Source organism: Salmo trutta, chromosome 29, assembly GCF_901001165.1.
Source record: "Salmo trutta chromosome 29, fSalTru1.1, whole genome shotgun sequence".
In the NCBI taxonomy this organism is placed as follows: domain Eukaryota; kingdom Metazoa; phylum Chordata; class Actinopteri; order Salmoniformes; family Salmonidae; genus Salmo; species Salmo trutta.
In genome coordinates, this window is record NC_042985.1 from 37604200 (window position 1) to 37748378 (window position 144179).

Genomic DNA, 144179 nt, shown 5'->3' on the forward strand with positions numbered 1-144179 from the left:
CCCCCCCCCAAGCAGATAACTTGTGGGCCCTGAAAGAACTTCACTGGACTCTATGTAAACTGGAAACCATACATGCTGAGGCTGCATTTATTGTAGCTGGGGATTTTAACAAAGCTAACTTAAGATCAATACTCCCTAAATTCTATCAGCATATCGAATGTGCGACATGAGCTGGCAGAATTCTGGATCATTGCTACTCAAACTTCTGCGATGCATACAAAGCCCTCCTGCTGCAATTGCCTTTGCAAAATCTGACCATGAATCCATTTTGTTGCTCCCAGCTTATAGACAGAAACTTAAACAGGAAACGCCCATGCTCAGATCAATACAACGCTGGTCTGACCAATCAGATTCCACGCTTCAAGATTGAGCGAGTTTATTAGCAAGTGCATCAGATGTCGTACCCGCTGGGACTATTAAAACCTTCCCTAACCAGAAACCGTGGATTAATGGCAGCATTCGCGCAAAACTGAAAGCGTGAACCACCGCCTTTAGTCATGGCAAGGCGACCGGAAAGATGACCGAATACAAACAGTGCCGCTATTCCCTCCGCAAGGCAATCAAACAAGCGTCAGTATAGAGACAAAGTAGAGTCGCAATTCAACGGCTCAAGCACGAGACGTATGTGGCAGGGTCTACAGTCAATCACAGATTACAAAAAGAAAACCAGCCCCGTCGCGGACATCGACGTCTTGCTCCCAGACAAATTAAACAACTAGTTTGCATCGCTTTGAGGACAATACAGTGCCACTGACACGGCCTGCTAACAAAGCCTGTGGGCTCTCCTTCTCTGTGGCCAATGTGAGTAAAACATTTAAACGTGTTAACCCTTGCAAGGCTGCTGGCCCAGACGGCATCCCTAGCCGCGTCCTTAGAGCATGCGCAGACCAGCTGGCTGGTGTGTTTACGGACATATTCAACCAATCCCTATCAGAGTCTGTTGTCACCACATGCTTCAAGATGGCCACCATTATTCCTGTTCCCAAGAAAGCTAAGGTAACTGAACTAAATTACTATCGCCCCATTGCACTCACTTTTGTCATCATGAAGTGCTTTGAGAGACTAGTCAAGGATCATATCACCACCACCCTACCTGATACCATAGACCCCCTCCAATTTGCTTATCGCCCCAATAGGTCCACTGACGATGCAATCACCTGCACACTGCCCTATCCCATCTGGACAAGAGGAATACCTATGCAAGAATGCTGTTCATTAACTACAGCTCAGCATTTAACACCATAGTACCTTCCAAGCTCATCATTAAGCTTGAAGCCCTGGGTCTCGACCCTGCCCTATGCAACTGGGTCCTGGAGTTTTTGACGGGCCTCCCCCAGGTGGTGAAGGAAGGAAACATCTCCACCCCGCTGATCCTCAACACTGGGGCCCCACAAGGGTGCGTTCTCAGCTATCTCCTGTACTCCCTGTTCACCCATGATTGCGTGGCAATGCACGCTTCCAACTCAATCATCAAGTTTGCAGAGTACACTACAGTGGTAGGCCTGATTACCAACAACGTCGAGACAGCCTACAGGGAGGAGGTGAGAGCCCACGGAGTGTGGTGTCAGGAAAATAACCTCTCACTCAACGTCAACAAAACAAAGGAGATGTTCGTGGACTACAGGAAACAGCATAGGGAGCACCCCCCTATCTACATCGATGGGACAGTAGTGAAGGTGGAAAGTTTAAATTTCCTCAGCGTACACATCACGGACAAACTGAAATGGTCCACCCACACAGACAGCGTGGTGAAGAAGGCGCAACAGCGCCTCTTCAACCTTAGGTAGCTGAAGAAATTTGTCTTGTCATCTAAAACACTCACAAACCTTTACAGATGCACAATCGAGAGCATCCTGTCTGGCTGTATCACCGGCTGGTACGGCAATTGAACCGCCTTCAAGCACAAGGCTCTCCAGAGGGTAGTGAGGTCTGCACAACGCATCACCAGGGGCAAACTACCTGCCCTCCAGGACACCTACAGCACCTGATGTCACAGGAAGGCGAAAAAGATGATCAAGGACAGCATCCACCCGAGCCACTGCCTGTTCACCCCGCTATCATCCAGAAAGCGAGGTCAGTACAGGTGCATTAAAGCTGGGAACGAGAGACTGAAAAACAGCTTCTATCTCAAGGCCATCAGACTGTTAAACAGCCATCACTAACATAGAGAGGCTGCTGCCAACATACAGACTCAAATCTCTGGCCACTTAAATTAATGGACTTAATAAAGGTATCACTAGTAACTTTAAATAACACTACTTTAATAATGTTTACATATCCTACATTACTCATCTCATATGTACAGTTGTGGCCAAAAGGTGAGAATGACACAAATATTAATTTTCACAAAGTCTGCTGCCTCAGTTTGTATGATGGCAATTTGCATATACTCCAGAATGTTATGAAGAGTGATCAGATGAATTGCAATTAATTGCAAAGTCCCTCTCTGCCATGCAAATGAATCCCCAAAAAACATTTCCACTGCATTTCAGCCCTGCCACAAAAGGACCAGCTGACATCATGTCAGTGATTCTTGCGTTAACACAAGTGTGAGTGTTGACGAGGACAAGGCTGGAGATCACTCTGTCATGCTGATTGAGTTCAAAGCTTCAAAAGGAGGGTGGTGCTTGGAATCATTGTTCTTCCTCTGTCAATCATGGTTACCTGCAAGGAAACACGTGCCGCCATCATTGCTTTGCACAAAAAGGGCTTCACAGGCAAGGATATTGCTGCCAGTAAGATTGCACCTAAATCAACCATTTATCGGATCATCAAGAACTTCAAGGAGAGCGGTTCAATTGTTGTGAAGAAGGCTTCAGGGCGTCCAAGAAAGTCCAGCAAGCGCCAGCACGTCTCCTAAAGTTGATTCAGCTGCGGGATCGGGGCACCACCAGTACAAAGCTTGCTCAGGAATGGCAGCAGGCAGGTGTGAGTGCATCTGCACGCACAGTGAGGTGAAGACTTTTGGAGGATGGCCTGGTGTCAAGAAGGGCAGCAAAGAAGCCACTTCTCTCCACGAAAAACATCAGGGACAGACTGATATTCTGCAAAAGGTATAGGGATTGGACTGCTGAGGACTGGGGTAAAGTCATTTTCTCTGAATCCCCTTTCCGATTTTTTGGGGCATCCGGAAAAAAGCTTGTCCGGAGAAGTCAAGGTGAGCGCTACCATCAGTCCTGTGTCATGCCAACAGTAAAGCATCCTGAGACCATTCATGTGTGGGGTTGCTTCTCAGCCAAGGGAGTGGGCTCACTCTCAATTTTGCCTAAGAACACAGCCATGAATAAAGAATGGTATCAACACATCCTCCGAGAGCAACTTCTCCCAACCATCCAGGAAAAGTTTGGTGACGAACAATGCCTTTTCCAGCATGATGGAGCACCTTGCCATAAGGCAAAAGTGCTAACTAAGTGGCTCGTAGAACAAAACATAAATTATTTTGGGTCCATGGCCAGGAAACTCCCCAGACCTTAATCCCATTGAACTTGTGGTCAATTCTCAAACAAAACAAAACCAAAAAAAATTCTGACAAACTGCAAGCATTGATTATGCAAGAATGGGCTGCCATCAGTCAGGATGTGGCCCAGAAGTTAATTGACAGCATGCCAGGGCGGATTGCAGAGGTCTTGAAAAAGAAGGGTCAACACTGCAAATATTAACTCTTTGCATCAACTTCATGTAATTGTTAATAAAAGCCTTTGACACTTATGAAATGCTTGTAATTATATTTCAGTATTCCATAGTAACATCTGACAAAAATATCTAAAGACACTGAAGCAGCAAACTTTGTGGAAATTAATGTGTCATTGTCAAAACTTTTGGCCACGACTGTATATACTGTATTCTATACCATCTACTGCATCTTGCCTATGCCACACGCCATCGCTCATCCATACATTTATATGTACAGTTGAAGTCGGAAGTTTACATACACCTTAGTCAAATACATTTAAACTCAGTTTTTCACAATTCCTGACATTTAATCCTAGTTAAAATTCCCTGTCTTAGGTCAGTTAGGATCACCACTTAATTTTAAGAATGCGAAATGTCAAAATAATAGTAGAGAGAATGATTTATTTCAGCTTTTATTTCTTTCATCACATTCCCAGTGGGTCAGAAGTTTACATACACTCAATTAGTATTTGGTAGCATTGCCTTTAAATTGTTTCACTTGGGTCAAATGTTTCGGGTAGCCTTCCACAAGCTTCCCACAATAAGTTGGGTGAATTTTGGCCCATTTCTCTTGACAGAGCTGGTGTAACTGAGTCAGGTTTGTAGGCCTCCTTGCTCACACATGCTTTTTCAGTTCTGCCCATACATTTTCTATAGGATTGAGGTCAGGGCTTTGTGATGGCCACTCCAATATTTTGTTGTCCTTAAGCCATTTTGCCACAACTTTGGAAGATTGCTTGGGGTCATTGTCCATTTGGAAGACCCATTTGAGACCAAGCTTTAACTTCCTGACTGATGTCTTGAGATGTTGCTTTAATATATCCACATAGTTTTCCTTCCTCATGATGCCATCTATTTTGTGAAGGGCACCAGTCCCTCTTGCAGCAAAGCACCCCCACAACATGATGCTGCCACCCCTGTCCTTCGTGGTTGGGATGGTGTTCTTCAGTTTGCAAGCCTCCCCCTTTTTCCTCCAACATAACGATGGTCATTATGGCCAAACAGTTCTATTTTTGTTTCATCAGACCAGAGGACATTTCTCCAAAAAGTATGATCTTCGTCCTCATGTGCAAACCGTAGTCTGGCTTTTTTATGGCGTTTTGGAGCAGTGGCTTCTTCCTTGATGAGCGGCCTTTCAGGTTATGTCGATATAGGACTTGTTTTACTGTGGATATAGATACTTTTGTACCGGTTTCCTCCAGCATCTTCAAAAGGTCCTTTGCTGTTGTTCTGGGATTGATTTTCACGTTTCGCACCAAAGTACGTTCATCTCTAGGAGACAGAACACGTCTCCTTCCTGAGCGGTATAACGACTGCGTGGTCCCATGGTGTTTATACTTGCGTACTATTGTTTGTACAGATGAACGTGGTACCATCAGGCGTTTGGAAATTGCTCCCAAGGATGAACCAGACTTGTGTAGGTCTACAATTTTGTTTCTGAGGTCTTGGCTGATTTCTTTTGATTTTCCCATGATGTCAAGTAAATAGGCACTGGCTTTGAAGGTAAGCCTTGAAATACATCCACAGGTACACCTCCAATTGACTCAAATTATGTCAATTAGCCTATCAGAAGCTTCTAAAGCCATGACATCATTTTCTGGAATTTTCCAAGCTGTTTAAAGTCACAGTCAACTTAGTGTATGTACACTTCTGACCCACTGGAATTGTGATACAGTGAAATAATCTGTCTGTAAACAATTGTTGGATAAATTACTTGTGTCATGCACAAAGTAGATGTCCTAACCGATTCCAAAACTATAGTTTGTTAACAAGAAATTTGTGGAGTGGTTGAAAAACAAGTTTTCATGACTCCAACCTAAGTGTATGTAAACTTCCGACTTCAACTGTACATATTCTAATTATCCCTTTACATTTGTGTGTATAAGGTAGTTGTGAATTTGTTACATTACTTGTTAGATATTACTGCATATAGTCGGAACTAGAAGCACAAGCATTTCGCTGACACTCGCATTAACATCTGCTAACCATGTGTATGTGACCAATAAAATTTGACTTCAACATATGTATTGTATCAAATGGTAGCCTACAATGGCATATAAAGTAATAGGCTACTGGGTGCAAAACTGCGAACATGGCAACCCTGGTGGAAGTTAGCCCAAGAATGTACACTTAAGACGTTTAAGGCACTGAGGTAAAATTTGTTTCATATTGGATATTCGGTGCTCTCGTCAATAGCTATTGAACCAAGTATGCCATGACTATCAAGATGGTGTATTCTGAAACAGAGTTGATGGAGAACAATCCACACCTTTAAAAAAAATGTGGGATTTCAATCTTCAATAGCTCTTACACAACGCATGTGCAGGCTGTTTTACGGCCGTGACATCACGTCACGCATTGGGTTTGTCCATCCTCCCTTGATTCCGAATATATCATTCTCATTGTCATGGCACGCTTTGTGTACGAGCTACTGAAGATTGAAAGCCGGGAAAGTTTTTACATTTTAATCGGTCTTACACAATGCGGGGTGCAGGCTGTGTTACGGACGTGACGTCACGCATTGATACTGACCCAAATGTGTTTGATTTTTAGAGTCTGGATTGTGTTTTGGATATCCATTTGGAATGAATTGATGTCATTTTTATTTATTACTATCATTTTAAATCGTTTGAACTATTGAAGATTGAAACCCGAAAACAAGCCATACATTTTTGCCCATCCTCCCCCGATTCAGAGTAAGTGTATGTAAACTTCCGACTTCAACTGTGTATCTTTTTAAAGAAATCTAATCTTTAACTCTGTATTGTTGGAAATGGATCCGTAAGCATTGGTAGTCTCCACATGTTGTCTACGAAGCATGTGATAAATACAATTTGATTTAAAAAATATATGATTTGATGGCATGGTTGCATGGACGCACGGTCAAAAGACTGTGTGGCTGCCATTCCTGTCACTCCCAATTGGCCTTGGAGCCTATAGGCCTTTTAACTGTTTAGTGGCAATTACACATACAACAGTGCAGCTCACTCTCACTGTCTCTGAAGATTGAATAAACTATTTGGCTCCTACGTCATCAGTCATATCTACGCTATGTGGGTGAAGCTAACATTAGCTAATAAATCATGTTAAGAGTCAAGTCACAGAGGTAGATTATTTATTGGAATGTATAGATTTTTCTTGAAAGTTTTTTCCTATCTTTCCTTCCAGACCCCCTGCAGCTCACTCTCACTGTCTCTGAAGACGAGGTTCCCTCTGACCAGCAGCACTCTGAGCAGGTTTGGAGTGATCAAGAGGACACAGAGTTCTTCATTCCCTGTGTGGAAAGTGACAGTGATCAGGGCTCACACTTTTACCAAACTGGGAAGAACAGCAAGAGGGACTCCCTATCCACAATTGCAGCAGAACAGATCCAAACAAAACCTGATGGAGAGGATGACGGAATATCAGAATCAACCAGTTATGCTCCCCTCACACAGCTAAAGCCTCTAAAAATCAAGAGAACACGGTTAAAGAAAGGACAAAGCTCTTACATCTGCGCTGAGGTCAAGACAACCAGTGAGCTGATAGAGCCATTGGGGGATCACACAAGGAAGAGGTCCTACAGTTGTACTGAATGCACAGCAACCTATGACAGACCATGTCATTTGAAAACACACAAGAGAACTCACACCGGTGAGAAACCATTTGAGTGCAAAGACTGTGGTAAATGCTTTAACCGCAAGTATTGCCTGCACGTGCATATGTTAACACACACACGGGAGAAACCGTACTGCTGCCATTATTGTGGCAAATGCTTTGCTCTAAACACAAGACTAATAGATCATCTGAGGATACACACAGGGGAGAAACCATTCAAGTGCCCTTTCTGTGCCAGATGCTTTACATTTCTATCTCACTTAAGTCGTCACAAGAAGCTCCATACAGGAGAGAGGCCATTTCAATGCAATGTATGTGGGAAATGCTACACACGGAAGGAGCACCTGACAGACCATATGAGATCCCACACTGGAACAAAACCATACAGCTGTAAGCAATGTGGCAAATGCTACAAACTGCAGGGAAACCTGAGATCGCATATGGCGAGTCACACAGGGGGGAAATCATGCAAGTGCCCTGTGTGTGGACTAGGTGTTATAAATCTTAATCGCCACATGCAAGTTCATGCAGGGGAGAAACCGCATCAATGCCAAGATTGTGGGAAGTGCTTTAACAGAAAGGAAAAACTGACAGAGCACTTAAGGACTCACACAGGAGAGAAACCGTATCGATGTCATGATTGTGGTGAATGCTTTAGGCTCAATGTAACCCTGAAGAAACACATGATGACGCACACTGCTGCGGCAAGTACTTCTCCATGAAAGAATATATGAGAACTCAAGAGGACACACACAGGGACAAATCTGTTCACTGCTCAGTGCATTGCATGTTTCAGCAATATTGTTTAGATTGAATTTGAACAATGTTTCAGTCAGAAGGGTACAAAAGCTGAAAAACATACGCACATCCAGTCAGAAGGGTACCTTGAACTGTGACATGTGGTTTTAAACAGGACAGAAACTGTATAGGTGCAATGATTCTGGTCAATGCCCTAATCAAAAGGCATGCTTGAAAAACATTTTTTTTAAACATTTACTGAGCATTTTTGATGCATTTGAAGAACACAACACCACAGTATGTGCAAAAAGATCAATCTTGAAAGAGGTTTGTGAGGTGCAAATTAACAGTATATGTCGAAAATAAAGATTTGACCTCGTAGCTATTATGATTTTAAATTATTTACAGTGACAAAAATATAAACGCAACATATTTCATGAGCTGAAAAAAAGAGCCCCGAATTTTTCCATACACACAAAGCTTATTTCTCTCAAATGTTGTGCACAAATTTGTTTACATCCCTGTTAGTGAGCATTTCTCCTTTGCCTAGGTAGTCCCTCCACTTGATAGGTGTGGCATATCAAGAAGCTTATTAAACAGGATGATCATTACCTATGTGCAGCTTGTGCTGGGAACAAAAGGCCACACTAAAATGTGTAGTTTTGTCACACAACACAATGCCGCAGATGTCTCAAGTTTTGAGGGAGCGTGCAATTGGCATTCTGACTGCAGGAATGTCCACCAGAGTTGTTGCCAGAGTATTGAATGTTTATTTCTCTCCTATAAGCTGCCTCCAACGTCGTTTTTGAGAATTTAGCAGGAAGTCTAACCGGCCTCATAACCGCAGACCACGTGTAACCACGCCAGCCCAGGACCTCCACATCCGGCTTCTTCCCCTGCGGGATCGTCTGAGACCAGCCACCCGGACAGCTGTTGAAACTGAGGAGTATTTCGGTCTGTAATAAAGCCCTTTTGTGGGGAAAAACTCATTCTGATTGGCTGGGCCTGGAATCCAAATGTGTGGACCTATGCCCCTGCCCACCCATGGTTGCCCATTCATGTGAAATCCATAGATTAGGGCCTAATTCATTCCTTTATATGAACTGTAAATCAGTAAAATCGTTGAAATTGTTGCATGTTGCGTTTATATTTTGTTCAGTATATTATTTCATAATTTCTTGTTAACAATATTAAACTTAGATCTTCACTACCAGTTATACTGTAAATGCTTATGCAAACACTGTTGCCTTCCCTAGGTTTTCCCCCATTTGGAGACCAGACCTTTTTTCATTTTTTTTATGTTTTGAGTTGCAGTGACCTTTTTATTTAATATATTTTGTGTGCCTCATTCTAATTTAGTATGATTTCTTTGGCAGTGACCTTTTTATTGAATATATTTTGTATTCCTTAATTTTCGTACAAAGCTGAAGAAAATACATCACATGTTTTTTTTGCAGGTGCTGGAGTTATAGGGGAACTACCTCATGCGCCCAGATGATTTTGTTACAACTGATGGATGCCTGATGAGCCCTAAGGGTCAAAATGTTGTAACTTCAAAATCACCTGGGAGCATGAACAGCAATGTGCGCCATTTTGCTTTTATTTTTCACCTCATTCTAATTTTACACGATCTATGGCTTGCTGTGTTTCTCCCTTGTGTTTTCTAATTGATTCATTGCAGACTCCTCCCCCTTGGCTGTGCTCCTTGAAGATGGGAGTTGGCCCAGGCATGCCACAACTGGGCCTGATCTTGATTTAAAGAGCTCCCACACAATTGAAAAGGAGCTTTCAGCCCCAGTCTAGGCCTGCTGCTGGAAGGAGAAGACACCCAGTCAGCATAGATACCAGGAGCCAGAGGGGGACCAGTCGACAACGCTCTCTACCACACAGATAAATGGCAATCGATCCCTAAGCATGTGAGGTTGAATACTTCTAATCAGAATGGATCCCTCCCTCATCCATGTTTTTCTCTCTCCCTCTGGCTACCACTGCTGTTCCGTGGGCTGGGTGCCCAGAATGGATGACGGCGCGTAACTACCGACAACGAACAAACGATGGAATGGTGGTGGCCATCTTGAGGACCTCCAGCAGCATGGATTGTATCTCTGTATTTGCAGGTTCCATCAAGTATAATTTGATTTTATAAGACCTTTTTTAATGCCACTTGAAATTAAATTTAATACCAATTTTGAGGTCTGCGTGTGCCACAAACCTGCTAATATTCAAAAAAAAACATTTCACGCCGTCACCAATAGAAAAAAATGAGTAGGCTAATCATCTTCTAATATCATAGAAAGTACGAACATCGTGCTGGACTCCACCTTAAACTTAATTTGGGTGCTGGATCCTCGTGTGTGTGTGTGTGTGTGTGTGTGTGTGTGTGTGTGTGTGTGTGTGTATAATCCACAGATCAGAAATAGGTAAATAAACTTACATTTGTATTGCCGCACAAACGTTCGGTATGAGCCCATTAAACATTTGCATAATTGGGCACAACTGGCAATCTCATAGCAGTTCCTTGAACCTGAAGAAATGTTTGAAGACCATTATCTTCAGGTTCAAGGAACTGCTATGGGATTGCCAGTTGTGCCCAATTATGCAAATGTCTTTATGGTCTTGTACCGAAAGGGGAAATTTGAGTTGGACTTTTTATACGGTAATAATCTCCTATTCTAAGTTTAGCAAAGTGTTTTATGAGATCGATGACATCTTTTTTTCATTTGGTCAGGTAATGATCTTAAATTGGAAGAATTTTATACATACATGAATTCATTAATACCATCCATTAAATTACGTTAGTATCCGATATAGAACATGTTTCCTTTTTGGAAAGATGGCAATTGCTTGCACACTGAGGTGTACAGAAAAGAACCATATTGAAATCCCTTTCTTCATTTCAACAGTTAGCATACATTTGTTTTTTTTTACCATATAGCCAACTCCTTCGCATTTGTGACTGAATGATAAATCACAATGTACATGCCAAAGATTTCTGTGAACAATTCTAAACAAGAGGTTATAAAGAGTCAATTGCCTTTAGAGAGTGAGACGAGCGGAATGCATTATTGCAACCACATCAAAGGAATCCCTCTCCTCTCTCAGCAACTTTGGTGTCCATCTACAGTCCTATTTCAAGGTCGATCAAGGAAGTGGTTAATTGACATTGGCACATATTACACAGAGACCCCAGCTTTGGTAAAGCTTTTGTATCCCCTCTGAGGTTTTGCTATAAGAGACCCTCAAATTTAAGGGATTGTTTAGGAAACTCATATTGACCTAAGAAAAAAAGCATCACATTTTGTGTATCATTCCTGATCGCAATTTCCCTTGTCACGACTGTGTCCGCTGTTATGCCATGATCAGAGGGAACTTTCTTATCCATCCCCAACCGGGTGAGAGGATAAAGGTTTGAGGTAGAATAACATGTAACACCAAATATGTTGTATATCTCCTTAAGTGTTCCTGTAACTTTTATGTGGATAAGACCAAATGTGGAGTTAAGACAAGAATATGTGAGCATAAGAGCTCCATTCGCAACCATGATGAAAAACCACCTGTTGTCAGGCATTTCAATAGCCATAATCATGATCTAAGTGCCTTACTTTATATGGGTATTGAATTGGCAAAGGCGCCATATAGGGGAGGATATGGGGATAAATGACTTCTCCAAAGAGAGATGCATTGCATTCGGAAAAAATATTCAGACCCCTTGACTTTTTCCACATTTTGTTTCATTACAGCCTTATTCTAAAATGTATACAATTGTTTTTCCCCCTCATCAATCTACACACAATACCCCACAATGACGAAGCGAACCGGTTTTTATACATGTTTCACAAACTTTACTCTGTACCTTGTTGAAGCACCTTTAGCAGCGATTACAGCCTCGAGTATTCTTGGGTATGACACTACAAGCTTGGCACACCTGTTTTTGGGGAGTTTCTCCCATTCCTATCTGCATATCTTCTCAAGCTCTGTCAGTTTGGATGGGGAGCATTGCTGCACATGTAACAGATGTAAATCGTACTCTCCTTGCATTGTGTTTTGTCCAAATAAATCACCCCAGACAGTGGTCCCAGTTGAGCATGATTTATTTCTGTTGTTAAATAGGAAACAGCACGTTAGTTGTGCAGGGCTTAACGATGTTGATGGCTGTCGATGGCAAAAGCTGTAGCATGAAAACAACTGTGTTAGCAGTGGGCTTATGTGACTATTACATCGGTGTATACTAGCTAACACACTTATTTACAGCGATCATATGCCAAAGCACATCCCAGAAAGCCCCTCAATCCCTAACAGGTACCATATACCCACACATGTATAAATCAGTAATGTACAGCAAACTTGTACACATTGTAAAATAGAAAACAGTATTCAGAACGTGACCTACCCCTTGCATCACATTTTCATACTGGGGAGACCTGACGTTCGCAATCTCCCCCTATCTGCATGCGGGGCCAATCACAATCATCAGAGTTGAACCAACCAATAAGAATGCTTGAACATTGAATACACCTTTCTTCAGAGGCAAGTGGAAACATAACCAACCCTATTACACACAGCTCTTTTCAAGTCTCTCCAGAGATGTTCGATCGGGTTCAAGTCCGGGCTCTGGCTGGGCCAGCTCTAGGATGAGTCTTGGTGGTTCTGAACTTTTTCCATTTAAGAATGATGGAGGCCACTATGTTCTTGGGGACCTTCAATGCTGCAGGCATTTCTTGGTACCCTTCCCCAGATCTGTGGCTCGACACAATCCTGTCTCAGAGCTCTACGGTTTTTGCTCTGAAATGCACTGTCAGCTGTGGGACTTTATCTAGACAAGTGTGTGCCTTTCCAAATCATGTCCAATCAATTGAATTTACCACAGGTGGACTTCAATCAAGTTGTAGAGACATTTCAAAGATGATCAATGTAAACAGGATGCACCTGAGCTAAATTTCGAGTCTCATAGCAAAGGGTCTGAATACTTATGTAAATACGTTTTTTTTTTTTTAAATTTACAGTTCCAAAAACCGGTTTTTGCTTTGTCATTATGGGGTATTGTGTGTAGATTGCTGAGGATATGTTTTTATTTAATCCAATTTAGAATAAGGCTGTAACGTAACGTAATTTTGAAAAAGTCAAGGGGTCTGAATACTTTCCGAAGGATAGACTGCTTGGGCGCTCTTGCCCCAGCAGGCCTTACTGAGGAATTTTCTTGTTTTTAATAGTAGGTTTTTTTGTAGTAAGTTATAAGTAGGCCAAACATTTAGGTAATGACATAATCATGTATTTGTATTGTGTGTATATCTTTTAATTGATTTTCATGTTCCCCCCCAACTCCCTCTCCTGGGATCTCTTGATTTTGGGCGAATATTGGTATTCTTGTTGTGACATTGATTGCCATTGCCATGCACGCTGAAGAAGGGCTCATATCAGAATGTCCGTGCAGCAATAAACATTTAAATGTAGGTTTATTTACCTGAGTGCTGTCCTATTTATGTTGTTTTGACTAATATAGACTCATATTTGGTGCTAATTCACCAGTTGGAGAAGTGGAAACTCAAAACACATTAGCTAGATCCCTACCTCTAAATATAATTTTCACTTGCAGTAGCAATGTTTGAATCTAATAGTAAAGTAAATACCAATGTCCTAAAATAACGTTGCTGCCATAGCCTAATACCCAATGAGGCCGTTGTAATCAGGCGGCTGATGCACTGGCCAATGCTGAAATCCATATCAATATCTCGGTTGTAAAATAGACCGCTGAGAAAGAAAAAATGTACACCTGCACAAAGGTGAGAACATACTCTCTTCAACTGTGACAAGTATTACTAAGGATAGATGTGTTTTTCTTAAAGCTAGGATCAGAACACTTTTTTTTCTACAGGAGCGCAGTGGGAAAGGGTGCAATAAGTGGCTCGCTCATTATCACTGCAGCAGGCCCAAGCGAAACAGGAAATGGGCAGGCCAGACACTTTCATTAGAGGAATTATGAATCTTTTGCTTTACTGTTTGACCAAATAATTGAATAGCTAAATAGTTGACTAGCTAGCTAACGAGTGAGCTAAATAGCCAAACTACAAACAATGTTTCGAATTGGTTATCTATTTTGTAGCCTACCTTACTGGCTGTGCTCGCTCATCTGTCAACATCTGACTTGCAGTGACACATGCACGCACAGAGTCGTAGGCGACATGTGGAGCGCTCTAGCATCTTGAAAATGCGCCTCGGTAGGAGTAGGCTGTCATTTGATGTAAAGACATTTCGAACAGATTTTGCTTTGGTGGCAACAATTAAGCAGCTGCGGAAACACTGTCGCATTTTTTAAGACTTAGGACCTTGTGAACTGAGCGTATGGTTGGTGTAGTGTGTGTGTGTGTGTGTGTGTGAACCCAAGATGATTGTGAAATTAAACTTAAAGCTATAATGGTTAACAGTTTTATCTGTGAGGTGGCCTGGGATCTCAGAACCTTGCATTTTTTTAAAACTGGTATTTTCGGTAAATAAAAGCTATTTACAAAATAAAATTGTGTTTTTAAGTGTTGACATGCATTTACTAGCCTACATCTCTGGAGAGCACAAAATAATCCATTGTGTGAAATGTCATTCAAAAGATGGAGGTGTATATTAACACATGTACAGTAAGAGAACATGCCCCCTAGTTACAGTATAACTGAACATGTAGAAAACTCACATTGTGACAACAACTAGTTAAGGATTTGGGAGGAGACGGAATTGTTGGTGCTTTGGCGTCAACCAAAAAATGTAAACACGAAAACCCAATGCTGTTTCTCGGCTATATGGCACAAAGCAAGTCAATACATCTCTAGTTCCCTTAGGGCTCTATTCAATCTGTATCGCTGAAGCCTTACAGATTGCGTGATAGAAATGTAAAGGTAATTTCTGATTGAGCCGACATGCAGTGTTTAGCATGAACGCAGTCTCTGCTAACATGGGGATATTGCCTTTAAATTTCAATCACACTAACGCTGCTCTTCCGCGATACGGACTGAATAGAGCCCTGAGTTCCTATGATATATCACTCAGGGCATCTGACCACAGTCTTTATCAACAGTCATTTTTTTTAATGATTTACTGTCTGTCGATTTGGGAGCAGAGGGGGAGTTTCTCCACCTTTTGGGGACCACTTTTCTATCTGCACTCAAAGGATATTTGTTGCAGGGCTCATTATTAATTGTTCGGTTCCTTTTCGTCTCTCAGCAGAGCAACGTAAGTCATTGATTTGTTCACCTTTGTGTCTGTATAGCCTCTCCCGAGGAGTGCACATGGCACTGTTTAGGCTGTTACATCTGTTAGTGTCAATTGTCTAATAAAAAGCTAATCAGTCTGGCACTTCAATTTAGCAAGCAAATTGCTGTCCATCTGTAATTTTTGGGACAGCAGTGGTGATTTTAGCATGTAAATCTTGGTGGGCCAAACTCTACATATATTTTTGTAGAGGCATGCAAGCAAAGCCACTACACAACACTAAACATTACATTAATTGTAGTGGCAAACTCCCAATTTTTGTTTAGATGCATGCCAGTAAAGCCACAACAGTAAACAATAGATTAAATGCACTATAATGGTGAGAAACGGTGCCCATAAACTGTTAGGGCCTACATAAAGCTGTCCCAGCAGCAGAGCTTTCTTTTCAGCACCATGTAGTGAATCCTTATCACCGCTACAACTGGCTATCAGTGGAGCCTTGTCTGGCGGTGAAAGAGTTCATTCAGCCTCATTTACTGCCTTTTTAAAAAGCTTAGATGAAATGGCTGACTTGCTTAAATAAATGTGGTTTTACTGACAATTGAGATTTACAAACTATGGCATAAGGGAATGATGAGCGGATAAGAGGCAATCTGTAGTTTCACTAAAGACATTAATGAGCGAGCTAGGACGATTTTCCCTGTGCACCAAGTCAGAACCGTAGGATAAATAAAGGGGGCATATAAGCAGACAATGAAAGCTCTTACAATATTCGATGATGACGATTCTCTAAAACAGGCTATAGGCTGCATGTGCACCAGCAAGTCAGAACATTAGGCTAAGTTATGAGGGTGAAAGGGACCACAATTAGGGTGAGACACATAGGCTACTAACAGCTTACTACACAACATACACTAAGTATTACTTTCTTAGCTGCAGTATACATATATCCCTGGCATATTACATTATTTATGCAGTGGCATACAATACATTTCTGGAATCACCTTGTTGTGCTGTGCTCACTTGAACAGAAAGATGGTGTGGCAGTCCTTCTTATTGGCAAATTCCGAGTTGGATGACCATTCAAAACCTATTTTCCCAGTCGGAGCTCGTGGTTTTCTGAATCACCAGTTGTCTTGAACTCACTGAAGTCTGAGATTTCCAGTGGTTTTGAATGAGGCAGAAGTCATGCTGGCTTGACAGCATGGCCAGTGTATTCAACATTTTCTGGCCTATGGTGTTGCGTGTGAATGTTTATCTTGTTTATCCGCTTCACCTGGAATGCTTATCCAACAGTCTTGAAGGAGTTCCCACATATGCTGAGCACTTGTTGGCTGCTTTTCCTTCACTCTGTGGTCCAAATCTCTAATTTGAACTCATCAGACCAAAGGACAGATTTACACCGGTCTAATGTCCATTGCTCGTGTTTCTTGGCCCAAGCAAGTCTTCTTCTTGTTGTGACGTGACTATCATTAATTTGATGACTGCTATTCATTGAATAATTACCTCCTATGTTTATTTATTACTCAATTAAATTAATCATGTAACAATTCATTCATTAATAATTGTGTTTCCTGAATTAACTCAAGAATATATTGATATACCAGTCATCAATCAATCATTTCCTCATATCAGTCTCATTCTGAGTGTTGCATAATCCTTGGATATCTGCACAAACTGTAGCCTAAGTCATGAATCAGCGATACACAAATTGGCTTAATTATTTATTTACCAACTAAACAATCACACATAATTACATAAATACACACACTGTATAGGTTATATTGATTGCTAACATAATGCAATGAAAAGTCCCTGGTGGACTAACCCGATATGACGGCTTGTTACACAATGGAAAGAGGTGGGGAAAGACAAAGAGCGGGAGAGACAAAGACTACAAGACCAGAAACCTGTAGTCTTTCTCTGTTGTCTCTCTGTTGAAACCACTCTATCCGTCTATGACGAGTAGCTCGATGTAAGTCTCTGGTTGTCCACCAGAAGACAATGTCCTTAGTTGTAGGCTTCTTTGTCGTGGAGTGTTCGAATGAATGGATACATCAGAGGTGCACTACGCGTTTTTCAGAGGGATCTGTACTTATCTCTGTTTGTTAGACTAGATACCTCAGAGGTACCTATGATGGTGAGAGATTTGTCCTTCCCTCTCGTCTTGGTCAATTGTCCTAGACTACTTTACATACTAACTGCCGACTGGGAATGTTTTGGTCTAGTCTTCAACTTCTTCACTCGTCGAGAGTTTCAGAGGGTCTTACCATTTTCTGGTCTTGTAGTTTTAACCATTTCGTGACATCCGGCTTACACCGTCCGCCTGCTTGGTCTAATGTACATTTCGTTACGAGTCCTTGAAAGCACTCCAGCCTGAAAGGCGGTTCCATCATCTTGACACAAACTCTGAGCTCACTTGGGCATAGCTACTGACTGGCACAAGTTTTGCAAGAAAAACAATTCTCATTTAGAAGGCTAAAATCATATTTCAATCTTTTCACAAATAATTTCATATTTAATCATACGTTTTACAACATTTAGATGTAAATCTGATATATACATTGTGAAAGCTTTTAAAGTTACAATGTTTGCGTCATAACGTCTTTCTGATCATTTTAATGACATCCCAAAATAGACATACATTGTCTATATTCCATCTGTCATAATTCCCAACATTTGGATATTGAAATATATTGTCCCAATGTTCATTGTTTGAAGTTTTGGCAGTCTCTGTCTGTTGTAACAAAGGGATTTTTTACTTCTCCATACTGCAGGGGCAAGAGAGAGAAAGTTTACGACTGGTCGTTAAGTCATAAAACCGTCCCAACTCCCCCAGGAGAGGGGGTTCTGGCTATCTTCAAACATTTGCCTAGTCGATGGGTCCTTTTGATCCTCACCAAGGAGAGAGTCATGACATTCTAATTGGTGTCCTTTAGTAGTGGTTTCTTTGCAGCAATTCGACCATGAAGGCCTGATTCACGCAGTCTCCTCTGAACAGTTGATCTTGAGATGTGTGTTACTTGAACCCAGTGAAGCATTTATTTGGGCTGCAATTTCTGAGGCTGGTAACTCTAATGAACTTATCCTCTGCAACAGAAGTAACACTGGGTCTTCCTTTCCTGTGGCGGTCCTCATGAGAGCCAGTTTCATCATGGCGCTTCATGGTTTTTGCGACTGCACTTGAAGAAACTTTCAAAGTTCTTGAAACTTTCCGGATTGACTGACCTTCATGTCTTAAAGTAATGATGGACTATCGTTTCTCTTTGCTTATTTGAACTGTTCTTGCCATAATATAGACTTGGTCTTTTACCAAACAGTCTATTTTCTGTATACCAACCCTACCTTGTCACAACACAACTGATTGCCTCAAACGCATTAAGAAGGAAAGAAATTCCACAAATGAACTTTTAACAAGGCACACCTGTTAATTGAAATGCATTCCAGGGGTTCTACCTCATGAAGCTGGTAGAGAATGACAAGAGTGTGCAAAGCTGTCATCAAGGCAAAGGGTGGCTACTGAAGAATCTCAAATATAAAATATATTTTGATTTGTTTTACACTTTTTTGGTGAAAACATGATTTCATAGTTTTGGTGTCTTCACTATTATTCTACAATGTAGAAAATAGTAAAAATAAAGAAAAACCATTGAATGAGTTTGTGTCCAAACTTTTGACTAGTACTGTATATAAAAAATATGAACTAGCTAGCGTCAGCCAAGATATTTTGTTAACTACCTTGATGTTGCAAGTCCCCTCAGCCTCCAACAGTTTCAAATTTGAACTTAGAAAATTAAAGACTGCGACAAGATTCATCTGATGCCTTGTAAACGTAAAATATTATACTGCTTCCTCGGTCTCGAGACACTTGAGAATGCTTACATGCTGACCACACCGCTCACATTATGTGCGCGAGCGTTGCAAAATAAATGTACACATACATGTTATTCATTCATTTCATCCAAACTGTTTGCGCGCTTCAACGAGCGTCTGGTCTAAAATAGAACTTGGTTCTATTTTTTGACACATGAGTCGCTGCAAGTCCCGCCTCTCCCATCTCCTCATTGGTTTTTAGGAGCATATACACCATGTGGGTGATTACCACCACCAGTCCAGTTGGTGGTGGTAATGCACCATAAAGTTGGTTGCCAACCGCTTTGTAAAGTCCAAAGAAGAAGACTGAAGGGAGAGATTACTAGAAACCAACTAGGTTCACCCTTTTATCTGTGGATTAATTGTCGGAGAAGAGGACCTTGTGCATTTCAGATAAAATAACAACCCAAAGTTTATATCCCAGGACAAATTATCTAGCTAGCTAAATGGCCATGAATGTTTCATGCATTTTGACCTGTCCCCAGATTAATACAGTTGGTTCAGAGTTTGTTTTGATATTTCAACCTGCGTGTCCTGATCGCGTCAGGACAAAATCAACATGCGCACGATGGCACGCGGTCTAGTCAGCATGTTAGCCAACAGAAGAAAACAAAAAACAAGTGGGAAGTTGAGTAGTCTCAACGAGTATCTATTATGTTGTGACGTGACTATCATTAATGTGATGACTGTTTTTAATCAAATCAAATCAATGAATCAATGAATGAATCAATGAATCATGTAACAATTAACAATTAACTCATTTGTAACTTGGGGCACCACGGGAAAACTTATTTAACGATTTATTATCTCCTGAATTAATCTCAATCTATAGATATGAATATATCCTATAACAGTCACTTATTCATGTATTATTACTTCAGTCTCATTCTGAATGTCGTTGACCTCGTAAATCTGCACGAACCCTAGCCTAAGTGATGATTCAGCGATACACAAATTGCCTTATTTATTTACTAACTCACTAAATAATCACACAGAAATACATACACAGTGTAGATTATTTATTACTAACATAATGCAATGAAACAGTCCCTAGTGGACTAACCCGATATGACAGCTTGTTACACAATGGAAAGGGGGTGGGGAAAGATAAGGAGCGGGAGAGACAAAGAGAGTGGACTTATCGTACATACAGTTGAAAAATACACTCACTGTAAATATGGATATTAGGAACCCTAACACCCGCTCATTCAGAAAAGGAATGCAATACATATTTACGCGTAGATGTCTTTCTCTGTCGTCTCTCTGTTGAACTCGATAGTTCAATGTGGTGGTTCGATGTAAGTCTCTGGTGGTCCACCAGAGGTCACAATTTCCTTAGTAGTTGTAGGCTTCTTTTGTTCTGGAGTGTTCGTTAGAATGGATCCATCAGAGGTGTATCACACAGTGGTGATAGGGAATTGTTCTTCTTTCCCGTCTGGGTAAATTGTTCTACATAGACTACTTTAAATTACCCAACTGTAGAGATTTAACCATTGGTAACGTATTCAGCTCACGCTGCACGTAGACTGGTCTCAATGGTTGATTATTCAGGGTACAGCTAGGACCACTTTACACACCGGCAGCAACCCGGCATGTTTTGGTCTAATGTAAATTTTGTTACGAGTCCTTTTATGCTTAGGTAAAAAGGGGTGTTCCATCATGCTGGCACGAAGTCTGTGCTCACGTGGGCGTGGTTACTGACTTAGCAAAAGTTTATATGAAAAACAATTCTCATTTAGAAGGCTAAAATCACATTTTATCTTCACAACAGTATTCTTACACTTAATCATTTATTTTATACAACATTTAGATGCAAATCTGATCTATACATTGTGAAAGCTCTTAAAGTTACAATGTTACTTAGTTATACCATCCTTAATGATATCACAAAATAATAAACCCACCAACCATTCGGATTTCAAAACTAATGTTCCAATGTCCAATCTTTTGATGTTAAAGTTTTTAGCAAGAGTCTCTCTGTAACACTCAGACATTCAATACTGCAGAGCCAAAGGGAGAGTTTCTGCCAGGTATTTACAATCCGGTCGTTAAATCATAAAACCGGGCCAACTCCCCCAGGAGAGAGAGAGAGTTTGGCTATCTGTCAGCCATTGGCCTAGCTGATCCGGCACCTTTGATCCTCACCAAGGAGTGGCAGTCATGACAATTATATAGATAAGATACTCAAGTGGCCACTCTAACAATGAAAATACATGTCTTCAAAGATGGAAGGAAGTCGGGAGGAGGTGAGATCAGGTGGGACCATTCTAGCAAATGAGAGGGCAGTTACACACTTGAACAACAGGCATAACACCGATATAAAGTTCTTTTTCTACCTTAATTAAATTATTTGATACGGTAATACAAAGTTGGGAAAAACAAAAATTGCCCTGCCAACTATTAGCCCTTTTACTTGTCTTCTCAGCCAGCCAGAGCTGACGCCATAACATCAAAATGCCATAGTGGTAGCTAGTCCACTTAACCATTGAACACCCCAACCAAAGAGAAATAAGCCTAATATGAGTGTATGAATAATCACATTCATATTCTAAGTATGCAATATATAAGATTGTGGTAGGAAGTAGAGAGCAATTTTCTGTTGTTTTCATTTTTATTTCATGTCAGACATAGGCACCACAAAGAGCTGTTTTCCAGTCAAGTGAGCTACAATGTTTTGTGAGTCTGTGGTCCCTCAGATCAGTCTTTTCCCTGTGACCTCACAACCATTCTGAGTTTTACAGTGAGGAGAGTCTGATGAACATAGTATTTCTTTTCTGGTAAAAAGTTCAGGTCAGTCGTGACGGAGTCTAGTGTAGTGGTCTAAGCTCCCCGACTCTGTACCAGATATGCCCCCTGGCAACAGGGATTGGGCCCCCTGGCAACAGGGATTGGGCTCCACCTCGGCCACCCTCTGTCTATGCCCCTACTATGTTTCAATCTTTACATTTCCAGCTGTACTGTCAAAAACAAAACATTTAAGGAAAAAAAAGTTCAGGACGGTCAACCCATGGACAGTGCTGAATTCCAAATCGACCCCTTCTCGTAGCCCCTTCCACACGAAACAGTGACACTGCATGTGTCATGTTTAACTCCACTGAAATCCATTGCAAGCTTAAGTGGGCAATCAGAGTACATTTTTAGTACGAAGTGTTGAAAGTAGGACTGATCAAAGTAATGAATCAGTTTAATCTATTGGCAGTCCTCTCATCCCTCTTTACAAGACCTCAGAACTCTTGTCTTGTGTCAGGAAGGATGTTCTGTTCACAAGTCTGTTGTTGAAGAGGCTGTGGAGGAAGTATATTATTCATCATTACCGAACAGATCACCCTCTTCCAACAGTTACATCAAATAAAAGAGACCGCCCCTCTCCCTGTCTTCACTCACTACCTACAGTGAGGGAAAAAAATATTTGATCCCCTGCTGATTTTGTACGTTTGCCCACTGACAAAGAAATCATCAGTCTATAATTTTAATGGTAGGTTTATTTGAACAGTGAGAGACAGAAAAACAACAAAACAATCCAGAAAAACGCATGTCAAAAATTGTATAAATTGATTTGCATTTTAATGAGGGAAATAAGTATTTGACCCCTCTGCAAAACATGACACTTAGTACTTGGTGGCAAAACCCTTGTTGGCAACCACAGAGGTCAGACGTTTCTTGTAGTTGGCCACCAGGTTTGCACACATCTCAGGAGGGATTTTGTCCCACTCCTCTTTGCAGATCTTCTCCAAGTCATTAAGGTTTCGAGGCTGACGTTTGGCAACTCGAACCTTCAGCTCCCTCCACAGATTTTCTATGGGATTAAGGTCTGGAGACTGTCTAGGCCACTCCAGGACCTTAATGTGCTTCTTCTTGAGCCACTCCTTTGTTGCCTTGGCCGTGTGTTTTGGGTCATTTTCATACCATCCACGACCCATTTTCAATGCCCTGGCTGAGGGAAGGAGGTTCTCACCCAAGATTTGACGGTACATGGCCTCGTCCATCGTCCCTTTGATGCGGTGAAGTTGTCCTGTCCCCTTAGCAGAAAAACACCCCCAAAGCATAATGTTTCCACCTCCATGTTTGACGGTGGGGATGGTGTTCTTGGGGTCATAGGCAGCATTCCGACTCCTCCAAACACGGCGAGTTGAGTTGATGCCAAAGAGCTCCATTTTGGTCTCATCTGACCACAACACTTTCACCAGTTGTCCTCTGAATCATTCAGATGTTCATTGGCAAACTTCAGACGGGCATGTATATGTATTCTTGAGCAGGGGGACCTTGCGGGCGCTGCAGGATTTCAGTCCTTCACGGCATAGTGTGTTACCAATTGTTTTCTTGGTGACTATGGTCCCAGCTGCCTTGAAATCATTGACAAGATCCTCCCGTGTAGTTCTGGGCTGATTCCTCACCGTTCTCATGATCATTGCAACTCCACGAGGTGAGATCTTGCATGGAGCCCCAGGCCGAGGGAGACTGAAAGTTCTTTTGTGTTTCTTCCATTTGCGAATAATCGCACCAACTGTTGTCACCTTCTCACCAAGCTGCTTGGCGATGGTCTTGTAGCCCATTCCAGCCTTGTGTAGGTCTACAATCTTGTCCCTGACATCCTTGGAGAGCTCTTTGGTCTTGGCCATGGTGGAGAGTTTGGAATCTGATTGATTGCTTCTGTGGACAGGTGTCTTTTATACAGGTAACAGGCTGAGATTAGGAGAACTCCCTTTAAGAGTGTGCTCCTAATCTCAGCTTGTTACCTGTATAAAAGACACCTGGGAGCCAGAAATCTTTCTGATTGAGAGGGGGTCAAATACTTATTTCTCTCATTAAAATGCAATCAATTTATAACATTTTTGACATGTGTTTTTCTGGATTTTTTTGTTGTTATTCTGGTTCTCACTGTTCAAATAAACCTATCATAAAAATTATAAACTGATCATTTCTTTGTCAGTGGGCAAACGTACAAAATCAGCAGGGGATCAAATATTTTTTTCCCTCACTGTACCTACATCACACGCTTTCTCAATCACAGGCAAGCACTCCAATGCACATCATACGGTAGGTTAGTGGAACAGTTGGCAAAGACCAGTTGGTGTAGGCTAGTTTCAGTCAGAGCATCAGTGATTACTTTGTGACTGAGGCTACAGAGAGGAAGAGAATGAGTGGTCAATAACTGATCAGACAATACTTACATGCACAAAATGAATCGAAGGACAAACACACACACACAAACTAAAACATACTCACCCCAGCACTTGTCCTATGTGCAGGTTTGTATGGAGGGGCTGTAGGTGGTAGTCTGTGAATTGATAGTGCCAAGGTCCAGTTCTGGCAGCACCTCTGAGTAGCCCAGAACAAGAGATCCACAGGCCTGCCAGTCTAGCTTGGTCTTCAAGAGGTCCAGCTCCCCATCTGAGACTCTGCACAGGGACACATCACACATCAAAGTTTTGCTGAAACTGGGAAGATAAAACCAAGAGATAACATCACAGTATATGTATATATATGTATGTATATACAGTGGGGCAAAAAAGTATTTAGTCAGCCACCAATTGTGCAAGTTCTCCCACTTAAAAAGATGAGAGGCCTCATCATAGGTACACGTCAACTATGACAGACAAAATGAAAAAAAAATCCAGAAAATCACATTGTAGGATTTTTAATGAATTTATTTGCAAATTATGGTGGAAAATAAGTATTTGGTCACCTACAAACAAGCAAGGTTTCTGGCTCTCACAGACCTGTAACTTCTTCTTTAAGAGGCTCCTCTGTCCTCCACTCGTTACCTGTATTAATGGCACCTGTTTGAACTTGTTATCAGTATAAAAGACACCTGTCCACAACCTCAAACAGTCACACTCCAAACTTCACTATGGCCAAGACCAAAGAGCTGTCAAAGGACACCAGAAACAAAATTGTAGACCTGCACCAGGCTGGGAAGACTGAATCTGCAATAGGTAAGCAGCTTCGTTTGAAGAAATCAACTGTGGGAGAAATTATTAGGAAATGGAAGACATACAAGACCACTGATAATCTCCCTCGATCTGGGGCTCCACGCAAGATCTCACCCCGTGGGGTCAAAATTATCACAAGAACGGTGAGCAAAAATCCCAGAACCACACGGGGGGACCTAGTGAATGACCTGCAGAAAGCTGGGACCAAAGTAACAAAGCCTACCATCAGTAACACACTACGCCGCCAGGGACTCAAATCCTGCAGTGCCAGACGTGTCCCCCTGCTTAAGCCAGTACATGTCCAGGCCCGTCTGAAGTTTGCTAGGAGCATTTGGATGATCCAGAAGAGGTTTGGGAGAATGTCATATGGTCAGATGAAACCAAAATATAACTTTTTGGTAAAAACTCAACTCGTCGTGTTTGGAGGACAAAGAATGCTGAGTTGCATCCAAAGAACACCATGCCTACTGTGAAGCATGGGGGTGGAAACATCATGCTTTGGGGCTGTTTTTCTGCAAAGGGACCAGGACGACTGATCCGTGTAAAGGAAAGAATGAATGGGGCCATGTATCGTGAGATTTTGAGTGAAAACCTCCTTCCATCAGCAAGGGCATTGAAGATGAAACGTGGCTGGGTCTTTCAGCATGACAATGATCCCAAACACACCGCCCGGGCAACGAAGGAGTGGCTTCGTAAGAAGCATTTCAAGGTCCTGGAGTGGCCTAGCCAGTCTCCAGATCTCAACCCCATAGAAAATCTTTGGAGGGAGTTGAAAGTCCGTGTTGCCCAGCGACAGCCCCAAAACATCACTGCTCTAGAGGAGATCTGCATGGAGGAATGGGCCAAAATACCAGCAACAGTGTGTGAAAACCTTGAGAAGGCATACAGAAAACGTTTGACCTGTGTCATTGCCAACAAAGGGTATATAACAAAGTATTGAGATAAACTTTTGTTATTGACCAAATACTTATTTTCCACCATAATTTGCAAATAAATTCATTAAAAATCCTACAATTTTTTTTCTTCTCATTTTGTCTGTCATAGTTGAAGTGTACCTATGATGAAAATTACAGGCCCTTCTCATCTTTTTAAGTGGGAGAACTTGCACAATTGGTGGCTGACTAAATACTTTTTTGCCCCCCCTGTGTGTGTGTGTGTGTATATATATATATATAATATATATATATATATACACTGCTCAAAAAAATAAAGGGAACACTTAAACACATCCTAGATCTGAATGAAAGACAATCTTATTAAATACTTTTTTCTTTACATAGTTGAATGTGCTGACAACAAAATCACACAAAAATAATCAATGGAAATCCAATTTATCAACCCATGGAGGTCTGGATTTGGAGTCACACTCAAAATTAAAGTGGTTTTCCACACCACAGGCTGATCCAACTTTGATGTAATGTCCTTAAAACAAGTCAAAATGAGGCTCAGTAGTGTGTGTGGCCTCCACGTGCCTGTATGACCTTCCTACAACGCCTGGGCATGCTCCTGATGAGGTGGTGGATGGTCTCCTGAGGGATCTCCTCCCAGACCTGGACTAAAACATCCGCCAACTCCTGGACAGTCTGTGGTGCAACGTGGCGTTGGTGGATGGAGCGAGACATGATGTCCCAGATGTGCTCAATTGGATTCAGGTCTGGGGAACGGGCGGGCCAGTCCATAGCATCAATGCCTTTCTCTTGCAGGAACTGCTGACACACTCCAGCCACATGAGGTCTAGCATTGTCTTGCATTAGGAGGAACCCATGGCCAACCGCACCAGCATATGGTCTCACAAGGGGTCTGAGGATCTCATCTCGGTACCTAATGTCAGTCAGGCTACCTCTGGCGAGCACATGGAGGGCTGTGCGGCCCCCCAAAGAAATGCCACCCCACACCATGACTGACCCACCGCTAAACCGGTCATGCTGGAGGATGTTGCAGGCAGCAGAACGTTCTCCACGGCGTCTCCAGACTCTGTCACGTCTCTCACATGTGCTCAGTGTGAACCTGCTTTCATCTGTGAAGATCACAGGGCGCCAGTGGCGAATTTGCCAATCTTGGTGTTCTCTGGCAAATGCCAAACGTCCTGCACGGTGTTGGGCTGTAAGCACAACCCCCACCTGTGGACGTCGGGCCCTCATACCACCCTCATGGAGTCTGTTTCTGACCGTTTGAGCAGACACATGCACATTTGTGGCCTGCTGGAGGTCATTTTGCAGGGCTCTGGCAGTGCTCCTCCTGCTCCTCCTTGCACAAAGGCGGAGGTAGCGGTCCTGCTGCTGGGTTGTTGCCCTCCTACGGCCTCCTCCACGTCTCCTGATGTACTGGCCTGTCTCCTGGTAGCGCCTCCATGCTCTGGACACTACGCTGACAGACACAGCAAACCTTCTTGTCACAGCTCGCATTGATGTGCCATCCTGGATGAGCTGCACTACCTGAGCCACTTGTGTGGGTTGTAGACTCCGTCTCATGCTACCACTAGAGTGAAAGCACCGCCAGCATTCAAAAGTGACCAAAACATCAGCCAGGAAGCATAAGAACTGAGAAGTGGTCTGTGGTCCCCACCTGCAGAACCACTCCTTTATTGGGGGTGTCTTGCTAATTGCCTATAATTTCCACCTGTTGTCTATTCCATTTGCACAACAGCCTGTGAAATTTATTGTCAATCAGTGTTGCTTCCTAAGTGGACAGTTTGATTTCACAGAAGTGTGATTGACTTGGAGTTACATTGTGTTGTTTAAGTGTTCCCTTTATTTTTTTGAGCAGTGTATATATATATATATATATATATATATATATATGAGAGAGAGAGTGAGAGCTTTATTTGTCACATGCGCCAAATACAACAGGTGTAGACCTTAGTGAAAGGCTTACTTACAAGCCCTTAACCTGTTAGGGCCAGGGGGCAGTATTTACACGGCCGGATAAAAAACGTACCCGATTTAATCTGGTTACTACTCCTGCCCAGTAACTAGAATATGCATATAATTGCTTTGGATAGAAAACACCCTAAAGTTTCTAAAACTGTTTGAATGGTGTCTGTGAGTATAACAGAACTCATATGGCAGGCAAAAACCTGAGAAGATTCCATGCAGGAAGTGGCCTGTATGACAAGTTGTTGTTCTTCTTGCCTCTGTTTATTGAAGACTGAGGATCTTTGCTGTAACGTGACACTTCCTACGGCTCCCATAGGCTCTCAGAGCCCGGGAAAAAGCTGAACGATATCGAGGCAACCCCAGGCTGAAACACATTATCGCTTTTGACAAGTGGCCGATCAGAGGACAATGGGCTTAGGCGCGTGCCCGAGTCGACCCCATGCTTTATTTTCTTTCGTCTGTTTACCTAATTGCAGATTCCCGGTCGGAATATTATCGCTTTTTTACGAGAAAAATGGCATAAAAATTGATTTTAAACAGCGGTTGACATGCTTCGAAGTACGGTAATGGAATATTTAGAATTTTTTTGTCACGAAATGTGCCGTGCTCGTAACCCTTATTTACCATTCGGATAGTGTCTTGAACGCACGAACAAAACGCCGCTGTTTGAACATAACTATGGATTATTTGGGACCAAACCAACATTTGTTATTGAAGTAGAAGTCCTGGGAGTGCATTCTGACGAAGAACACCAAAGGTAATCAAACTTTTCTAATAGTAAATCGGAGTTTGGTGAAGGCTAAACTTGCTGGGTGTCTAAATAGCTAGCCCTGTGATGCCGGGCTATCTACTTAGAATATTGCAAATTGTGCTTTCACCAAAAAGCTATTTTAAAATCGGACATATCGAGTGCATAGAGGAGTTCTGTATCTATGATTCTTAAAATAATTGTTATGCTTTTTGTGAACATTTATCGTGAGTAATTTAGTAAATTGTTAGTAAATTCGCCGGAAGTTTCCGGGGGGTATGCTAGTTCTGAACGTCACATGCTAATGTAAAAAGCTAGTTTTTTATATAAATATGAACTTGATTGAACAAAACATGCATGTATTGTATAACATAATGTCCTAGGTGTGTCTGATTATTTCTGGCTGGGTACTCTGCTGACATAATCTAATGTTTTGCTTTCGTTGTAAAGCCTTTTTGAAATCGGACAGTGTGGTTTGATTAACGAGAGTCTTGTCTTTAAAATGCTGTAAAATAGTCATATGTTTGAGAAATTGAAGTAATAGCATTTCTAAGGTATTTGAATAACGCGCCACAGGATTCCACTGGCTGTTACGTTGGTGGGACGATTTGGTGCCACCTACCCTAGAGAGGTTAACCAACAATGCAGTTAAGAAAAATACGTGTTTAGTAAAAAATAGATTAAGTAAAAAATACATGTAACAAATAATTAAAGAGCAGCAGTAAAATATACTGGGGGTACTGGTACAGAGGCAATGTGTGGGGGCACCGGTTAGTCGAGGTAATTGAGGTAATATGTACATGTAGTTAAAGTGACGATGCATAGATAATAAACAGAGAGTAGCAGCAGCATAAAAGAGCATGGGGGGGGGGTCAAGCAATGCAAATAGTCTGGGTAGCCATTTGATTAACTGTTCAGGAGTCTTATGGCTTTGGGGTAGAAGCTGTTAAGAAGCCTTTTGGACCTAGACTTGGCACTCCGCTACCACTTGCCGTGCGGTAGCAGAGGGAACAATCTATGACTAGGGTGGCTGGAGTCTTCCTCTGACACCGCCTGGTATAGAGGTCCTGGATGGCATGAAGCTTGGCCCCAGTGATGTACTGTGCCGTACACACTACCCTCTGTAGTGCCTTGCGGTCGGTGGCCGAGGAGTTGCCATACCAGGCAGTAATGCAACAAGTCAGGATGCTCTCAATGGTGCAGCTGTATAACTTTTTGAGGATCTGAGGACCCAAGCCACATTTTTTCAGTCTCCTGAGAGGGAATAGGCTTTGTCGTGCCCTCTTCATGACTGTGTGTTTGGACCATGATAGTTTGTTGTTGATGTGGACACCAAGGAACTTGAAGCTCTCAACCTGCTCCACTACAGCCCCATCGATGAGAATGGGGGCGTGCTCGGTCCTCCTTTTCCTGTAGTCAACAATCATCTCCTTTGTCTTGATCACGTTGAGGGAGAGGTTTTTGTCCTGGCACCACACGGCTAGGTGTCTGACCTCCCTATAGGCTGTCTCATCATTGTCGGTGATCAGACCTACCACTGTTGTCATCAGCAAACTTAATGATGGTGTTGGAATTGTGCCTGGCCATGCAGTCATGAGTGAACAGGGAGTACAGGAGGGGACTGAGCACGCAACCCTGAGGGGTCCCCGTGTTGAGAATCAGCGTGGCGGATGCGTTGTTACCTACCCTTACCACCTGGGGGCGGCCCGTCAGAAAGTCCAGGATCCAGTTCCAGAAGGAGGTGTTTAGTCCCAGGGTCCTTAGCTTAGTGATGAGCTTTGGGGGCACTATGGTGTTGAACGCTGAGCTGTAGTCAAAAGGTGTTCCTTTTGTCCAGGTGAGAAAGGGCAGTGTTGGGTGCAATAGAGATTGCATCATCTGTGGATATGTTGGGGCGCTATGCAAATTGGAGTGGGTCTAGGGTTTCTGGGATAATGGTGTTGATGTGAGTCATAACCAGCCTTTTAAAGCACTTCATGGCTACAGACGTGAGTGCTACGGGTCGGTAGTCATTTAGGCAGGTTACCTTAGTGTTCTTGGGCACAGGTGGTCTGCTTGAAACATGTTGGAATTACAGACTCAGTCAGGGACAGGTTGAAAATGTCAGTGAAGACACTTGCCAGCTGGTCAGCGCATGCTTGGAGTACACGTCCTGGTAATCCGTCTGGCCCTGTGGCCTTGTAAATGTTGCCCTGTGTAATGGACATTTTAATGTTTGTGCTTTTCATATAACTAATTTCTGTGTTCTATTCATGTGCCATTCTATAAACCAATTTCTGTGGTCATGCAAGTGTCTGACTGTACAAATCCTCACTATCAGTAGCTGCAATTTGGCAGTACGCCCAGACGTTGTTTTGACAACGAACAAAAGATATCTCAGTTTAAAAGTCTCAGCTTAGAGAGGAGAAGCCTCGTGAGGTGTTGGTCTGTCACATGTTATGAAACAGTATTGGTCGGTCACATGATTGAAACAAAACGGTAATGATTAATTCATTATGCTAAATTCTGCAAATATAACTTGTCTGTGTATTGCCGTATATAAGACAATTTTTGGGTCTGCCCAAGGAGAGCTCCTGATTGACATGTGTAGTATGGTGGAATGAGTTCGTTGGAACCACTTCAGCACGCTGACAATAAACAATTATTAATTTAAGATTGACTTCGAGTGTCCCTGCGTAGGATTTTTCCACAACACCTGTTTAAAGATCTTACTCACATCGGCTACGGAGGGCATGATCACACAGTAGTCTGGAACAGCTGATGCTCTCAGGCATGTTTCAGTGTTACTTGCATCGAAGCAAGCATAGAAGTAATTTACCTCGCCTGGTACGCTCGTGTCCCTGGGCAGCTCGTGGCTATAATTCCCTTCGTAGTCTGTAATAGTTTGCAAGCCCTGCCACATCCGATGAGCGTCAGAACCGGTGTAGTACGATTCAATCTTAGTCCTGCATTGACGCTTTGCCTGTTTGATGGTTCGTCGGAGGACATAGTGGGATTTCTTATAAACTTCCTGGTTAGAGTCCCGCTCCATGAAAGCTGCAGCTCTACCCTTTAGCTCAGTGCGGATGTTGTCTGTAATCCATGGCTTCTGGTTGGGCTAAGTATGTACAGTCACTGTGGGGACGACGTCATCAATGCACTTATTGATGAAGCCAGTGACGGATGTGGTGTACTCCTCAATGCCAACGGAAGAATCCTGGAACCTATTCCAGGCTGTGCCAGCAAAACAGTCTTGTAGCTTAGCATCTGTTCATCTGACCACTGTTTTATTGACCGAGTCACTGGTGCTTCCTACTTTAGTTTTCGCTTGTAAGCAGGAATCAGGAGGATAGAATTATGGCTAGTTGTCAAATCACTGTCTGTGTCTACATAACATAACCTTAGATTGACAATATGCGGGATGGGAGGCCACTCCTTCAATGGTCTGTCTCCTACCTCAGTCTCTTAGTGGTGAGAAAAGGCAACAACACATCTGCCACGCTGACCATCAACATAGGGGCCCCTCAGGGGCGCATGCTTAGTCCCCTTCTGTACGCCCTGTTCACCCACTACTGCATGGCCGCGCACGTCTCCAACACCATCATTAAGTTTGCCGACGACACAGAGGTGGTAAGCCTCATCGGGGACGATGAGACAGCCTATAGGGAGGAGACCTGGCAGTGTGGTGCCAGGACAACAACCTCTACCTCAACATCGGCAAGACAAAGTAGATGATCATGGCCTCCAGGAAATGGAGGGCCGAGCACACCCCCATTCACATCGACAGGGCTGTAGTTGAGCAGGTCGAGAGCTTCAAGTTCCTCGGCGTCCACATCACTAAGGATTTATCATGGTTCAAACACACCAACACAGTCGTGAAGAGGGTACTACAACACTTCTTCCCACTCAGGAGGCTGAAAAGATTTGGCATAGGACCTCAGATCCTAAAAAAGTTATACAGCTGCACCATTGAGAACATCTTGACTGGCTGCATCACCGCTTGGTATGGGACTGCTTGGCATCCGACCGCAAAACGCTAGGGTAGTGCAGGCGGCCCAGTTCATCACTGGGGCCAAGCTCCCTACCAGGACCTCTGTACCAGGCTGTGTAAAAGAAAGGCCCTAAAAATGGTCAAAGACTCTCGCCACCCAAGGCATACACTGTTCTCTCCGCTACCGCGCGGCAAGCGATACTGATGCACTAATTCTGGAACCAACAGGACCCATTATGTCATTACAGACCCTGGTTCGATTCCAGGCTGTATCACAACCGCCGTGATTGGGAGTCCCATAGGGCGGCGCACAATTGGCCCAGTGTCGTCATTGTAAATAAGAATTTGTTCTTGACTGACTTGCCAAGTTAAATAAAGGTTAAATAAATAAATAAAAATTACATACAGTATATACCTCCATTACCTCATACTCCTGCACATCTACTCAATACTGGTACCCCTTGTATATAGCAAACAGCAAACTTATTAAAACGCCATCAAAATGTTACTTGTATTAACTGTAAGAGAACAACTAAGAAAGCCTACAAACGAACACAGGAGCCATCTCAGCACGCTATGTTAGAGGACAAAAGGACAAAATGAGTTTCATAAGATTTTATCTTACTATAGGGTTAAAGCTAAAGCCACAGTCTAAGATATTCCAGTATTTTTGAAACAAAGCCTATTAATGAAACAAAGCCTACCCTTTTATTTTCAAAGAAGCAATGTAATATTAATAAAAACTTTCTTAACCAAAAAGCTAGGGACATAATGCCCTAAGCTATGGACATTACTCCATTGCTTATGTTGCCATAGGAGACTTGTAAGGGCCATCACCTTCAGACAGATCTGAAAAGGGGTGCTTTGTCCAAAAGAGGCAGGATGCACAGCAGAGGTCTTCACGGATATACCCTAACCAATTACCTGGGATCCGACCCGTTATTGTGTAGTTGACCCTCGGATCCCGGGTCAGATCACACTCGTTGGCTACAGACCTCTGATCTGTCTGAAAATATATTAAATACTGAAAAGATCCTAAATTATATTTGAGGATGAATGCATGGCATTTGGTTCAGTCAATAGCATTAATCTCTCTCCTCCGCTTGTCTGCCTCTCGCTCTGTCTGGCTTAAGTACTCGCTATAGGGAACATGCAACATTGTTTCAGCTCACTGTTTCTGTATTTGCGCAAGAGAGAAGTGTTCAGGTAGACTAATGTATGACATTTCTACTGGAGATTTGGGATGAGCAATATGTTGCTATAGGACCTGAATCGGATCGGGTTTTGATTTTCACACAAACAAATTGCGGGTCCTGTCCGGTGTCAGATGGGAATTTCACAGATTCAATTCGGTTTGGATCAAAATTTCAGGATTCGAGAAGACCTGTAATATATAGAGGTCTTATATACCCCAGCCATCCTACAATCAAAGCTTGATGCCCTCAATCTCACACAAATTATTAATGAACCCACCAGGTACCACCCCAAAGCCGTAAACACTGGCACCCTCATAGATATCATCCTAACCAACTTGCACTTTAAATACACCTCTGCTGTTTTCAACCAAGATCTCAGCGATCACTGCCTCATTGCCTGCATCCGTAATGGGTCAGCGGTCAAACGACCTCCACTCATCACTGTCAAACGCTCCCTGAAACATTTCAGCGAGCATGCCTTTCTAATCGATCTGGCCCTGGTATCCTGGAAGGATATTGACCTCATCCCGTCAGTAGAGGATGCCTGGTTATTCTTTAAAAATGCCTTCCTCACCATCTTAAATAAGTATGCCCCATTCAAAAAATGTAGAACCAGGAACAGATATAGCCCTTGGTTCTCCCCAGACCTGACTGCCCTTAACCAACACAAAAACATCCTGTGGCGTTCTGCATTAGCATCGAACAGCCCCCGTGATATGCAACTTTTCAGGGAAGTTAGAAACCAATATACACAGGCAGTTAGAAAAGCCAAGGCTAGCTTTTTCAAGCAGAAATTTGCTTCCTGCAACACAAATTCAAAAATGTTCTGGGACATTGTAAAGTCCATGGAGAATAAGAACACCTCCTCCCAACTGCCCACTGCACTGAGGATAGGAAACTCTGTAACCACCACCGATAAACCCACTATAATTGAGAATTTCAATAAGCATTTTTCTTCGGCTGGCCATGCTTTCCGCCTGGCTACCCCTACTGCAGTCAACAGCACTGCACCCCCCACAGCTACTCGCCCAAGCCTTCCCCATTTCTCCTTCTCCCAAATCCATTCAGCTGATGTTCTGAAAGAGCTGCAAAATCTGGACCCCTACAAATCAGCCGGGCTAGACAATCTGGACCCTTTCTTTCTTAAATTATCTGCCGAAATTATTGCAACCCCTATTACTAGCCTGTTCAACCTCTCTTTCGTGTCGTCTGAGATTCCCATAGATTGGAAAGCAGCTGCTGTCATCCCCCTCTTCAAAGGAGGGGACACTCTTGACCCAAATTGCTACAGACCTATATCCATCCTACCCTGCCTTTCTAAGGTCTTCGAAAGCCAAGTCAACAAACAGATTACCGACCATTTCGAATCCCACCGCGCCTTCTCCGCTATGCAATCTGGTTTCAGAGCTGGTCATGGGTGCACCTCAGCCACGCTCAAGGTCCTAAACGATATCGTAACCGCCATTGATAAGAAACAATACTGTGCTGCCGTATTCATTGACCTGGCCAAAGCTTTCGACTCTGTCAATCACCACATCCTCATCGGCAGACTCAATAGCCTTGGTTTCTCAAACGATTGCATCGCCTGGTTCACCAACTACTTCTCTGATAGAGTTCAGTGTGTCAAATCCGAGGGCCTGTTGTCCGGACCTCTGGCAGTCTCTATGGGGGTGCCACAGGGTTCAATTGTCGGGCCGACTCTTTTCTCTGTATACATCAATGATGTTGCTCTCGCTGCTGGTAATTCCCTGATACACCTCTACGCAGACGACACCATTCTGTATACTTCTGGCCCTTCTTTGGACACTGTGTTAACAACCCTCCAGACGAGATTCAATGCCATACAACTCTCCTTCCGTGGCCTCCAACTGCTCCTAAATACAAGTAAAACTAAATGCATGCTCTTCAACCGATCGCTGCCTGCACCTGCCCGCCTGTCTAGCATCACTACTCTGGACGGTTCTGACTTAGAATATGTGGAGTCTGGTTAGACTGTAAACTCTCCTTCCAGACTCACATCAAACATCTCCAATCCAAAGTTAAATTTAGAATTGGCTTCCTATTTCGCAACAAAGCATCCTTCACTCATGCTGCCAAACATACCCTCGTAAAACGGACCATCCTACCGATCCTCGACTTCGGCGATGTAATTTAAAAAATAGCCTCCAATACCCTACTCAACAAACTGGATGCAGTCTATCACAGTGCCATCCGTTTTGTCACCAAAGCCCCATATACTACCCACCACTGCGACCTGTACGCTCTTGTTGGCTGGCCCTCGCTTCATAATCGTCGCAAAACCCACTGGCTCCAGGTCATCTACAAGACTCTGCTAGGTAAAGTCCCCACTTATCTCCGCTCACTGGTCACCATAGCAGCACCCACCTGTAGCACGCGCTCCAGCAGATATATCTCTCTGGTCACCCCCAAAGCCAATTCCTCCTTTGGCCGTCTCTCCTTCCAGTTCTCTGCTGCCAATGACTGGAACGAACTACAAAAATCTCTGAAACTGGAAACACTTATCTCCCTCACTAGCTTTAAGCACCAGCTGTCAGAGCAGCTCACAGATCACTGCACCTGTAAATAGCCCATCTATAATTTAGCCCAAACAACTACCTCTTCCCCTACTGTATTTATTTATTTATTTATTTTGCTCCATTGCACCCCATTATTTCTATTTCTACTTTGCACTTTCTTCTACTACAAATCTACCATTCCAGTGTTTTACTTGCTATATTGTATTTACTTTACCACCATGGCCTTTTTTTGCCTTTACCTCCCTTATCTCACCTCATTTGCTCACATTGTATATAGACGTATTTTCTACTGTATTATTGACTGTATGTTTGTTTTACTCCATGTGTAACTCTGTGTTGTTGTATGTTGTCGAACTGCTTTGCTTTATCTTGGCCAGTTCGCACTTGTAAATGAGAACTTGTTCTCAACTTGCCTACCTGGTTAAATAATGGTGAAATAAAATAAAATAAATAATATACAGTACTCACAGTCACTGGTTCAACTTTAATGAGAATCTCTCATGGTGGACATCACAAACCTGGAACTTGGCCTGCAGAAAGACAGAATGCATTGTCATGGTAAAAAAAGAACAATTGAATAAACGAAATAGCTACTTAAATGTAATAGTGAATAGTTTTCAAAGTGAATGAAGCTCTCACCTATTGCTAATTATTTGATGTTTATATCTAAAAGCATGTTCTTCCCGAAGTCTACAGTAATGTGCAAGGTTGAATGCTGCAGCGGATAGAAAAGCACTGCAGTCCAGTGTGCATTTGTCCTAATGAAAACATCTTGATGTCCAACAAAAATATAGAGATAAAACAGGCTCTCAAAAATGGATTACCAAAATATTATTTAAAAAAAGGTATTTAAAAAAATAAAGCATGATTCATTTTGACAGTGGAAAAGTTGACAACTTTCAGAGCCTTGCTCTCCATCTCGTTTCTATTCAAGTTGACCATTCAAGTAGGCAATTCAATGGTCATACAAAAAGTGAGGGGAAAATGGTCCAGAAATAAAATAATAACACAAAAATAACGACTGGTCTCCTTTCAAAAATTATTATTTTTTTCATTCAATTAGTCTTTTCAAAGACAAGACCAGGTATCAAAAGAAGGCCAAGGAAATATGCAAATTCAACTATTGAGCCTAAGCCTCTACACTTTTCCTGACAGCACACTTCGGAAAAAAACTCTGAATTGGATTTTAAACAATATAAAAACAGGTAAGCTCGTGAAACCATTCACATTCCCAACTACAGGTGGTACCAAATGGATAAGCGTTATTCAACATTTACTGACACCGCGTTTGAACATCATTAGGCTATACAATATATCACAAAATAGGTATATAGTGTAACTATATTATACTTGCATCTATTTATTGTCTGAGGTTGCATTGCTGTTTATCTTTCACCAGTCTGAACACAAAAGCTAAGGTGCTAGAAAGAAAAGCACGTTCATTCAATTTTTTTGAAAGAGCTGTATAGGCAATGTCATCACCAGGAGACAGGGGCAAAGTTAAACCTGTTATAAAAAGGTTCTGTCCTGTATAGTCCTACTGTGGTCCATTACTAAATAAATAAACAAATAAAAGACTCATTCACTCTGTCTGTCATGTCTATTCCTTTACCATTTCCATTCTTCTGCAGGTGTGGCAGAGAGCTTTTCTTCTTCCTTTGCCTACACTGTCTGGAATGTTTTCCTCATTGACACTATTTTTGGTTCATCCAAAAAGGACAGCCATTCCCAAGTGTGATTCTTCTTGCACATGTCCATGCCTTCAATGGCAATACTGACTGCATTTGACTTAGCTTTTTGCAATTGATCTAATATTGCCAAATCCTTCCTGAATCGATCATTTTTCTTTGACAGGAGCTCTGGTTCGACTGGAAGCATCATAGAACATACCTTCAGAAAACTGGCTAGGATCAACTCAACAATCTGAACAGTCAACTCAAAAAAGTCTGTGTCGGTCCACATGGTAAGCCTGTCAAACACAAGGTTCTTGGGTACCTCAATGTCATCAAACAAGCATGCATTTCCTTTAACAAGGTCTCTCCCATCTTCCTGCCATTCCTTGAGTTTGGTAACAAGGGTTTGGTATCTTTCTTCCATCTCCAACACGTTTCCCTTCAAAGTTAAGGCTCTCCAGAGAGGATCAATGATAAGCTTGGAAACCAGACCCAGAGCTCTGCATCCGGCCTTGAACTGTTGAACCTCCAAATCAGCAACAACTGCAGCAAGCAAACTACTCTCAGCTCCGTACGTACTGGTAAACTCAACCAAATCATCATGGATGCTACACACTCCAGCAGAATTATGAAACAGACCATCAATTCTGTGTCCAATGGATAGAGACAAAGGAACTTCATCAAATTCTTTTTTGCTGGTCAAAAAGCTTTCGAACGGAACAAGCTGACCGTCCTCTGCCCATCCAAGCTCTTGCACAGCATCACTCACAGAACTCACCAAACGCACTGTTCCAGACTCCAACTCTGTTGACCCAATGTTAGGGGAGCTATGGACTCCTACTTCTTTATCTCCTAAAATCATATTTTCCCAAAGCAGAAGAGTTGTTTTTGCCTGGTGAGCTAAGCCATCAATCAAATGTAAGCCACAGAAGAGCTGACTTACAAGGCACATCATTGTCTTTTCAGTGGAACTAAAGCCACAATGTTTCTCAACTATCAGTGGTAGGATGTCTGATCTGTATTCAGCGAGGATTTGTTCAAATTTCTTTTCCGAACCAGTCCCAACACCAAAACAGTTTGAAAAGGGTACATAAATCCATCTCATCTGTTGCATTTCACTACTCGTAACAATTTCATTGATCATTTTCCTGCAAATGTCAACTTGGTAGTTCTCTGGCCATGGGGTTTGCTCTGTGACCCCAGAGTGAACATCAGACTCCTTTAAGCAAAAGTCAGTTGGTCCATTATCTTGGCCAAGCTTGACAGTTTCATCTGTTTCGATAGAGATGATCTTTTCAGCATGCAGAGACCATACAGTCCTTGCATCAGGGACCAGATTTTTCAAACCGGTCTTGCTAACCATCTCCTGACAGTTCATCTTCTCCTCTGTATCATTTGCCTCTTGTGTCCCTTTCAAATCCAATTGTCTTTTTGACAATCTTGCAGGTGGAGTAGCTTCTTTTTTCTTGTATTGTCTAGTCACAAGAGGTATTATAAACACTTCTTTTGAAAAGTCTTCATTTGTGACATATTTCCGTTTAGCCATTCGTTTCAGTTTAGATGAAATATGTATGGCAAATTGACAGCGTTTCTGATTTTGCAAATCCAGATTAAAATTATATTCCAGTATATCATAGACAGTATACATATAAGCCTTTTTTGTATTTTTTGCAAACTTATGAACCTCATACATTACACCATTAGTCAGTAACTGCGAGTCAAGTTTTGTTTTGGATAGTGGTTTGGATTTCACGTCAAGTTCCACACCTACTTCTTTGCACAAGGGGTAGCAGTTTTTCACCACTTTCTCTGCAAAGGGCATCACATTTGCCTTTTTAATTTTGCTGACCGGGACCTTCGTTTTTCCGGCTGACAATGTGAGTTCAGTCTCGTTGGAAATGGTCTGTTTCTTCACAGACTGAGGAACTAGGCCTACTTGTCTACCTCTATGACATTTCTCTGCCTTCATTTCTCTTACTTTGCAAGTGGCTCTTTCTCCCTTTTTCCTTCTCAAATCTAATCGTCTTCTTTCTGTTACTTTTTTCAGTCCTTGATATTTCCACACATTTGAGTCAATTGAGTTAATGACCTGCATTTTACTGGAAATCACTGCAGGTTTCATTCTTGTGCCAACCCCCAGTGAGAATGTTTCCTTTAAATATGGAGGTTTCCTTCTATGTGCCATGCATGTCATTTTCTTAACAACTCGTCTCAACTTTGTAATAATATAGGTAGACAGCTTGGTTTTCTCAATAGGCAAATCAAGATCAAAATTGTGCTCTAGGACATCAATGACAATTTGCTTGTAAGTTCCACAAACATCTTTGGCAAAATTACCAAGTTCAATCATTATACCTTTGGTCAATAAATCCAAATTAAGTTTCTCTTTTGCCCCAAAATTGGATTTCACATCAAGTTGTAATCCTATTTTCTTACAGAGGGGATAAGGGTCCTTCATTGTTTTTGACGTTGTAGAAGCCATTAGATGCCAGTTTTGGTCCCTTGCAAGGCTGTACGCCGTTCCACCAGCACACTGCGTTACATCTTTCTCAGTTAACAGGTTGTCTGTCTTGACATGCTGAGTAAGTCTGGATACGATGTCCAGATGAGATTTGTCCATTAAAAATGTGCCAGCAGGTTCAAGATTTTCTGACACACGGTCATAATTCTTTGCAGTTGAAAGGGCATATTTCGATCCTTTTATCGTGTTGGGATCAGGAAGGGTAAACACCTCCATTACCAATTCAGGTTTTCCTAGAACAGTTTTTCGTTTTCTCATCAATTCTCTTAATTTGTGCATAGTACGTGTCGCAAAATCATACCTTTGATGCTTTTGCAAACCAAGATCAAAGTTGTACTCCAGAATGTCACAGACAACATGCTGCTGAGCTCTATTAACTTCTTTAGCAAAATCAGAAACCTCAACCATCACACCTTTAGTCAGCAACTGCAAATCTAGTTTCTGATTGGATCCAGACCCAACATTGAAATCCAAGCCAATTTTCTTGCAGTTGGAGTATGGATCCTTCAACTTTTTTCCAGCTGACGACCTTGTGTGGCACCTGACGACCGGATGTGGCAACTCCGCTCAGGCGTTATGATTCCGGGTTCGTCTTTCTTGCTCCATATTCAAGTCACGGGTAAACGCATACTTTGAGCAAAGATAACTAACTCAAGATAGAGCCAGTCGCTTCCAATGGGAGAAAATGAATCTTAGAAAAATCAAGGAGGTGGGCAGAGTCAAGCACGAGATAGTGAGATCCTATTGGACCGTTATAGTATTTATTAGCATTTTTCCATTAGGGAACGCCTACCTTGATGTGCGCGTGTGCAATAACTAAATTCGCCCTCGCAGTCCTTCTAAACGCTTTCTTTTTTTCGGCAAAGGGTAAAGTCTACAAAACGCAGTCCACTCTGTTTGTTACAGATTATAATTTGGGAAACAGAAAACTGTATGTAGACCAAATATTCCATAAATGAGAAAATTTGCAGAATGTAGGCCAAAATCAATCTCTGTCCATATTCTCTCACTTGTCGGCTGCTGGGCTTCCTCTCATCACTCTTTTTGGTAGTGAGTGGAAATGCCAACCGGATGCTAAACAAGTATACATCTGGTGAAATATCTGGCGCATTGTTTAATCTGTGCTAGGAGTGTGTCTGAAAGTCGGCGTTTCAAAAGAAGGGGGAATTAACAGCGATGGGTGTAACATCAGCGCTCCATTATTGCTTAGATCGACCGTAGGGTGTATCGGGGGTCAGTTTAATATTTGCATAGCAGGTTAAGAGAACTAACATAGCAGCTGCCAAAGAAGAAGAGTTAGTTCAGTATGGGAAACTGCAGTCTAATGGTGGAGAAGAAAAAAAGTGGAACATATTATGCATAAATATGGAGTGGGGGATTGCACAAGCCTTCTGGAAAATCTGGTGAAGGAAATGATGGTGGACAAGAAAAAAAGGAGAAAAAAGGAATATGTTTTGAGTGAATATAAAATGGAGGATCTCAGAACTTTTTGAAGAGCTTGAGGAGGTATTTGAACATGACGAGAGTGAAGATTAATTAACTGTGGCAGGTGCAGTGATGACTGCTGCAAAGAAGTTGAGTGTAGAGGGAAGCAGTATGGTGAGGAAGGTTGGTGTCGAGTGCAAAAAGAGGGATACGTGCCCAAGCATTTCAGAGATGGAACCTGGCGAGGACTGCCGAGTTCGGGGCTCGTCCCAAGGATGATAAGGGTGATTCTGGCCCAGTGGGAGTGAGATTTGTAGAGACAATGGATCGTTGCATTTTGGCTGATCCATATGTGGTGTCAAGCTGTGGGGGAGGATAGGTTGGGAACTGTGGAGTTGGTGAAGGTAACTAGGAGTGGACTCATGTAGATTTATTGTTTCCTCCAGCCAGAGCAAGCGGGTGCTCCGGATTACGCAATTAGGGACAAGAATTGGGACTTGCTTTGCTCTCCGGAGCAGGGCGCCGATGAAAGGAGTGATAACAGGGTCAACACTAAGTGTTAAGGAGGAGCAGTTGAAACTTAAGATTCCCGGTTTCTGTGACACATACAGTTAGGTGAGATGTAGATCCGGTGGAGAGTGTGGGGAAACAGAAGACTTTGTTTGTCATGCTTCTTTTGAGTCTTTGCCAGATAAGGTCGGGGTAGGAAGAGTCAGTTATCCCATGGAGAATAAGAACACCTCCTCCCAGCTGCCCACTGCACTGCTGATAGGGAACTCTGTCACCTCCGATAAATCCACTATAATTGAGAATTTCAATAAGCATTTTTCTACGGCTGGCCATGCTTTCCACCTGGCTACCCCTACCGCGGTCAATAGCACTGCACCCCCCACAGCTACCCGCCCAAGCCTTCCCCATTTCTCCTTCTCCCAAATCCAGTCAGCTGATGTTCTGAAAGAGCTGCAAAATCTGGACCTCTACAAATCAGCCGGGCTAGACAATCTGGACCCTTTCTTTCTAAAATGATTTGCCGAAATTGTTGCAACCCCTATTACTAGCCTGTTCAACCTCTCTTTTGTGTCGTCTGAGATTCCAAAATATTGGAAAGCAGCTGCTGTCGTCCCCCTCTTCAAAGGAGAGGACACTCCTGACCCAAACTGCTACAGACCTATATCTATCCTACCCTGCCTTTCTAAGGTCTTCGAAAGCCAAGTCAACAAACAAATTACCGACCATTTCGAATCCCACCGCACCTTCTCCGATATGCAATCTGGTTTCAGAGCTGGTCATGGGTGCACCTCAGCCACGCTCAAGGTCCTAAACAATATCATAACCGCCATCGATAAGAAACAATACTGTGCTGCAATATTCATTGACCTGGCCAAGGCTTTCGACTCTGTCAATCACCACATCCTCATCGGCAGACTCAATAGCCTTGGTTTCTCAAATGATTGCCTCGCCTGGTTCACCAACTACTTCTCTGATAGAGTTCAATGTGTCAAATCGGAGGGCCTGTTGTCCGGGCCTCTGAAATCTCTATGGGGGTGCCACAGGGTTCAATTCTTGGGCCAACTCTTTTCTCTGTATACATCAATGATGTCGCTCTTGCGGCTGGTGAGCCTCTGATCTACCTCTACGCAGACGACACCATTCTGTATACTTCTGGCCCTTCTTTGGACACTGTGTTAACAACCCTCCAGACGAGCTTCAATGCCATACAACTCTCCTTCCGTAGCCTCCAACTGCTCTTAAATACAAGTAAAACTAAATGCATGCTCTTCAACCGATCGCTGCCCGCACCTGCCTGCCCGTCCAGCATCACTACTCTGGATGGTTCTTACTTAGAATATGTGGACAACTACAAATACCTAGGTGTCTGGTTAGACTGTAAGCTCTCCTTCCAGACTCACATCAAACATCTCCAATCTAAAGTTAAATCTAGAATTGGCTTCCTATTTCACAACAAAACATCCTTCACTCATGCTGCTAAACATACCCTCGTAAAACTGACCATCCTACCGATCCTCGACTTCGGCGATGTCATTTACAAAATAGCCTCCTGGCTCCAGGTCATCTACAAGACCCTGCTAGGTAAAGTCCCCCCTTATCTCAGCTCTCTGGCCACCATAGCAGCACCCACCTGTAGCACGTGCTCCAGCAGATATATCTCTCTGGTCACCCCCAAAGCCAATTCCTCCTTTGGCCGTCTCTCCTTCCAGTTCTCCGCTGCCAATGACTGGGACGAACTACAAAAATCTCCCTTACTAGCTTTAAGCACCAGCTGTCAGAGCAGCTCACAGATCACTGCACCTGTACATAGCCCATCTATAAGTTAGCCCAAACAACTACCTCTTCCCCTACTGTATTTATTTATTTTGCTCCTTTGCACCCCATTATTTATATTTCAACTTTGCACTTTCTTCCACTACAAATCTACCATTCCAGTGTTTTACTTGCTGTATTGTATTTACTTTTCCTCCCTTATCTCACCTCATTTGCTCACATTGTATATAGACTTATTTTGCTACTGTATTATTGACTGTATGTTTGTTTTACTCCATGTGTAACTCTGTGTTGTTGTATGTGTTGAACTGCTTTGCTTTTACCTTGGCCAGGTCGCAATTGTAAATGAGAACTTGTTCTCAAATTGCCTACCTGGTTAAATAAAGGTGAAATAAATAAAAATCCCGTGAGAGTTTTTGTTTCCCAAAAATACTACAGTGTTTTAGGTGTCAAGTTTATGGGCATGTTGCAGCAGTGTGTAGGAGGGAGATGCCTAGATGTGAAAACTGTGCAGGAGGGCATAAGACGATGGAATGTGTGGTATCGGTGGGACAAGTTATGCATGTTAGTTGTGGGGGTACCCATGGGGCTGGAGATCGGAGGTGTCCGGTGAGAGAAAGGCAGATTGAGGTTGCCAGGGTTATGTATTTAACCTTTATTTAACTAGGCAAGTCAGTTAAGAACCAATTCTTATTTACAATGATGGCCTAGAGTAGTACAGAAAGTGTTGTATGCCAAAGCAGTGAAGAGTGGTAGTGGAAGATGGGTACAGGGTGAGGGATCCTGAGAGGATTCCTGTGAGTAGGCAGAGACCGAGAAAGAGTGATGGGAAGAATATGTGCTTCAGTAAGGTTGGCTTTTTAGCATTTATAGCCATGGTTGTCAATTGTACTGCAGAAATGGATCGAAAGTCACAGAAAATACTGGTTGTGCTGGCAGCGGAAGAGGAGTACTTGGGATTGCGAGGATTTACTGCGAAGTTGGATGCGATCCGCCAACCAAATCCCAAAGAAGAAGGTAGCAGGCTAGGATAATTAACGTGGCATGTTAGTAGAATAAGGTTAAGGTTAGGAAAGGTGTTAGGCTTAGCTAAAATGCGTAGCAGGTTTGGATAATTAACGTGGCAGGTTGGGAGAATGACGGTATTAAGGTTAGCTAAAATGCTACGGTTTTCAACAATCTACTTGTCGTGCAGCCCACACACAAAATGGTTGAGTGGCAACAAATCTGCCCAATTAGCTGATTCGCTTTCCATACACCCACTTCTGTTGACACGCCCACTTTCAGACATTCCACCTATGCAGCGAATGACCCATGATACTTTAGATTGGACATTTGCTTCTTTGTTTTGCAGTCAAGATACAGTGCAATATCGCCACCTATCGTACTGGAGGCAACAGTGTTTACTTTGTTTTGGCTCGACCTCTCCTCCAGAGCTATTATCCATAACACCTAAATGCCATCATACACTTGCTAGCTCACTTAACACCTCAAACAAATATAAGTCTATTAATAATACTAGTATTTATAATTTTGAGTATAACTCATAAAGGCATTAAATAGCATTCATAAAGGCTTCATAAACACTACATAAATACTTCACAAATAGTCTATAACCATATGTCATACTCTACAAATGGTGTGTGAACATACATATTGAGTTATGTCACATTTGGCAATTCACTCTACAGTGGCAATGGGTATGTAACCCTTCATAGAGTACGACAAACACTTATAGATGATTTGTGCATGTAGTACTTGTACTTGGTTTAAAGTGGGACCGATATTTACATTTTGTATTACCGTAACTGTCACGGTTGTCGTCGGTTAGGGAGGACCAAAACGCAGCAGGTACGTGTATGCTCATCTTGAGAATTTATTAACTTCAACAAAATGAACGTACAAAATAACAAAACAAAAAGAACGAACGAACAACTACAAACAGTCTGGTAAGCATAGGCTCAACACAGAACAATCACCCACAAATACCAAACACAAACACACCCTACTATATGGGACTCTCAATCAAAGGCAGATAGACAACACCTGCCTTCAACTGAGAGTCCCAACCCCAATTAACCAAACATAGACATACACTTACTAGACTCCACATAGAAATACTTAAACATAAACCAAAACCCGGAATTACTAAATCAACCACCCTTTTAACAAAAACACACCACCCTTAACCACATAAAACAAATACCCTCTGCCACGCCCTGACCAAACTACAAAAACAATTAACCTTATACTGGCCAGGACGTGACAGTAACAATACTTATTTAATCCCAACTATCCAAGCACCTGTTGCCAAATTGGAATCCTCAACCCATAACTAACATCTCCATGTGAAGACAGTAGCAATAAAAATAACAAAGTAATACAAAAAATGAAAGTTTAGATAAAGGCTACAGAGGCAGATAACCAAGAATGGAAAAGATGGCTGTATTACGTGGAGATAGTTGGACAAAAAAGGTTGCATAATTAAGAACAGTTGGTGAACACAAACAAATCCTAACTAAAATCTTATGGACTAGTCCAATGAAAACTATTTTGATTTACAATTAACATACAAAAGTACATTACAAATATATTTTTCACAATCCCCATATAAAAATACCAAGTAGTGAGATTTATGTTCCTTGAAAATATTTACAGGATCATGCATGTCTACAGGTTTTTTACAAGTAAAAAAGGAATACAATCTTACAAAGCTACATTTATCAATGAAACACTTAAGGATGTTGTTTATACGAGTCGGGTAGAATACTATTCTTACTGCTGCGATATGTCGGAAGTGTAAAACAATGGTCATTTACATTTTTGTTGTTTAATTTCAAATGGTGAAACACCAGAGAGCTCTGCTACCGACCGTCAGATGCAGTCAAGTGAGCTGCAATGATTTATGAGTAATGAGTCCATTTCCTGTGACCTCATAACTAATCAGAGAGTAGTCCAATGTGAGGAAAGTCTGATGAACATTGTATTTCTGTTCTGGTAAAGGTTCAGGTCAGTCAGCCCATGGAATGTAGTCCAAAGACAACCAGTCGGAAATCAACATGGCTGAAGGTGCAACAGTGGTGTATAACATCCTCAGGGCAGGTCCGCAAGTTGAGGACGGAAACAGACCATGTCCCTCTAGTATGGCAAGCAGAGGGCCTGTGAAGGAAGGAGCAACACAAATCATTTAATCATAAAGTGCGCTTTCGGTGTGATAAGAACCATCATGTTTTTGAGCATTTACAGTGGCAAGCTAATTTGTAGAAAGTTGTATTAACATGTATTGTATGTGCAAGCAGCTAACTGTCCCTAGCTACAGTATATTGTTCCTATTTAAGTAATGATTCGTAGAGGTCCACACAGTGAATATGACACGTACAGTCACAAGTTTACCTTACCATCATGATTAAGACGTTTTCTCCTCAAGTGTTGCGGACCTGGAACACCCCACTGCACCAGACTAGATGACCAGACCTCCTCCTATACCTAAAATACAACAGGATAAAGCTTTGTTATTTTTTCCAGAAATTGAACTTTGTCTTTAGCCTTTCCCAACCCCCCAAAACACACGTGCAGAGGCACCAGGTCAGCCGCAGCACACCACACATGGAACATTTTAGGGAATATGTGTCCAGCTAAAAGGCACAACACTAGTACACAGAGGTCAGCTGGGAAATGACACTAGACACCCTTCAGTAACTGATCCACATTTCAAACCTCTAGGCTGACTGCCGCCACGGAATATGTAATTCAATAATTTCTCGAGTCGTGTTTAACTACTATTGTCATACATTAAAAATAATTAGAAATTACTGGATCTTTGTCTTTCACAACAGTCTCTGAATAATTTGTCTGACGACAAACCTTAAAACACCTTCTGCGCCTTGAGGTCATCAGCCCATCGACTGACAGGAAGAAAATAAATGGCTGAAGGTGTAACAGTGGTGTCCAACATCCTCAGAGCAGATCAACAAGTTGAGAACAGAATCAGACTGCACATCCCGTAATTGTTTCAAGCAGAGGATCTGTGAATAAACATAAGGAGCAGAGCCAAAGATTATCATAATGTTTCATGAATATTCAAACCGGCAGGAAAGTTAGTAGACAGCACAAAAAATAAGTGAAACTCAACAAAAAAGTCACTACTAATACATTTTTGAGGATCACAAACTGGACCCTGAAAAGAGCTGTTGTACACCCAGATTCAAATAGCATGCATCAAGTTGAAAGAGAAGCACACGCATCACCTGTGAATATACATGTATGAAATTATTAGATCAAGCAAATTAATAAAATAAAATGAATACCTCATTGACCTCCAGTCATGAGGGGATATGAATATCCACTTCATCCCGGCCTAGTGACAGTGTTAATCATTGTAAAAAGATAGCAAATCCCAAGTCACAGCATTACTTGCATATATTTTGATCCAGAATCTGGCTCCCCACCAGTGATACATAAATCAGAGGAACAATATGGAATGTTTCATATCACCACATGGTTGACTCTACACTGTAGAGGTAAAAATACTACATGCAGTCTTGACAGATCATTGAGAACAGCATGACTGGCTGCATCACCGCTTGGTACGGCACTGCAAGGCACTAGGGTGGTGCAGACGGCCCAGTACATCACTAGGCCCGAGCTCCATACCAGGACCTCTATACCAGGTGGTGTCAGAGAAAGATTCCAACCACCCAAGTCATAGACTGTTCTCTCTGCTACCGCACGGCAAGCGGTACTGATGCACTAATTCTGAAACCAACAGGACCCTGAACAGCTTCTACCCCCAAGCCATAAGCTAAATAGTTAGTTAAATAGTTAACCAAATAGCTACCTGAACGAACTTTTTTTACTCATCACATACGCTGCTGCTACTGTTTACTATCGGTCACTTTATTCCTAGTTATATGTACATACAGTATATACCCTCAATAACCTCACATCCCTGCACATCGACTTGGTACTGGTACCCCTTGTATATAACCATGCTATCGTTACTCATTGTGTATCTATTATTACATGTTTCACTTTTCTATTATTTCCAGGGATGCACGGTATATCGGTAAGCATATCGGAATTGGCCGATATTAGCTACAAATGCCAACATCGGCTCGATGTCTAGTTTAACACAAATGTGCAAAACCGATGTCAAAGCTGACGTGTATACCTATATAACGTACATAGATGACGTAATGACGCCACGAAAAATACAGCACTACACATGCAACACAGCATTCCTAACCAAGCCCACAATGTCAGCTGTGTGGATCTATTTTGAAGTTTCAAAGGAAGATAACAAAAAGGCCATATGCTACGTTTGTGCTGCTATTATTTCCCGAGGAGGGGAGAAAGGGAAATCTTTCAATACCACAAACCTAATTACTCATTTGAAAGTGCATCACCCCCCTACTTAGAACAAAAGCATAACAAAACGAAGCGCACACTTCCAACAACTAAACATGTTCAAGTCAAGCAGTCATTTGAAAGAGTAATAAAATTTCAGCGAGACAACTCAAAGGCCAAATCCATTAACTTCTTTGGGATAGGGGGCGGTATTTTGACGTCTGGATGAAAAGCGTGCCCAAAGTAAACTGCCTGCTACTCAGGCCCAGAAGCTAGGATATGCATATAATTGCAGTTCCTAGGGCTTCCACTAGATGTCAACAGTCTTTAGAAAGAGTTTCAGGCTGGTTTCTGGAAAAATGAGCCAGAAATGTTTGTCTTTGTAGGTGGCTCCCATTTTGGCTGTAGTGTTTCCAAGCGTGTGACTAAGAGCGCGTTCTTTGCTATCTTTCTCCGGTAAAGACAATAACAATTCTCCGTCTTACATTTTGTTTATTTGCGTATTCGGGTACCTAAGGATTGATTATGAACGTTGATTGACTTGTTTGGATAAGTTTATTGGTAACGTTTGGGATTCATTTTGTATGCATTTTGAAGGAGGGAAACCGAGTGGATTATTGACTGAAGCGCGCCAGCTAAACTGAGTTTTTATGGATATAAAGAAGGACATTATCGAACAAAATGACCATTTGTAATGCAACTGAGACCTTTTGGAGTGCCAACAGAAGAAGATCTTCTTGTTTAATGTTGTACATATCTTAGTTTTTCATGTATTTCAGAGGTTGGACAAGCTGACGGCAATGACAAAGCTGGCCTCACAGTTTGATGAGTGGGGGCAGCTCTACCCCTGCAAAAGCCAGATAGCAGCAATCACACTGACTATACCAGTGTCTTCCGTTAATTGTGAGAGGGACTTCTCTGCAATGAAACGAGTAAGAACATTTAAATGTGAAAGTAGATCCTCTTTGTCCCTCTCCTTTGAGTTTTTTCCTTTTAAAAAGTCACCAGAACAGGGGTTCAGAGTACTTATACATATTAAGTTTTACAGGGAGGTCCCCAGAACACCCAAAAAAAGGGGGACCCCCCACCCCCGCTAACTTTTCCCCCACAGCTAACAACATTTCCAGAGGAAACACTGGTACACACAGTCAGTCACTGGTTCAACTTAAATAAGAATCTCTCATGGTGGACATCACAAACCTGGAACTCGGCCTGCAGAAAGAGAATGCATTGTCATAGTAAACAAAACAAAAAACAGAAGAAACTAAATAGCTACTTAACTGAAACAGTGAAAAGTTTTCGAAGTGAATGAAGCTCTCACCTTTTGCTAACTATTTGATGTTTATATCTAAAAGCATGTTCTTCCTGAAGTCTACAGTAATGTGCAAGGTTGAATGCTGCAGCAGATAGAAAAGCACTGCAGTCCAGTGTGCATTTGTCCTAATGAAAACATCTTGATCTCCAACAAAAATAGAGATAAAACAGGCTCTCAAAAATGGATAAAGAAAATATGATTTAAAAATGTATTTAAAAATAATAAAAACAAAGCATGACTCAATTTGACAGTGGAAAAGTTGACAACTTTCAGAGCCTTGCTCTCCATCTTGTTTATATTTAAGTTGACCATTCAAGTAGGCAATTCAATGGTCATACAAAAAGTGAGGGGAAAAATGGTCCAGAAATCAGCTAATAACACAAAAAAACGACTGGTCTCCTTTCAAAATGATCATGTTCTTTTTTTCATAAACAAGACCAGGCATCAAAAGGGAATAGAAGGCCAAGGGAATCTGCAAATTCAACTATTGCCTCTACACTGTTCCTGACAGCACACTTCGTGAAAAACCTCTACATTGGATTTCAAACAATATAAAAACAGGTAAGCACGTGGAACCATTCACATGTGGTAGCAAATGGATAAGCGTTATTCGACATTCAACATTTAATGACACCACGTTTCAACATATTTAGGCTATACAGTATACAACAAAATAGGTATATAATGTAACTATATTATACTTGTATCTACTTGTATCTACATTTTTTGAAAGATGCCATGCTATTAAAAGGTTCTGTACTGTGGTTCATTAGTAAATAGATAAAAACAAAAATAAAATAAAAAGACATATCCTGTCTTTCATGTCTATTCCTTTACAATTTCCATTCTTCTGCAGGTGTGGCAGAGAGCTTTTCTTCTTCCTTTGCCTACACTGTCTGGAATGTTTTCCTCATTGACACTATTTTTGGTTCATCCAAAAAGGACAGCCATTCCCAAGTGTGATTCTTCTTGCACATGTCCATGCCTTCAATGGCAATACTGACTGCATTTGACTTAGCTTTTTGCAATTGATCTAATATTGCCAAATCCTTCCTGAATCGATCATTTTTCTTTGACAGGAGCTCTGGTTCGACTGGAAGCATCATAGAACATACCTTCAGAAAACTGGCTAGGATCAACTCAACAATCTGAACAGTCAACTCAAAAAAGTCTGTGTCGGTCCACATGGTAAGCCTGTCAAACACAAGGTTCTTGGGTACCTCAATGTCATCAAACAAGCATGCATTTCCTTTAACAAGGTCTCTCCCATCTTCCTGCCATTCCTTGAGTTTGGTAACAAGGGTTTGGTATCTTTCTTCCATCTCCAACACGTTTCCCTTCAAAGTTAAGGCTCTCCAGAGAGGATCAATGATAAGCTTGGAAACCAGACCCAGAGCTCTGCATCCGGCCTTGAACTGTTGAACCTCCAAATCAGCAACAACTGCAGCAAGCAAACTACTCTCAGCTCCGTACGTACTGGTAAACTCAACCAAATCATCATGGATGCTACACACTCCAGCAGAATTATGAAACAGACCATCAATTCTGTGTCCAATGGATAGAGACAAAGGAACTTCATCAAATTCTTTTTTGCTGGTCAAAAAGCTTTCGAACGGAACAAGCTGACCGTCCTCTGCCCATCCAAGCTCTTGCACAGCATCACTCACAGAACTCACCAAACGCACTGTTCCAGACTCCAACTCTGTTGTCCAAATGTCAGGGGAGCTATGGACTCCTACTTCTTTATCTCCTAAAATCATATTTTCCCAAAGTAGAAGAGTTGTTTTTGCCTGGTGAGCTAAGCCATCAATCAAATGTAAGCCACAGAAGAGCTGACTTACAAGGCACATCATTGTCTTTTCAGTGGAACTAAAGCCACAATGTTTCTCAACTATCAGTGGTAGGATGTCTGATCTGTATTCAGCGAGGATTTGTTCAAATTTCTTTTCCGAACCAGTCCCAACACCAAAACAGTTTGAAAAGGGTACAAAAATCCATCGCATCTGTTGCATTTCACTACTCGTAACAATTTCATTGATCATTTTCCTGCAAATGTCAACTTGGTAGTTCTCTGGGCATGGGGTTTGCTCTGTGACCCCAGAGTGAACATCAGACTCCTTTAAGCAGAAGTCAGTGGGTCCATCATCTTGGCCAAGCTTGACCGTTTCAGCTGTTTCGATAGAGATGATCTCTTCATCATGCAGAGACCATACAGTCCTTGCATCAGCGACCAGATTTTTCAAACCGGTCTTGCTAACCATCTTCTGACAGTTCATCTTCTCCTCTGTATCATTTGCCTCTTGTATCCTTTTCAAATCCAATTGTCTTTTTGAGAATCTTGCAGGTGGAGTAGCTTCTTTTTCCTTGTATTGTCTAGTCACAAGCGGTATTATAAACACTTTTTTTGAAAAGTCTTTATTTTTGACATATTTCCGTTTGGCAATTCGTTTCAGTTTAGATGCAATACGTAAGGCATCTTGACAGCGTTTCTGATTTTGAAAAACTACATTAAAATTATATTTCAGAATATTATAGACAGTATACACATACCTCCTTTTTTTATTTTTTGCAAACTTATGAACCTCATACATTACACCATTAGTCAGTAACTGTGCATCAAGTTTTGTTTTGGATGCCAGTTTGGATCTCACATCAAATTCCACACCTATTTCTTTACACAAGGGGTAGCAGTTTTTCACCACTTTCTCTGCAAAGGACATCACATTTGCCTGTTTAATGTTGCTGACCAGGACAGACTGAGACAAGGTACATACTTTTCCAATCTGAATATCAGTGGGTGACATGTAAAAACATGGCTCCTCTTTGATTAAATTCCCTACAGAGGTGCTTGAGCTATCCTGTTCTGTGTGAACATGAACAACACCTTTACCACCCACATTTACAGCTGTTTGAAGTGGAGCATCAACTTTTGTTGAATTCATTTTAATCTCGCTATCATTTGATTTTGTATCTTCTAACCGATTACAAATAAGACGTTGTTTTGCTGTGTCATATCCATTTTCGGCATATGAATAACCTGCATCAAAAGCGTCAGACCAAATGACAGCTGGGGATATCCCCACCTCCTCCTCCTCTGGCTTTATATCTACATCCATCTCACACCAACTAAACTAGCTATCTGGGTGACACCCAGGGTCAACTTAAATATAGTTTGGCTAGACCTAGTAATTTACAAGTAGCTGACCAGGCCTATCTCCTTAAGCCTATAAATCAAAGTGAAAATGGGAATATTCTGACGAAATACGTTCTGTAATATTAGATAGTGGTGATTCCAAGTGTAACGTTAGGCCTATACCAACCGACCAAGGGAGTCCACCCACTCTACTTCCCTATTTCTGCATGTAAAAATGTATGTTTATTACACCACACCACCTAATGGGTGCTTTGTGTTCTGAATTACCCCCACACAGCTTATAAAACTAGCCTCAGGCTACCTGACAATCCTAACTTGCATCTCACTGCAGTAATGTTAGATCCAATGAGACTTGGCACACAACATAAACGAATAGTGAGTACCACCAAGTAGCCAAATCATCTTGCTAGCTAACTAAGTCTATATTGACGACAAATATGCCACTTGCAAGGGCGCATTGATTGAAATACATGAATTATCTGTTCATGGAGTAGCCTATTGTTTGTCATAGACTAGTGGCTCAGATCAAATAGAGTAGCTCAGCTAGCTAACGTTAGTTAGCAATTACTGTAGCTACCTTGATTTTGCAGGTCCCCCTAAACCTTCCATACGACAGTTTGGACTTAGAATAAAAAGTTGGTCCTACGGCAAAGTACTTCCAGGTGGGTAACTGGTTAGCTTATTCCGAAAATGTAAACTGAATGCTTTGAGTTCGACGCTGCGTATCGAGGCATTGGAAAATCATTCTGGACACTTAGCGAAAATCTTAGTCACAAAAAAAAGTACACATGCTGTGGTTCCGCGTAAACTAGCTTCCTTTTCCGCTAAAAACCGGATGTGGAATCTCCGCTCAGGCGTTATGTTTCCGGGTTCATCTTTCTCGGTTCAGATTCAAATAACGGGTAACTGCATATTTGGAGCAAATATTTTTGTATAATTAACCCATTATAGAGCCTGTCGTTTCCAATTGGATCAAAATAATCCTAGAACAAGGAGGTGGGCAGAGTGAAGCACGAGATAGTGAGATCCTATTTGCTCGTTCTATAATTTATTTGAATTTTTCCGTAAGGTAAGGCCTGCCTTGATGTGCAACAACTCAATTCGCCCTGGCAGTCCTTCTAAACGCTTTTTTTTTTACTTTGGCAAATGGTAAAGTCTACAAAACGCAGTCCATTTTGTTTGTTATAGATTATAATTTGGGCAAAAGAGAACTGTATGATGATCAAATATTTCTTCAATGAGAATTCAGGCCTCGTCCCGAGAATGATAAGGATGATTTTGGCCCAGTGGGAGTCAGATTTGTAGAGCCAATGGATCATTTCATTTTGGCTGAAACATATGTGGTGTCAAAGTGTGGGGGAGGATAGGTTGGGAACTGTTGAGTTGGTGAAGGTAACTAGGAGTGGACTCATGTAGATTTATTGTGTTTCCTCCACCCAGAGGGAGCGAGTAATCCGGATTACACGATGAGGGACAAGAATTGGGACATGCTTTGCTCTCCGGAGAAGGGCGCCGATGAAAGGAGTGATAACGGGGTCGACACTAAGTGTTAAGGAGGAGCAGTTGAAACTTAAGATTCCTGGTGTCTGTGACACACAGTTTGGTGAGACGTAGATCCGATGGAGAGTGTGGAGAAACAGAAGACTTTGTCTGTCATGCTTTTTATGAAGAGTCTTTGCCAGATAAGGTCAGGGTAGGAAGTGTCAGTTATACCGTGAGAGCTTTTGTTTCCTGAAAATACTACAGTGTTTTAGGTGTCAAGTTTATGGGCATGTTGCAGCAGTGTGTAGGAGGGAGATGCCTAGATGTGAAAACTGTGCAGGAGGGCATAAGACGATGGAATGTGTGGTATCGGTGGGACAAGTTATGCATGTTAGTTGTGGGGGTACCCATGGGGCTGGAGATCGGAGGTGTCCGGTGAGAGAAAGGCAGATTGAGGTTGCCAGGGTTATGTATTTAACCTTTATTTAACTAGGCAAGTCAGTTAAGAACCAATTCTTATTTACAATGATGGCCTAGAGTAGTACAGAAAGTGTTGTATGCCAAAGCAGTGAAGAGTGGTAGTGGAAGATGGGTACAGGGTGAGGGATCCTGAGAGGATTCCTGTGAGTAGGCAGAGACCGAGAAAGAGTGATGGGAAGAATATGTGCTTCAGTAAGGTTGGCTTTTTAGCATTTATAGCCATGGTTGTCAATTGTACTGCAGAAATGGATTGAAAGTCACAGAAAATACTGGTTGTGGCGGCAGAGGAGTACTTGGGATTGCGAGGATTTACTACGAAGTTGGATGCGATCCGCCAACCAAATCCCAAAGAAGGTAGCAGGTTAGGATAATTAACGTGGCATGTTAGTAGAATGAGGTTAAGGTTAGGAAAGGTGTTAGGCTTAGCTAAAATGCGTAGCAGGTTTGGATGATTAACGTGGCAGGTTAGGAGAATGACGGTATTAAGGTTAGCTAAAATGCTACGGTTTTCAACAATCTACTTGTCGTGCAGCCCACACACAAAATGGTCGAGTGGCAACAAATCTGCCCAATTAGCTGATTCGCTTTCCATACACCCACTTCTGTTGACACGCCCACTTTCAGAAACTCCACATATGCAGTGCATGACCCATGATACTTCAGATTGGACATTTGCATCTGCTTCTTTGTTTTGCAGTCAAGATAAACAGTGCAATATCGCCACCTATCGTACTGGAGGCAACAGTGTTTACTTTGTTATGGCTCGACCTCTCCTCCAGAGCTATTATCCATAACACCTAAATGCCATAATACACTTGCTAGCTCACTTAACACCCCAAACAAATATAAGTCTATTAATAATACTAGTATTTATAATTTTGAGTACAACTTATAAAGGCATTAAATAGCATTCATAAAGGCTTCATAAACACTACATAAATACTTCACAAATAGTCTATAACCATATGTCATACTCTACAAATTGTGTGTGAACATACATATTGAATTATGTCACATTTGGCAATTCACTCTACAGTGGCAATGGGTATATAACCCTTCATAGAGTACGACAAACACTTATAGATGATTTGTGAATGTAGTACTTGGTTTAAAGTGGGACCGATATTTACATTTTGTATTACCGCAACAATACTTATTTAATCCCAACTATCCAAGCACCTGTTGCCAAATTGGAATCATCAACCCATAACGAACATCTCCATGTGAAGAGAGTAGCAATAAAAATAACTGAAAGTAATATAAAAAAATGAAAGTTTAGATAAAGGCTACAGAGGCAGATAACCAATAATGGAAAAGATGGCTGTATTACGTGGAGATAATTGGACAAAAAAGGTTGCATAATTAAGAACAGTTGGTGAACACAAACAAATCCTAACTAAAATCTTATGGACTAGTCCAATGAAAACTATTTTGATTTACAATTAACATACAAAAGTACATTACAAATATATTTTTCACAATACCCATATAAAAATACCAAGTAGTGAGATTTATGTTCCTTGAAAATATTTACAGGGTCATGCATGTCTCCAGGTTTTTTACAGGTAAAAAAGGAATACAATCTTATAAAGATACATTCATCAACGAAACACTCAAGGATGTTGTTTATATGAGTCGGGTAGAATACTATTCATACTGCTGCGATATGTCGGAAGTGTAAAACAATGGTCATTTACATTTTTGTTGTTTAATTTCAAATGGTGAAACACCAGAGAGCTCTGCTACCCACAGTCAGATGCAGTCAAGTGAGCTGCAATGATTTATGAGTAATGAGTCCATTTCCTGTGACCTCATAACTAATCAGAGAGTAGTCCAATGTGAGGAAAGTCTGATGAACATTGTATTTCTGTTCTGGTAAAGGTTCAGGTCAGTCAGCCCATGGCATGTAGTCCAAAGACAACCAGTCGGAAATCAACATGGCTGAAGGTGCAACAGTGGTGTATAACATCCTCAGGGCAGGTCCGTAAGTTGAGGATGGAAACAGACTATGTCCCTCTAGTATGGCAAGCAGAGGACCTGTGAAGGAAGGAGCAACACAAATAGTTTAATCATCAAGTGCGCTTTCGGTGTGATAAGAACCATCATGTTTTTGAGCATTTACAGTGGCAAGCTAATTTGTAGAAAGTTATATAAATATTTATTGTATGTGCAAGCAGCTAACTGTCCCTAGCTAAGTAATGATTCATAGAGGTCCACACAGTGAATATGACACGTACAGTCACAAGCTTACCTTACCATCATGATTAAGACGTTTTCTCCTCAAGTGTTGCGGACCTGGAACACCCCACTGCACCAGACTAGATGACCAGACCTCCTCCTATACCTAAAATACAACAGGATAAAGCTTTGTTCTTTTTTCCAGAAATTGAACTTTGTCTTTAGCCTTTCCCAACCCCCCAAAACACACGTGCAGAGGCACCAGGTCAGCTGCAGCACACCACACATGGAACATTTTAGGGAATATGTGCCCAGCTAAAAGGCACAACACTAGTACACAGAGGTCAGCTGGGAAATGACACTAGACACCCTTCAGTAACTGATCCACATTTCAAACCTCTAGGCTGACTGCCGCCACGGAATATGTAATTCAATAATTTCTCGAGTCGTGTTTAACTACTATTGTCATACATTAAAAATAATTAGAAATTACTGGATCTTTGTCTTTCACAACAGTCTCTGAATAATTTGTCTGACGACAAACCTTAAAACACCTTCTGCGCCTTGAGGTCATCAGCCCATCGACTGACAGGAAGAAAATAAATGGCTGAAGGTGTAACAGTGGTGTCCAACATCCTCAGAGCAGATCAACAAGTTGAGAACAGAATCAGACTGCACATCCCGTAATTGTTTCAAGCAGAGGATCTGTGAATAAACATAAGGAGCAGAGCCAAAGATTATCATAATGTTTCATGAATGTTCAAACCGGCAGGAAAGTTAGTAGACAGCACAAAAAATAAGTGAAACTCACAACAAAAAAAGTCACTACTAATACATTTTTGAGGATCACAAACTGGACCCTGAAAAGAGCTGTTGTACACCCAGATTCAAATAGCATGCATCAAGTTGAAAGAGAAGCACACGCATCACCTGTGAATACACATGTATGAAATTATTAGATCAAGCAAATTAAATAAATAAAATTAATACCTCATTGACCTCCAGTCATGAGGGGATATGAATATCCACTTCATCCCAGCCTAGTGACAGTGTTAATCATTGTAAAAATATATCAAATCCCAAGTCACAGCATTACTTGCATATATTTTGATCCAGAATCTGGCTCCCCACCAGTGATGCATAAATCAGAGGAACAATATGGAATGTTTCATATCACCACATGGTTGACTCTACACTGTAGAGGTAAAAATACTACATGCAGTCTTGACAGATCATTGAGAACAGCATGACTGGCTGCATCACCGCTTGGTACGGCACTGCAAGGGTGGTGCAGACGGCCCAGTACATCACTAGGCCCGAGCTCCATACCAGGACCTCTATACCAGGTGGTGTCAGAGAAAGATTCCAACCACCCAAGTCATAGACTGTTCTCTCTGCTACCGCACGGCAAGCGGTACTGATGCACTAATTCTGAAACCAACAGGACCCTGAACAGCTTCTACCCCCAAGCCATAAGCTAAATAGTTAGTTAAATAGTTAACCAAATAGCTACCTGAACTAACTTTTTTTACTCATCACATACGCTGCTGCTACTGTTTACTATCGGTCACTTTATTCCTAGTTATATGTACATACAGTATATACCCTCAATTACCTCATATCCCTGCACATCAACTTGGTACTGGTACCCCTTGTATATAGCCATGCTATCGTTACTCATTGTGTATCTATTATTATATGTTTCACTTTTCTATTATTTCTAGGGATGCACGGAATATTGTTAAGCATATCGGAATTGGCCGATATTAGCTACAAATGCCAACATCGGCCCGATGTCTAGTTTAACACCAATGTGCAAAATTGATGTCAAAGCTGACGTGGGTACAGTGGGGGGAAAAAGTACTTGATCCCCTGCTGATTTTGTACGTTTGCCCACTTACAAAGAAATGATCAGTCTATAATTTTAATAGTAGGTTTATTTGAACAGAGAGACAGAATAACAACAAAAAAATCCAGAAAAACGCATGTCAAAAAAGACCTTAAGGATTGATTGTAAACATCGTTTGACATGTTTCTACGAACGGTAATGGAACAATTTGACTTTCCCTCTCTGGTTTTACGCTCACGCATTATGCCTTTGCATTAGTGATCTGAACACGTGAACAAAAGGAGGTATTTGGACATAAATATGGAGTTTTTCGAACAAAAATAACATTTCTTGTGGGAGACCTGGGAGTGCATTCCGACGAAGATCAGCAAAGGTAAGGGAATATTTATAATACTAATAATGAATTTAATTGACTCCAGAACTTGGCGGGTAACTGTATATCTTGCTTTGATGGCTGAGCTCTGTACTCAGCATACTGAAAAATTTGCTTTCGCCGTAAAGCTATTTTAAAATCTGACACAGCGGCTACATTAAGGAGAAGTGTATCTATAATTCTTTCAATAACTGTTCAATAATTGTTGTTTTGAATTTTCCGCCCTGCTATTTCACTGGCTGTTGATAGTGTGTACCGCGGGTGGGACGGTCACGTCCCACATACCCAAGAGAGGTTAACCTGACCCTCCTCTCCAGGCAGTTCTTGCAAGAGCCAGAGGCTGCAAGAGTGGCCCTCTTTTACAAGCAACATGTGCTAGTTGAAGCATTCAAGGTGAGTGTGACAATCTTTTGATGAGAATAGTTCAGGCGTGTTGCCCAACACTTTTTCCTGTTGAACTACCACTCTGTTGGCTCTTGTTTAATGTTGTACATATCTTAGTTTTTCATGTATTTCAGAGGTTGGACAAGCTGACGGCAATGACAAAGCTGGCCTCACAGTTTGATGAGTGGGGGCAGCTCTACCCCTGCCAAAGCCAGATAGCAGCAATCACAGTGACTATACCAGTGTCTTCCGTTAATTGTGAGAGGGACTTCTCCACAATGAAACAAGTAAGAACATTTAAATGTGAAAGTAGATGCTCTTTGTCCCTCTCCCTTTGAGTTTTTTCCTTTTAAAAAGTCACCAGAACCAAGGTTCAGAGTACTTATACATATGAAGTTTTACAGGGAGGTCCCCAGAACACCCCAAAAAAGGGGGACCCCCCCCACCCCCGCAGCTAACAACATTTCCAGAGGAAACACTGATACACACAGTCACTGGTTCAACTTCAATAAGAATCTCTCATGGTGGACATCACAAACCTGGAACTCGGCCTGCAGAAAGACAGAATGCATTGTCATAGTAAACAAAACTGAAAACAGAAGAAACTAAATAGCTACTTAATTGAAACAGTGAATAGTTTTCGAAGTGAATGAAGCTCTCACCTTATGCTAATTATTTGATGTTTATATCTAAAAGCATGTTCTTCTTGAAGTCTACAGTAATGTGCAAAGTTGAATGCTGCAGCAGATAGAAAAGCACTGCAGTCCAGTGTGCATTTGTCCTAATGAAAACATCTTGATCTCCAACAAAAATATAGAGATAAAACAGGCTCTCAAAAATGGATAACGAAAATATGATTTAAAAATTGATTTACATTTTTTTTTAAACAAAGCATGACTCATTTTGACAGTGGAAAAGTTGACAACTTTCAGAGCCTTGCTCTCCATCTTGTTTATATTTAAGTTGACCATTCAAGTAGGCAATTCAATGGTCATACAAAAAGTGAGGGGAAAAATGGTCCAGAAATCAGCTAATAACACAAAAAAACGACTGGTCTCCTTTCAAAATGATCATGTTCTTTTTTTCATAAACAAGACCAGGCATCAAAAGGGAATAGAAGGCCAAGGGAATCTGCAAATTCAACTATTGCCTCTACACTGTTCCTGACAGCACACTTCGTGAAAAACCTCTACATTGGATTTCAAACAATATAAAAACAGGTAAGCACGTGGAACCATTCACATGTGGTAGCAAATGGATAAGCGTTATTCGACATTCAACATTTAATGACACCACGTTTCAACATATTTAGGCTATACAGTATACAACAAAATAGGTATATAATGTAACTATATTATACTTGTATCTACATTTTTTGAAAGATGCCATGCTATTAAAAGGTTCTGTACTGTGGTTCATTAGTAAATAGATAAAAACAAAAATAAAATAAAAAGACATATCCTGTCTTTCATGTCTATTCCTTTACAATTTCCATTCTTCTGCAGGTGTGGCAGAGAGCTTTTCTTCTTCCTTTGCCTACACTGTCTGGAATGTTTTCCTCATTGACACTATTTTTGGTTCATCCAAAAAGGACAGCCATTCCCAAGTGTGATTCTTCTTGCACATGTCCATGCCTTCAATGGCAATACTGACTGCATTTGACTTAGCTTTTTGCAATTGATCTAATATTGCCAAATCCTTCCTGAATCGATCATTTTTCTTTGACAGGAGCTCTGGTTCGACTGGAAGCATCATAGAACATACCTTCAGAAAACTGGCTAGGATCAACTCAACAATCTGAACAGTCAACTCAAAAAAGTCTGTGTCGGTCCACATGGTAAGCCTGTCAAACACAAGGTTCTTGGGTACCTCAATGTCATCAAACAAGCATGCATTTCCTTTAACAAGGTCTCTCCCATCTTCCTGCCATTCCTTGAGTTTGGTAACAAGGGTTTGGTATCTTTCTTCCATCTCCAACACGTTTCCCTTCAAAGTTAAGGCTCTCCAGAGAGGATCAATGATAAGCTTGGAAACCAGACCCAGAGCTCTGCATCCGGCCTTGAACTGTTGAACCTCCAAATCAGCAACAACTGCAGCAAGCAAACTACTCTCAGCTCCGTACGTACTGGTAAACTCAACCAAATCATCATGGATGCTACACACTCCAGCAGAATTATGAAACAGACCATCAATTCTGTGTCCAATGGATAGAGACAAAGGAACTTCATCAAATTCTTTTTTGCTGGTCAAAAAGCTTTCGAACGGAACAAGCTGACCGTCCTCTGCCCATCCAAGCTCTTGCACAGCATCACTCACAGAACTCACCAAACGCACTGTTCCAGACTCCAACTCTGTTGTCCCAATGTTAGGGGAGCTATGGACTCCTACTTCTTTATCTCCTAACATCATATTTTCCCAAAGTAGAAGAGTTGTTTTTGCCTGGTGAGCTAAGCCATCAATCAAATGTAAGCCACAGAAGAGCTGACTTACAAGGCACATCATTGTCTTTTCAGTGGAACTAAAGCCACAATGTTTCTCAACTATCAGTGGTAGGATGTCTGATCTGTATTCAGCGAGGATTTGTTCAAATTTCTTTTCCGAACCAGTCCCAACACCAAAACAGTTTGAAAAGGGTACAAAAATCCATCTCATCTGTTGCATTTCACTACTCGTAACAATTTCATTGATCATTTTCCTGCAAATGTCAACTTGGTAGTTCTCTGGGCATGGGGTTTGCTCTGTGACCCCAGAGTGAACATCAGACTCCTTTAAGCAGAAGTCAGTGGGTCCATTATCTTGGCTAAGCTTGACCGTTTCAGCTGTTTCGATAGAGATGATCTCTTCATCATGCAGAGACCATACAGTCCTTGCATCAGCGACCAGATTTTTCAAACCGGTCTTGCTAACCATCTTCTGACAGTTCATCTTCTCCTCTGTATCACTTGCCTCTTGTATCCCTTTCAAATCCAATTGTCTCTTTGACAATCTTGCAGGTGGAGTAGCTTCTTTTTTCTTGTATTGTCTAGTCACAAGCGGTATTATAAACACTTTTTTTGAAAAGTCTTTATTTGCGACATGTTTCCGTTTAGCCATTCGTTTCAGTTTAGATGCAATATGTATGGCATTTTGACAGCGTTTCTGATTTTGAAAACCTACATTAAAATTATATTTCAGAATATTATAGACAGTATACATATAACTCCTTTTTGTATTTTTTGCAAACTTATGAACCTCATACATTACACCATTAGTCAGTAACTGTGCGTCAAGTTTTGTTTTGGATGCCGGTTTGGATCTCACATCAAATTCCACACCTATTTCTTTACACAAGGGGTAGCAGTTTTTCACCACTTTCTCTGCAAAGGGCATCACATTTTCCTTTTTAATTTTGTTGACCAGGACAGACCGAGACAAGGTACATACTTTTCCAATCTGAATATCACTGGGTGACATGTAAAAACATGGCTCCTCTTTGATTAAATTCCCTATAGAGGTGCTTGGGCTATCCTGTTCTGTGTGAACATGAACAACACCTTTACCACCCACATTTACAGCTGTTTGAAGTGGAGCACCAACTTTTGTTGAATTCATTTTAATCTCGCTATCATTTGATTTTGTATCTTCTAACCGATTACAAATAAGACGTTGTTTTGCTGTGTCATATCCATTTTCGGCATATGAATAACCTGCATCAAAAGCGTCAGACCAAATGACAGCTGGGGATATCCCCACCTCCTCCTCCTCTGGCTTTATATCTACATCCATCTCACACCAACTAAACTAGCTATCTGGGTGACACCCAGGGTCAACTTAAATATAGTTTGGCTAGACCTAGTAATTTACAAGTAGCTGACCAGGCCTATCTCCTTAAGCCTATAAATCAAAGTGAAAATGGGAATATTCTGACGAAATACGTTCTGTAATATTAGATAGTGGTGATTCCAAGTGTAACGTTAGGCCTATACCAACCGACCAAGGGAGTCCACCCACTCTACTTCCCTATGTCTGCATGTAAAAATGAATGTTTATTACACCACAACACCTAATGGGTGCTTTGTGTCCTGAATTACCCCCACACAGCTTATAAAACTAGCCTCAGGCTACCTGACAATCCTAACTTGCATCTCACTGCAGTAATGTTAGATCCAATGAGACTTGGCACACAACATAAACGAATAGTGAGTACCACCAAGTAGCCAAATCATCTTGCTAGCTAGTTATGTATTGAAGTCTATATTGACGGCAAATATGCCCCTTGCAAGGGCGCATTGATTGCAATACATGAATTATCTGTACATGGAGTAGCCTATTGTTTGTCATAGACTAGTGGCTCAGATCAAATAGAGTAGCTCAGCTAGCTAACGTTAGTTAGCAATTACTGTAGCTACCTTGATTTTGCAGGTCCCCCTAAACCTTCCATACGACAGTTTGGAATTAGAATAAAAAGGTGTTCCAACGGCAAAGTACTTCCAGGTGGGTAACTGGTTAGCTTATTCCGAAAATGTAAACTGAATGCTTTGAGTTCGACGCTCTGCGTCGAGGCATTGGAAAATCATTCTAGACACTTAGCGAAAATCTTAGTCACAAAACAAAAGTACACATGCTGTGGTTTCGCGTAAACTAGCTTCCTTTTCCGCTGAAAACCGGATGTGGAAACTCCGCTCGGCGTTATGTTTCCGGGTTCATCTTTCTCGGTTCAGATTCAAATTACGGGTAACGGCATATTTGGAGCAAATCTTTTTGAAAATGAACCCAATATAGAGCCTGTCGTTTCCAATTGGATCAAAATAATCCTAGAACAAGGAGGTGGGCAGAGTGAAGCACGAGATAGTGAGATCCTATTTGCGCGTTCTATAATTTATTTGAATTTTTCCTTAAGGTAAGGCCTGCCTTGATGTGCAACAACTCAATTCGCCCTGGCAGTCCTTCTAAACGCTTTTTTTTTTACTTTGGCAAATGGTAAAGTCTACAAAACGCAGTCCATTTTGTTTGTTATAGATTATAATTTGGGCAAAAGAGAACTGTATGATGATCAAATATTTCTTCAATGAGAATTCAGGCCTCGTCCCGAGAATGATAAGGATGATTTTGGCCAAGTGGGAGTGAGATTTGTAGAGCCAACGGATCATTTCATTTTGGCTGAAACATATGTGGTGTCAAAGTGTGGGGGAGGATAGGTTGGGAACTGTTGAGTTGGTGAAGGTAACTAGGAGTGGACTCATGTAGATTTATTGTGTTTCCTCCACCCAGATGGAGCGTGTATTCCAGATTACGCGATGAGGGACAAGAATTGGGACATGCTTTGCTCTCCGGAGAAGGGCGCCGATGAAAGGAGTGATAACGGGGTCGACACTAAGTGTTAAGGAGGAGCAGTTGAAACTTAAGATTCCTGGTGTCTGTGACACACAGTTAGGTGAGACGTAGATCCGATGGAGAGTGTGGAGAAACAGAAGACTTTGTCTGTCATGCTTTTTATGAAGAGTCTTTGCCAGATAAGGTCAGGGTAGGAAGTGTCAGTTATACCGTGAGAGCTTTTGTTTCCTGAAAATACTACAGTGTTTTAGGTATCAAGTTTATGGGCATGTTGCAGCAGTGTAGGAGGGAGATGCCTAGATGTGAGAAGTGTGCAGGAGGGCATAAGACGATGGAATGTGTGGTATCGGTGGGACAAGTTATGCATGTTAGTTTTGGGGGTGCCCATGGGGCTGGAGATCGGAGGTGTCCGGTGAGAGAAAGGCAGATTGAGGTTGCCAGGGTTATGTATTTAACCTTTATTTAACTAGGCAAGTCAGTTAAGAACCAATTCTTATTTACAATGATGGCCTAGAGTAGTACAGAAAGTGTTGTATGCCAAAGCAGTGAAGAGTGGTAGTGGAAGATGGGTACAGGGTGAGGGATCCTGAGAGGATTCCTGTGAGTAGGCAGAGACCGAGAAAGAGTGATGGGAAGAATATGTGCTTCAGTAAGGTTGGCTTTTTAGCATTTATAGCCATGGTTGTCAATTGTACTGCAGAAATGGATTGAAAGTCACAGAAAATACTGGTTGTGGCGGCAGAGGAGTACTTGGGATTGCGAGGATTTACTACGAAGTTGGATTCGATCCGCCAACCAAATCCCAAAGAAGAAGGTAGCAGGTTAGGATAATTAACGTGGCATGTTAGTAGAATGAGGTTAAGGTTAGGAAAGGTGTTAGGCTTAGCTAAAATGCGTAGCAGGTTTGGATAATTAACGTGGCAGGTTAAGATAATGACGGTATTAAGGTTAGCTAAAATGCTACGGTTTTCAACAATCTACTTGTCGTGCAGCCCACACACAAAATGGTCGAGTGGCAACAAATCTGCCCAATTAGCTGATTCGCTTATCATACACCCACTTCTGTTGACACGCCTACTTTCAGAAACTCCACATATGCAGTGCATGACCCATGATACTTCAGATTGGACATCTGCATCTGCTTATTTGTTTTGCAGTCAAGATAAACAGTGCAATATCGCCACCTATCGTACTGGAGGCAACAGTGTTTACTTTGTTTTGGCTCGACCTCTCCTCCAGAGCAATTGTCCATAACACCTAAATGCCATAATACACTTGCTAGCTCACTTAACACCCCAAACAGATATAATAATAGTCTATTAATAATACTAGTATTTATAATTTTAAATCCAACTTATAAAGGCAATAAATAGCATTCATAAAGGCTTCATAAACACTACATAAAAAGTCTATAACCATATGTCATACTCTACAAATGGTGTGTGAACATACATATTGAGTTATGTCACATTTGGCAATTCACTCTACAGTGGCAATGGGTATGTAACCCTTCATAGAGTACGACAAACACTTATAGATGATTTGTGAATGTAGTACTTGTACTTGGTTTAAAGTGGGACCGATATTTACATTTTGTATTACCGTAACAATACTTATTTAATCCCAACTATCCAAGCACCTGTTGCCAAATTGGAATCATCATCCCATAACGAACATCTCTATGTGAAGAGAGTAGCAATAAAAATAACTGAAAGTAATATAAAAAAATGATAATTGGACAAAAAAGGTTGCATAATTAAGAACAGTTGGTGAAGACAAACAAATCCTAACTAAAATCTTATGGACTAGTCCAATTAAAACTATTTTGATTTACAATTAACATACAAAGGTACATTACAAATATATTTTTCACAATCCCCATATAAAAATACCAATTAGTGAGATTTATGTTCCTTGAAAATATTTACAGGGTCATGCATGTCTACAGGTTTTTTACAGGTAAAAAAGGAATACAATCTTATAAAGATACATTCATCAACGAAACACTCAAGGATGTTGTTTATATGAGTCGGGTAGAATACTATTCATACTGCTGCGATATGTCGGAAGTGTAAAACAATGGTCATTTACATTTTTGTTGTTTAATTTCAAATGGTGAAACACCAGAGAGCTCTGCTACCCGCAGTCAAGTGAGCTTGACTGACCTCCTCCTATACCTAAAATACAACAGGATAAAGCTTTCTTATTTTTTCCAGAAATTGAACTTCGTCTTTAGCCTTTCCCAACCCCCCAAAACACACGTGCAGAGGCACCAGGTCAGCCGCAGCACACCACACATGGAACATTTTAGGGAATATGTGCCCAGCTAAAAGGCACAACACTAGTACACAGAGGTCAGCTGGGAAATGACACTAGACACCCTTCAGTAACTGATTCACATTTCAAACCTCTAGGCTGACTGCCGCCACGGAATATGTAGTTCAATAATTTCTCGAATCGTGTTTAACTACTATTGTCATATATTATAAATAATTAGAAATTACTGGATATCTTTGTCTTTCACAACAGACTGAATAATTTGTGTCTGACGACAAACCTTAAATCACCTTCTGCGCCTTGATGTCAGTCAGCCCATCGACTGACAGGAAGAAAATAAATGGCTGAAGGTGTAACAGTGGTGTCCAACATCCTCAGAGCAGATCAACAAGTTGAGAACAGAATCAGACTGCACATCCCGTAATTGTTTCAAGCAGAGGATCTGTGAATAAACATAAGGAGCAGAGCCAAAGATTATCATAATGTTTCATGAATATTCAAACCGGCAGGAAAGTTAGTAGACAGCACAAAAAAATAAGTGAAACTCACAACAAAAAATACACTACTAATACATTTTTGAGGATCACAAACTGGACCCTGAAAAGAGCTGTTGTACACCCAGATTCAAATAGCATGCATCAAGTTGAAAGAGAAGCACACGCATCACCTGTGAATACACATGTATGAAATTATTAGATCAAGCAAATTAATAAAATAAAATGAATACCTCATTGACCTCCAGTCATGAGGGGATATGAATATCCACTTCATCCCGGCCTAGTGACAGTGTTAATCATTGTAAAAAGATAGCAAATCCCAAGTCACAGCATTACTTGCATATATTTTTATCCAGAATCTGGCTCCCCACCAGTGATACATAAATCAGAGGAACAATGTGGAATGTTTCATATCACCACATGGTTGACTCTACACTGTAGAGGTAAAAATACTACATGCAGTCTTGACAGATCATTGAGAACAGCATGACTGGCTGCATCACCGCTTGGTACGGCACTGCAAGGCACTAGGGTGGTGCAGACGGCCCAGTACATCACTGGGCCCGAGCTCCATACCAGGACCTCTATACCAGGTGTTGTCAGAGAAAGATTCCAACCACTCAAGTCATAGACTGTTCTCTCTGCTACCGCACGGCAAGCGGTACTGATGCACTAATTCTGAAACCAACAGGACCCTGAACAGCTTCTACCCCCAAGCCATAAGCTAAATAGTTAGTTAAATAGTTAACCAAATAGCTACCTGAACTAACTTTTTTTACTCATCACATACGCTGCTGCTACTGTTTACTATCGGTCACTTTATTCCTAGTTATATGTACATACAGTATATACCTCAATTACCTCATATCCCTGCACATCAACTTGGTACTGGTACCCCTTGTATATAGCCATGCTATCGTTACTCATTGTGTATCTATTATTACATGTTTCACTTTTCTATTATTTCTAGGGATGCACGGTATATCGGTAAGCATATCGGAATTGGCCGATATTAGCTACAAATGCCAACATCGGCTCGATGTCTAGTTTAACACAAATGTGCAAAATTGATGTCAAAGCTGACGTGGGTACAGTGGGGGGGAAAAGTATTTGATCCCCTGCTGATTTTGTACGTTTGCCCACTTACAAAGAAATGATCAGTCTATAATTTTAATAGTAGGTTTATTTGAACAGTGAGAGACAAAATAACAACAAAAAAATCCAGAAAAACGCATGTCAAAAATGTTATAAAATGATTAGCATTTTAATGAGGGAAATAAGTATTTGACCCCTCTGCAAAACATGACTTAGTACTTGGTGGCAAAACCCTTGTTGGCAATCACAGATCTCCTCTTTGCAGATCTTCTCCAAGTCATTAAGGTGTCGAGGTTGACGTTTGGCAACTCGAACCTTCAGCTCCCTCCACAGATTTTCTATTGGATTAAGGTCTGGAGACTGGCTAGGCCACTCCAGGACCTTAATGTGCTTCTTGTTGAGCCACTCCTTTGTTGCCTTGGCCGTATGTTTTGGGTCATTGTCATGCTGGAATACCCATCCACGACCCATTTTCAATGCCCTGGCTGAGGGAAGGAGGTTCTCACCCAAGATTTGACGGTACATGGCCCCGTCCATCGTCCTTTTGATGCGGTGAAGTTGTCCTGTCCCCTTAGCAGAAAAACACCCCCAAAGCATAATGTTTCCACCTCCATGTTTGACGGTAGAGATGGTGTTCTTGGGGTCAGAGGCGGCATTCCTCCTCCTCCAAACACAGCGAGTTGATGTCAAAGACACCAAATGTTGTCACCTTCTCACCAAGCTGCTTGGCGATGGTCTTGTAGCCCATTCCAGCCTTGTGTAGGTCTACATTCTTGTCCCTGACATCCTTGGAGAGCTCTTTGGTCTTGGCCATGGTGGAGAGTTTGGAATCTGATTGATTGATTGCTTCTGTGGACAGGTGTCTTTTTTACAGTTAACAAGCTGCGGTTAGGAGCACTCCCTTTAAGAGTGTGCTCCTAATCTCAGCTTGTTACCTGTATAAAAGACACCTGGGAACCAGAATTGATTGAGAGGGGGTCAAATACGTATTTCCCTCATTAAAATGCAAATCAATTTATAACATTTTTGACATGCGTTTTTCTGGATATTTTTGTTGTTATTCTGTCTCTCACTGTTCAAATAAAACTACCATTAAAATTATAGACTGATCCTTTCTTTGTCAGTGGGCAAACGTACAAAATCAGCAGGGGATCAAACACTTTTTTCCCCCACTGTACCTATATAACGTATGTAGATGACGTAATGACGCCACGAAAAATACAGCACTACACATGCAACACAGCATTCCTAACCAAGCCCACAACGTCAGCTGTGTGGATCTATTTTGAAGTTTCAAAGGAAGATAACAAAAAGGCCATATGCAACATTTGTGCTGCTATTATTTCCCGAGGAGGGGAGAAAGGGAAATCTTTCAATACCACAAACCTAATTACTCATTGGAAAGTGCATCACCCCCCTACTTAGAACAAAGGCATAACAAAACTAAGCGCACACTTCCAACAACTAAACATGTTCAAGTCAAGCAGTCATTTGAAAGACTAAGAAAATTTCAGCGAGACAACTCAAAGGCGAAATCCATTAACGCCAAGATAATGGAATTCATTGCCCTTGACCATCAACCGTTCTCTGTCATGGATGATGTTGGCTTTCGCCGAACTGGTTCGAGCACCTCGAGCCCCGGTACACACTACCAAGTAGTATTTTTAGTATTTTTCAGATATTGCCCTACCGGAGTTACACAGTATTGTTGAAACGCACATCCATGAGCTACTTGCTATGGGCGTCACTGCTATTAGCTTCACGAATGACATTTGGACCAGCGATGTTAGCCTCATGAGCATGCTGAGTCTGACAACACAGTGGGTCGACAAGGATTTCGTAATGCAGAATAAACACCTTTAACCTGTTTAGGATAGGGGGCAGTATTTTCACGGCTGGATAAAAAACGTACCCAATTTAATCTGGTTATTACTCCTGCCCAGAAACTAGAATATGCATATAATTGTTTGATTTGGATAGAAAACACCCTAAAGTTTCTAAAACTGTTTGAATGGTGTCTGTGACTATAACCGAACTCATATGGCAGGCCAAAACCTGAGCAGATTCTATACAGGAAGTGCCCTCTCTGACCATTTCTTGGCCTCTATAGCCTCTTTATCGAAAACAGAGGATCTCTGCTGTAACGTGACATTTTCTAAGGCTCCCAGAAAGCGCCAGAACGGGGAATGATGACTCTGCAGTCCCTGGGCGAAAAACAGTAGCGCATTTGGATAGTGGTCGATCTCAGAACAATGACACGGGTGCGCGCGAAGAGTCCATTTCACATTTTCAGTCTTTGAACGAAAACAACGTCTCCCGGTCGGAATATTATCGCTATTTTACGAGAAAAATCGCATAAAAATTGATTTTAAACAGCGTTTGACATACTTCGAAGTACGGTAATGGAATAATTTTACATTTTTTGTCACGATACGCGCCGGCGCATCACCCTTCGGATAGTGTCTTGAACGCAAGAACAAAACGCCGCTATTTGGATATAACTATTGATTATTTGGAACCAAAACAACATTGGGTGTAAAGTAGAAGTCCTGGGAGTGCATTCTGACGAAGAACAGCAAAGGTAATCCAATTTTTCTTATAGTAAATCTGAGTTTGGTGAGTGCCAAACTTGGTGGGTGTCAAAATAGCTAGCCATGATGGCCGGGCTATCTACTCAGAATATTGCAAAATGTGCTTTCACCGAAAAGCTATTTCAAATCTGACATAGCGATTGCATAAAAGAGTTCTGTATCTATAATTCTTAAAATAATTGTTATGTTTTTTGTGAACGTTTATCGTGAGTAATTTAGTAAATTCACCGGAAGTTTCAGTGGGTATGCTAGTTCTGAACGTCACATGCTAATGTAAAAAGCTGGTTTTTGATATAAATATGAACTTGATTGAACAAAACATGCATGTATTGTATAATATAATGTCCTATGAGTGTCATCTGATGAAGATCATCAAAGGTTAGTGCTGCATTTAGCTGTGGTTTTGGTTTTTGTGACATTATATGCTAGCTTGAAAAATGGGTGTGTGATTATTTCTGGCTGGGTACTCTCCTGACATAATCTAATGTTTTGCTTTCGTTGTAAAGCCTTTTTGAAATCGGACAATGTGGTTAGATAAAGGAGGGTCTTGTCTTTAAAATGGTGTAAAATAGTCATATGTTTGAAAAATTGAAGTTTTTGGATTTTTGAGGAGTTTATAATTCGCGCCACGCCTATCATTGGATATTGGAGCGGTGTTCCGCTAGCGGAACATCTAGATGTAAGAGGTTAACTTCTCTAGGGTAGGGGGCAGTATTCAGAAATTCAGATGAATAACGTGCCCAAATTAAATTGCCTGCTTCTCGGGCCCAGAAGGTAGGATATGCATATTATTCGTAGATTTGGATAGATAACACTCCGAAGTTTCTAAAACTGTTTGAATGATGTCTGTGAGTATAACAGAACTCATATGGCAGGCAAACACCTGAGAAAAAAATCCAACCAGGAAGTGACTTGTAGTTTTTCCTATCTAATCCCTATCGAAACTACAGTGTCTGTGGGGTCATTTTGCACTTCCTAAGGCTTCCGTTGGCTGTCAACAGTCTTTAGAAACTTGTTTCATGCGTCTACTGTTACTGGGCAGAGAATAGGAGCTCAGTCAATCAGTGGACTGCCTGGGACCAGTGAGTTGTTTACTGCGCAGGCACGCAAGCGCCGTTCCTTCTTTTTCCTCTGTAATGAATACGCTATTGTCCGGTTGGAATATTATCAAAGTTTTATGTTAAAAAGACCCTAAGGATTGATTGTAAACATCGTTTGACATGTTTCTACGAACGGTAATGGAACAATTTGACTTTCCGTCTCTGGTTTTACGCTCACACGTTATGCCATTGGATTAGTGATCTGAACGCGTGAACAAAAGGAGGTATTTGGACATAAATATGGAGTTTTTCGAACAAAAATAACATTTCTTGTGGGAGTCCTGGGACTGCATTCCGACGAAGATCAGCAAAGGTAAGGGAAGATTTATAATACTAATTCTGAGTTTAATTGACTCCAGAACTTGGCGGGTAACTGTATAGCTTGCTTTGATGGCTGAGCTCTGTACTCAGCATACTGAAAAATGTGCTTTCGCCGTAAAGCTATTTTAAAATCTGACACAGAGGTTTCATTAACCTGTTGGGGGTAGGGGGCAGTATTTACACGGCCGGATAAAAAAACGTACCCGATTTAATCTGGTTATTACTACTGCCCAGAAACTAGAATATGCATATAATTATTGGCTTTGGATAGAAAACACCCTAAAGTTTCTAAAACGGTTTGAATGGTGTCTGTGAGTATAACAGAACTCATATGGCAGGCAAAAACCTGAGAAGATTCTGAACAGGAAGTGGCCTGTCTGACAAGTTCTTGTTCATCTTGGCTCTTTTTATTGAAGACTGAGGATCTTTGCTGTAACGTGACACTTCCTACGGCTCCCATAGGCTCTCAGAACCCGGGAAAAAGCTGAATGATATCGAGGCAGCCCCTGGCTGAAACACATTATCGCCTTTGGCAAGTGGCCGATCAGAGGACAATGGGATTAGGCGTGTGCACGAGTCGACCCCATGCTTTATTTTCTTTCGTCTTTTTACCTAAACGCAGATTCCCGGTCGGAATATTATCGCTTTTTTACGAGAAAAATGGCATAAAAATTGATTTTAAACAGCGGTTGACATGCTTCGAAGTACGGTAATGGAATATTTAGACATTTTTTGTCACGAAATGCGTCGTGCTCGTCACCCTTCTTTACCATTCGGATAGTGTCTTGAACGCACGAACAAAACGCCGCTATTTGGATATAACTATGGATTATTTTGAACCAAACCAACATTTGTTATTGAAGTAGAAGTCCTGGGAGTGCATTCTGACGAAGAACACCAAAGGTAATATTTTTCTTATAGTAAATCGGAGTTTGGTGAGTGCTAAACTTGCTGGGTGTCTAAATAGCTAGCCCTGTGATGCCGGGCTATCTACTGAGAATATTGCAAAATGTGCTTTCACCGAAAAGCTATTTTAAAATCGGACATAGAGTCTATAATTCTTAAAATAATTGTTATGTTTTTTGTGAACGTTTATCGTGAGTAATTTAGTACATTTTTAGTAAATTCACCGGAGGTTTGCGGGGGGTATGCTAGTTCTGAACGTCACATGCTAATGTAAAAAGCTGTTTTTTGATATAAATATGAACTTGATTGAACAAAACATGCATGTATTGTATAACATAATGTCCTAGGGTTATCATCTGATGAAGATCATCAAAGGTTAGTGCTGCATTTAGCTGTCTTCTGGGTTTATGTGACATATGCTAGCTTGAAACATGGGTGTCTGATTATTTCTGGCTGGGTACTCTGCTGACATAATCTAATGTTTTGCTTTCGTTGTAAAGCCTTTTTGAAATCGGACAGTGTGGTTAGATTAACGAGTCTTGTCTTTAAAATGGTGTAAAATAGTCATATGTTTGAGAAATTGAAGTAATAGCATTTCTAAGGTATTTGAATAACGCGCCACAGGATTCCACTGGCTGTTACGTAGGTGGGACGATTTCGTCCCGCCGACCCTAGAGAGGTTAAGGAGAAGTGTATCTATAATTCTTTCAATAACTGTTGTAAATTTTATCAACGTTTATGATGAGTATTTTTGTAAATTGATGTGCTCATTCACCGGGAGTTTTGGTGGGAATACATTTTCTGAACATCACGCGCCAATGTAAAATGGGGTTTATGGATATAAATATGAACTTTATCGAACAAAACATACATGTATTTTGTAACACTGAGACCTGGGTGTGTCATCTGATGAATATCATCAAAGGTTAGTGATTCATTTTAGCTGTATTTCTGTTTTTTGTGACGCCTCTCCTTGCTTGGAAAATGGCTGTGTGGTTTTTATTGTTTAGGCGCTGTCCTAACATAATCAAATTTTATGCTTTCGCCGTAAAGCCTTTTTGAAATCGGACACTGTGGTTGGATTAAGGAGGATCTTTAAAATGGTGTATAATACTTGTGTGTTTGAGAAATTTGAATTATGAGATTTTTGTTGTTTTGAATTTGCCGCCCTGCTATTTCACTGGCTGTTGATAGTGTGTACCGCGGGTGGGACGGTCACGTCCCACATACCCAAGAGAGGTTAACCTGACCCTCCTCTCCAGGCAGTTCTTGCAAGAGCCAGAGGCTGCAAGAGTGGCCCTCTTTTACAAGCAACATGTGCTAGTTGAAGCATTCAGGGTATGGCATGAGTGTGACAATCTTTTGATGAGAATATTTCAGGCCAGTGTTGCCCAACACTTTTTCCTGTTGAACTACCACTCTGTTGGCTCTTATTTAATGTTGTACATATCTTAGTTTTTCATGTATTTCAGGGGTTGGACAAGCTGACGGCAATGACAAAGCTGGCTTCACAGTTTGATGAGTGGGGGCAACTCTACCCCTGCCAAAGCCAGATAGCAGCAATCACACTGACTATACCAGTGTCTTCCGTTAATTGTGAGAGGGACTTCTCCGCAATGAAACGAGTAAGAACATTTAAATGTGAAAGTAGATGCTCTTTGTCCCTCTCCTTTGAGTTTTTTCCTTTTAAAAAGTCACCAGAACCAAGGTTCAGAGTACTTATACATATGAAGTTTTACAGGGAGGTCCCCAGAACACCCAAAAAAAGGGGGACCCCCCACCCCCGCTAACTTTTCCCCCACAGCTAACAACATTTCCAGAGGAAACACTGATACACACAGTCACTGGTTCAACTTCAATAAGAATCTCTCATGGTGGACATCACAAACCTGGAACTCGGCCTGCAGAAAGACAGAATGCATTGTCATAGTAAACAAAACAAAAAACAGAAGAAACTAAATAGCTACTTAATTGAAACAGTGAATAGTTTTCGAAGTGAATGAAGCTCTCACCTTCTGCTAATTATTTGATGTTCATATCTAAAAGCATGTTCTTCTTGAAGTCTACAGTAATGTGCAAGGTTGAATGCTGCAGCAGATAGAAAAGCACTGCAGTCCAGTGTGCATTTGTCCTAATGAAAACATCTTGATCTCCAACAAAAATATAGAGATAAAACAGGCTCTCAAAAATGGATAACGAAAATATGATTTAAAAATGTATTTACATTTTTTTTTTAAACAAGGCATGACTCATTTTGACAGTGGAAAACTTTCAGAGCCTTGCTCTCCATCTTGTTTCTATTTACGTTGACCATTCAAGTAGGCAATTCAATGGTCATACAAAAAGTGAGGGGAAAAATGGTCCAGAAATCAGCTAATAACACAAAAAAACGACTGGTCTCCTTTCAAAATGATCATGTTCTTTTTTTCATAAACAAGACCAGGCATCAAAAGGGAATAGAAGGCCAAGGGAATCTGCAAATTCAACTATTGCCTCTACACTGTTCCTGACAGCACACTTGGTGAAAAACCTCTACATTGGATTTCAAACAATATAAAAACAGGTAAGCACGTGGAACCATTCACATGTGGTAGCAAATGGATAAGCGTTATTCGACATTCAACATTTACTGACACCACGTTTGAACATATTTAGGCTACACAGTATACCACAAAATAGGTATATAATGTAACTATATTATACTTGTATCGACTTGTCTGAACTCATCTGAGGTTGCATTGCTGTTTATCTTTCACCAGTCTGAACACAAAAGCTAAGGTGCTAGAAAAAAATAGCACATTCCATGCATTTTTTGAAAGATGCCATGCTATTAAAAGGTTCTGTACTGTGGTTCATTAGTAAATAGATAAAAACAAAAATAAAATAAAAAGACATATCCTGTCTTTCATGTCTATTCCTTTACCATTTCCATTGTTCTGCAGGTGTGGCAGAGAGCTTTTCTTCTTCCTTTGCCTACACTGTCTGGAATGTTTTCCTCATTGACACTATTTTTGGTTCATCCAAAAAGGACAGCCATTCCCAAGTGTGATTCTTCTTGCACATGTCCATGCCTTCAATGGCAATACTGACTGCATTTGACTTAGCTTTTTGCAATTGATCTAATATTGCCAGATCCTTCCTGAATCGATCATTCTTATTTGACAGGAGCTCTGGTTCGACTGGAAGCATCATAGAACATACCTTCAGAAAACTGGCTAGGATCAACTCAACAATCTGAACAGTCAACTCAAAAAAGTCTGTGTCGGTCCACATGGTAAGCCTATCAAACACAAGGTTCTTGGGTACCTCAATGTCATCAAACAAGCATGCATTTCCTTTAACAAGGTCTCTCCCATCTTCCTGCCATTCCTTGAGTTTGGTAACAAGGGTTTGGTATCTTTCTTCCATCTCCAACACGTTTCCCTTCAAAGTTAAGGCTCTCCAGAGAGGATCAATGATAAGCTTGGAAACCAGACCCAGAGCTCTGCATCCGGCCTTGAACTGTTGAACCTCCAAATCAGCAACAACTGCAGCAAGCAAACTACTCTCAGCTCCGTACGTACTGGTAAACTCAACCAAATCATCATGGATGCTACACACTCCAGCAGAATTATGAAACAGACCATCAATTCTGTGTCCAATGGATAGAGACAAAGGAACTTCATCAAATTCTTTTTTGCTGGTCAAAAAGCTTTCGAACGGAACAAGCTGACCGTCCTCTGCCCATCCAAGCTCTTGCACAGCATCACTCACAGAACTCACCAAACGCACTGTTCCAGACTCCAACTCTGTTGTCCCAATGTTAGGGGAGCTATGGACTCCTACTTCTTTATCTCCTAAAATCATATTTTCCCAAAGCAGAAGAGTTGTTTTTGCCTGGTGAGCTAAGCCATCAATCAAATGTAAGCCACAGAAGAGCTGACTTACAAGGCACATCATTGTCTTTTCAGTGGAACTAAAGCCACAATGTTTCTCAACTATCAGTGGTAGGATGTCTGATCTGTACTCAGCGAGGATTTGTTCAAATTTCTTTTCCGAACCAGTCCCAACACCAAAACAGTTTGAAAAGGGTACAAAAATCCATCTCATCTGTTGCATTTCACTACTCGTAACAATTTCATTGATCATTTTCCTGCAAATGTCAACTTGGTAGTTCTCTGGGCATGGGGTTTGCTCTGTGACCCCAGAGTGAACATCAGACTCCTTTAAGCAGAAGTCAGTGGGTCCATTATCTTGGCCAAGCTTGACAGTTTCAGCTGTTTCGATAGAGATTATCTCTTCATCATGCAGAGACCATACAGTCCTTGCATCAGCGACCAGATTTTTCAAACCGGTCTTGCTAACCATCTTCTGACAGTTCATCTTCTCCTCTGTATCATTTGCCTCTTGTATCCCTTTCAAATCCAATTGTCTTTTTGAGAATCTTGCAGGTGAAGTAGGTTCTTTTTCCTTGTATTGTCTAGACACAAGCGGTATTAAACACTTTTTTTGAAAAGTCTTTATTTGCGACATGTTTCCGTTTGGCAATTCGTTTCAGTTTAGATGCAATACGTATGGCATCTTGACAGCGTTTCTTATTTTGAAAACATACATTAAAATTATATTTCAGAATATTATAGACAGCATACATATAACTCCTTTTTGTATTTTTTGCAAACTTTTGAACCTCATACATTACACCATTAGTAACTGTGAGTCAAGTTTTGTTTTGGATGCCTGTTTGGATCTCACATCAAATTCCACACCTATTTCTTTACACAAGGGGTAGCAGTTTTTCACCACTTTCTCTGCAAAGGACATCACATTTGCCTGTTTAATTTTGCTGACCAGGACAGACTGGAAAAGTATGTACCTTGTCTCAATCTGAATATCACAGGGTGACGTAAAAACATGGCTCCTCTTTGATTAAATTCCCTACAGAGGTGCTTGGGCTATCCTTTTCTGTGTGAACATGAACAACACCTTTACCACCCACATTTACAGCTGTTTGAAGTGGAGCACCAACTTTTGTTGAATTCATTTTAATCTCGCTATCATTTGATTTTGTATCTTCTAACAGATTACAAATAAGACGTTGTTTTGCTGTGTCATATCCATTTTCGGCATATGAATAACCTGCATCAAAAGTGTCAGACCAAATGACAGCTGGGGATATCTCCACCTCCTCCTCCTCTGGCTTTATATCTACATCCATCTCACACCAACTAAACTAGCTATCTGGGTGACACCCAGGGTCAACTTAAATATACACTGCTCAAAAAAATAAAGGGAACACTAAAATAACACATCCTAGATCTGAATGAATGAAATAATCTTATTAAATATTTTTTTCTTTACATAGTTGAATGTGCTGCCAACAAAATCACAAAAATAATCAATGGAAATCCAATTTATCAACCCATGGAGGTCTGGATTTGGAGTCACACTCAAAATTAAAGTGGAAAACCACACTACAGGCTGATCCAACTTTGATGTAATGTCCTTAAAACAAGTCAAAATGAGGCTCAGTAGTGTGTGTGGCCTCCACCTGCCTGTATGACCTCCCTACAACGCCTGGGCATGCTCCTGATGAGGTGGCGGATGGTCTCCTGAGGGATCTCCTCCCAGACCTGGACTAAAGCATCCCCCAACTCCTGGACAGTCTGTGGTGCAACGTGGCGTTCGTGGATGGAGCGAGACATGATGTCCCAGATGTGCTCAATTGGATTCAAGTCTGGGGAACGGGCGGGCCAGTCCGTAGCATCAATGCCTTCCTCTTGCAGAAACTGCTGACACACTCCAGCCACATGAGGTCTAGCATTGTGTTGCATTAGGAGGAACCCAGGGCCAACCGCACCAGCATATGGCCTCACAAGGGGTCTGAGGATCTCATCTCGGTACCTAATGGCAGTCAGGCTACCTCTGGCGAGCACATGGAGGGCTGTGCGGCCCCCCAAAGAAATGCCACCCCACACCATGACTGACCCACCGCCAAACCGGTCATGCTGGAGGATGTTGCAGGCAGCAGAACGTTCTCCACGGCGTCTCCAGACTCTGTCACGTCTGCTCAGTGTGAACCTGCTTTCATCTGTGAAGAGCACAGGGCGCCAGTGGCGAATTTGCCAATCTTGGTGTTCTCTGGCAAATGCCAAACGTCCTGCACGGTGTTGGGCTGTAAGCACAACCCCCACCTGTGGAAGTTGGACCCTCGTACCACCCTCATGGAGTCTGTTTCTGACCGTTTGAGCAGACACACGCACATTTGTGGCCTGCTGGAAGTCATTTTGCAGGGCTCTGGCAGTGCTCCTCCTGCTCCTCCTTGCACAAAGGCGGAGGTAGCGGTCCTGCTGCTGGGTTGTTGCCCTCCTACGGCCTCCTCCACGTCTCCTGATGTACTGGCCTGTCTCCTGGTAGCGCCTCCATGCTCTGGACACTACGCTGACAGACACAGCAAATCTTCTTGCCACAGCTCGCATTGATGTGCCATCTTGGATGAGCTGCACTACCTGAGCCACTTGTGTGGGTTGTAGACTCTGTCTCATGCTACCACTAGAGTGAAAGCACCGCCAGCATTCAAAAGTGACCAAAACATCAGCCAGGAAGCATAGGAACTGAGAAGTGGTCTGTGGTCACCACCTGCAGAACCACTCCTTTATTGGGGGTGTCTTGCTAATTGCCTATAATTTACACCTGTTGTCTATTCCATTTGCAAGACAGCATGTGAAATGTATTGTCAATCAGTGTTGCTTCCTAAGTGGACAGTTTGATTTCACAGAAGTGTGATTGACTTGGAGTTACATTGTGTTGTTTAAGTGTTCCCTTTATTTTTTTTACCAGTGTAGTTTGGCTAGACCTAGTAATTTCCAAGTAGGTGACCAGGCCTATCTCCTTAAGCCTATAAATCAAATTGATTTTTATAAAGCCCTTTTTACAACATTGAAAATTGGAAGATTCTGAGGAAATAGGTTCTGTAATATTGATAGTGGTGTAACTACAGTTGATTTCAAGTGTAACGTTAGGCCTATACCAACCGACCAAGGGAGTCCACCCACTACTTCCCCATGTCTGCTTGTAAAAATGAATGTTTATTACACCACAACACCTAATGGGTGCTTTGTGTTCTGAATTACCCCCACACAGTTTATAAAACTAGCCTCAGGCTACCTGACAATCCTAACTTGCATCTCACTGCAGTAATGTTAGATCCAATGAGACTTGGCACATAACATAAACGAATAGTGAGTACCACCAAGTAGCCAAATCATCTTGCTAGCTAGTTATGTATTGAAGTCTATATTGACGGCAAATATGCCTCTTGCAAGGGCGCATTGATTGCAATACATGAATTATCTGTACATGGAGTAGCCTATTGTTTGTCATAGACTAGTGGCTCAGATCAAATAGAGTAGCTCAGCTAGCTAACATTAGTTATCAATTACTGTAGCTACCTTGATTTTGCAGGTCCCCCTAAACCTTCCATACGATTTTGGAATTAAAAAAAAAAGTTGGTCCTACGGCAAAGTACTTCCAGGTGGGTAACTGGTTAGCTTATTCCGAAAATGTAAACTGAATGCTTTGAGTTCGACGCTGCGTATCGAGGCATTAGAAAAATCATTCTAGACACTTAGCGAAAATCTTAGTCACAAAAAAAAGTACACATGCTGTGGTTCCGCGTAAACAAGCTTCATTTTCCGCTGAAAACCGGATGTGGAAACTCCTCTCAGGCGTTATGTTTCCGGGTTCGTCTTTCTCGCTCCAGATTCAAATAACTGCATATTTGGAGCAAATATTTTTGTATGATTAACCCAATATAGAGCCTGTCGTTTCCAATTGGATTAAAATAATCATAGAACAAGGAGGTGGGCAGAGTGAAGCACGAGATAGTGAGATCCTATTTGCGCGTTCTATAATTTATTTGAATGTTTCCGTAAGGGAAGGCCTGCCTTGATGTGCAACAACTCAATTCGCCCTGGCAGTCCTTCTAAACGCATTTTTTTTTTACCTTGGGTAAAGTCTACAAAACGCAGTCCACTCTGTTTGTCACAGATTATAATTTGGGCAAATGAGAACTGTATGGTGATCAAATATTTCTTCAATGAGAAAATGTTTAGAATGTGGGCCAAAATCCATCACTCTCCATCTTCTCCCACTTGCCGGCCACTGTGCTTCCTGCATCGGGGGTCAGCTTAATGTTTACATAGCAGCTGCCAATGAATAAGAAGAGTTTGTTCAGGTTGGGACATGCAGTCAAATGGTGGACAAGAAAAAAAGGAAGAAAGTGGAACATATGCATAAATATGGAGTGGGGGATTGCACAAGCCTTGATGGTGGACAAGGACAAAAGTGGAATATGTTTTGAGTGAATATAGAATGGAGGGTCTCAGAACTTTTGAAAAGCTTGACGAAATTGAATGTGACAAGAGTGAGGATGAATTAACTGTGGCAGGTGCAGTGATGACTGCTGCAAAGAAGTTGAGTGTAGAGGGAAGCAGTATGGTGAGGAAGGTTGGAGTCGAAAAAAGAGCGATACATGATGCCCAAGTATTTCAGAGCTGGAACCTGGTGAGGGTGAGGACTGCCGAGTTCAGGCCTCGTCCCGAGAATGAGAAGGATGATTTTGGCCCAGTGGGAGTGAGATTTGTAGAGCCAATGGATCATTTCATAGCCACTGATCCAAATGTGGTGTCAAGCTGTGGGGGAGGATAGGTTGGGAACTGTTGAGTTGGTGAAGGTAACTAGGAGTGGACTCATGTAGATTTATTGTGTTTCCTCCACCCAGAGGGAGCGAGTAATCCGGATTACGCGATGAGGGACAAGAATTGGGACATGCTTTGCTCTCCGGAGAAGGGCGCCGATGAAAGGAGTGATAACGGGGTCGACACTAAGTGTTAAGGAGGAGCAGTTGAAACTTAAGATTCCTGGTGTCTGTGACACACAGTTTGGTGAGACGTAGATCCGATGGAGAGTGTGGAGAAACAGAAGACTTTGTCTGTCATGCTTTTTATGAAGAGTCTTTGCCAGATAAGGTCAAGGTAGGAAGTGTCAGTTATACCGTGAGAGCTTTTGTTTCCTGAAAATACTACAGTGTTTTAGGTATCAAGTTTATGGGCATGTTGCAGCAGTGTGTAGGAGGGAGATGCCTAGATGTGAAAACTGTGCAGGAGGGCATAAGACGATGGAATGTGTGGTATCGGTGGGACAAGTTATGCATGTTAGTTTTGGGGGTGCCCATGGGGCTGGAGATCGGAGGTGTCTGGTGAGAGAAAGGCAGATTGAGGTTGCCAGGGTTATGTATTTAACCTTTATTTAACTAGGCAAGTCAGTTAAGAACCAATTCTTATTTACAATGATGGCCTAGAGTAGTACAGAAAGTGTTGTATGCCAAAGCAGTGAAGAGTGGTAGTGGAAGATGGGTACAGGGTGAGGGATCCTGAGAGGATTCCTGTGAGTAGGCAGAGACCAAGAGAGAGTGATGGGAAGAATATGTGCTTCAGTAAGGTTGGCTTTTTAGCATTTATAGCCATGGTTGTCAATTGTACTGCAGAAATGGATCCAAAGTCACAGAAAATAATGGTTGTGGTGGCAGCGGCAGAGGAGTACTTGGGATTGCTAAGATTTACTTCTTAACAGCTGCAGTGGGTGTTGAGTGGTAGTGTTATGTCCTCTCAAACCGTTGGTCTGGAGTAGGACTAGATATAATTAAATAGTGTAATGGGGTGGTGTTGAATTTGTTTTGAGAGGGTTAATAGTTGGAAGGGCGATTTTTTTTACCATATCAAAGAATTGAATGTAGTTATGTCGTTAATGGTCTCACACCCCAGAACAGTAGGTGGCGGTGTATGCACCTAAAAGTTGGATACGATCCGCCAACCAAATCCCAAAGAAGAATGTAACCGATTAGGAGAATTAACATAGCAGGTTAGGATAATTAACGTGGCAGGTTAGGAGAATGAGGTTCAGGTTAAGAAAAGGCTTAGCTAAAATGCTACAGTTGTCAACAATGTACTTGTCTTGCAGCCCAGACACATAAAACAGTCTTGAGTGGCAACAAATCTGCCCAATTAGCCGATTCTCTTTCCATACACCCACTTCTGTTGACACATCCACTTTCAGACACACTTCATGGTTTAGCGGTCCAAACACTTAAAATACACCCTTGTCCACTTACCCTCGCCTTATGCCCTTGGGGGAATCCCCGTCACCATCTTGGCGGGTGGTCCAAATGATTAGCCAAGCAAGGGAAGTTTGCAACGTAAGGCCCTCGTTTTTAGTCGGCTTTGCGAGTGTATAATTATGTTCACTCTGGGGCCTGAAACTACCCATAATTCAATTCGCAACGATTGTACATCCGCTAAGAAAAGTCATCTAAAACGTAAAAACAACATTAATGGAGAAGCCAACATACAAGTAAAAATGAATGCAAATAAGTTTGAAATAGTGCTACTAATGTACATGACGTCTCAAACACGTCTCGAAAAAGTAAATATGTTTGTTTGGTTATCTTTTGGAAATTGTAGAAATAAAACATTTTCCAGACGTTCCAGCTAGGCAGGCTAATGTTAGTTAGCTAATTAATTTTGCCAGCTATCATACAGTAGGCGTTTATTAATAATTATATATTTAATATAAGTAGACATGCACTCATAATTGACTGTAGCGCATATAAAGCACCCACAAGCTACCGGTGGCTGAAAACACAACCGTCTCGAGATGAACGAGTGATGAATTTCCAGCCAAGGTTGGTCCATTTAAAAATCATTCCTTCCCCCCTCGCCCTGCAAGTGTATACTCGTCAGACGTCATCAGAATTGTCCACTTAATTTCAGGCCTGAGGGGGTAGGGTGTGTCTTTTAAGTGTTTGGACCGTAACTGTGTATGCAGCGAATGACCCAAAATACTCCAGATTGGACATTTGCATCTGCTTCTTTGTTTTGCAGTCAAGATAAACAGTGCAATATCGCCACCTATCGTACTGGAGGGAACAGTGTTTACTATGTTTTGGCTCGACCTCTCCTCCAGAGCTATTATCCATAACACCTAAATGCCATAATACACTTGCTAGCTCACTTAACACCCCAAACAAATATAAGTCTATTAATAATGCTAGTATTTATAATTTTAATAGCATTCATAAACACTACATAAATACTTCACAAATAGTCTAGAACCATATGCCGTACTCTACAAATTATTTCTGAATGTAGTGCTTGGTAGTGATTGTACTTGGTTTAATGTGGGATCGATATTTACATTTTGTATTACCGCAACAATACTTATTTAATCCCAACTATCCGAGCACCTGTTGCCAAATTGGAATCATCATCCCATAACGAACATCTCCATGTGAAGAGAGTAGCAATAAAAATAACTGAAAGTAATATAAAAAAAATGAACGTTTAGACAAAGGCTGCAGAGGCAGATAGCCAAGAATGGAAAAGCTGGCTGTATTACGTGGAGATGATTGCACAAAAAAGTGAAGAGAGAAAAATCCTAACTAAAATCTTATGGACTAGTCCAATGTAAACAAATTTGATTTCAATGAACACACAAAAGTACATTACAAATATCTCTTTCACAATCACCGTATAAAAATACCAAGTAGTGAGATTTATGTTCCATGAAAATATTTACGGGATCATGCATGTCTGCAGGTTTTTTACAGGTAAAAAAGGAATACAATCTTATAAAGATACATTCATCAACGAAACACTCAAGGATGTTGTTTATATGAGTCAGGTAGAATACTACTCTTACTGCTGCGATATGTCGGAAGTGTAAAACAATGGTCATTTACATTTTTGTTGTTTAATTTCAAATGGTGAAACACCAGAGAGCTCTGCTACCCACAGTCAGATGCAGTCAAGTGAGCTGCATGATTTATGAGTAATGTGTCCATTTCCTGTGACCTCATAACTAATCAGAGAGTAGTCCAATGTGAGGAAAGTCTGATGAACATTGTATTTCTGTTCTGGTAAAGGTTCAGGTCAGTCAGCCCATGGCATGTAGTCCAAAGACAACCAGTCGGAAATCAACATGGCTGAAGGTGCAACAGTGGTGTATAACATCCTCAGGGCAGGTCCGCAAGTTGAGGATGGAAACAGACTATGTCCCTCTAGTATGGCAAGCAGAGGACCTGTGAAGGAAGGAGCAACACAAATAATTTAATCATCAAGATCGCTTTTGGTGTGATAAGAACCATCATGTTTTTGAGCATTTACATTGGCAAGCTAATTTGTAGAAAGTTGTACAAATATTTATTGCATGTGCAAGCAGCTAACTGTCCCTAGCTACAGTATATTGTTCCTATTTAAGTAATGATTCATAGAGGTCCACACAGTGGACCACACAACAAAATGACGCCAAATGTGATGGCTGCCGTTGTACGATCCCGTAACCAATTGTGTATGTTTTTTTTGCAACTTATTTTGTACATAATGTTTCTGCCACCGTGTCTTATGACCGAAAAGAGCTTCTAGATATCAGGACAGAGATTACTCACCCCGTACTGGAGGAATACTTTTTCCTTCAACGAGTCGGACGGGAAGGATTTACTTCACATCCCCCGTCATTCGCAAGAGAGGTATCGAGGATGAAGGTCCGGGTGCCTTGTAACGATCCGTCACAGTCTTCCTTTACCATCGGTCCTATTAGCCAACATACAATCAATCGATAATAAAATAGACAAACTATGATCACGTATATCCTAGCAACAGGACATTAAAAACTGTAATATCATATGTTTCCCCGAGTCGTGGCTGAATGACGACATTAATAACATACAGCTGGCGGGTTTTATGCTTTTTCGGCAAGATAGAACAGCGGCCTCTGTTAAGACAAGGGGTGCCGGTCTATGTATATTTGTTTTTTATTTTATTATAATGTTTTTATTTCACCTTTATTTAACCAGGTAGGCTAGTTGAGAACAAGTTCTCATTTACAACTGCGACCTGGCCAAGATAAAGCAAAGCAGTGCGACACAAACAAACAACACAGAGTTACACATGGAATAAACAAACATACAGTCAATAATACAATAGAAAAGGTCTATATACAGTGTGTGCAAATGAGGTAGGATAAGGGAGGTAAGGCAATAAATAGGCCATAGTGGCGAAATAATTACAATATAGTTATTAAACACCGGAGTGGTAGATGTGCAGAAGATGAGTGTGCAAGTAGAGATACTGGGGTGCAAAGGAGCAAAATAATTTGTTAACAGCTGGTGCATGAAATCTAAGGAAGTCTTGAGGTTTTGCTCGCCTGAGGTAGAGTATCTCATGATAAGCTGTAGACCTCACTATTTACTAAGAGTTTTTAATCTGTATTTTTCGTAGGTGTCAAACTGATGCTGGCACTAAGACCGCACTCAATGAGCTGTATACGGCCGTAAGTAAACAGGAAAACGCTCATCCAGAGGTGGTGCTCCTAGTGGCAGGGGACTTTAATGCAGGAAAACTCAAATCCGTTTTACCTCATTTCTACCAGCATGTTAAATGTGCACCTTTACTCCACACACAGAGATGCATACAAAGCTCTCCCTCCATTTGGCAAATCTGACCATAATTCTATCCTCCTGATTCCTGCTCACAAGCAAAAAACTGAAGCAGGAAGCACCAGTAACTCAGTCAATAAGAAAGTGGTCGGATGAAGCAGATGCTAAGCTACAGGACTGTTTTGCTAGCACAGACTGGAATATGTTCCGGGATTCTTCCGATGGCAATGAGGAGTACACCACATCAGTCACTGGCTTCATCAATAAGTGCATCGATGACGTCGTCCCTACAGTGACAATATGTACACACCCCAACCAGAAGCCATGGATTACAGTCAACATTCTCACTGAGCTAAAGGGTAGAGATGCCGCTTTCAAGGAGCGGGACTCTAACCCGGAAGCTTATAAGAAATCTTGCCTCTGACGAACCATCAAACAGGCAAAGCCTAAATACAGGACACCGGGTCCGACGCTTGTCGGATGTGGCAGGGCTTGCAAACTATTACAGACTACAAAGGGAAGCACAGCTGCAAGCTTCCCAGTACACGAGCCTACCAGACAAGCTAAATTACTTCTATTCTCACCTCGAGGCAAGTTTATTTTAACTTTATTTAACTAGGCAAGTCAGTTAAGAACAAATTCTTATTTTCAATGACGGTCTAGGAACAGTGGGTTAACTGCCTTGTTCAGGGGCAGAACGACAGAGTTGTACCTCGTCAGCTCGGGGATTCGATCTTGCAACCTTTCGGTTACTAGTCCGATGCTCTAACCACTAGGCTACGCTGCCACCCCAGCGCAAGCTGTTCCCAATGACTGTGTGATCACGCTGTCCGTAGCCGATGTGGGTAAGACCTTTAAACAGGTCAACATTCACAAGGCCGCAGGGCCAGACGGATTACCAGGACGTGTACTCCGAGCATGCGCTGACCACCTGGCAAATTTCTTCGCTGACATTTTCAACCTGTCCCTGACTGAGTCTGTAATACCAACATGTTTCAAGCAGACTACCATAGTCCCTGTGCCCAAGAACACTAAGGTAACCTTCCTAAATGACTACCGACCCGTAGCGCTCACGTCTGTAGCCATGAAGTGCTTTGAAAGGCTGGTCATGGCTCACAACACCATTATCCCAGAAACCCTAGACCCACCTAATTTGCATACCACCCCAGCAGATCCACAGATGACGTAATCTCTATTGCACTCAACACTGCCCTTGCCCACCTGGACAAAAGGAACACCTATGTGAGAATGCTATTCATTGACTACAGCTAAGTGTTCAACACCATAGTGCCGTCAAAGTTCATCACTAAGCTAAGAACCCTGGGACTAAACACCTCCCTCTGCAACTGGATCCTGGATAGGGTAGGTAACAACACACCCGCCACGCTGATCCTCAACATGGGGGCCCCTCAGGGGTGCGTGCTCAGTCCCCTCCTGTACTCCCTGTTCACTCATGACTGCATGGCCAAGCACGACTCCAACACCATCATCAAGTTTGCCAACACAACAGTGGAAGGCCTGATCACCAACAACTATGAAACAGCCTATAGGGAGGAGGTCAGAGACCTGGCCGTGTGGTGCCAGGACAACAACCTCTCCCTCAACGTGATCAAGACAAAGGAGATGATTGTGGACTACAGGAAAAGGAGGACCGAGCACGACCGCATTCTCATCGACGGGGCTGCAATGGAGCAGGTTGAGATCTTCAAGTTCCTTCGTGTCCACATCACCAACAAACTAACATGGTCCAAGCACACCAAGACAAAACCTATTCCCCCTCAGAAGACTGAAAAGATTTGGCATGGGTCCTCAGATGCTCAAAAGGTTCTACAGCTGCACCTTCGAGAACATCCTGACTGGTTGCATCACTGCCTGGTATGGCAATTGCTCACCCTCAAGGCACTACAGAGGGTAGTACGTACGGCCCAGTACATCAACGGGGCCAAGCTTCCTGCCATCCAGGACCTCTATACCAGGCGGTGTCAGAGGAAGGCCCTAAAAATTGTCAAAGACTCCAGTCACCCTAGTCATGGACTGTTCTCTCTGCTACTGCACGGCAAGCGGTACCGGAGCGCCAAGTCTAGACCCAAAAGGCTTCTTAACAGCTTCTACCCCCAAGCCATAAGACTCCTGAACAGCTAATCAAAGGGCTACCCAGACCCCTCTTTTACGCTGCTGCTACTCTCTGTTTATTATCTATGCAGTCACTTTAACTCTATCTACATGTTACCTCAATTGCCTCACCTAACCAGTACTCCCGCACATTGACTCTGTACCGGTAACCCCTGTATATAGTCTCGCCATTATTATTTTGCTGCTGCTGTTTAATTATTAGTGTATTTTATTTTTTATTTAACACTTTTTTAATAAGTGTTTAAAAGTAAGGTCTACACCTGTTGTATTATGCACATGTGACAAATAGATTTAGAGGTCCACACAGTAAATATGACATGTACAGTCACAAGCTTACCTTACCATCATGATTAAGAAGTTTTCTCCTCAAGTGTTGCGGACCTGGAACACCCCACTGCACCAGACTAGATGACCAGACCTCCTCCTATACCTAAAATACAACAGGATAATGCTTTGTCCTTTTTTTCCAGAAATTGAACTTGGTTTTTAGCCTTTCCCAACCCCCCAAAACACACGTGCAGAGGCACCAGGTCAGCTGCAGCACACCACCATTGGAACATTTTAGGGAATATGTGCCCAGCTAAAGGGTACAACACTAGTACACAGAGGGCAGCTGGGAAATGACACAAGCCACGCATCAGTAACTGATCCACATCTCAAACCTCTAGGCTGACTGCCGCCACAGAATATGTCATTAATAATTTCTAGAGTAGTGCTAGTGTTTAACTACTATTGTCATAGTACAGGTCATATTTTATAAATAATAAAAAATGGCTGGATATCTTTGTCATTCACAACAGACAGTTCTCTGAATAATGTGTCGACGACAAACAAAACACATTCTGCGCCTTGAGGTCAGTCAGCCCGTCGACTGACAGAAACATTTATGACTGTAACAGTGGTGTCCAACCTCAGAGCAGGTCCACAAGTTGAGGACAGAAACAGACTTCATGTCTCTCAATTGTGTCAAGCAGAGGATCTGTGAATAAACATAAGGAGCAGAGCCAAAGATTTCATCATAATGTTTCGTGAATATTCAAACCGACAGGAAAGTAAAAAAAAAAACTCAACAAAAAAGTCACTACTAATACATTTTTGGGGATCACAAACTGGATTTCACTCTGAAAAGAGCTGTTGTACACCCAGATTCAAATAGCATGCATCAAGGTAAATGAGGAATGTACATTCGAGGAGGATCTGTGACTTGTTGGCTGTAAACATTCTAAAATGTCAATTTCAGACAGTGCAAGGTCATTAATCTGCATTGGTTTAAAGCTGTATTGAAATTGTCCCTACCACTAGTTATTGTCCCGACCACGATACTCTTCATATTCATGTTATGTGTAGACGTCCACACAACGAGTATGAAATACCTACAGTTTTGCAGTACAGTTTCACAATTGATGTGAAAGCAGTCATAAGGAAGACATTTATTTGGATACATTTGGTGTGAAAAGGCCCTCAAGGGAGAGTTTTCCATAAGTTCCTACATGGAAAGGTGGCTATTGACATCCACAACTGATTCTGATCTTGGTCAGGGATAAGAAGGGATGTAAAAACATCAAAGGTAATAGCTATGGTGATAATGACAAGTTATTACAAGCAAGTGACTGAAAACATTGACATTCCCAATAGACTCTTTTCTAGGTCCCAACCAGTGACAGTAAATTATTCGATTCATCTGTGTCTAAAAATAAGATTGACAACACACTTTCAGGCTTTGATGATTTGAAACAGTTCAGTCCGACATGGAGAAGGGATAATAAGACCATGCTGCTTTAGGGACACTGCTGCTGGAAACACACGCATAACCTGTGAATAGACATGTATGAAATGATTACATCAAGCTAATTAATAAAATCAAATGAATAACCTCATTGACCTCCAGTCATGAGGATATGAATATCCACTTTATTCCGGCCTAGTGACAGTGTTAATCATTGTAAAAAGATATCAAATCCTATGTCACAGCATTACTTGCATATATTTTGATTCAGAAAGGCTCTCCACCAGTGATGCATACATCTGAGGAACAATGTGGAATGACCAACAGTTTTATTTCGCTACATGGTTGACAGCAGAGTAATGTCCGAATCACATTTTAAAAAAAATAGGAAAGCATTAAGTCTTGATGAAAAACTTAACACCTCCACAAAAAAAAATTACAATACAGAAAACAGCCTGTAAAAATGACTGATATAAAACTCATGAAAAAATATATTTTTCTAAGCAGATGGTCATTCAAAAGGTGATTTAAAGGGGGTACTTAAATTGGTCCTTCACAAATTGGCAAAGATCAAATCCAAATATAACCAATCATGAAAAATAATGTAAAAATGTGTCGCCTTTACAATGCAGTGGACTCTTTTTTGGGTTTCTTCAGTGTCATACATTTGTCTTTTTATTTTTATTTTTTAACAGGCACCCAAAGTGAAGGCCAAAGATTTTGCAAAGTCCACCACTCAGACTAAATCCCTACTCTACTGCATCTCTTGTTAAATGTTAGGCCCAAAAATTGGGAAAGCATAAATTGGATAAACTGTCCTAGAGTTTTGTCATTTAGCAGACACTGTTGTCCAGAGCGATTTACAGAAGCAATCAGGGTTAAGTGCCTTGCTCAATGGTCCAGACAGATTTTTTGCCTAGTCGGCTCGGGGATTGAATACCAACAACCTTTCGGTTACTGGCCCAATGTTCTTAAAATCACTAGGATACCGCCCGCCTAATTATCATATGCTACTCTAAAGACACTACTCCTTCTTGTGTACTTTAACTTTGAGTTAATTTCTCGTGGACAGACACACGCAACATATGCCTAAATGGTAGTAACATCTGTCGACAGACAGTGGGATACTACGACTAGCGAGGAAATTTGTTCCGGTACACTGATTTAGCGCCACTAATAATTTGGACAAATCACAATTTCGCCAGTGCTCGCATCTTTTCGAATTTCGGGAGGAGAGGGGACATTTCGCCTATAGACTTGCCCAAAACTGGCTGAGAGTTTACGTTTAGAAGGGTGGAGACTTCGCAAGTCTCGTTAGAAAATATAGATCTTAGTAAAGCATCTGATTCCGTGTCTGAGATTAGCCAGCAATTGGTCATTGGTAAAGGTCTGTGTTTGGAAGTTTGATTGATATGCCCTCCCAAAAAAACACTTTCTGTAACTGGTAGTGGTGAACGGCAGAGAGAGAATACATGTCCTATCTGAATATCACTGGGTAGTGTTTCATCAAGACTCATCTTTGATTAGCTGGGTGACAAGTTTTTTATAGTTGGAGTCCCTTCAACATTGTATACATTTTTTTATTCGTTTTTTCCCCCTCTAAATCATTTCTTCCCTGGTTTACTAATAATGTGCAGCTTATTTTCCTACATACACTACCGTTCAAAAGTTTGGGGTCACTTAGAACTTTCCTTGTGTTTGAAAGAAAAGCAATTTTTTTGTCCATTAAAATAACATCAAATTTATCAGAAATGCAGTGTAGACATTGATAATGTTGTAAATGACTATTGTAGCTGGAAACGGCTGATTTTTGATGGAATATCTACATTTGTATACAGAGGCCCATTATCAGCAACCATCACTACTGTGTTCCAATGGCATGTTGTGTTAGCTAATCCAAGTTTATCATTTTAAAAGGCTAATTGATCATTAGAAAACCCTTTTGCAATTATGTTAGCACAGCTGAAAACTGTTGTTCTGATTAAAAATGAAATAAAACTGGCCTTCTTTAGACTAGCTGAGTATCTGGAGAATCAGCATTTGTGGGTTCATTTACAGGCTCAAAATGGCCCGAAATTAGTCGGTGCGGAATTCTGTAAGGGAGTGCGTAACTGGCGGCAGGGAAGTCAGGAGCAGGAGAGCAAAACTTGGTAATCAACGGAGCAGTTTTATTCATAAAACCACCGGTAACCAGAACCACAAACAAATGGGTACAAAACCCGTCGCGCACCAGAGAAACCGTGCACATGTACTAACAATAAACAATTCCGCACAAAGACATGGGGGGAACAGAGGGTTAAATACACAACATGTAATGAGGGAAATTGAGACCATGTGTGTGAGAAGACAAGACAAAACAAATGGAAAATGAAAGGTTGATCGATGATGGCTAGAAGACCGGCGACGCCGACCCCCGAGCGCCGCCCGAACAAGGAGAGGAACCGACTTCGGCGGAAGCTTGGGTGGTGAATAAATGCAAGTCCCTTGGCCTCCATTGTAAACGAGACAAAACTAAATAGACAATTGGTACCATTAGACTTTCTACATCTGAGATGTAGCTACAGATTTGTTTTACTTCGAATTCTATCCCGAATGATGCCGAAATGAAGGCAACAATGTTGTTTTGTTGACTTCTTCATTTGTTGAGGGTTAACTTGTTTGTTTAGGCGCATTACCGCCACCTTCAGGACTGGAGTCTGATTAAAGCACATTCCAATAATACCTCCATCCATATACACTGACTGTACAAAACATTAAGGACATGTCAATACCTCTCATAAATAAAAGTAGTGACGAAGCCAATCTCTCCTACACTTTGAGCCAACAGAGATTGACATGCATATTATTAATATTAGCTCTCTGGGTACATCCAAGGGCCAGCCGTGCTACCCTGTTCTGAGCCAATTGCAATTCCAATTGCAAAGGCCTTTTTATGGCACCTGACCACAAGACTGAACAATAGTCAAGGTGCGACAAAACTAGGGCATGTAGGACCTGCCTTGTTGATAGTGTTGTTAAGGCAGAGCATCGCTTTATTATAGACAGACTTCTCCCCATCTTAGCTACTACTGCATCAATATGTTTTGACCATGACAGTTTACAACCTAGTGTTACTCCAAGCAGTTTAGTCATCTCAACTTGCTCAATTTCCACATTATTTTTTACAAGATTTAGTTGAGGTTTAGGGTTTAGTGAGTGTTTTGTTCCAAATACATTGCTTTAAGTTTTAGAAATATTTAGGGCTATTCCTTGCCACCCACTCTGAAACTGCTACTACAGCAACTGAAATGACTGCAACACTCAAAGAACTGCAGTCATTTCAGTCGCTGTAGTAGCTGATGTGTATAGTGTTGAGTCATCCACATACATAGAAACTCTGGCTTTACTCAAATTCAGTGGCATGTTGTTAGTAAAAATGTTAAAAAGCAATGGGCCTAAACAGCTACCCTGGAGAATTCCTGATTCTAACTGGATTATATTTGATAGGCTTCCATTAAAGAACACCCTCTGTGTTCTGTTAGACAAGTAACTATTTATCCACATTATAGCAGGGGGTGTAAAGCCATAACACATAAGTTTTTCCAGCAGCAGACTATGATCAATAATGTCAAAAGCTGCACTGAAGTCTAACAAGACAGCCCCCACAATCATTTTATCATCAATTTCTCTCAGCAATCAGTAATTTGTGTAAGTTCTGTGCTTGTTGAGTGTCCTTCCCTATAAGCATGCTGAAATTCTGTTGTCAATTTGTTTACTGTAAAATAGCATTGTATCTGGTCAAACACGATTTTTTCCAGAAGTTTACTAAGGGTTGGTAACAGGCTGATTACTGGCTCAAATAGCCGACCAAAGGGGGCTTTACTATTCTTGGGTAGCGGAATGACTAGCTTCCCTCTAGGCCTGAGGGCACACGCTCTCTAGTAGGCTTAAATTAAAAATATGGCAAATAGGAGTGGCAATATCGTCTGCTATTATCTTCAGTAATTTTCCATCTAGATTGTCAGACCCTGGTGGCTTGTCATTGTTGATAGACAATTCACCTCTTCAACACTCACTTTACAGAATTCAAAAGTACAGTTCTTGTCTTTCATAATTTGGTCCGATATACTTGGATGTGTAGTGTCAGCGTCTGTTGCTGTCATCCGTAAGTTTTTAATGCTTTACTGGGAAGCTTATCAGCGGTAGACTTACTCATGTTATTGACATTGGAGCTAATAGTGCAGGTTGAGTTGCATAAACTGGTCTTCCTACTATTGCACACCGCCTCAGTGCTAACAGTGTAACTCTGGTTTATAGACTCATGATTACTGCTTACAATAGCTGTAGGATAAACAGATGTATTCGGTGCAATTAGGGGTACATAAATGAAATGACTTATATTGTGTTTGCCAATGCCCCTAAGATAATGTACATTTGATGCATCATTATGACGACTCATTGTCACAATGGTAGGGATTAACTGAGCTGGTCTTGGATCATTTACCAGTCATTGTTTCAATGCAGCCTTGAAATGCGTGGACAGAGTCCAGGAGCCAAGATGACTTGGATGGACTCCGTCATTCCTGTAGAGTATCTTCTGTATCCAGAAGGTGTCAACGTTATCAATAAAAGTGACTCCAGCAGAGCTATAGTACAGTAATCTTTTAGCCAGATGTGTAATGCCAGCAGTCTGCTGAATCTTTCACACCCGCGGCCCAACGATGGTACTGGACCTGAAATTATTGGCTGTTTTTTGGAGTCTTTTAATGCTAAAAATCAGTTCTTTAAAATCCATTTTCAAATGTTCCGAGATAGCCCTCCTGATGTCGTTTGACCCCACATGGACTACTACAGTGTCAGCTCCCGGCATCTGTGGTAGAACAGTCGGAAGCAGCCTTGTTATGTCCTGTACTCGTGCTCATGGGTAGCCTTGGGGACCTAGATGTTTCTCACCATAGAGTTGCCTATGATGACAGCTGGTGATGTTGAATGGGCCGGTCTCTCAGGCAGCCTCACGGACTGGTGAGGCTGGGAGCTCTGAGGATCTGAACCCGATGTAGAAGCCACCGGAGAGGGAGACAGAGCAGAGGACGAAGACACAGGTACCTCCGGATCTGATCTTGATTGGAAAGCCACCATGGACGAAGGCGCCGGAAGCTCTGGATCCAGGGCGACAAAAGCTGTTTCTGGTCTGTGTCAGTTCCGGGCTCAACATCTCCATGGAGACCCCCGTTGCCAGAGGACGCCTTCCTCGACTTCCACGGAGAGTGACGTACCTCCATGGCTGGTGGTTGGGTCAAGATCAGCTCCATTCTCCAGGGGAAGGGGGAGACCCCTTCGGGGATGGAACCCTGACTAGCACCGGCCAGTCGGCTGTGGAGAACCGACACGGCGGCAAAACTTCCACCAGACCAGAGCGGCGTACGGCTACTACGGCGGAAGAAAAATAAAAAGTAGGTGGGCGTGGGTTCCCCAGTAGCTTATGTAGGTTTGCTACTTGCTTGCTAAGAGTAGCTACTTCGCTCCTGTAGTCAAGCAATTGCTCGATCCTGTAGGCAAGCAATTGCTACACTGAAAGTCAACGCAGTCCACATTGTCCCGGAACAAAGCAAAGTAAACGCATCTCCTACAACGTTGGAAACGTTCAATAGCGGCCTCCATTTGAGACTGCTGACCCAGCTAGGCTTTCGCGTCTCTACCCCTATACGGAATCTGGCAGGATCCCGAGACAGATAGCAGCGCTCACAGCAATTTAGCCCAACAGAGCTGTAGGATTCAAAATAAAAATATATAAAAACAGTCAGCTTTTAAACCGAGGTCTTTAGTTCAGGTTTCACTGTTCGAAAGGGTTCAACAACAACAAACATACATCGCGCTCTGATGACATCCATGTTGATGCAGCTTGTAAGTGTTCTGGAGGGCAGGTAGTTTGCCCCCGGTGATACGTTGTGCAGACCGCTCTGGGGAGCCTTGCGGTTGTGGGCGGTGCAGTTTCCGTACCAGGCTGTGATACAGCCCGACATGATGCCCTCAATTGTGTATCTGTAAAAGTTTGTGAGGGTTTTAGGTGAAGTTCGAATCCAGACTGTATCACAACCGGCCGCGATTGGGAGTCCCATAGGGCGGCGCACAATTGGCCCAGAGTCACCTGGGTTTGGCCGGTGTAGGCAGTCATTGTAAATAAGAATTTGTTCTTAACCGACTTGCCTAGTTAAATAAAGATTAAAATTAAAATATATATATATTTACAATTTTGAATTAGGCAAACCAGACATTGTTTTTTTAATTTACAATAGCCAGAGGCACACTCCAACATTCCAACCTCATTTACAAATGAAGCATGTGTTTAGTGAGTCCGCCAGATCAGAGGCAGTACGGATGACCAGTGATGTTCTGCTGATAAGTGTGTGAATTAGACAATTTATGTAAAAAGTAAAAACAAGTCTTTAGGAATGTAGTGGAGTAAAAGTTGTCAAAAATATAAAATAGTAAAGTACAGACACCCCAAAAAACTACAAGTAGTACTTTAAAAAGTGTTTTTACTTAAGTACTTTACACCACTGGTCCTAAACAACCTCTCCAGACTGTAGTCTTCAGAAATAGACTCTGACCAGGGACAGCTGAAAGGGCTGTGTTGATTGACGTGGGTGGGACCATTGTTAGACTCCAGGCCCAGGCTTCTGTGGCCTAATAATATGAATAATGCCATTATCCACAGCCTGATATAGTCGCTTAATAGGTATCCGGGCATGAAAAAAATAGATTTTGGTATTAAAATAAAGGAACTAAATACTTTTCTGTCCAACCTCTATCCTGACAAGCTGATGAAAGTTAGTACATAGCTGTCATGGCCACAACATACTTTCTCCTGCAAACTGTGGTTCAGTGTAGACTGTGTTGGTTTGGTTTTGCTCTTCACCCCAGTAGCCTGCAGGAAAGGACTGGACAGTACAAAAGCCGCGGCGCATGAGTCAGAGATCTACTGCAAGTCCTGCTACGGCAAGAAGTATGGGCCAAAAGACTACAGCCAGGGTGCTGGAGCCCTCAGCTCTGACCACCCTGGACAGAACCTGGACATGCAATCTCAAGAGTAGGTCCCTCTCATTATTCTCTCTTAAACTAGCTAGCTGCATCCTCTAGCTAAGCGAAAAAAATACAACTAAATATAGCTCTCAGGGTTCTTAATTTTTAAATAAATCAATTTGTTCAAAACTGTTCAACTATTGTCTTTCTCCGAGTAAACTACTTACATTTTATGAACTGCAGTGCTAGCTAACTGTAGCTTATGCTTTCAGTACTAGATTCATTCTCTGATCCTTTGACTGGGTGGACAACAAGTCAGTTCATGCTGCAAGAGCTCGGATAGGTTGGAGGACATCCTCCAGAAGTTGTCATAATTACTGTGAAAGTCCATGGAAGGGGGTGAGAACCATGAGCCTCCTTGGTTTTGTATTAAAGTCAATGTATCCAGAGGAGGACGGGAACTAGCTGTCCTCAGGCTACACCACGGCGCTACCCTACAGCAGCTACTGCAGCCCTTCCTTGCAATTAATCAATTATTTGGTGATGTGAATATATTTTAGATATAGATTTATCTAAAAATAACTAATGTTTCACTATTCACGTCCCCCCCTTCCTACTCTGAGGAGCCTCCACTGCTAGAAAATCAATGACTCTCAGGCACCAGGAACTCAGTACTGTATCTTTCAGTGTTTCATTATTTCTTTGTTGGTTTCTTCCCTTTCTTTGTCTTTGCTACGCCCAAAACTTTGGGCCGAAAGGAAAAGGGCTGGGTAACATGGGAATAGTGGAAGATGGAGAATGAATTCCTTGTAATAGTTTGTGTGAAGTTTTCTTTTCTTCAAATATAGAGCATTTTGAGCGATTGGTAAAAATGTGTTTATTTTTTCACCATTAGCTTGTATACTACATTTCTTAAAACCTTGCCTTACCATTGTCGAGTCTCAGCTGGATTTTACGTCACAGCATTTACCAACATACCAAACGATGGCGAGAGAAGCAATGTCCAGCTTGTATAAACTGCACATTCCTTTCTTGTGTTCGAGGCAATGGAACAGCACTGCTGCATTTGCATAAAAAGGACATTGTTGATCTAAGATGATCATATCAAAGCGAGCTGTACGTCAAACATGGACCAGCACACACACCTGGTTACAATACAGACGGTCACCTATGGACTGTGTATAGGATGGGTAGACCTCAAATGGCATCAATCAATTATAACCAGATGCTCTTGAAAATATATTGAAAGTGCAACACAATAGAATATAAGCGCACCTCAAAAGAAATAGGAAGCTTTGAGGCAAAAACATTAAGCGCCAAACAAAAGCCAACAAGCCGTTTAGCTAATAATCTCTCTCCACATTAAAAACAAATTAACATGAAAACAAGAGGGAAAGAAACACATAATTAAGTCATATTTCTGTTGTGTTAATGTGCTGCCTGGTAAAGACGGCTACACTAACATGCCTCCAGCTGTGTTTTTAATTCATTATTAATAGATTTCATCTGCGCTTATAAATATGCCTGTGCAATTTAAATAAACAAGGCAACACTAATTACCAAACACATTTGCGTTAATCTATCCAAATTTATGTCTGGGCGCCCATGCGCAAGCTTTTTCTAATTAAAAGTACATACGCTGCAGGAGGCTGATGAGGGTGTGTGTACATGGATTGAAACAAAAAAATGTTTACCTGCAATGAGATGGTGTGAAGTAAAGGAATGATGTCTTGACTGGTGTCTTTCTTTGGCTTCAATTAAGAGAGGTCTTGGTATGCATCATTTGTTTCATTAAAACTGTCTCCTGTGGTGTGGATAACATAAGTAAATTGGGAGCCTGACTTAGTACAGGCTTACCCAAATATGAAAATGAATGCCAACATATGAAATGATAAAAAAAGGTAAATAAGAGGATGATTACAGTTTTACTAACCATGTCTTCACATGGCTATGGAAGATCGATTGGAACAATCTCTCCATAAGCAGTCACGGGGACATAAATCAAAGCTCACCTACAGTATTGAACTCAAAAGGCTTTCTGACGCCATAGTAAAAACCAACTTGCAATGCTTTATTCGAATATCCAGTGCAAGCGAGTTACAATGGCACATTACTTCATGTGGTTATGCAGAATTTTTTTTGTTGAAAACAAAACAAAACAACATAGCTTGGACGCTAATGTCGTCGCGTGACATTTCAGGTCAAACATAATAAAACTGTCCAGTCTCATCAAAGCCACACCCTGTAAGACGTGCATACCATCAGTGTGACTTCAACACAAAACGGAAACAGTGAATCAAATGCATCCCATGACATTTCCACCCGGAAATATCGCTTGATTTCTATCTGTAGGAATGATATTCCACGAGACCATTTTTTCTTAGCATGACTTGAAGCTATACATTAGCATACAAAGTCCTAATATGATAACAAAAACATAACTAATGGAGTAATAGGTATTTCGTTTTGGTTACGGTAACATAAGACAGTTGGTCATTAATCGAAATGACTGGAAATCTCAGACGGTTGCTTTAAGGCTGAAAGAGAAGAGCATAGTTCGTAGGATGGTGGTCGGATATTGGATTGTTGAGATATGGGTTGAGTTCCGATTCCTTGCCTTCTCCCAATAGTGGGCACTAGCTCACCCTTAACGGATGTAAAAGCACTCAATAACGACTGCCAACGGTACACTGTCCACCATATTTCTTCCACCTGTTCATTCCTTCTAAATCCACAACGAGCGCACACCTCTGGGAGAGGGAATCGGAAACAGCAATGGTGTGTCCCCACTGTCAAGAGAGGCTGGATAGAAAATGAGCATACTTAGGAGGTACAGTACCAGTATTAGAAAAACTGCTATAGAGAAACTGTATGCACTGCATGCTCCAATAAAAAGAGTTCAGTGACTGACAAAGCAATGCTTTGCTTAAACTGTCTACGGTGTTGGTCCTTCAATCTAAAAAACACCCACAGCCTCTTGCGAACACTGTAAAACAGACATTTAAAAGATCATTCATCATAAAAAACACATTGATCAAAATATAACTATATTTATATTCATAAAAACACTGACTAACTTAATATACAATTTAAGCCATATTAAGGTTCATTTGACTTCACACAAATTATATTTAAAATGTTCCTTTTTTTCCCCTCATTAATATATACCAGCGTAAGGCAGCAGCAGTCTGTACAAAAAGCAAACGCATTCAAAAAAAATTTAAAAGTCAGTACAACTTCCTCCATGCTATTTCCCTTTATAGTGGTGTTTCTTCACAGGCTGTCCAAAATATACAAAAGATTAAAAAATAAATAAGCTTAATCCGTTTGGTCCAGAACAACCGTGGACCCAGCCCTAGCTGCCCTCTGACCCTGTGGGGTCAGACGATGTCGGGGTGGCCGAACATCATGTGGTCTCGGCCGGGTGGGTACTGCTGGGTCCAGTCGACCATGGCGGGCTTGAACAGGCCACAGCAACGCAGCTGGAAGAATGACACCAGGTTACGCACCACACCCAAACTACGGAGGGAGAGAAAAGAGAAGAACAGAGAAAGTGAAAGAGAAGCACTGGGCTACAATCCTAAATAGTGTGAGGGAACACTGCTTTCCGTCACCACCTAAACGGAATCGGCAGGTTAGCCTGATGAAGACCACTTACTTGTAAGGGTTCTGTCTGAGGGAGATGGATTGTGGGAGTTTCCTCTGACGAAGCATTAGGTTTGCCCTCTCCGCGGTGGTCAGGCCGTAGAACGCAATCTGTTCAGACAGACACGCATACACACGTCTAACTAAAATAGAAATGCCCCTACGCCTCCAAATTGTCACTTCGGCTTACAAGTCCCTGTCGTAAAATAATTATGATAAAACAATGATAAATAACGCATCTGTTTAAATATTTCCTAAAAAAGACAAAAGCAAATAGCAGTCCAGCTCTCCTCCCAGCCCGGCATCATTAAGGCAGTGAGAGACATCTCACTGTGAGTGGGGCCCCAGCAGGGGGGGGACTGCCCTAGGGAAGGCGCAGCAGCAAGACGGCTTCAACACAGATGACAACACATCAATCATGACTAATACACGCAGCGTTTGAAGTCTGAGCAAATCAAAAGAAATACACAGTGAAAACAATGGCAGCTCGAGCAAAACGAGAAAATCAAATAGTGTATGTAGCTCGAGTGCACATAGTAATGCAGTAGTTCTTTAACAGCTCTGAGACAACAGCGTTTCAAGAAGTTATTCAAATACAACATGTCTACAGTTGTAGCAGTGTAGGTTTTATTGTAGCATCATATAGCTACTACACACACACAGTAGAGGGCGACCGATTACCTTGGCAAGGAGCCAAGGTAAGTTGCTAGCTAGCATTAAGCTTATCTTATGAAAAACAATCAATCTTAACATAATCACTAGTTAACTACACATGGTTGATGATATTACTAGTTTAACTAGCTTGTCCTGCGTTGCATTATAATCAATGCGGTGCCTGTTAATTTATCATCGAATCACAGCCCACTTCATCGTCGCCAAACGGGTGATGATTTAACAAAAGCGCATTCGCGAAAAAAGCACAATCATTGATTGTAATTAATTTGCCAGAATTTTACATAATTATGTCATAACATTGAAGGTTGTGCAATGTAACAGCAATATTTAGACTTAGGGTTGCTGCCCGTTTGACAAAATACGGAACGGTTCCATATTTACATTTAAGTCATTTAGCAGACGCTCTTATCCAGAGCAACTTACAGTAGTGAATGCATACATTTCATTTAATGCATTTTTTTGTACTGGCCCCCCGTGGGAATCGAACCCACAATCCTGACGTTGCACACACCATGCCGGCGTTGCAAACACCATGCTCTACCAACTGAGCCACTGAAAGAATAAACGTTTTGTTTTTGAAATGATAGTTTCCGGATTTGACCATATTAATGACATAAGGCTCGTATTTCTGTGTTTATATGATATCATAATTAAGTCTATGATTTGATATAGCAGTCTGACTGAGCGATGGTAGGCAGCAGCATGCACGTAAGCATTCATTCAAACAGCAATTTCCTGCGTTTGCGAGCAGCTCTTACCAATGCTTGAAGCACAGCGCTGTTCATGACTTCAAGCCTATCAACTCCCGAGATTAGGCTGGCAATACTATAGTGCCTATAAGAACATCCAATAGTCAAAGGTATATGAAATACAAATGGTAGAGAGAGAAATAGTCCTATAATTCCTACAACCTAAAACATTAACTGGGAATATTGAAGACTCATTTTAAAAGGAACCACCAGCTTTCATATGTTCTCATGTTCTGAGCAAGGAACTTAAACGTTAGCTTTTTTACATGGCACATATTGCACTTTTACTTTCTTCTCCAACACTGTGTTTTTGCATTATTTAAACCAAATTGAACAGGTTTCATTATTTATTTGAGACTAAATTGATTTTATTTATGTATTAAGTTAAAATAAAAGTGTTCATTCAGTATTGTTGTAATTGTCATTATTACAAATATATATATATTTTAAACAAAATTGGCCGATTAATCGGTATCGGCATCTTTTGGTCCTCCAATAATCGCTATCGGCGTTGAAAAATCATAATCGGTCGACCTCTAAAAACACACACACAGTTACCTGGTAGAGCTGTATGACCAGTAGTATGGAAGCCCAGGCAGTATGGAAGAAAGCTAGACAGAAGATCCCCAGTACCCAGGAAGAACAGCCCACCAGGGCAGAGATAACACCCCACACGCCCTCCTCCTGGTAGTGCAGCGGACAGTGCTTTGACCAGTCTGGCAACACACACGAGAATGTCAGGCAACAAGATAATGCATTTACTTAAGAATGTACATAAATAAAGTGCAATAAAGTACTATTGTCTATGTGATTAATTGAGACTGTCACTCACACGTGAGACATCCGTAGAACATCCACGCTCCCATCAGGCAGAGAGAGAGCAGGAACAGAACAAAGAAGTGGTGATTCCTGGCACCTGAAGAAAGTAAGGATGGGTGGGAGAAAGAAGACCGAAACTGTCATTAAAACGTAAAACTCTGGTACTGACAAAGTGGCTAATGCTGGCTGTGTATTTGAGTCAGCTAATCTTAGAAGAATACTGTATTTCCAAGTGTTCAAATACTAGGTGACTGCCACTACAATGATTGTATTCCACTACACAAACCTATTAGTGCGTATTGAGGCTTAGTGTAGATTATCCTACAAACTTTATCTATAATATATGGTAGACAAATATCTAAGCTCTGTCGTTTTAGTTACCTATGCAGCCATTGATCCAGATGGAGTGATGATCCTGTTTTGCCACGCAGGCGTCACAGGAGAAGCAGTGATTGGCCCTCATTGGCTTCTTCATCTGCATAACCGAAAAACAACAACCAATCAGCATTTCTTCATATCACCCCATTTCCTATGTGAAAGCTTGAGCAAACATATTTGTTAATTGGAAGTCTTCAGTATCCCGCTATTAGCTATGGTTAGAGTAAATGTGTTGGAATGTGACCGGTCTACTTTGGTCCTTGTGGCTTACCATACAGGAAGTGCAGAAGATCCTGGGGTCCAAGCAGCCCGCCTCTGCCAGCAACACCACATTCTGTTGGAGACACAGAAGACCAACAAGATCAAATCACATCCATGTCATTGAAGTAGATTGGCAGCCATGTCAAATGCCAACTACCCCTTGAACGTTTTTCTAGCAGTCTTTTAATTATTATATATTTTTTTTTAAACAACAGTGATGGAACAACGCCTCTCCCGATGTCCTGCTCGTTACCATCTTTTTCTCTTCCTCAGTTGCCTTGACGATGCCGGGGTCAGTCCTACAGGAGCGGAGGTAGTAGTAGAGCAGAGCTGTGGCGTTGAAAGTGAACAACACCTGTACCGTGGCACTGGGACCATGTAGGGAGACGGGTTAAGGACATAACGTCACACCAAATACAGTAGGTGTATTCCAACCTACCCTGGAAGTCATGTTCTACCTGATAATTCAATTGCACCCACCTAGTGTCCCAGGACTAAATAAGTCCCCGATTAGAGGGGAAGAACGAAAAAAAAAATCCGCAACTGACAGGTCCAGATTTGAATTTTATGGGTATGAAACACAGTATATTGCATTAACTACTTTAACACTTAAAACCATGATACTGGACCGAGATGTACTTGGCGCAGCGATAGTGCTGCAGCCTCTCAAGCACATATTGCCCATAGCGGCATGGGTAGAAAATACCACCCGAACCCTATACCTTCGTGCTGTCTCCCCTGTATACACTGTACCCCGCCTACCTGCCATATGATCAAATATGCAAGGAGGAAGGAGCTCCGGCTCTCCTTAAAGAGGTGGACTTGGTTAGGCTGGACTAGAATGGGCTGGATTGAACTAGACCAAGATGGACTCGAACAGTCAATGACAGGGGAGCTTTTTAAGTGTTGATTCAGTACAGTGTTACATGCTGGGCAAATACAGAATGTAGAGTGCTGTGCTGGGTTGGAGTGTGAGTGTCAGTAGAGGCCCTGTGTTAAAGGATATCAGGCAGGAACCACAGGCACCAGGTGACCAGCATCCAGAAGACTGACGCCATGAGACCTGTAGCAGGAACCAGCGACTGCAGGGCCTGGCTCGCCAACTGCCTGTAAGTGCACACACACACACATTGTATACGTTATAACATTGTTTCAACTAATGGAAGTCTTGTATGAAAATGAAAAAGGAGTGGTGCCATAAATGCTCCTAGAGAGTACATTTTCTACTTAATGAGCAGTCGTGTCAGCAAACGACTGCCCAGGGAGATTTGACGGAACCAAGCACGGACAGTATGAATAAAAGCAGGCTACTAGTCAGGATTTGAGCGCCATCTTGCTGGAGGTCCCTAGTTACACCAACAGAGCTCTAGACATGGGGTGCACTGCGGATCTCTCAATGCATCGCCGTTAACTAGCAGTTGAAGAACACTCATAACAGCTGATCAACCGCTAACAGCTGCGATGGTGTGTGTGGTCTCGTTGACTGGATTGACCACGGGCGGCCAATGTGCGTTCTCACCGTTGGGCCAGGTTCACCACAGCCATCACACAGGCCAGCAGAACCCCTTTCAGCAGCCAGGATTCTGAGCTCAAGTCGGCTATCGCTCCCAAACTGCCCAGCACAGCAACGCAGAACATAAACTGAAGACACACCTAAAGAGAGACGAGGGCAGAGAGAAGTAATCACGTAAATAATCATTAAAAGAGCAATACTAATATTAATTTCAACCACAATGCGAGGAAAACTGCAGCGTTGGGATCTCTATTTTAAAGGTTAATTATTGTTCTCCCTTATGCTGTCGCACACACACAACACTGGAAATATGGGTTAACATCTCTCATAGACATTTGTTGAGATATGAAAGTAGTGCCCCGCACCCTGTGTGTTGAAGTAACATAGGCAGAGGAAAAGTGTGTGTGTGGTGTCCATACCCTGTATCGGTTAACTAGGCGCAGGCAGCGGGAGCTGGAGCGTATCCTCTCCTGCTTGATGTGGTTGAGCATGTGGATGAGCAGGGGGCTGTGCACCTGGTGGGCCAGGTCTATGGGAGTGTGACCCTGAGAAGACAAAAACGCAACACAGTCCGCATCACGCTCACAATCCTTAGTTAACCTCACGCATTAGTCACTACGGCCATCGCTCGTTTCATATATTTATATGTACATCTACTTATTCATCCCTTTACATTTGTGTGTATAAGGTAGTCGTTGTGAATTTGTTAGATTACTTGTTAGATATTACCGCGTTGTCGGAACTAGAAGCACAAGCATTTCGCTACACTCGCATTAACATCTGCTAACCATGTGTGTGTGACCAATAAGATTTGATTTGATTTACTATAGCAAATAAATATGCACATGTTCATCTTTCAAATAGGCCAACACATGTATCTCAGAGCCTTATATATGTTAGTAACATCCTGAGTATGACGCATGCATCGATTTAGTCTATGAATTGACCAACCCCGAGGTGTGTAACTGTGTGTGAAGACAACCCATCGCTATATGGCAGCCATAGTGTCCTCCAGGAGCTCACATTTACGATAGGATTAATTAGTGTGTGTGTGTGATCAGGTTCTCACGTTGGCGTTCTCGGCATCCACGCTAGCCCCGGCCTCCAGCAGGATGTGGGTGGCGTCTACGTTTCCTGCCAGCACGGCACAGTGCAGCGGAGAGTTCCTGTTCACTTTGTCCACCGCACTCACCGACGCATTGCATTTCATCAGGAAGTTAGTGGGCTCGGGCCTGCATTCAATTATTTGTTTATTGACTTCAGATCTCCCCCACCCTAACACTAACCATGACCTTCCTTAGTAGTACATTACCAAAACAGCCTAATAGGCCGGTTATTGAGGACATATGTTATTGTAAGAATACATGGAAAAGAAACAAGTAATCATTGGGTTGCAGGGAAACGTACCCAATGATTTTCTGCGCTGCCAACATCAGGGGTGTCTGCCCATTTGAGTCAGGAAGGTCAACTTCCTACAACAACAACAACAAAAAATAACTAAACACTCATGGAAAAAAAGGGCATGTTAGACTGAAGGGAGAATAAAGGAGAAAGTAAGGATGAGAAAGCACAAGAATAAAAGCGAGAATGAGTGTGGCTGAGAGAGAGAAAAAGGGAGAAAGAGTCTCACCTGTCCCTTGGCCATGAGGTAGGCTGCTATGGGCATGTGTTGGAAGAGGATTGCCAGATGCAGGCTGCGGTAGCCCTCCCCGTCAGCCATAGATGGGTCGGCTCCGTACCGCAGCAGCTGGATCACCATGGAGAGGTGGCCCTGCCTGTCCACAGACAACCAAACATAAATCACCAAACCATTTTTATATGTACCCCATAACACAATTCATAACTCTGATTGAAAACCTTCTTAGCGCTATGTAGGTACAGATCCGGTGAAATAGATTGGCACCCTTACACTTTTTCAATGGAGCAGAATGTTCTGGTTTTTTTTTACTTTTCAAAAGTGGTTGAATGGCTATTTTTACCCTGTAAGCACCTGCAACTTACAATGAGATAAATAAAGCACCACGGTATGAGTCACAATACCCATAAAACCTTGGAGTCAAACAGGGAAATGGTTCTAATCTTTTTTCCAACATTCATTTTTCCCATAGGGGACTTTAGAAACACTTAAAAGGGTCGTGTTTCGTGTACGCTTACCCTGTTATGACGTTTTGATAACCATGTAAATCTCTCTAGGACAAGGTGACTTATCAATATATTCACCTGTATTTCCCCCCCCCAAAATGAAACGCTAATTAGTTGCTAATGTGGCTATCATAAAGGACTATAAATGCAATGATCTGGACGAGACTGCCAAATTGAGGCAAAGGTAAGAATCTCTGGATTAACAATCTAACGTTAGCTAAATGTAGTAATGAATAAATGGACAATTCTGTGAACGGTCTTGTGCAAGTTTTAAGTTGTCATAATACCTGTTAGCAAAGGTGTCAGCTAGAGATAATGTGCAGGGGCTTGCAGGGATTTGTAGTTTTGCATGATGTCTACTTGATGCTAATTAGCATTTTTGAATCTGAGAGTAAATAGAGGCAAATAAAATGATAAAAAGTCCCCTTGTCCGAGAGAGATTTACATGGTTATCAAAACGTCACGCCAGGGTAAGCGTACACGAAACACAGCCCTTATTTGAAGCGCTTCTAAAAATCCCCTATGGAAAAAATGATTGGAACCATTTCTCTGTTTGGCTCTATTACACAGTAAATGAGAACTTGCCTCCAACCAAATCCATTTGAATAATTTAGTCCAGGCCATTTTTTGCTTTGAAGTGAATCAAACAAATACACTTATGAACAACGCAAGTTTTCCATTTAAACGTATCTGAGAAGAAATAGTAAATCATGTAAGGGTGCCAATATATTTGACCCGAAACTGTAAGGGTGGATAGAGAGGGAGAGAGGGGTGACCTTGCCTACCAACAAAGCAATTACCTTATGGCCCAATGCAGGGGTGTGGAGTTCAGGTCACCACCTAGCTGGTCTATGACAGCCCCTTTGGATATATAATACCTATGAAAGAGCATTGAATGGACATCTTAAAAAAAATACACCTACCAATGTCTTTGCACAGGAATCTTCCACTTAGCATGGGCTCCTCTTTGGGAATGACGTTGGATTGTTGTTTTTAAGAAAAAACTCTAAATCTAAATCTAAAACTACATTCCTAATCAGACACGTGTTTGATGTCGAGCCCTTACTTGACCACCTCTGCGCGGTTGTTAATGGCTGCCCAGTGTAAGAGGGAGACATTCTCCTTGTCAGGCTGCCTCACATCGTAACCAGCCTCCACCAGTTCCTTACATCGGTCCAGGATGCCAAACCTAGAATCCAAGCACGGGGGAAAAGATATTGAAAATCGATCCACTCGCACATAGAATACATCTTTCTATCCATCTATCTTTCTCTGGTAAAATATTCTGGAAGGTGTACTGGAATATAAGCATGAATTAAAAGGAAAATCTGGTACACTAAATGAGGTTACCATTTTTCCCAACTACTGGTAAGCTACAAGATTCTGTCATGTCATATCTATGTACTGACACTAGGGGTAAGTATTTAGTCATGTTCATAAATTGATGCCATGGCTTTTCTGCATTTGGTCAGAAAAGTTATGCTAGTTATTAGCATGCATGACTACAATGACATTTACATGGTCTGGTTGGAGAACAGAGATGTTGAGTTTGTAAGTCGCTCTGGTTAAAAGCATCTGATAAATGACTAAAATGTAGGCAGCAAACAGAATTTAAGGAACACCAGAAATATTGATAGATTTGATTCTGATTTAGCTTAGAATTACATTGATAAGGCATATGCATCCCTGAGTAAGCCATCTATCAATTTTCCGTTTTTCCTGTGCCATCCAAATTTGTGCATAGCCAAGGTAACATTACTAAAGAAAGTAGTTTGTTATCAAACCAGAAATTCGCAGCTCGCTAGTAGTTTAAAACGGCCCGCAACATGGCTTAAAAAATGATATAAAATGTGCATCAACTCGCGTAGAAAGGGAAGAAGGTACAGTAGCTCCGGTAATATAGAGCATAACTTTTGAGTGGTTTGGGCTAGAAACTCACGGTTTTAAGTGATGTAAAAGCTCAAGCACGACTGTCACGGTGCTCCGTTTTTCCTCTTTGGCAGTGGAACTCAAGAGACGGCGTGACAGCGAAGTCAGACTGGCCCGTTTGGTCTTACAAGCATAATAAAAAGTATCCACTTTGCGCAACCGCGCCAATAATTAAACAACTAACAAAAGAAGAAACCCCATCACTAGCTGAACACCCCACTCATCATCACGGCTAAATAACATTTTAAAAACTGATGGAGATGCGCAGAAACAACGGACGGAGAAAAGCAGCCGAGTAGCCAGTGTGGTTAAGGGATGAATCTGGCTGCTCACAGCTGTCACACGTGATCATTTATGGAGAACTCTGAACTCGGTTTGATATTCTATCCGTAGGACGCATAGGGTTGCATTCTGTGCTCAGTCATTCATTTTGATGTGAGAAACACCATTATTTGTTGGTATCAAGGAGGGGATTCGATTAAGTCGGCCCGGGCAGGCGTAGTTTGCACCGAGTGAAAAGTGAACGCATTTGTTTGGGAACCGGGAAGCCTGCCGGTTGGAACCGGGAAGCCTGCCATGAGCCGGGTGCCCTATTCTGGCCGACGGCAAAGTCGGCTTAAAACAAAAGTGATGTAGGTTAAGCACTAGTATTCTGTGTTTTCACATGCAAAAGTGATTGCTTTTGATTTTTAAAAAAACGATCTGCCTTCCCAATAAAAACTACATTGAACAAAAAGATAAATGCACCATGTAAAGTGTTGGTCCCATGTTTCAGGCATTGAAATAAAAGATCCCAGAAATAACAAATGCACAAATGTGTTTACATCCCTGTTAGTAAGAATTTCTCCTTTGCCTAGATAATCCATTCACCTGACAGGTGTCGCATATCAAGAAGCTGATTAAACAGTGTGATTATTATACAGGTGCACCTTGTGCTGGGGACAAAAGGCCACTCTAAATGTTCAGTTTTATCACACAACAAAGTTATGAGGGAGTGCAATTGGCATGCTGACTGCAGGAATGTCCACCAGAGCGGTTGCCAGATAGAGTAATTAACATTAACATTAAATTAAATTACCATAAGCCGCCGCCAACGACATTTTAGAGAATTTGGTAGTACGTCCAACCGGCCTCACAACCGGCAACCACGTGTATGGCGCCTTGTGGGCGAGCGGTTTGCTGATGTCAATGTTGTGAACAAAGTGTCCCATAGTGAAAGTGGGGTTTATGGTAGAAAATCGTGTAATTTATGTTTTAATACTGTTTATGCATCGAATAAGGTTTCTCAGTACTGTCTCATCTGTGTCTGTGGGACTGAGTTGGGCCTCTGGGGCTTGGCGCTCAAAATTGATTTTTGATGGCTTTGTGATAAAACCAACAGCCTGCATTCCATAGAATGAGTTGGTGTTTGTATACTGTGACGTACCAGGGAGGAGATGTCTCTGGTGTGGACGGCTGATGGGAGGAACCTCGTCTTAGGGGCCAAACCCTGGTTTCTACACAACTGGAAAAGTCTTCACAGTAAACGCTATCTGGCTTGGGGATACTCCTTTCTCACATACAAATCCTTATCTTTTGACCCATTTCAGACATCTGCAGTTTGTCACGTATTCAGGAGGATGTGTCTTAGTATTTTATAGTTGTGGCTCAGTTCTGCTCGTTGGACTCTCAGCGAACGCTTAAGCGTGGTCGTTGACCAGCTTCATTATTGCAATAATTAAAACGATATAAAAGAATGATTATTTCTTCAAACAAAGTCTCTCTCGCTTGGTTAGAATTTCCACCACAGGTTATGGTATGGGCAGGCATAATCTACGGACAACAAACTCAATTGCATTTTAAAAATCAATGGTAATTTGAATACACAGACGACGAGTTCCTGAGGCCTGAGATCACTGTGACGAGATCCTGAGGCCCATCGTCGTGCCATTCACCAAAGATTAAGATGGGCAAAAGAACACAGATAGATACTGGACAGAGGAACTCTGCCTAGAAGGCCAGCATCCCGGAGTCGCCTCTTCACTGTTGACATTGAAAGGTGAGTGGTACTCAGTAATGTATTGTAGTGGATTTGCTCCAAACATATTTTTTTAAATTATTTAGGACAAAAGGTTATTGCTTTGCTAGAAAAAAAAAAATCAGGATTACTTTAGTGCCTTGTTGCAAACAGGATGCACGTATTCTGTACAGGCTTCCTTCGGTCCATTTCCAATCCGGCAACTGAGTTAGGAAGAACGCCTGTCTCTTTGTAGTGACTGGGTGTATTGATACACCATCCAAAGTGTAATTAATAACTTCACCATGCTCAAAGGGATATTCAATGTCTAATTTTTATTTTATTTTTACCCATCTACCAATAGGTACCCTTCTTTGCGAGGCATTAGAAAACCTCCCTGGTCTTTGTGGTTTAATCGTTGTTTGAAATTCACTCCTCGACTGAGGGACCTCACAGATAATTATATGTGTGGGGTACAGAGAATAGGTAGTCATTACAAAAAGAATGTTAAACCCTATTATTGCACACAGAGTGAACCCATGCAACTTATGTGACTTACGAGTCCTGTTCAATGACTACAGCTCAGCTTTCAACACCATAGTGACCTCAAAGCTTATCATTAAGCTAAAGGACCCTAGGACTAAACGCCTCCCAACTGGATCCTGGACTTCCTGACATGCCGCCCCCGGGTGGTAAGGGTAGGCAACACCACATCTTCCACGCTGATCCTTAACACGGGGGCCCCTCAGGGGTGCGTGCTTAGTCCCCTCCTGTACTCCCTGTTCACCCACGACTGCATGGCCAAGAACAACTCCAACACCATCATTTATCATGGACTACAGGAAAAGGAGGCCCTAGCATGCCCCCATTCTCATCGACGGGGCTGTAGAGGAGCAGGTCGAGAGCTTCAAGTTCCTTGGTGTCCACATCACCAAAAAATGATCCTGGGCCAAACACACCAAGACAGTTGTGAAGAGGGCACGACAACGCCTATTCCCCCTCAGGAGACTGAAAAGATTTGGCATGGGTCCTCAGATCCTCAAAAAGTTCTACAGCTGCACCATCGAGAGCATCCTGACTGGTTGCATCACTGCCTGGTATGGCAATTGCTCGGCATCTGACCACAAGGCTCTACAGAGGGTAGTGCGTACGGCCCAGTACATCACTGGGGCCAAGCTTCCTGCCATCCAGGACCTCTATACCAGGCAGTGTCAGAGGAAGGCCCTAAAAATTGTCAAAGACTCCGGCCACCCTAGTCATAGGTGGTTCGCTCTGCTACGGCACGGCAAGCAGTACCAAGTCTAGGTCCAAAATGCTCCTTAATAGCTTTTACCCCCCCAGCAATAAGACTGCTGAACAGTTAATCAAATGGCATTTTTGTTCCACTGCTGCTACTTGCTGTTTATTATCTATTCATAGTCGCTTTACCCCTTACTTACATGTACATATTACTTAATGTACATATTACTTACTAACCTGTAACCCCACACATTGACTCAGTACCAGTACCCCCTGTATATAGCCTCAAGTTATTTTGTGTTTTTTTTAAACTTTCGTTTATTTACTAAATATTTTCTTAACTCTTATTTTTCTTACAACTGCATTGTTGGTTAAGGGCTTGTAAGTAAGCATTTCACAGTAAGATCTACACTGGTTGTATTCAGCGCATGTGACTAATACAATTTCATTTAATTTGTTAAGCACATATTTACTCCTGTGCTTATTTCAGCTTGACATAACAAAGGGGTTGAATACTTATTGAATCAAGACATTTCAGCTTTTCCTTTTTATTCTAAAAACATAATTCCACTTTGAAATTATGGGGTATTGTGTGTAGGCCAGTTACAAAAAAAATCTCAATGCAATCAATTTTAGATTCAGGCTGTAAACCAACAAAATTTTGAAAAAGGGGTATGAATACTTTCTGAAGGCACTGTTGATGGGAGGGCATACAGGCTGTCGACTATAAACGCGTAATTTGTCTAAATGAGTAATGGAAACACTTCAACCACTACATTTTTATTCGCCACTAGGTTTTTGCAAAATAGTGTTTGAGCACTGCACAAGTTAATGGAAACCGCTAACGATTGAAATGACACCCACGGTGTATTCAAGAGCATGTGTCTCAAACGATAGCGGGCACAACACACAAACCTCAGATGATGTAAAGTAGGGTCTAAGCTACAACATGTTTACTCATTTTTTTTAAAATAATTTATCTTAAAAAGGTTAATAAATGGCATAATTGTTATAATCCCCCCCATTTATTTATTATAAAATAATGACAATCCTGTTTGTAAGTTTTTAAATTACATCAAACTGTCTTTTCCAGCGATGAAGACATATGTCATCGTATGGTATGCAAAATGGATAAACAGAGCACCTTTATCTCCTGAATGTTTTGTCATTCAGGTCAAAAAAGTCACTTTCTGACCACTTCTTCCATGGGCAAACATGTATGGAAAGTTTTGTTTAAATCAGAAAAGGTATGTTGTCAAAAAGTGATTGAATTAAAAATGGATTTACCCCAAAGTTAATCCTACGCTTCCTCTAATGCATATAAGTGTTCTGTGGGTTATTACACACAGACGTGACGTAAACTGAGGAAAAATGTAGTTAGCTGAGGCAAGCGAGTGGTAATGTTAGCTTGCCAACTTAAATCCTAACGTAGTTAGCTAGCTAAAGTCAGCTAATATCAGCTAGCTAACGTTTATAACTTCCGTGTGTAATCATTTGGGCTATAGAAAACATACATGCAACTATAATTTGCATCTATCAACTATAATTACAGCACAATTTTGAATACAGGTGGCACTCCAGAATTCCCAGTAAGGAAACAAGTTTGTTGCGTGGAGTGCATGCTGACAGTCTCCAGAGAAGGTAGTGATCACACAGGGAGAAAATCTGTTTACACGCGTCACCCCCAAAGCTTTTTTTTACAGATCTACACGATTCACGTAGATGAATATCGCCAAAGAGTGACAAGTTTGCGATCCCTGAAAGCTATTCAGTCCTCAGTATTGCCATTTGGCCAGAATGCAAAGTGTTATTCTTACTAATCTGATCACTACTGCTTTGTGGATCTCCAGAGATGATTTCAAATGAAAATATATTACCCATATTGTGCACTACATTTGACCTGAGCTATGGGGCTGGGAGCAGAACAATTGCACGGTGTGGGCATTAATAGGGTTTGATATGAGAGACAACAGTGGTAAATCTTACTGTGTTGCTTTGACAATGTCCCAGCTGCTGCTGTCATCCATATGCGACCGTTTCTTGGGCTGCTGAGTGGGGTCTATCATCTGGTCAGCTCGTGGGCCAAATTGGCCATGGAAAGCAGGCATGAACCCGTGCGCCAAACCACCGCCGTGACCCCCGAATCCATGCACCGCAGGCCCATGCGAGTGACCCCCGTGGCCTTGGCAACTGTCATGGTTGTGAACCTGTCAAATACACAAAAAGAGAGAATGGGTACATTATCAACTATAGATGGAAATTCTCATTTTGGTGAGTTTGCCTGACTTGCAAATAGATGGTACGCAGTGATTGACATTAAGGGTTGGCCTACTGCCTGGGGCAATTGAACTGAGCAGTCATGCAAGTTGAGCCTGCTCTGAGGTTGACCCATTGGGCAGGTGCTAAAAATAAATGACAAAATCATGAAAACAACCAACCTGCAAAGAATTCCAGTAGCCTGATCATTCTGGTTTCTCCCCATTATTTAAGTAAGAGACAGACAATTTATGGCATTTAAGCAATTCTGTGGCATTTAGGCAATTCTGTGGTAATGGAATTGCGGTGAGACTCAAATGTATGCCAAACAAAAAAAACATTGATTTCAAAGTTTAACAAACCATAAAGACTCCATGTACAAGGACTACTTTGAACAACTTACACCGAAGATTTTACAAAACCCATTTACTGCAAGAACTGTGCAGCTGCAAAGTGTGCTAACAGAATTTCGTTTTTTTTTTTTTTTATCTGTCCACATTTTCCAAAAATCCAGTTAAATCCCAGAATTAAGATTCAACAATGTTTGCAAAATGAAATGGGACACCAGCTATGACAAATCTATTATTTTGTTTAACTACAGTAAGTGGATTTACACCCAGTAACAGAATTTATTCATGGGTCCCTGATCTGTACTCCACAGAAATGCATAATTATGGATATGAATGTCATTCTCTTCATGGTAATGTATCCTAAATAGGTACACAAAAGGTATAAATATGCAATATCCTCCTTTGCATATGTGGGTATTATTCTACACACTGGCAATTATGTTAATGAGCTTTGCCCCCGAACAAGACCAATAGGTTGGTCCAGCCAAATCTGAACCAATTATAGACATTTCTTTTTTACATGTTTGGACATCAAAGTATAGTTCAGTAATAGAGTATAGTACATTAATTTACTCAACTCATGTGCTCTACTGTGTACTGTACTTTTCTTTAAAAAGGTGACTAAGCACTCATTTCAAATATAACATGTCGTATTAAACAGCATATAAACACTAAATAGGTCAGGAACCAGATAGGTAGCCTAAGAAGGAAGAGTGCGACACACTACAGAGTACGACACACTAGGCTGGCAGGAACATGATATTTTGGTACGCAATTTATTTTTGTAATCATTTACTTATTAAACTTGCATTTGGAATTTCTTGTAAAAAATTATTCTTACATAATCAAAATATGTTGTAGACAAAATAATGACAAGGGCTGTGTGGTAGCTTCAATAATGACACAGACTTATAGTTCAACAAGTCATTGCGCGAATAGATTTTTTGAATGCACGACTTGGCCTTGACTCGACCCATTCTTCCTGGGACTCGACTTGAGAGACGAACCTAGTGACTCGAAAAATAGTTACAATGGCTGGGTATAATTTGTGTTATGTTCCAACAGGAATTTGTTCCAAAAACTTCGAAAATAAGGTTGCCAACAAACAATGCATAAAACATTTTATAGCAGCATACTAAAATACCAAGTAGGTAGTGGGCTATTTAATTACGTTTTTCGCTCACCATGTTTATTCCGAAAGATGTCTGTCCTCACTCTGGTAGCCTATGGACAAACATTAATAACTTCTTCGGGATCGGTGTCCCGTCCACAGGACGGTTAAGCTAACGTAGGCTAATGCAATTAGCATGAGGTTGTAAGTAACAAGAACATTTCCCAGGACATAGACATATCTGATATTGGCAGAAAGCTTAAATTCCTGTGAGTCTAACTGCACTGTCCAATTTACAGTAGCTATTACTGTGAAATAATACCATGCTATTGTTTGAGAGTGCACAATTTTGAACATTAAGTTATTAATAAACAAATTAGGCACATTTGGGCAGTCTTGAAATAAAACTTAACACAAATGTAAAGGCTCATTGAATCAGCCAAACAAATGTGTACATACACTTGCCATCTAGTGACCAAAACCTAAATTGCACATGGGCTGGAATAATACATTATGGCCTTTCTCTTGCATTTCAAAGATGGTACACAAAAAATACAAAAGGGTTGTTTTTTTCTTTGGATGATCTTTTACCAGATCTATTGTGTTATATTCTCCTACATTTCCATAAACTTTAAAGTGTTTCCTTTCAAATGGTACCAAGAATATGCATATCCTTGCTTCAGGGCCTGAGATACAGGCAATTTGATTTGGGTATGTTATTTTAGGCGAAAATGCAAAAAAAGGGGTGGATCCTTAAGAGGTTTTTACCAGCCACGTGATGAGTTGATGCCTATAACTAGGTGAATTGATCGTGCTACTCTGTACTATATGCGTTGTTTGTTGGCAACCTTGTACTTTCCGACGTTTTTTAGAAAAGATTCCTGTTTGAACGTTTCACAAATTATACCCACCCGTGACTTGATCCCATATCTGGTAAACAGCCGCCAGTTGCTAGACCTAGCTAAGCTAGTTACTGCAGCTTTGTTAGGAAGTTAGCTACAAAATACAGTTTACCAGTTCTACGACACACATACAGCTACCAAACCAACCTAGCTACAGTAGCTATACTGAATAACGTCAGCTGCATAGACGATGACAGTTGTCTGAAATGTTGTTGGTAATCTGACATTACATACCTACTGATCAGTGCTAGTTTGTTTATTAGCTAGCTATCTGCCTTGGCGTGCATGACTGCTCAATGGCATTTCCCCAAACTTGCTGCCAGTTCATGAAGCGTCTAACCTTAGGAGGCTAACTAGCTACCTAGCTAGATATGCTGGCTATTTTAGCACCGCTCTAAATAGAGAGCAAGTATTCCCTTCCTCTTCAATCAAGAATCACTGTAAAATTAAACTTACGCCGTTATCTCCCTTCCAATCCATTGTACAACCAGAAATGTGACGAGAGGACAACGAAAATCGTTTAATTTTGCGCGAACTCCCTTCGGCCTCAACTTCCTTCTTCTTCAGTGATTTTATATGGCGCTTGGCAACCAACTTTAAGGTGCATTACCTCCGCCAACTGGACTGGAGTGTGGACAAGAGACAGTGGAGGTCTAAATCCTACCCAATAATCTCGTCTCTCTAAGGAAACTAAATACATAATTAAGTACTACATGCCCTGAAGAGTCCCCCAAGAGTTCACTTAATCCTGGCTCTTCAACCCCATTACTCCTCAAATCTACTAACAATCGCTCCCTTTCTCTAACATATTCTTGGCACTGAAATAGAACATGTTCCACTGTATCCAATGATCACACCTCCCAGTCAGATGTTTCCCCACCACTTTCAAAATACTATTTAGCCGTGTGTGTTTCAAACTGTGTTCGAATACTCATATTAACATACTGTATACTACATAATGACTATATACTATTAGTTCATTTTAGTATACTGTAAAATAACAACATCGTTCCAGTTGAGCGTTCTAGAGCTTTTCCTGTATACCGGAAGTTGATGCTGGTGCTATGCAACATTTTGCTAGCATAACAAATTACTACATTTACATTTTTACATTTACGTCATTTAGCAGACGCTCTTATCCAGAGCGACTTACAAATTGGTGCATTCACTTTATGATATCCTAGCTAGACTTTTTAGATTGCGGGTGTGTTCGAAAATTCAATCTGGAGTGCCAGAGTGCCAGAGTGCACTCTGGGCGTACGTATATCCAGAGCGTTGTCAGTCAGATTGTTGATTCATAGGTTCATAAATTCAGAGCGTTTCAGCAGTCAAGCACTCAAGCTAACGTTGGCTAGCTACTTCCAAACACAAATGAGAGAACACCTCACTCTGACCATTTTACTCGCCCTAGCAGAGCTGGTTTGGCTGTTTTCATGTTATCCAAAACATTGGTGACTAACTGTGCTGCTGGCAACAATTTAATAACGTTTTTTTTTTTTTGCCGGCGTTTACTGACACCGGCCATATTGTAAATTCATCAGTTATTCTGCTTGAGAGTGCTCTAAAATCGTAGAAGATAGACATAATTAACAATGTCAATTGAAACGCACAACGACTATACCACTTAGCTAAGAATGATGTGAATAATCAAGTTAATAAACGTTGGGTAGTTAGATAGCAGATAGTTAATATACTGCCTGGCAAGTTTGACGTATTAGTAACCAATACCGGTACATACAGTACTGATGTAATGCTATGCGGTTCGTAAGGATAGTGTAGCTAACAAATTGTCAGCCAACATAACGTGTAACGTAACTTATTTGAAAAATCATTACTTTATTACATTGCTCAACATTTTCTTAACATTTGTCATCATTTGTATACGCTCTTGTTGGACTTTGTTCTCTATATTTTCCGCCATTTTCTCAAATCTGAAAACGTTGTGGAGCCACACCCATTTTCAGAAGAATTGCATATTTCTATTTACTATTATTTAACTAGGCAAGCCAGTTAATAAGAACACATTCTTATTTACAATGACGGGCTACATCAGCCAAACCCGGACAACGCTGGGCCAATTGTGCACCGCCCTATGGGACTCCCAATCACGGCCGAATGTGATACAGCCTGGATGTAGTGATACAGCCTTTTAGTGCTCCCAGTGGTGCTATCTACCTATCAGCAGCCTCCAAGGCCCAGTCCCAGTAATTAGGTTAGATTGAAACATGCTATTTGTTCAGAGAGTGGTATTAGGAGGAGCAGGAAAATTTTAGGGGGTCCATTTTGTGTGCTCTGATAGGGGCTCCACCTATCCCCTCTCTTTGTTGCTGCCTTGATCACTCATGGTCCAGTGACCACTAAGATGCAATCTGCATAAACTAAGAGTCTCTCTGTGTAAGAGGCATCTGGATTCAATTCTTAAATCTAAGGATTAAAAAAAATCTTCAAAACACCACAACACTGATAGACTGGCTGGCTATAATTACTGTTGCTTACGGAGTGAAGGGTTTGCTGGTTGGTTGGTTGACCAGGCAGAATTAAACAAAAAACCTCAAAGCCAAACAAAAGAAGACGATTACTGTTTGAGATTTAATATGTAACTGGAGAGTTAATGAAGGGTGGGACAGGGCTATTGTTCTGAACCGCAATACGATGCTTATCTTCAATGTCCACTGTAGAACTGTAAACAGAAGCCATCTTGTCCAAATCTTCTCAACTTCTTTTGTATGCCTGTGTTTGCTCCTTTACATTCTACAACATATTGCTCCTTTCAAATACTTTGAGCTAATTCCTTAATAAGAATATGATACAAGGCAAAGAAGGCACATACTATCCCGAACAAAAATGTGTAAGGTGTTGGTCCCATGTTTCTTGAGCTGAAATAAAAAATCCTTGAATTTTTCCATACACACGCAAAGCTTATTTCTCTAGCATGTTGTGCACACATTTGTTTACATCCCTGTAGTGAGAATTTCTCCTTTGCCAAGATAATTAATCCACCTGACAGGTGTGGCATATCAAGAAGTTGATTAAACAGCATGATCATTACTCAGGTGCCCCTTGTGCTGAGGACACTAAAATGTGCAGTTCTGTCACACAACACAATGCCACAGATGTCTCAAGTTTTGAGGGAGTGCGCAATTGGCATGCTGACTGCAAGAATGTCCACCAGAGCTGTTGCCAGAGAATTTAATGTTCATTTCTATACCATAAGCCGCCTCCAATGTCATCTTAGAGAATTTGGCAGTACCCCCAACAGGCCTCACAACCGCAGACCATGTGTAACCACGCCAGCCCAGGACCTCCACATCCAGCTTCTTCACCTATGGGATCGTCTGAGACCAGCCACCCGGACAACTGATGAAACTGTGTGTTTTCATAACCGAAGAATTTCAAATCAAATTGTATTGGTCACTTGCACGTATTTAGCAGATGTTATTGCGGGTGTAGCGAAATGCTTGTGCTTCTAGTTCTGACAGTGCAGCAATATCAAACAAGTAATATCTAACAATTTCACAACATAGTATACCCAATATCTACAAATCTAAGTAAGGAATGGAATTAAGAATATATAAATATATGAATGAGCAATGTCAGAGCGGCATAGACTAAGATACAGTACAATAGTATAGAATACAGTATATACATATGAGTAATGCAAGATATGTAAACATTATTAAAGTGACTAGTGTTCCATTTATTAAAGTGGCAAATGATTTCAAGTCTGTGTATGTAGGCAGTGCAGTTGTCGTACAAGGCGGTGATACAGCCCAACAGGATGCTCTCAATTGTGCATCTGTAAAAGTTTGTGAGGGTTTTAGGGTACAAGCCAAATTTCTTCAGCCTCCTGAGGTTGAAGAGGCGCTATTGCGCCTTCTTCACCACACTGTCTGTGTAGGTGGACCAATTCAGTTTGTCAGTGATGAACTTAAAACTTTCCACCGCCTCCACTGCTGTCCTGTCGATGTGGATAGGGGGGGTGCTCCCTCTGCTGTTTCCTGTAGTCCACGATCATCTCCTTTGTTTTGTTGATGTTGAGTGAGAGGTTATGTTCCTGGCACCACACTCCCAGAGCCCTCACCTCCTCCCTGTAGACTGTCTTGTCCTTGTTGGTAATCAAGCCTACTACTGTTGTGTCATCTGCAAACTTGATGATTGAGTTGGAGGCATGCTTGGCCACGCAGTCATGGGTGAACAGGGAGTACAGGAGGGAGCTGAGTACGCACCCTTGTGGGGCCCCAGTGTTGAGGATCAGTGAAGTGGAGGTGTTGTTTCCTACCTTCAACACCTGGGGGTGGCCCGTCAGGAAGTCCAGGACCCAATTGCACAGGGCGGGGTTCAGACCCAGGGCCTCGAGCTTAATGATGAGCTTGGAAGGTACTGTGGCAAAGAAGGGGGTCGAGTGATAAATGGCAGATATGTGAGGGCAGAACTAATAAACGGGCTCTGCCCGATCACTAAAATGGCCACCCCAATCAGAACTACAGATCACAAAATGGCCGACTGCCAAAACTACAATTCCCAGAAGCAAGGGGAACCCTCAGAAGGTGGAGCCGACCCACAGATAAAGGGTCAAGAAAAACCAGGAAGAGAGGGAGAGGGATCTATGAACCATAGAGAAAGAGACAATCTACATTGGCTGGATTTACCGTGTACGAGCTGGACTGTTTTGTACTTACCTGTTGGCGTTTAGACCTGGACCTACCGAGAACCAGATTTGTGTACCGAACCCTGCTATCCTTGACCTTACCTGCGGCCTGGGTGGACCAGGACAGCGAAACAAACACACAGGTACTGTCATGTTCAAAATAACTTTCATTCTGGGCTGACTTTGGTGACAGTTTCCCACTTAATTTGTGACAAATGCTCCTAACTTTGAAGAGGTTTGCCACAGTACTATGGTGTTGAATACTAAGCTATAGTCAATGAACAGCATTCTTGCATAGGTATTCCTCTTGTCCAGATGGGATAGGGCAGTGTGATGGCGATTGCATCGTCTTTGGACCTATTGGGGCGGTAAGCAAATTGAAGTGGGTCTAGGGTGACAGGTAAGGTGGAGGTGATATGAATGTTGACTAGTCTCTCAAAGCACTTCATGATGACAGAGGTGAGTGCTATGGGGTGATAGTCCTTTAGTTGAGTTACCTTTGCATTATTGGGTACAGGAACAATGGTTGCCATCTTGAAGCATGTGGGGACAACAGACTGGGATAGGGAGAGATTGAATATGTCCATAAACACACCAGCCAGCTGGTCTGCGCATGCTCTGAGGATGTGGCTAGGGATGCCGTCTGGGCCGGAAGCCTTGCGAGGTTTGACACTTTTAAAGGTCTTACTCATGTCGGCTACGGAGAAGGAGAGCCCATTTCTGCACAAACTGTCATAAACCATTTCAAGGAAGCCCATCTGTGTGCTCGTCATCCTCACCAGGGTCTTGATCTAACTCACCTTCGATGGCCACTGGCACACTGGAGAAGTGTGCTCTTCACGGATGAATCCCGGTTTCAGCTGTACTGGCAGATGCCGTCATGTGGGCGAGTTGTTTGCTGATGTCAACGTTGTGAACACAGTGCCCCATGGTGGCGGTGGGGTCATGGTATGGTCAGGCATAAGCTACAGACAACAAACACAACATGATTTTATTGATGGCAATTTCAATGCACAGAGATACCGTGATGTGATCCTGAGGCCCATTGTCGTGCCATTCATCCGCCTCCATCACCTCATGTTTCAGCATGGTAATGCACAGCCCCATTTCGCAAGGATCTGTACACAATTCCTGGAAGCTGAAAATGTCCCAGTTCTTCCATGGCCTGCATACTCGGACATGTCAACCATTGAGCATGTTCAGGATGATCTGGATCGACGTGTTCCAGTTCCCGACAATATCCAGCAACTTCGCGCAGCCATTGAAGAGGAGTGAGACAGCATTCCACAGACCACAATCAGCAGCCTGACCAACTTTATGCAAAGGAAATGTTGCGCTGCATGAAGCAAATGAGGCAAATTGTGGTCACACCAGATACTGACTGGTTTTCTGATCCACGCCCATACCTTTTTTTATGTATCTGTGACAAACAGATGCATATTTGCATTCGCAGTCATGTGAAATCTATAGATTAGAGGCTAAGGAATTTATTTCAACTGACTACCAATTTCAAATGACTACCTTATATGAACTGTAACTCAAATTGTTTCATGTTGCGTTTATATTTGTGTTTAGTGTAAATAGTGCACTCTGACTCACAAAACGTATTTGCTAGATTCATAATAGTGTTGTTAGACAAAGCAAGGAAAGTGAACTTCAAAATGTGATGTAGTTTTATTGGAATTTGCAGCTGTTGTTGGTAAGTAATGAATCTGCTAGCTTCTGACATGACTTACTGCATCTACAATGCATTCTGAAAGTATTCATACCTCTTGACTTTTTCAACATTTTGTTACGTTACAGCTGTAAGAATATTTTCAGATAAATACACAACTCAGAGGACTAAAGGTCAAGAGGGAATTAATTATCAATGGAAATAGTTGTTTCATTATAATGGGGAACTGAAGATAAATGGGTCAGGGACACGGGAGGAATTCCAGTCTGAGTTGTCTATACATTAAGCCTGAAACAGGATACTTATTATTTGGCCATTGGCCCAATTTTACTGCAAGGAATTCTAATAGGTCAACCACAGGCTAGGCTTTGGTATAAACTTTGTTTGTTCAGTGGAGAAAACACAGAGGACAGGGAATAATAAACATCTATCATCTACTTCCCAGCATAGCAAATATGATTTGTTCTCTTTGAATAAATATATTTCTCTCCCCCTGATTTGCTTTGGGGTCTGTGTTATTGAAGAATAACATCAACTGCTAACACATGGTGCCGTGACCCGGATGAATTGGTCGTGACCAACAACAAGAAAAAAACTAATCAACTGTGTGTTGATCCAGGGGAAAGAGAGAGGGCTGCGCACAACCCACTTCGGGAGTCAAAATGTAATTTAATTTTTTGTTATTTTTGTATTTATTTATTAATTAATTAATTAATTTATATTATTTATTTATTTATTTTTAGGGGGTGGATCAGCTTTAATATTGCAGATAGATTGTCGCTTCCATCAATGTAATTGTCTGCATCATTTCCAATCCCCCATATTTTTCGGGTAAACTTATATACACATACCCACATATATATGTGTGTGTGTGAACACAGTATGTATTTGATATGTATATTTGTGTCACGACACCTACGGAAGGTGGCGCCCCTCCTCGCCCGGGCGGCGCTCGGCGGTCGTCGTCGCCGGCCTACTAGCTGCCATCGATTTATGTTTCACGTTCTGTTAGTTAGGCCTAGGTTAGTTGCGCACCTGTTTTGTGTTAGTGGGGAGGGGTATTTAGGCTAGTTAGTTAGGTTTGTTGTTTGTGCGGGATTGTTCGTTGGTCAGGGTGTGTTTGTCATGAGGTTCTGTATTTTTTTTGGAGTTACGCTATTCATTTTGAGCTGCGTCCCTGGTTACGTTTTTTTACGGGTGGTGCGTTTCTTTTTGCACACCTTGCACTCCATACCTTTGCATATTTTCCGTGTGGATATTTTATTAAATTAATTCACGGAATCTTTCTGTGTCCTGCGCCTGACTCTTCTGAATCCACAAGCCACCCATTGTGACAATTTGAATATGTGTGTGTGTGTGTGTATATGTATATATTTGAAAATTATATATACATTTTCAAATACACATCTCTTTTTAGAATATATTTTCCTTTATTATTCCCCGGAAACCCTACCACCCTTCCCCAATTGGAGTAAACTAATAAACAATAACACTTAGGATTCTACTTCCAGCTTATACATACTATATACATTTTACAGACACAATCTATTTTACAATAGTTATATTTTGTATGTGTTTAGCGCTGGCCTTCCTCTATTTCTGATGTCCATCCAGTTTGATTTCTATTTGCCATATATTTGTAACTGTGCTATTCCACAAAATTTCTGAACCTATATGCATTTTACAGAGCCCGTATGTTTTACATTTGTTATTTTGTTGTTATTAGTCCCACCTTTCAGCTCCATTCAACCCCTCCCATCTATCTCTCAACACCATCCAACTGTGCTGTGATGCTTGACAAAAGTACTGAACCTTTCTATTCTCAGTTTCTACAGATTGTAAATGAAAATAATAATTATATTATTGATCGATTGACTATGACTTTTCAAATAACCCAGTATTGCTATCTGCAGCGTTAGCTCTAGGTAAATGTTGCAATTCTTCAGCCATTCCTAGACCTGTGACCAAAAACGAGCTACATATGGACAATACCAAAATAAATGATCTAATGACTCTGCCTCCTTGCAGCAAACACTGCAGAGTTGGGAAGATTGTATCCCCCATATATATATATATATATATATATATATAACATTCTATTGGTTGTAAGAATTTTCTATAATAATTTAAATAGAATTTAAATAGAATCAGTACATTGTAAATCTCTTCCCAAATATTTAGCAAATTATATATTAAATGAAACTGGTATATATTTTTATTTATCACTATTTTCTTTAACCAATATTGGTCTTTAATGCAGGGCCGACATAAGTTCCTTACTTTTTTTCCCCCTTCCACCTGCCTCTTCCATTTTTGCGGTAAGGCTGCAATAAGTTGGTTGTAATTTTGGGTAGAGCAGACATTTCCATATGTCTGTGTTAGCTGCATGTGTGACAACTCCACCAGTCATATTTATCATTTACAAAGATTATTTTTTTATAAAATAAAAAAGTATAAAGGTTTTTTTATCAATTAGTATATTTGAGTTTAACCACAATATGTGTTATATTATTTCAGGTGGATTAAACTGAAATTGCAACCAATTTACTATGGCTTGTTGAGTGGTTGTAATCTGAATAAAGGGGAAAAGGCCATTCTTGAATGTGGGGTGAGACATTCTTACTAATTTACTAGAGAACCAGATCGGCCAGTTTTATTGGTTCTTTAATCAGAACAACAGTTTTCAGCTGTGCTAACATAATTGCAATTTCTAATGAACAATTAGCCTTTTAAAATTATAAACTTGGATTAGCTAACATAATGTGCCATTGGAACACAGGAGTGATGATTGCTAATAATGGGCCTCTGTACGCCTATGTAGATATTCCATAAAGAATCTGCCGTTTCCAGCAACAATAGTCATTTACAACATTAACAATGTCTCCACTTTATTTCTGATCAATTTTATGTTATTTTAATGGACAAAAAAAGTGCTTTTCTTTCAAAAACAAGGAAATGTCTAAGTGATCACAAACTTTTGAACGATAGTGTAATTTAAAAAACAGGTCGTTAGGTGAAGGCAAAACCTAAAGCAAATAGGTCAACTGTGATATGACAAGAGTTTAATCAGGGTGATTTTTCCACAAATAGACAGGTATTTTCTTTTCCATGGTAGCAAGATCTTATCTATTTTTGCAAACTTTCTATTAAAATGTATTGAAGTGAGAATTTCTTTCTTTTGGGATATGTATAACAAGTATGTCCACATCCCCGTCAAACCATTTTATTGGTAAACTACACAGTAATGTAAATGTTGTATTTTTTTGTGATCCAATATGTAATATAGTACACTAATCCAGAGAGGCTAGAAAAAGTATCTAGATCCTCTATGAGGCTGTGGAGGGATTCTAATTGTTGATTTAAAAGAAACCATGAATCATCAGCATACAATGACACCTTTGTTTTTAAGCCCTGGATTTCTAATCCCTTAATATGATTGTTGGATCTAATTTTAACAGCTAACATTTTGATGGCAATAATAAATTGTCACATCTTCTCCTGCCACACCCTCTAGTGCTCATCCGGTGTCTCCTTGACCTGCCGCCACTCCCCCAGTGCTCTCTCCCTCTCGTTTCTAGCTGTTTGTTTCTGTTGTCCTGATGTGCTTGTTTTCCCTTGCCTGACTCTGTTTTCCTCTCCGCTACAGTTCTGCCCGCTCTGACTCTGGTCCCTGTCTCCAGTCCGACTTCTTGTCAGTCCTGCTACTCTGTCCTGGATTCAAATCAAATCCAAGTTTATTTGTCACATGCACCGAATACAACAATTGTATACCTTACAGTGAAACCAACAGTGCAATTAAATACAAAATATATACACTGCTCAAAAAAATAAAGGGAACACTTAAAAAACACATCCTAGATCTGAATGAAAGAAATAATCTTATTAAATACTTTTTTCTTTACATAGTTGAATGTGCTGACAACAAAATCACACAAAAATAATCTATGGAAATCCAATGTATCAACCCATGGAGGTCTGGATTTGGAGTCACACTCAAAATTAAAGTGGAAAACCACACTACAGGCTGATCCAACTTTGATGTAATGTCCTTAAAACAAGTCAAAATGAGGCTCAGTAGTGTGTGTGTGTGGCCTCCACGTGCCTGTATGACCTCCCTACAATGCCTGGGCATGCTCCTGATGAGGTGGCGGATGGTCTCCTGAGGGATCTCCCAGACCTGGACTAAAGCATCCGCCAACTCCTGGACAGTCTGTGGTGCAACGTGGCGTTGGTGGATGGAGCGAGACATGATGTCCCAGATGTGCTCAATTGGATTCAAGTCTGGGGAACGGGCAGGCCAGTCCATAGCATCAATGCCTTCCTCTTGCAGGAACTGCTGACACACTCCAGCCACATGAGGTCTAGCATTGTCTTGCATTAGGAGGAACCCAGGGCCAACCGCACCAGCATATGGTCTCACAAGGGGTCTGAGGATCTCATCTCGGTACCTAATGGCAGTCAGGCTACCTCTGGCGAGCACATGGAGGGCTGTGCGGCCCCCCCAAAGAAATGCCACCCCACACCATGACTGACTCACCGCCAAACCGGTCATGCTGGAGGATGTTGCAGGCAGCAGAACATTCTCCACGGCGTCTCCAGACTGTCACGTCTGTCACATGCTCAGTGTGAACCTGCTTTCATCTGTGAAGAGCACAGGGCGCCAGTGGCGAATTTGCCAATCTTGGTGTTCTCTGGCAAATGCCAAACGTCCTGCACGGTGTTGGGCTGTAAACACAACCCCCACCTGTGGACGTCGGGCCCTCATACCACCCTCATGGAGTCTGTTTCTGACCATTTGAGCAGACACATGCACATTTGTGGCCTGCTGGAGGTCATTTTGCAGGGCTCTGGCAGTGCTCCACCTGCTCCTCCTTGCACAAAGGCGGAGGTAGTGGTCCTGCTGCTGGGTTGTTGCCCTCCTACGGCCTCCTCCACATCTCCTGATGTACTGGCCTGTCTCCTGGTAGTGCCTCCATGCTCTGGACACTACGCTGACAGACACAGCAAACCTTCTTGCCACAGCTCGCATTGATGTGCCATCTTGGATGAGCTGCACTACCTGAGCCACTTGTGTGGGTTGTAGACTCCGTCTCATGCTACCACTAGAGTGAAAGCACCGCCAGCATTCAAAAGTGACCAAAACATCAGCCAGGAAACATAGGAACTGAGAAGTGGTCTGGTGTTTTCACCTGCAGAACCACACCTTTATTGGGGGTGTCTTGCTTATTGCCTATAATTTCCACCTGTTGTCTATTCCATTTGCACAACAGCATGTGAAATGTATTGTCAATCAGTGTTGCTTCCTAAGTGGACAGTTTGATTTCACAGAAGTGTGATTGACTTGGAGTTACATTGTGTTGTTTAAGTGTTCCCTTTATTTTTTTGAGCAGTGTATATATATATATATATATTAGGTGAACAATAGGTAGGTAAGTAAAGAAATAAAAACAACAGTAAAAAGACAGTGAATAACAGTACCGAGGCTATATACAGAAACCTGTTAGTCGTGCTGATTGAGGTAGTATGTACATGTAGATATCGTTAAAGTGACTATGCATGAATGATAAACAGAGATTAGCAGTAGCGTAAAAGAGGGGTTGGCGGGTGGTGGGTGGCGGGACACAATGCAGATAGCCCGGTTAGCCAATGTGCGGGGGCACTGGTTGGTCGGGCTAATTGAGGTTGTATGTACAGTTAAAGTCTGAAGTTTACATACACTTAGGTTGGAGTCATCAAAACTTGTTTTTCAACTACTCCACAAATTTCTTGTTAACAAACTATAGTTTTGGCAAGTCAGTTAGGACATCTACTTTGCATGACACAAGTAATTTTTCTAACAATTGTTTACAGACAGATTATTTCACTTATAATTCACTGTATCACAATTCCAGTGGGTCAGAAGTTTACATACACTAAGTTGACTGTGCCTTTTAAACGGCTTGGAAAATTCCAGAAAATGATGTCATGGTTTTAGAAGCTTCTGATAGGCTAATTGACATCATTTGAGTCAATTGGAGGTGTACCTGTGGATGTATTTCAAGGCCTACCTTCAAACTCTCTTTGCTTGACATCATGGGAAAATCCAAAGAAATCCGCCAAGACCTCCGAAAATGTTTTGTAAACCTCCACAAGTCTGGTTCATCCTTGGGAGCAATTTCCAACGCCTGAAGGTACCACGTTCATCTGCACAAACAATAGTACGCAAGTATAAACACCATGGGACCACGCAACAGTCAAACCGCTCAGGAAGTAGGCGTTCTGTCTCCTAGAGATGAATGTACTTTGGTGCGAAAAGTGCAAATCAATCCCAGAACAACAGCAAAGGACCTTGTGAAGATTCTGGAGGAAACAGGTACAAAAGTATCTATATCCACAATAAAACGAGTCCTATATCGACATAACCTGAAAGGCTGCTCAGCAAGGAAGAATCCACTGCTCCAAAACCGCCATAAAAAAGCCAGACTATGGTTTGCAACTGCACATGGGGACAAAGATTGTACTTTTTGGAGAAATGTCCCCAGGTCTGATGAAACAAAAATAGAACTGTTTGGCCATAATGGCCATCGTTATGTTTGGAGGAAAAAGGGGGAGGCTTGCAAACCGAAGAACACCATCCCAACCGTGAAGCACGGGGTTGCAGCATCATGTTGTAGGGGTGCTTTGCTGCATGAAGGACTGGTGCATTTCACAAAATAGATGGCATCATGAGGTAGGAAAATTATGTGGATATATTGAAGCAACATCTCAAGACATCAGTCAGGAAGTTAAAGCTTGGTTGCAAATGGGTCTTCCAAATTACCCCAAGCATACTTCCAAAGTTGTGGCAAAATGGCTTAAAAACCAATTAGGGACAGACGTTTCGCTAGCGGAACGCCTCACCAATATCCAATGGTAGAGCGTGGCGCGAAATACAAATACCTTAAAAATGCTATAACTTCAATTTCTCGATTATGACTATTTTACACCATTTTAAAGACGACTCTCGTTAATGTAACCACATTGTCCGATTTCAAAAAGACTTTACAGCGAAAGCAAAACATTAGATTATGTTAGGAGAGTACCCTGCCAAAATAAATCACACAGCCATTTTCAAAGCAAGCATATATGTTACAAAAACCAAAACCACAGCTAAATGCAGCACTAACCTTTGATCTTCATCAGATGACACTCCTAGGACATTATGTTATACAATACATGTATGTTTTGTTCAATCAAGTTTATATTTATATCAAAAAACAGCTTTTTACATTAGCATGTGATGCTCTGAACTAGCATACCCACCGCAAACTTCCGGTGAATTTACTAAATTACTCACGATAAACGTTTACAAAAAACATAATTATTTAAAGAATTATAGATACAGAACTCCTTTATGCAATCGCGGTGTCAGATTTTAAAATAGCTTTTCGGCGAAAGCACATTTTGCAATATTCTGAGTAGATAGCTCGGCCATCACAGGCTAGCTATTTTGACACCCACCAAGTTTGGTGCTCACCAAACTCAGATTTACTATAAAAAAATTGGATTACCTTTGCTGTTCTTCGTCAGAATGCACTCCCAGGACTTCTACTTCAACAACAAATTTTGTTTTGGTTCGAAATAATCCATAGTTATATCCAAATAGCTCCGTTTTGTTGTGCGTTCATGTCAGTATCCGAAGAGTGACGCGCAGGCGCATTTCGTGACAAAATATTTCAAAATATTCCATTACCGTACTTCGAAGCATGTCAAACGCTGTTTAAAATATGTTTATGCTATTTTTCTCGTAAAATAGCGATAATATTTCAACCGACGTTATATTCATTCATAGACCGAAAGAAAAACAGAGTCGTCTCGTGCACGCTAACTCCAGTGTCATTGTTCCTTGCCTGACTCCTCACAAAAACTCATGCTTTTTTTCGCCCAGAGACTGCAGAGACGTCATTCCGCTTTCCGGCGCCTTCTGAGAGCCAATGGAAGCCTTAGAAAATGTCACATTACAGCAGAGATGCTGTATTTTTGATAGAGATGCCCTAGAAGGACAACAAATTGTCAGACAGGGCACTTCCTGTATGGAATCTTCTCAGGTTTTGGCCTGCCATATGAGTTCTGTTATACTCGCAGACACCATTCAAACAGTTTTAGAAACTTTAGAGTGTTTTCTATCCAAATCTACTAATTATATGCATATTCTAGTTTCTGGGCAGGAGTAGTAACCAGATTCAATTGGGTATGTTTTTTATCCGGCCGTTAAAATACTTCCCCCTATCTCAAACAACAAAGTCAAGGTATTGGAGTGGCCATCAAAGCCCTGACCTCAATCCTATGGAAGAATTTTGGGCAGAACTGAAAAAGTGTGTGCGAGCAAGGAGGCCTACAAACCTGACTCAGTTACACCAGCTCTGTCAGGAGGAATGGGCCAAAATTCACCCAACTTATTGTGGGAAGCTTGTGGAAGGCTACCCAAAAACGTTTGACCCAAGTTAAACAATTTAAAGGCAATGCTACCAAATACTAATTGAGTGTATGTAAACTTTGACCCACTGGGAATGTGATGAAAGAAATAAAAGCTGAAATAAATCATTCTCTCTACTATTATTCTGACATTTCACATTCTTAAAATGATGTGGTGATCCTAACTGACCTAAGACAGGGAATGTTTACTAGGATTAAATGTCTGGAATTGTGAAAACTGAGTTTAAATGTATTTGGCTAAGGTGTATGTAAACGTCCAACTTCAACTGTATATGTGTGTGTGTGTGTGTGTGTGTGTGTGTGTGTGTGTGTGTGTATGTATGTATATATATATATATGATTACTGATCAATTCATTTATAATTAGTAGGTTTTGATATCTGTTTTTAATTAACAAACCTTTTATACTTTTGTGCTTGTATATTGTTTTGTAGTGTGGTTTTCATATAAGCCCTTGGGTGTCCAACCACACCTGCACCATTTTTTATTTTTCTGTATTGTTGTCAATCACTGGTTTTCTTTGCAAGTAAATCAAATTTGAAAAAATAATAATAAACTAAGCCTTAAACATCTGGTTTTTGATAAATTAATGTACAGTCGTGGCCAAAAGTTTTGAGAATGACACAAATATTTTCATAAAGTTTGCTGCTTCAGTGTCTTTAGATATTTTTGTCAGATGTTACTATGGAATACTGAAATATAATTACAAGCGTTTCATAAGTGTCAAAGGCTTTTATTAACAATTACATGAAGTTTATGCAAAGAGTTAATATTTGCAGTGTTGACCCTTCCTTTTCAAGACCTCTGCAATCTGCCCTGGCATGCTGTCAATTAACTTCAATGCTTGGAGTTTATCAGAATTTGTGGGTTTTTGTTTGGCCATCCGCCTCTTGAGGATTGACCACAAGTTCTCAATGGGATTAAGGTCTGGGGAGTTTCCTAGCCATGGACCCAAAATGTCGATGTTTTGTTCCTCGAGCCACTGAGTTATCACTTTTGCCTTATGGCAAGGTGCTCCATCATGCTGAAAAAGGCATTGTTCGTCACCAAACTGTTCCTGGATGGTTGGGAGAAGTTGCTCTCGGAGGATGTGTTGGAGCCCACTGCCTTGGCTGAGAAGCAACCCCACACATGAATGGTCTCAGGATGCTTTACTGTTGGCATGACACAGGACTGATGGTAGCGCTCACCTTGTCTTCTCCGGACAAGCTATTATCCGGATATCCCAAACAATTGGAACGGGGATTCATCAGAGAAAATGACTTTACCCCAGTCCTCAGCAGTCCAATCCCTATACCTTTTGCAGAATATCAGTCTGTCCCTGATGTTTTTCCTGGAGAGAAGTGGCTTCTTTGCTGCCCTTCTTGACACCAGGCCATCCTCCAAAAGTCTTCGCCTCACTGTGTGTGCAGATGCACTCACACCTGCCTGCTGCCATTCCTGAGCAAGCTCTGTACTGGTGGTGCCCCGATCCCGCAGCTGAATCAACATTTGGAGACAGTCCTGGCTCTTGCTAGACTTTCTTGGACGCCCTGAAGCCTTCTTCACAATTGAACTGCTCTCCTTGAAGTTCTTGATGATCCGAAAATTGTTAATTTAGGTGCAATCTTACTGGCAGCAATATCCTTGCCTGTGAAGCCCTTTTTGTTCAAAGCAATGATGACGGCACGTGTTTCCTTGCAGGCAACCATGGTTGACAGAGGAAGAACAATGATTCCAAGCACCACCCTCCTTTTGAAGCTTCCAGTCTGTTATTCGAACTCAATCAGCATGACAGAGTAATCTCCAGCCTTGTCCTCGTCAACACTCACACCTGTGTTAATGCGAGAATCACTGACATGATGTCAGCTGGTCCTTTTGTGGCAGGGCTGAAATGCTGTGGAAATGTTTTGGGGGGATTCAGTTCATTTGCATGGCGAAGAGGGACTTTGCAATTAATTGCAATTCATCTGATCACTCTTTATAATATTCTGGAGTATATGCAAATTGCCATCATACAAACAGAGGCAGCAGACTTTGTGAAAATTAATTTTTGTGTCATTCTCAAACCTTTTGGCCACGACTATTTTTCATGAAAGTTACTATTTGAAATCTGATTTGAAACCTGACCCTAAACTTTACCTTGAAATTGACCACAAAGCTAATCTTATGCCTAACCCTTACCTTAAATTATGATTTAAGAGCAATTTTTTTGTTTTCATGAATTTATACTTTGTGGCTGTCTTATCTAGTGGAAACCGTACCGAGTCAAATCAGGGAGACTGGCCTCACACTACAGTGCAGTAGGTGGCGGTGTATGTACCTTTCATTTGGTTGCTATCCGCCAATACAAATTTAAAGAACAAGATTAATGAGTCACAACAGTCTTTGACAACGGCACTGTTTACATGCCTACTTGCTGCTGCTACTACCCGGCTATCCTCTGACGTCCACGTGTAGGTTCACTAGTGACACAGATAGAACATTAACATCTTTGGTAGTGATGGGGAACTGAAGCATTGAGCATTTGCAGTCAATTGTGTCAAAAATATGTTCATTACCCGAGGCTTTGACCAACACGTTGTACACTAGTGGCACCTGCTGGTCAAAATAATTTAGAACAGCCAAATTATTATAGATAACGTCCTACACGTCGTAGTCCGTGCGCACAGTAGACTTTTTTTATTCTACCAAACCAATACCAAACTAATCAGGTGGTTGTTGGACAAAACAAAGTGTCATTGATTGTATGTTTCTGATAAAGTGATAACTACAAGCATCCGCACACTGCTTCGAAGTAAACTGCTGTATTTTGGTGCAACGCAGACAGGGTGGCGTGAGTGGTGAAACAGAAGAGTCATTGTCTGTTCTTTTGAGTTTTGGTGTTGAGTCTTTGCCCGACAAAGTGATGTTAGGATATATAAGTTGTCCTGTACGAGCTTTTCTGCCGAATACATTACGTTGTTACAGGTGTCAAGCTTATGGGAATGTGACAGCAGTGTGTAGGAAGGATTTTCTTAGGTGTGAGAAGTGTGCAGAAGGTCATGAGACAAAGGAATGTGTATCATTGGGGAAAGTATTTTGGGGTGCCCATGGGGCTGGGGATTAGAAATGTCCCGTGCAAGAGAGGCATGTTGAGGTTTCCAGGGTTAGTGCAGAAGTTGACATATGCTGAGGCATTGAATAAAGTAGAGGAAGATGGGTCAAGGGGTAGGGATCCTGAGAGGAGTGGTGTGATTAGTAGATCTGTAATAGTACAGAGGGATAGGCCAACAAGTGATATAAGTTTCGGTAAGATTGGATTTTTAGCATTTAAAGAAATGGTTATCAACTGTACTGGAGAGATGGAACATAGTCGCATAAAATTGAGGTTGTGGTGGCAGCTGCAGAGAGGTATTTGGGTGTGCGAGACTTGACATCAGAAGAGTTTCAGGGTGTGTTAAGTGTTGATGTCCCTTCCTTTCAGGTTGTTGGCATGAGTTAGGACTAAATAGATCTAAATAGTGGAGTAGGGTGGTGTTATTTAAAAGTATATATTATTATTTGCATTTTTATGTTCGTGTGGTGTTGGATTGTAGGGTATTTGTTTATTTATCGTAACATCACTAGAGTTCAGCAGAAACATTGGATACCAGATTCCCCCCAAAATCGTGGACAGTTTAACCACACAGTTCATGTCTCCTAGAACGCTTTTAGACGGAGTCGACAATTCGAGGGAGCCGTATCTGTTCACTACAAACAGGTAGTCAGCTGTGCCATCTAGCTGGCGGGAAGGGTGTGTGTGTCTGTTTCCGGTCACAACTTGCAGACTTGTTTACGCTGCTGTGCGTTTTTTTGTTGCCGTTTTTACTTTGCTACCTGACGGTTTTTACTTTTTAATTACCGTATATTTTTACTTTTTCCCTCATTCAACTTTTTTTTCATTCAACTTTCCTACCCCGGAGGTTTTATCTGGACATGGTTCGTCAGGACTTCAAACAGCCGAAGCTAAGTAACATTAACATGATGCCTTCTAATTGCAGTCGTTGTACTCATAATATACAGGAGAACGATCGCCTTACGGCAAGGATAGCTGTGCTGCAAGCCCAGCTTCAGACGCAATCGTTAGGCAAGGGTCATTTCAGTGTAGGAAAGGATGAAACAGCGTCTGTGCCACCAGCAAGTACAGATGGTAACGTTAGTATAAACCCCCTCGCACGGTCCCCGCAGCCGGACATCTTTCTCATGGCGTCTGGAGGGAAACGCTGTAGGAATGCTCAACCGGTGTCGCTTATTCAGCCGACAGAAACTTTCAACCGATTCTCCCCGTTAAGCGAGTCGGAGTCGGAGGCCGAGACTTCTCTGGTCTCTGCTCCTCCCGTTGTGGGGTCTGAGACGCCGACGGCTCCCACCATTAGCTCTGACAAATTGAAAACCCTAGTCATTGGCGACTCCATTACCCGCAGTATTAGACTTAAAACTAATCATCCAGCGATCATACACTGTTTACCAGGGGGCAGGGCTACCGACGTTAAGGCTAATCTAAAGACGGTGCTGGCTAAAGCTAAAACTGGCGAGTGTAGAGAGTATAGAGATATTGTTATCCACGTCGGCACCAACGATGTTAGGATGAAACAGTCAGAGGTCACCAAGCGCAACATAGCTTCAGCATGTAAATCAGCTAGAAAGATGTGTCGGCATCGATTAATTGTCTCTGGCCCCCTCCCAGTTAGGGGGAGTGATGAGCTCTACAGCAGAGTCTCACAACTCAATCGCTGGATGAAAACTGTTTTCTGCCCCTCCCAAAAGATAGAATTTGTAGATAACTGGCCCTCTTTCTGGGATTCACCCACAAACAGGACCAAGCCTGGCCTGCTGAGGAGTGACGGACTCCATCCTAGCTGGAGGGGTGCTCTCATCTTATCTACGAACATAGACAGGGCTCTAACTCCTCTAGCTCCACAATGAAATAGGGTGCAGGCCAGGCAACAGGCTGTTAGCCAGCCTGCCAGCTTAGTGGAGTCTGCCACTAGCACAGTTAGCGTAGTCAGCTCAGCTTTCCCCATTGAGACCGTGTCTGTGCCTCGACCTAGGTTGGGCAAAATTAAAAATGGCGGTGTTCGCTTCAGTAATCTTACTAGTATAAAGACCTCCTCCATTCCTGCCATTATTGAAAGAGATTGATACTTCACATCTCAAAATTGGGTTACTTAATGTTAGATCCCTCACTTCCAAGGCAGTTATAGTCAATGAACTAATCACTGATCATAATCTTGATGTGATTGGCCTGACTGAAACATGGCTTAAGCCTGATGAATTTACTGTGTTAAATGAGGCCTCACCCCCTGGTTACACTAGTGACCATACCCCCCGTGCATCCGGCAAAGGCGGAGGTGTTGCTAACATTTACAATAGCAAATTTCAATTTACAAAAAAAAAAACAATGACGTTTTCGTCTTTTGAGCTTCTAGTCATGAAATCTATGCAGCCTACTCAATCACTTTTTATAGCTACTGTTTACAGGCCTCCTGGGCCATATGCAGTGTTCCTTACTGAGTTCCCTGAATTCCTATCGGATCTTGTAGTCATAGCAGATAATATTCTAATTTTTGGTGACTTTAACATTCACATGGAAAAGTCCACAGACCCACTCCAAAAGGCTTTCGGAGCCATCATCGACTCAGTGGGTTTTGTCCAACATGTCTCTGGACCTACTCACTGCCACAGTCATACTCTGGACCTAGTTTTGTCCCATGGAATAAATGTTGTGGATCTTAATGTTTTTCCTCATAATCCTGGATTATCGGACCACCATTTTATTGCGTTTACAATTGCAACAAATAATCTGCTCAGACCCCAACCAAGGAAGATTAAAAGTCGTGCTATAAATTCTCAGACAACCCAAAGATTCCTTGATGCCCTTCCAGACTCCCTCTGCCTACCCAAGGACGTCGGAGGACAAGAATCAGTTAACCACCTAACCGAGGAACTCAATTTAACCTTGCGCAATACCCTAGATGCAGTTGCACCCCTAAAAATTAAAAACATCTGTCATAAGAAACTAGCTCCCTGGTATACAGAAAATACACGAGCTCTGAAGCAAGCTTCCAGAAAATTGGAACGGAAATGGCGCCACACTAAACTGGAAGTCTTCCGACTAGCTTGGAAAGACAGTACCGTGCAGTATCGAAGAGCCCTCACTGCTGCACGATCATCCTATTTTTCCAACTTAATTGAGGAAAATAAGAACAATCCGAAATTTCTTTTTGACACTGTCGCAAAGCTAACTAAAAAGCAGCATTTGCAAATGGAGGATGGCTTTCACTTCAGCAGTAATACATTTATGAACTTCTTTGAGGAAAAGATCATGATCATTAGAAAGCAAATTACGGACTCCTCTTTAAATCTGGGTATTCCTCCAGGGCTCCATTGTCCTGAGTCTGCACAACTCTGCCAGGACCTAGGATCAAGGGAGATACTAAAGTGTTTTAGTACTATATCTCTTGACAAAATGATGAAAATAATCATGGCCTCCAAACCCTCAAGCTGCATACTGGACCCTATTCCAACTAAACTACTGAAAGAGCTGCTTCCTGTGCTTGGCCCTCCTATGTTGAACATAATAAACGGCTCTATATCCACCGGATGTGTACCAAGCTCACTAAAAGTGGCAGTAATAAAGCCTCTCTTGAAAAAGCCGAATCTTGACCCAGAAATTATAAAAAACTATCGGCCTATATCGAATCTTTCATTCCTCTCAAAAATTTTAGAAAAAGTTGTTGCGCAGCAACTCACTGCCTTCCTGAAGACAAACAATGTATACGAAACGCTTCAGTCTGGTTTTAGACCCCATCATAGCACTGAGACTGCACTTGTGAAGGTGGTAAATGACCTTTTAATGACGTCAGACCGAGGCTCTGCATCTGTCCTCGTGCTCCTAGATCTTAGTGCCGCTTTTGATACCATCGATCACCACATTCTTTTGGAGAGATTGGAAACCCAAATTGGTCTACATGGACAAGTTCTGGCCTGGTTTAGATCTTATCTGTCGGAAAGATATCAGTTTGTCTCTGTGAATGGTTCGTCCTCTGACAAATCAATTGTAAATTTCGGTGTTCCTCAAGGTTCCGTTCTAGGACCACTATTGTTTTCACTATATATTTTCCTCTTGGGGATGTCATTCGAAAACATAATGTTAAATTTCACTGCTATGCGGACGACACACAGCTGTACATTTCAATGAAACATGGTGAAGCCCCAAAATTGCCCTCGCTAGAAGCCTGTGTTTCAGACATAAGGAAGTGGATGGCTGCAAATGTTCTACTTTTAAACTCGGACAAAACAGAGATGCTTGTCCTAGGTCCCAAGAAACAAAGAGATCTTCTGTTGAATCTGACAATTAATCTGGATGGTTGTACAGTCGTCTCAAATAAAACTGTGAAGGACCTCGGCGTTACTCTGGACCCTGATCTCTCTTTTGAAGAACATATCAAGACTGCTTCAAGGACAGCTTTTTTCCATCTACGTAACATTGCAAAAATCAGAAACTTTCTGTCCAAAAATGACGCAGAAAAATTAATCCATGCTTTTGTTACTTCTAGGCTCGACTACTGCAATGCTCTACTTTCCGGCTACCCGGATAAAGCACTAAACAAACTTCAGTTAGTGCTAAATACGGCTGCTAGAATCCTGACTAGAACCAAAAAATTTGATCATATTACTCCAGTGCTAGCCTCCCTACACTGGCTTCCTGTTAAGGCAAGGGCTGATTTCAAGGTTTTACTGCTAACCTACAAAGCATTACATGGGCTTGCTCCTACCTATCTTTCCGATTTGGTCCTGCCGTACATACCTACACGTACGCTACGGTCACAAGACGCAGGCCTCCTAATTGTCCCTAGAATTTCTAAGCAAACGGCTGGAGGTAGGGCTTTCTCCTATAGAGCTCCATTTTGATGGAATGGTCTGCCTACCCATGTGAGAGACGCAGACTCAGTCTCAACCTTTAAGTCTTTACTGAAGACTTATCTCTTCAGTAGGTCCTATGATTAAGTATAGTCTGGCCCAGGAGTGTGAAGGTGAACGGAAAGGCTGGAGCAACGAACCGCCCTTGCTGTCTCTGCCTTGTCGGTTCCCCTCTTCCCACTGGGATTCTCTGCCTCTAACCCTTTTACAGGGGCTGAGTCACTGACTTACTGGTGTTCTTCCATGCCGTCCATGGGAGGGGTGCGTCACTTGAGTAGGTTGAGCCACTGACGTGCTCTTCCTGTCTGGGTTGGCGCCCCCCCCTTGGGTTGTGCCGTGGCGGAGATCTTTGTGGGCTATACTCGGCCTTGTCTTGGGACGGTAAGTTGGTGGTTATAGATATCCCTCTAGTGGTGTGGGGGCTGTGCTTTGGCAAAGTGGGTGGGGTTATATCCTGCCTGTTTGGCCCTGTCCGGGGGTATCATCGGATGGGGCCACAGTGTCTTCTGATCCGTCCTGTCTCAGCCTCCAGTATTTATGCTGCAGTAGTTTGTGTCGGGGGGCTAGGGTCAGTCTGTTACATCTGGAGTATTCTCTTGTCTTATCCGGTGTCCTGTGTGAATGTAAATATGCTCTCTCTAATTCTCTCTTTCTTTCTTTCTCTCGGAGGACCTGAGCCCTAGGACCATGCCTCAGGACTACCTGGCATGATGACTCCTTGCTGTCCCCAGTCCACCTGGCCATGCTGCTGCTCCAGTTTCAACTGTTCTGCCTGCGGCTACGGAACCCTGACCTGTTCACCAGACGTGCTTGTTGCACCCTCGACAATTACTATGATTATTATTATTTGACCATGCTGGTCATTTATGAACATTTTAACATCTTGACCATGTTCTGTTATAATATCCACCCCGCACAGCCAGAAGAGGACTGGCCACCCCTCATAGCCTGGTTCCTCTCTAGGTTTCTTCCTAGGTTTTTGGCCTTTCTCAGGAGTTTTTCCTAGGGAGTTTTTCCCAGCCACCGTGCTTCTTTCACATGCATTGCTTGCTGTTTGGGGTTTTAGGCTGGGTTTCTGTACAGCACTTTGAGATTTCAGCTGATGTACGAAGGGCTATATAAATACATTTGATTTGGTTAGACGTAAAGCTAGGTAGCGAAGTTTGTTTAGATAACAATAAGCTAACGTTAGTTCCTTAAAGGAAACATTGTCATTCGTTTCCGAATGTTTGTGTATATTTGTTCCATTGTCACCAGCTAACTTGGATTTTACGGATGTTGTGCAAACGATGCTAGCTAACTTCCGTAGTTGCCTGGGTGGGTGGTAGCTAGCTGAGGAAGATTATATTTGGTGATAACGTTAGTTAGCTAATGTTATTATGTCGATTGTCGCTTCGCTAACCAGCGACATGTACAACTACAACACTTAACTTATTTAGCTAGTAAGTTGCTACATTGAATCCATTTTCAGTGGTCTGTAGTGTTAACGTTACTTGTAACGTTCTAACTAACGTTAGCTAGCAAGATATTGATTATTTTGTTGGTGATTAACGTTACTGGTGTGATTAGGCTAAACAACTGCTCCCTAAAGTCTTGAAGTGGTAACTAAATTATCATGCAAACAAAATAATGAGCAATTGTTTGAGGGATTCAATCTAGAAATTTCATAAGTGATCTTATCCAAGTAGGCTAGCTTCTTTTTTGTTGTTATTGCAATTCTGTCAAACAATGTCAATGGAAGTATATGTAAAGCCTGAGGAGGAGGAGAGGGAGGTCTCTCCTATCATTGCCATAGGTTCAGTTGTCTCTTTAAGAACTGTTAGCATTCCTCATGCAACAACACAGGGACAGTTCGTTTCTGTGTTTGAAAAGACTGGAGTGAGTAATGGACAGGCACAAGATCAATTAACAAACGAGCTCAGTAGCACAGGAACACAAACGCCTTCTAAACATTTCCAGCAGACAGCAGAGGCAAGTAATTCTGCAGAGACAATTGGTGATCCACTGCAAAATAAAAAAAACTGGTACCTACATTCTCACTCCGTATTCCCAACCCTCTGTAATACAACCGCCATCTACAGTCTTGAGTTACAATGCACTGGAAAACCAAGATAAATCACAGATTGCTCCTGCAATTGAAGGCATGTACTGTATTTACTGTTGGATATGAAACCACCTTTATCATATTCATACTCTACTCTAGACTAATGCTACAGGACACCAACATATCATCGACCATGTATTCATCAACTGAGGGAGACAGTAAAGCATACATGAACAGGACCGACA

The 144179-nt window shown here is 41.7% G+C and overlaps 4 protein-coding genes and 3 long non-coding RNA genes across 19 annotated transcripts in view; 2 read left to right on the plus strand and 5 right to left on the minus strand.

Moving 5' to 3' along the window:
- LOC115167559 (zinc finger protein 501) overlaps positions 1–12079 on the plus strand; it is a 14607-nt gene extending 2528 nt beyond the window's left edge. The window contains exon 2 of the mRNA XM_029722124.1: positions 6841–12079. Coding sequence (XP_029577984.1) covers positions 6841–7991 — 1151 coding nt within the window. The 3' untranslated portion in view covers positions 7992–12079. The remainder of the gene's footprint in view (positions 1–6840) is intronic.
- A 7999-nt stretch (positions 12080–20078) lies between these two features.
- LOC115167564 (uncharacterized) lies at positions 20079–54946 on the minus strand. 4 transcript variants are annotated; one of them, XR_003870509.1, is made up of 4 exons: positions 36974–38834; positions 36803–36864; positions 24301–24473; positions 20079–22358 (listed from the first exon to the last, which is right to left on the minus strand). It is a non-coding gene; the product is annotated as an uncharacterized LOC115167564 (long non-coding RNA). The 4 variants fall into 4 exon arrangements; XR_003870507.1 differs by lacking the exon at positions 20079–22358 and adding an exon at positions 24022–24194; XR_003870508.1 differs by lacking the exons at positions 20079–22358; positions 36974–38834 and adding an exon at positions 54629–54946 and having other exon boundaries at positions 24022–24473.
- LOC115167560 (uncharacterized) lies at positions 46666–54634 on the minus strand. The gene is made up of 4 exons (XM_029722125.1): positions 50904–54634; positions 48101–48261; positions 47635–47722; positions 46666–47395 (listed from the first exon to the last, which is right to left on the minus strand). Exon 1 carries the CDS (start codon positions 54011–54013, stop codon positions 51785–51787), a length of 2229 nt encoding a protein of 742 aa, XP_029577985.1. The 5' UTR covers positions 54014–54634; the 3' UTR covers positions 46666–47395; positions 47635–47722; positions 48101–48261; positions 50904–51784.
- A 2368-nt stretch (positions 54947–57314) lies between the features above and the next one.
- On the minus strand, positions 57315–85202 carry LOC115167561 (uncharacterized). Of its 9 annotated transcripts, XM_029722131.1 has the most exons (6): positions 76910–80208; positions 76787–76798; positions 68668–68829; positions 58736–58896; positions 58270–58357; positions 57315–58050 (listed from the first exon to the last, which is right to left on the minus strand). In XM_029722131.1, the coding sequence occupies exon 1, from the start codon at positions 79407–79409 to the stop codon at positions 77871–77873; it is 1539 nt and encodes a 512-aa protein (XP_029577991.1). In that variant the 5' UTR covers positions 79410–80208; the 3' UTR covers positions 57315–58050; positions 58270–58357; positions 58736–58896; positions 68668–68829; positions 76787–76798; positions 76910–77870. The 9 variants fall into 9 exon arrangements, 6 of the variants coding, with proteins under 6 accessions (XP_029577991.1, XP_029577990.1, XP_029577989.1 ...); XR_003870502.1 differs by lacking the exons at positions 76787–76798; positions 76910–80208 and adding an exon at positions 85045–85202; XR_003870501.1 differs by lacking the exons at positions 76787–76798; positions 76910–80208 and adding an exon at positions 82325–82577.
- Positions 85203–86665: 1463 nt separating this feature from the next.
- Positions 86666–90941, minus strand: LOC115167563 (uncharacterized). 2 transcript variants are annotated; one of them, XR_003870504.1, is made up of 2 exons: positions 90841–90941; positions 86666–87009 (listed from the first exon to the last, which is right to left on the minus strand). It is a non-coding gene; the product is annotated as an uncharacterized LOC115167563 (long non-coding RNA). The 2 variants fall into 2 exon arrangements; XR_003870505.1 differs by having other exon boundaries at positions 90836–90941.
- A 10335-nt stretch (positions 90942–101276) lies between these two features.
- Positions 101277–120019, minus strand: LOC115167565 (palmitoyltransferase ZDHHC13). The gene is made up of 17 exons (XM_029722133.1): positions 119648–120019; positions 116559–116779; positions 110475–110597; positions 110209–110286; positions 108897–109041; positions 108674–108738; positions 108336–108498; positions 107686–107811; positions 107273–107406; positions 106760–106860; positions 106007–106131; positions 105764–105826; positions 105496–105589; positions 105128–105211; positions 104854–105011; positions 102885–102982; positions 101277–102745 (listed from the first exon to the last, which is right to left on the minus strand). The coding sequence occupies exons 1-17, from the start codon at positions 119669–119671 to the stop codon at positions 102607–102609; spliced, it is 1941 nt and encodes a 646-aa protein (XP_029577993.1). The 5' UTR covers positions 119672–120019; the 3' UTR covers positions 101277–102606.
- A 5407-nt stretch (positions 120020–125426) lies between these two features.
- On the plus strand, positions 125427–126101 carry LOC115167748 (uncharacterized). The gene is made up of 2 exons (XR_003870547.1): positions 125427–125538; positions 126039–126101. It is a non-coding gene; the product is annotated as an uncharacterized LOC115167748 (long non-coding RNA).
- Positions 126102–144179: the final 18078 nt, after the last annotated feature.

What these genes read in the sequence shown, in the direction of transcription:
- LOC115167560 (XM_029722125.1), bottom strand. Translation starts at nt 54,013, where the DNA reads ATGGATGTAGATATAAAGCCAGAGGAGGAGGAGGTGGGGATATCCCCA.
- LOC115167561 (XM_029722126.1), bottom strand. Translation starts at nt 64,562, where the DNA reads ATGGATGTAGATATAAAGCCAGAGGAGGAGGAGGTGGGGATATCCCCA.
- LOC115167565 (XM_029722133.1), bottom strand. Translation starts at nt 119,671, where the DNA reads ATGGATTGGAAGGGAGATAACGGC. An exon ending in GACATTGTCAAAGCAACACA is followed by an intron (nt 110,598 to 116,558) that starts GTAAGATTTACC and finishes CTTGGATTCTAG; the next exon opens with GTTTGGCATCCTGGACCGAT. An exon ending in AACCGCGCAGAGGTGGTCAA is followed by an intron (nt 110,287 to 110,474) that starts GTAAGGGCTCGA and finishes GCTCTTTCATAG; the next exon opens with GTATTATATATCCAAAGGGG.